This window comes from Myotis yumanensis, unplaced genomic scaffold (assembly GCF_028538775.1).
Source record: "Myotis yumanensis isolate MYYU_CA2020_CCGP unplaced genomic scaffold, mMyoYum1.0.hap1 SCAF_8, whole genome shotgun sequence".
Lineage (NCBI taxonomy): Eukaryota > Metazoa > Chordata > Mammalia > Chiroptera > Vespertilionidae > Myotis > Myotis yumanensis.
In genome coordinates this window covers 19,206,246-19,350,424 of record NW_027223759.1, presented here as the reverse complement: position 1 = coordinate 19,350,424, position 144,179 = coordinate 19,206,246, and the positions used below count along the sequence as shown (strand labels likewise).

Sequence of the window (144,179 nt, the reverse complement as noted above, 5' to 3'; positions counted from 1 at the left end):
TCAGAGAATATTAGTAGAAGAAGAAAAAATTATCAAAGAAAGAGAATTGTTGATTTAACATCTAATCAGTGTTTTAAAAACATGAAGAAAGGCAAAAACATTTTGGATTTATGGGCAAAATTCTGCATAACTGCTGACAATAGTAAAATTCTATTGTGTTTTTTAAGTTGGCGATTTTATAAGGAATGAAATGAAAAGCAAAAAAAGAAAATGTGCTGCATTTGTTTTAAGGGGACAAAATGCTGACATGGTGTTTTAGAGGAGATATGCTCTGAACACTTCTTGACAAGAACCAAAGGGGTTCTTTTCTTGTGGAGGCTATTTTGTTTGTGTTTTGTTTTGGTTTGTTTGCTTTTTGTCTTTGTAGTGTCTATACTTTTAAAAATTCCCCTACTAACTGATTTTTAAAGACTATTGGTCAAACCTGGTAGATTTGAGGCAAGTAATTGATAAAAGTGTGGTTTAAGAAAAAGCCAAACAAATAAACCTTGAATAAGACTATCTTTAAAATTAGAAGCTATGAATTGAAATTTTTTTTAAATTACTTTCAGCAAAGCCAAAATTGTTAGTGAGTCAAGTTAATTTTCACAAATAGGTGTCTGAATTTGCAAGATGGGGTGAAAGAATAAACAACTGAGGGGCCAATTATTATAGGTTAATGAGAAATAAATAGCACAACTGGACTAACCATCACCCACCCACATACTTGTACACATTCGTAGTGACAGTTCTGTCAATACATACATCTAAGTCACTTTTATTCTTTTGTACTTGTACTTGGTGTATGGAGAAACAAAAAGATGAGGAGGAAAAGAAGAAGAACTGGAAGCTACAATATAATAATATGAGGACTTCATGTCATGTTTTAAATATAATTTTAATTTCACATTTCCCCTCCCCCCTTGGACTGAACCAGTGTTTTAGAAAACCTTCTACCTATGACAATAGTGCTAGTAAACTAAGAAAGAAAATAAACTATTCAACTCACAGTGAGTTAATGCTTTCCTCATCCTCTCTATCATAGACAAGGCTTCAGACCAAGAGAGGAGTTGTGCAGGCTCTAAATTTTGGGTTGAAAATAATGCATTGTATTGGAGACAATGGAGTACAAATGTAAAGTGCCCTTAACTTATAACAGATTTTTATTAGTTGTTACAACTGTATTCAATCAACTGTACCCAAGCAACTGAACTAAACTATTCCTAAGCAAAAGCCAAAAAAATGACAGGCCCATGAAAAAATAATTTTGGATGCGGGAACCTTTGCCTTGGTATCACACTCTTAAGTTACTTGTAAATTTTGTGCATGGGGACAGACATAGTACACACACACACACACACTCCTATAGCTGGCAAGCTAATTGGTACTGTAGCTATACAGTTCATAATTAAGTGAGAGAGAGGGTGGTGATGATATCATTGTCAGGCTCAGAGAGATGAATAATTGGGATGCCAGCTCTATGCCAACAACCTACAATTGATAAAGCACTGAAATTAGGTTACAAGTTAAGTAGAAAATAGGCTATATTTCTAGAGTCATGATTTCTATAACCTCTAACAAAGGAATAGACTATAAAATTTAGAAATCCTAAATATTATAATCTGTACCTTGCATAGGAAAGAATCACTGTTGTTTTTTTTAAATTGATTTTAGAGAGAGGAAGGGGGAGAGAGAGAGACATGGATGTGAGAGAGAAACATCAATTGGTTGACTCCTTCACCCACCCCAACCAGGATTTGAACTCATAACCTAAGCATGTATCCTGATATCTCGACTGGGAATCAAACCCACAAACTTTTGGTGTACAGGACAATGCTCCAATCAACTGAGCCATATGGGCCCCGGCAAAAATCACTGTTTCAAAGTTCCAAGTCTGAGGTTCACTACTTTTACAATTACAATGCCAACCTTTTCCCTAAAACAAATATATAAATTAGTTAACAGTTCCCAGGAAATAGTGTTGTTTGAATTTGGGGGGTTTGTTTATTTATTGTTTCATCTTTGCCTATCTTAGCAAACATTTCTTTTCTTAACCAATAAATGTGAAATGGAAAGAACAAAGTCAAGGCCGTGAGAGATGATGGGAATTTTTTTTTTTAAGTCTTCGCTTTCATTCCTGAGATAGAGAAAAGTGACTGTACGTTGAGATCAGCCCTTCAGCAGTTTTAGAACTTTGACCTTAATCTCTTATCATCACTGTCTCATAAGATCTTTTCTCAGAAAAATCCCTCCCTTTTGACAACAGACCATTCTCAGATATCTATCCTGTTATTTATCTCGGTTTACCCATCCTTTACAAAAGCAAGCAGACATTTCATCCATTTATGTGGGTTGAAATGCTTTCATCAGAAATTGCAAGGGTACCTATTCAAATCACTGATCTTTTTAAAAAATATATTTTACAGGCTATCTCAGATTGGTGGCCCATCAGCTTGTGTGGGGAACTCCAAGCCAAAAGCTGTTACACCCAAGAGCTCCCTTCAGTTTGGGAGAATTCGTTTTCTCCTTTGCTGTGGCAGCCAGCTGGCTGGAGCAGGGTTTCCCTTTTCTCACTGGCACAGCTGCCCTCATGAGGAACCAAGTAAGGTAGCCTTGGATCTTTGCCTAGGAATGGACATCTCCATCAAGTGTGAGCTCCAATAATTTAAGAGTGATGGCAGGAGCCGTGCTCTGTGTGAGCTATGGCCATTAACACAGATATTTGTACCTCAAAGACCCCCAAAGCCCCCTCTTCCCTCCAGCTCCTATCCCGCTGAGCTAAGCATTCTTCCACCTACTTGTACTTCCAGCTTCTTCTTATGCAGTAACCAACCATTGATTGTGTGGCCCATCACTCATGCCCATCTATTTGCATAATATCACTGATGAATTTCATGCCATTTGAACATATGAAAGGTATCCTTTCATGGCCTCAGAAATGATCCAGAGTTTCCTTTGAATTTTTATGAGAATTTGGGAAAAGAAGGATCCAAAATACCACCTTGAAGCAGAAGCATTGTATTATTTTCTGTGAAAAGGGCTTTAATAATATGCTTTGTGCACTAAAAATTTATTTTCTGAAAAATAAAGATTTCTTACCAAAGACATGTTTTTTGTTTTTGCTTTTGTTTAGTTTTCTTCTACATTTTCCTCCTTATCTGTGAAAAGTTATATATTGACAAGATCTGACACTTGGTTCTCTGAAAGCTGGGTGGAAGATATTCACCAGACTGAAAGCTCAGGGTGATCAGAGACCGTGTCTTTGTACCTCTAGCGCCTCTCATAAAATAGGTGTTTAATAAATATTCTTAAGTTAATGGAAGGAATGGCTGTGCAGACAATTGCTTCTTTATCACAGGTCAACATGATGACTTGATGACAATGCCAAGGAATCTTGGAGCCGAATGACCACACACAGGGCAACATATATCCTAACCTAAGGTGAGAGGAAAGCAATATTCTTCAATTGCCTGGGCAGGAAGTAGAATTCCATAAACTCGACATGGGATTCGGGGTCATAATGGTAAAATACATCATGGCAGATTTCATAAAAACCAGGATGTAGCACATTTTGTCACATCCCTCTACTTGAAATGCAGGAAAGACTATGTAACATTTCTTAGGAGGGGGAAAGGAGCTATTCTGGGATGATTTACTTTCCCTAAATCTATGAGAAACATATTTTGGAATTCTCACTAGAACATTTGACGTCCTTAGATTTGAAGCTTCATGCGTTCAGGAAATTGGTATTTGGCCAGGAATTTAAAGATTGTTTTCTTTATTAAGTAAGAACATAATTTCTGAATTTACTAATGCTTTTGGAACATGAGTCTTTTTAAACAAATCTAAAATGTGAAAAACATTTTTTTATTTCAAAATATTTAAAATGTGGGGGTACTTTGTAAACGAAACTGCTAATATTCATCTAAACCAGGGGTGGGCAACCTTTTTGTGAGTGCGTGCCAAAACCAGCAAAATCTCTGACTCAAAATTCTTCTGCATGCCAACCCTAATTTTTTGAGAACATGTTATGCCTACTTGATATCTCTTAAGGTGTATGTATGTGAAGAACCTTGAAGAAATAATAAAATTCATTCGAGCGACAAAAACACAGTATATGATGATGAAAAATACATTTATTTTTTAATGTATACATGTTATGTAAAATTATTTATTTATCTAAGATGCACCTACACTGAATTTATCTGAAAAATAAAAAAGTCGATATTAAGAAAAAAAATTGTAAATGGAAGATTATAAGAGAGCGTTTTGCATGCCAGCAAAAGTTACTGGCGTGCCATGTTTGGCACGCATGCCAGGAGTTGCCCACCCCTGATCTAAACCAACGACCAGAAAATCAATAATAGAGTCCTGCCTATTGTCTTACATTCAAAAGAGCTGGAAATGTAGAAAGAAATTTTTTTTATAAGGAAGAAAATGTAATTCTTACTAAAAAGTTGTTTTAAAAGCTGTTTAGAAAAAAATAAGAATGATAGGGTGTGATACAATTTTTAAAGACAATCCTTCCATTTGGCAAATAACTATCAAGGGTCTAGTATAGGATAAGTACTGTTCTAGATGCCAGGGATCAATAACAAACAAAAAATTCCCTACCTTCATGGAGGAAATTCTAGTGGGTAGATATGAAAGCAAACGCAATAAATGAGTAAAATATGTGTGGTGATAAGTACCACAGAGAAAACTAAACAGGTGAGGAAGATGGAGTATACAGAGGTGGGGGGTTGTATTAATTTCCTATTGCTGTTATAAATTATCAAGTGGCTTAAAACAACACAAATGTATTATATTATAATTCAGGAGGTCAGAAATCCAAATGGACTTCACAGGCTAAAATCAAGGTGTTGGCAGAATTCTGTTTCTTCTAAAAGAGAATCTGTTTCCTTGCTTTTCTAGCATCTAGAAATCACCCACATTCCTTGGCTCATGGCCTCCTTCTAGTCATCACATCACTCCCACTGTTGCTTCTATCATTCACCCTTCTCTGATTCTCACCCTCCTGCCCCCCTCTTTAAAAAAACAACCTGTGATTACATTGGGCCTACTCTGACAATCTAGGATAATCTCCTCCTCATAAGATTTTTTTAAAATTAATTTTTAAAAATTTTCTAATTACAGTTGGCATTAGTTTCAGGTGTACAGCCTAGTAAGTAGACATTTATATCACCTCAATAAGTCTCGAACCCATCTAACATCAGGGTAATCTTCCCATTAGAAGATTATTACACACATGGATTCCAGGTAACCAGCATTGATCGACCTGCACTTGGCGAGACTAATGCCAATATTTTAATCTACTTCTCTTTCTTCTGTGTCTACTTCCATGTTTCTGTAATGCCCTTTGGAAACACTAAATACTCAGTTCTGGGTACATGATTTTGCTGGGAGTGACTGTTTTAGGGTTTGGGAATTATCTTGTTTCCTAAAAATGATGGATATGAGGCTATGGATATATTGTGTGTCCTATTAGCTCTTTGGGTTTTTTAGAAAGTGAGAAGGTAGACATTAAATTAATATAACTGCTGAGATCCTAAAAACTCACATCCTTTTCTTTTTTTTCTTTTAAAATATGTGTTTCTTTAATTGATTTTAGAGAGGAAGGGAGAGGGATAGAGAGAAACATTGATGAGAGAGAAACATCGATCAGCTTCCTCCTGCATGCCCCCTACTGTGGATTAAGCCCAAAACCCTGGCCTGTGCCCCGACCAGGAATTGAATCGGTGACCTCTTGGTTCATGGGTCAATGCTCAACCACTGAGCCACATCAACCAGGCATCGCACATCCTTTTATGAAAAAACAGCCCAGGTTGCACATGCTCTAAGAACCTCACCTCTCCCAAGCTATCCAGAGCCCTATACACCAAGACTAAAATGCTGAGTTGTAAATTAGGGAGAATAGCTTGTAAGCTTAATTCTAATGTAAGAATTTTGAACTTTGGCCTTTTAGATCACAAGGATAATAACATTTATTTATATAACTTAATTTCTTTGGATTTTAATATCTACCGATTTTCATTTAAAAGGAAACTTTGTTTATGGATTTTATAATTTCTTCCTAGGACTGTGATCATTGAAAGAATGTTATACTCACATTTGAGAAATCTCTAAATTTTTGGAATTGTACTAGTGGAATTTCTCCGCATTTCATTATTGGAGTGTCTTTATGATATCATTTGATCTCTGAAAGACTAGAAAGGAGTATTCTGGACATGTTGTGGGCTGGAAACAGAAGAGGATGTGAACATTCAGCCTTGGATCTAGACTGGCTTTGGAGTTAGTTGAATTAATACATTGCTCTGACCCACTTCAGAATTTTCTGGGTACCAAATCTACCCGGTCCACTGGATGACCCAGGGGGAGCATCAATAGAGGAGTGGTTGATATTGGGAGTGGCCCCAAAAAGGAGGGAGTAGGACTGTCCCTAGAGGGAGGTAGCCACTCTCCTGGCTGCCCATAGGTTTAATAGTTAATTCAGTGGGTTAAGAAAACTAAGAGCCAGGAAATACTAGTAGGAACTTTCCCCACATCCATGACATTTTCTTCCATATGGAAGTTACTCCACTAGCTGTAACAATTCTGGCCTTTCTTCTCCCTCCCCAAAGTCCTCAGAGACAGAGTGACTTACCTTATTGGTAAAAATAAATTGTTTACATTCACGGAGCCAGCCTGCTCACAGAGGCCCCTTTGGGAGGTCGGCCCCAGTGCAGCCCTGCCTGGACCGGGGACTGGATAGAAAAGTCTGCTCAGTTTTGTGGTTCATATAAGGAAATCCATGTGGATCTAATGCCAACTGACATCTAATGCCAATTGATAGTCTTTATCAGTAATAAAGGTGATATTTGGAACCTTTATGATTTGTCTTATTTCTTGATTGGTTCAGAACCCAGGCATGGATGAATGGTGTTATTTACTGAACCCTTGAAAGAGCCCATTAATGGGCAAAGAGGTGTCTTTCTGTTGGAGTTACTAGGTTAGTAGAATAGGAACCTGGAGCTGCTGGTAGACATCTTATCACTGTATTTGGGTGGGGAATGTTCTTTTTGAAAACAAGCCAATGAAAAGAAGGCAGAGCCGGGAGTAGTGGAAAGAGACGGAGTCCTGATGACAGATATTAAGCATCTGTATCTAGCTGTGTCTGATGCCTGTGAGCTTTTCAGTTACAGAAGCCAACACATTCCCTTGTTTGCTCAGGACAGAAACCTGACCAATATTGTTTAGGGATGAGCTGTTTTTCTTGAATCTCAGTCACAAAAACATCTTCTTTTTAGTTTATTTCTGAATTGGAAAAAATGTAAATTTCAAAGTTGCAAACCATTAGCATTAAGGGCAAGACCCTGGCTTGCAGACAAAGTAAATAGCTACTTTCAACGCTACACCCTTCAGAGATGTTCTTGTCAGATATCTGGAGGAGGCAGTTAGATGGTTGTGGCTGAGGAATAGAATGGTATTTTCCCAAATAAAAAAAGGGCTGCTTGGTGGGTAAACACATTATGTAATAGTTGGTTTTGTGTGTACGTGTGTGTGCATGTGTGCAATTTTCTTGTTTTTGAGCTTTTATAGCAAGTTAATTTTCTTTACATTTGAATATGTATTTGATTTTAAAATCTCTCATGACAATAACTTTAGTAGCTCATAATATGAAATTTTAGAAAAGTGGCACTTCTTATTCAGAAGATGTTAATGGGAATGGAAAGAAATGTGATAGCGAAATTACATATGCTTCCTTAGAGAAGATGTCAGAAGAAAAGGCATATTAATTAGAAATTAACAGCAGTAACAGTTTAAAACTGATTTCACATCTGTCTCATTAACATTTTAGGAATACAATTAGGCCTGTCATCACAGATGAATTTTCTAAAGACGCCTTATCAAGACTCAATTGTAAAACAGAGACAAATGCTCCAGGGCAAAGGAAAATCTGGTGGAACAGCAGAGGGTGGGAATCCTACTAAACATCTTCTCCACTAGGATCAGAGCCGCTGGGTCACATCTCTGAAATGAGATACCCACTGTGGTATATAATTGGTGATCACAAGGGAAGAAGACAATAGGGTTGAAGATACCAACAGGAAATCTAAACACAGACAATTCACTTAACTGTGAAATTGGTTGCTTAATGGTTGGTGTGTCTAGACTGAATCCACATATAATCATGCATAGAAACAGGAAAAATTTACCCAAAAGTTGGGGATGAAAAGTAGTTTATCCTTATGCTTGAATTTATGAAAAGAAACCATGTGTAAATTAGATAACTCTTAGAGTTCATAATTTTTCTGTGCTTTTGCAGCTTTTCTTACTTTCAAGTACAGTGGATTCTTTCGGTAGTTAAACATTGTTGAAACTACCTCTAAAAGCCACTGTCAAAATCGAGTAGATTCACTTCATTACTTTTAGCAAAACCTGTTCATGAATATGTGTAGTAAGAGCTTTTTCATAAGGATGCTGCCATCTCAGTCTTAAAGTAGACAAAATGGAAAGGTAATCTACTGGAGTAGAACAAGTTGAGGAGAAATTTGTCTTTTATTCCTTATCAAAGGAACTGGAAAAGAACTCAGGGAAAAGAGAAAAGAAACCAAATAAAATGACATCATTTACCTTCGGGAGAAAGTAGAGTTGAATTGTGCTTTATCCATGCCTATCAAATGTTAAACTGATGTAAAACCTTAAATATTAACTTTAAAAATGAGCTTCCCAGCATATTCAGAAAAAACCTTTTTAATTATTATAAAAAGAAGACAAAAATTTTGATAGCTTTGAAGCTTTTCAACTTTATGTCTAATACATGTGATTTGATGTCATGTATATCAAACTTTGATATGTGTGTATATATATGTGTTTTTAATCCCCACCCAAGGATATGTTTTTATTGATTTTAGGGAGAAGAAGAGAGAGAAACATTGATGTGAGAGAGAAACATCTAGCACTCACTCTGCCGGGAGAGGGATAATCAAACCGCAACCCAGGTATGTGCCCGGACTGGGAATCTAACCCGAAACCCTTTGCTGTATGTGACAATGTTCTAATCAGCTGGGCCATCCGGCCAGAACATGTCCTGAAAGATATTTCTTCAAGTTCATGCCTGGTGTTAACATTGGAGCTTTTTTCTACACAATCTGTAATTTTTACAACTTTCATTTTTTAAGTACAAAGAACTTGATCCAAGAGAATGTTTTTCATTTCTTTTCCTCCTGAAGAAAATGTATGTATAATCTTTCTACCGGTCACAAAGGGCTGGCAGGCCAGGGAGAGCAATAGGGGTGACCATTTTGTTCTGTTTCTTTAGTCACTAAATTAAACTGAATGTCTATCTCATCTAAATCAGTGCCATCTTCATTGTTACTTTTACACATCACATTACTCAGAGTTCTTTCATTACAACAACAGAAATGAACTCTAGCTGTTGTAAACAAAAGAATGTATTGGAAGAATATCAGGGTGTCCTAGAATCAGCATGAAACTGGAGAACTGGGTTTGGGGTCAGAGTCTTTTCTGAGCTTAGACCTACAATATCTACAAGTGGATTTCTTAAAGACATCTCAGATGACTTCCTCCCCTTTCTAGACAAACTTCTGTCCTGCTTAAAGCCTTTCCATGACTCTCCATTGTCCTTAGTATCGTCAAGTATCCTCAACAAGGCCTCTGTATCCTTACACAATCTTGAAGGTGTTGCCTATGCTAAGTTCCCACCTCCTACTCACAACCAACTTCTCCAGTCGGGCCCTGTCTACTTTGTCAGCATTCTTTCATGCCAAGTCCTCTCTTGAAGGCCAAGCTACAGCTTCCCAATTGGTTTGCCAAAGATCAAAGCCCTTCTGCAAATGGATTGCAGATAGGCCAAAATTTGGGGGCATTTGGGACTGCCAGAGGCACGGGCTAGTCCAGTGATGGCGAACCTTTTGAGCTTGGCATGTCAGCATTTTGAAAAACCCTAACTTAACTCTAGTGCTGTTTCACATATAGAAATTTTTTGATATTTGCAACCGTAGTAAAACAAAGACTTATATTTTTGATATTTATTTTATATATTTAAATGCCCTTTAACAAAGAAAAATCAACCAAAAAAATGAGTTTGCATGTCACCTCTGACACGTGTGTCATAAGTTCGCCATCACTGGGCTAGTCCATTGACTCTTGTGTGCAGGGGTATGAAAAATCCCAGAGAGCACTGCTTTACTCCCGTCATGCTCATCGGCCTTCAAATCCACAAACACATCCGCCTCTCCTTCACGTCAGGGCTACTATCCATGTTCCTACTGCCGGGATAACTAGTTCCCAGCACCTTCACTCAGCTCATCCTTTGAGACTCAATTTTTACATCCCTTCTCCTAGAACAGTGATGGTGAACCTGTTGAGCTTGGCGTGTCAGCATTTTGAAAAACCCTAACTTAACTCTGGTGCCATGTCACATATAGAAATTTTTTGATATTTGCAACCGTAGTGAAACAAAGACTTATATTTTTGATATTTATTTTATATATTTAAATGCCCTTTAACAAAGAAAAATCAACCAAAAAAATGAGTTCGCATGTCACTTCTGACACGCATGTCATAGGTTCGCCATCACTGTCCTAGGAGGACTTCCCTGACTGCCCACATTTGTTTAGCATTCAGTCACGCAGAGCTCTTTACTCCACTTTTTGAAATATTTGTGGCACGTAAAATTACATTCATCGGTGTGTGGCTCTCCCAGTCTATATCCAGTGGAGCAAGAACTCAGTCTGGTTCACTACTAACTTCCCAGCAGTAAGAACAATTCATTGAATTGATATTCGATCCATTTTTACAGATAAATGATTATCAGTCTTGATTTCCCAGATTTAGGTAAAAAAAAAAATAATGGCAATTACTATCTTATATGTGTGTGCTCTTTTAAAATTGTTTTTGTAATTACAAGCCTTTCTTATTTGAAAATAAAGAAAGTGAATCACTGAAAACAAAGAAATTAACAACATGCCTAAGGCAGCACAACTCACCAGTGGGAGGTTAGTAGCCAGAAGTCAGGCTCTGGGTTATTAGAAGTTTAGGAAAACTTTGGGATTCTTTAAGGCTCAGATTCTTTGTAGGGTAACTAGAATTTTTTTTTCTTTTTTTAATAAACATGCATGACAGCCACAGTAAAAGCCAAACTTTTTGGTGACATGATATATTGGTCTGACCAATTATAGCAATCACCACACACTCATAATCACTTCCTGCTGGTATGTTGAAATTTTCAAGTACTAGGAGAAATTTGGTCATGAAAATTCTTGATTATCCGTCATCTATCAATTTATGTTTTGATTTGAAGAGTACATCCAAAAATATGATAATTAACTCGATAAGGGAAATCCTTTTGCAATGTATACATAATCAAATCGTACACTTTAAAAATCTTACAACTTTGTTAATTTCACCTCAATAAAGCTGAAATTTAAAATAAATAAATAGATAAATAATAAATGTGATGGGCAAAATTCCCCTGAAGAAAGAAATAAAGAAAGGAAAGAATAGAAAAGGAAAAGGAAAGAAAGGAGAGGAAAGAAAAGAAAAAAAAATCCAAAAAAGATAAGGAAGAGTTTTAAAATATATTCAATTGTGATGGTCAGACAAAGAATTTCTTTTACCATTTTCTGAAACTGGGTTTTACTACAATGATTCCTCACAATTTAGCAGAAGAGATGGGCTTCTAGTAAAAATTATACCAGGAGGTAAATATAGCAATGACCTGTAATTCTGATTTCTTTTAATACATCATGTGACATTTCTGATTATAAATTGATGGCAGACGAGTATCAGTATGAAAAATTTACTATTACGGAATGCAGACATGTTATTCATAACAGTATGCCAGATGGAAATATGAGCACTTTAACTGGAAAGTGAGTTATTTGATCTTTCTATTTTGTGTAAATCTTGAAAGCATAAATTAAAAGCAGAAGATGTATTGTATGGATTCAGGATTTAAAAACCTCTGCCATACTCTATAAATCTTTCAGCAGTGTGAAGTCCAGCTTATTCAACTGGCCAGACAGACACTCTTATCTCTTCTCTAGTGTTGTTGTTCTACTTTGGGATGACAGGATTAAAGAAAAATGTACCCTGAAATGAATATTTCCCACTCTAAATATTCAACATAAACCCTAAGGCCAGATAAGGTTCATTTTGGTTTCTATTCAATGCTCTGTATGGTGCATGAGGTTGAAAGCTTTTTTATTCAGAAAACATTTCAAACTTTCATGGGTTTTCAGTGTCTATATGAAAGAGGACTCAGTACACAGAGTAATGATCTCCTAGATGCCTACTTGAAAGGTATTTATTTTATTTTCATGTTGCCTGAATAATTTATGGGGCATATTTTGCTACTTATGGAGAAGAGGAACTCAAAAGGCAATTTTTTAGAGCTAAGAAAGCTGTTTCCCCCCATAAACATCAAGCTAGTACTCAAAATGTCCTTATGAGCAATATAATAAAATAAAAGATGACTATTTAATATGTAAGTGGAAGTAGAAAAATTCACACTTACATTATTGCCATATACCTCAATAAATAAAAGAATTACGAAGCATGAAATATCAAGGTGACAAAACCTCCAAAAGAGAAATAGCTCTGTTGGCCAGGAATGTATAAATTATTCCTACCCTAAATACCAGCATAGGAAACCATACAGCATATTTCAAATTTGGAAACTAGGAAATAATTTTAATCTAGTATATGTGATAGTGACAATGAGGAGTATTAAGTGCTTATGTTGCCCTGTACTGTCCTGGTCCATCCCACACATAATTGCCAGAATAGTCTTTCTAAACAAGCACAATTCTGAACATGTTGCTCCCCAAGGAAAAAAATGTTCAAAAGCTTCCTCTTATTTTAAAAGAGTTAAGAACCTTTTTTTTTTAGCTATATACTGAAATATTTATAGATAAATTATTATTATGACCAAGATTTGCTTTAAAATAACCTGGGGCACGGGGTAAAGGGAGTGGAGGCATAGATGGAATAAGATTGGCCATGTAGATCATTGTGGAAGATGGGGAATAACTAGATGGGGTTCATTACCAGATTTTCTCTATTTTGTATGTTTTATACGTTTTTGTTTTTCTTTTTTGAAAAACAAAACAAAAAAACACCCCTTTCCATTGACATTCAAAAACTACTGTAATTTGAACCCAATAGTTTACTTTTCAAGTTTTATAGTCAACTTTTCAAGCATCCAAAGCCATATCCAAATCATTGTCGAAATATTATCCCTGATCATATCTTTTCTGAAATCATTGTCTTTGCTCAAGTTCTTTTTCCTTCCAGGAATGTTCTTCCCTCTTAGTTTTACTTATTGGATTCCATTTTCTGAGCCTGAGTTCTCTCTTCTATAAAATGATGGGCTTGAACTAGATAACTTCCAAGATCTCTTCCACCCTATAATTACTGAGCTAGGTTGACCATTCACTTCTAAAAAAAAAAAAAAACAGAAGGAAAAACAAAAAAGATCTACTTAGGAATAAGTCTATAAATAGAGGACCCAACTAAGCCACAGTTTGAGCTAGTATTGATAAGTACCTACAATATCAAGTTGTCTGGAGCCCTATCTGGTTTGGCCCAGTAGATAGAGTGTCGGCCTGTAGACTGAGAGGTCCTGGGTTTGATTGTGTGCAGGACGCAGTCGGTCAATGATTCTCTCTCATCGTTAATGTTTCTATCTCTCTCTCCCTCTCCCTTCCTCTCTGAAATCAGTAAAAATATATTTTTTAAAAAAGTTGTCTGGAGAATATTGATAAAATTAGATTTCCCCCATTTTTTATATTTTACTATTATTGACTTCCTGGAAACATATCATCCCAAAAGAAAGCTGTTCTAATTAATCTCTAAGGTCTACTTAGCAGTATATACGATGATTTCATGGAGTGAGTGTGCCTTAGGAAAGAGGTTGTTGGAAACAGAATAGAGCATCGGACTGGTTGTAGGAATTTGGCTAGAGTGTGAGACGATGAAGCATGGAAAGGAAGAATGACTAACCTGGCTTTGGCTCTCCATTGTACCATGTGAGCACGATTCCCCTTATTTCAAATGACTTAGAGGAAACATTTTTTGCTGCAGGGATTTCTGTTATTAAATGTTAACTAAAGTTATTTCAGAAATAAAAACTTTTAGCAGCCACTGAATTTAATAAAAGAGCAAGATTTAAGAAAAAAAATTATTATTCTCTGATTCTAAAACTCACACACATTTTAATTGTTGTAGTTTTGTAATTACTAGAGTAGTTCTCTTTTACCAAGTGTCAGGCACTGTGAACAATGTTTTTCCTAGATTATCTCATTTAATCTACTCAAGAAGGCAGATTATTAAAGATGATGCTTATTTTGCAAAAGCACAGAGAGGCTAACAGACTTTATTCAACATCATATAATTAGTGATCAAGCATGGCTTTGAACCCTGACAGTTTGACTCTCAAACCCCCACTTTATTTCTCAACCTCTGACAGCACTGTTAGTCGGTATCATTTATCTAGAGCACAGTACCTGGCACATAGTGCACACTCAGTAAATAGATGTTATTGTTATCATTGCTACATTGCAATATTAGGGTCTTATTAAAATGCCCTGTGTTTTATTCTCCTCATAGCACAGTCCCACAACAGGCATGTTATTGAATTAATCTATCAATTAAACCAGAAGTAGAAACATGCTGCATATCACTATCTCTATCAACAGGAATAATATGTGTGTTTTTTCCAAATTTGAGAAGCAGAGGTCTCTTGTATTTTCTAAATTTCATAAATGCACCAATGATTTTAAATCTTGTGCTAGGTAAAAAATACAGAATGGACTCTCTAGGACACTTTCTCAGATTCTCATAAGATTTATTTTAATTTTATTTCCAGCTTTATTGAGATTATAATTGACATGTAACATTGTGTAAATTTAAAGTGTACAATGTAATGATTTGATACATGATGTATATATTGCAAAATGAGATTACTTTTATTTTTTTATCGTAACATCTTCCAGCTATTTTTAATACTGACTCATAACGTAACAAATGTTATTTTATAATTTAGAATGGAACAAAGATTAAAATTGAAATGTATTAGGAGAACACTGACTACATTGAATGCATTAGAAAAATCCTTCAAGGTTTGTCAGTTTTGAAAATACACCGCATCCTCTCATGGACATCTTATAGCTGGAAAAGGGTTCTAGGACAGGAACAATATAATTATGGCAATTAAGGATTTTACAACCAAGACATTTAATAAATGTTGGAGACAGAATTCTAAAATGAGCCCCCCCCCCCCCCCGCCATGATTTCCCATTCTCATATGAACAGCTCAAGCCTTGATTATAATATTTGAGAAGGGATTTTGCAAATGTAATTAAGATTAATAATCAATTGACTTGAGTTAATAAAAAAATTATCTGGATAGGCCTAATAAGTCAGATGAATCCTTTAAAAGAAAGTTTTCTCAGGCTTGTGGCAGAAGTCAGAGAGACTGGAGGCATGAGGAAGGTTTCAATACACCGTTGCTGCATTGAAGATGGAGGGGTCCACATACAAGAACTGAAGAGTCACTGTATGTGGCTCTGAGACCAACCCCTGACAACAACTGTAAGGAACTGAATTCTGCCAACAATCTGAGTAAACTTGGGAAGCAGATTCTTCTACAGAGCCTCTAGATAAGATCCTGCCCCACCCTGATTTTTGGCTTGTGAGATCCTAATCAGAGAATCCAGTGGAGCCAACCCAGATTTCTGATCTACCCAACTGTGAATTAATGTTTTATTTTAAGCTGCCCAATCTGTAGTAATTTGTTACACAACAATAGAAAACTATTTTTCATTGATTGATTGACCTGTCAACATTCACTTTTTTGATCTACAGAAATAATGATTTCATTTGGTTCAATCTAATATTATTTGGATGTGAAATCTAATACTATTAATTTAGTTGATGGGTTCTTATAGACTTGACATCTTTGAAAGACAGCAAAAATAAATGTCCACAGACTTTACTATCTTGTCCTTCATTCCCCAAAATGCATATGCAAAAAAAAAAGTATATATGCTGATCTTGTCATCAGTCCTACACCAGAGAAAATGTCTCCCACCTCTCGTCATGTTATTTTTAACTGCTGCTGTTACCAATGATGAGCTATATGATAGTTTGTGCCTGTCCTCAAATGTGATCTTCAGCTGTTTGAGTTCAGAAACTGTATCTCTGTTTCTAGTAGAGTACTTAAGGTAATACTCTTTTAATAAATGAACATTGCAATCTTCAGGCTTACACTGATGGTGCTTTGTAATGCAAACAATTAATGATTCTGTTATGCAGAGTGATACAAGGAATTTTGCTTTAGCAATGGCCACTGGGGAAAAAAGATATTTTACAGTTTAGAGGAGAGATTGAGACTTTTAAACTTTTTATCTGCCAAGGGAAAGAGCAGTTGAGGAAAGTAAGTTCCCATATACAGAAACAAGACTGAGAGTTCATGATTGAGCTGACAATTCAATAAGCCATCCTTTCAAAACAGCTTATGAAAGTATTTGAGAACAAAAAAAAAAAGGCAGAGGAATGAATCTTCATTGGCATAAAGAATCCAGCAATCGGGTTTTCTTCAAATACCTTAAAATGTACGCATTTTTCTTTTACCTTTTACATATGTTAACCAAAAGATACAATAGGTGAACTCATTTCAAGTAGGTGCAATGTTTTGACTTCAGGAAGAGGGTTTTGAGACAGAGTAAAGACCAAACAGCTCCTCCTAGTTGTCACTGAGGGTGTGGTATTTATTATCAAATCAGGAAGTGTGTTCTTGGTGAAGCCCAACTGTACGCTGGAATAAAGAACTTAGTCATGTGTCCGGACCATTGTTGCCTCCAGGACTGTAAATCAATGTTGCTCCAGCCATCCAGACAACAAGAAGCTGTGGTTAGTTTATAAATTATGGGCATGTCACTGGAATCCATCTACTTAGCAAATTCTCAGGAACATGCTTCCAAATTACTACTGTCTCTTCTTTGGGCAGCCTTTGATCATGAGTGTCCCTTATAAATTTTAGAATATGCCAAGTAATTTTACCAACAGAATTTTGGTCATTTACATTATTGATTAAGGAGTAACACACAGAAACTATTTTCAAAACTAGCAATAGAATGCTAATAGAATAAGGCACTTCTCACCAGCAAGGATCCTTTTTTAATCTCTAGAAATTGAGATGGTTCTTAACATCTTAATTTGTAAAAAATAAATTTCAAATGGTTCTGTTCTTCCCTCACTGGTTTCAAATGTTCCAGATTCTTTGCTATTATTGTAAGCAAAGGAATACTGGGTAGTTTATTATGTTCTATTAATGAATATGAAGAAAAAAGAACTTTAAAAGAGTTGACATCATTACATGTTTCAGTAGCCCTTATAGAATATTAGAATTGAAAGAGAACTTGGAAGTCACCTAATGCAATACAAGCACGAATGAGTGTCCTTCAAGAACTATCACCAAGTGATTGTACAGCCTTTGACTATGGCAGCCCATTTGAGTCTTTCCATTAGAAAGTTCATCTTTATGTTGAAATAAAATCTACCACCCTATAATTTCTATCTATTGTCATAAAATTCAAACTGTACTTAAGATTGCAGCTATTTTGTCCTTATCTTGCTATTATTTAATTACAGGTCTTTATCTAGTTACTATAAAAATTCTGCTAACATACCTATTCTATAAAAAATACATTCTACATTGTACATTGACATTGATTTCCATGGAAGCAATTCCCACAAGTAGGATTTTAATTTCCAAATGGCACAGTCTTAAATATTAGCTCAGAAACCATTTCATTCTTCAAATCCACTCAAAGCCATTTCTGAAATTTCTTCCGAAACACTTACATAAACTTGGATTGTAGCCCGGTAGGTGTAGCTCAGTGGTTGAGCATCAACCTCCTTTGATTCCCGGTCAGGGCACATGCTGAAAATTAGTTACAGCTCCTTTGAAGTTAAGTGTGTTGTTGTTTTTTAAATTTCTCCAAATAAAAATGTTAAAACTAAAATGTCAAAGTAAGCAATAGTAATACTAACACAGTTAAATTTGAAGATACATATTCAACACATGCATACAATTCTCTGCAAACAGCATCTGCAAATGGAGAACCACGAGTGGTTTCCTTACAAACAAAAAGCTACTTGAAAAGTTATACTAAATTGCTCTACATGTCATATGTTGGCATTTCCTAAGATAGTTAGAAAGTCACAAAGGTATATTTCTAGACGAGATAGCAAGTAGATTTTGAAAGGGAACATTTTTACCCCGTTTCTGATGATTTTCCCAAAGCACAGTCCTTCTAACGCTCTTGGACCTTTTTCTCATTTTCTCTCTCCCCTGGAGAAGTGGTGACGTACTGAATTTGTAAATTTGGGAAGAATAACCAGACAAGCTGGATCAACTCTGCACCCCTTCCTCTCCCCTAGGTGTTAAGTCTGTTCATTGAGATCCTTATTGCTCCTCCATGCAGTTGGCCTTGTGGGGGCCATCACATGGGCGGTGTGGGTCACTCTGTCCAGCGGGGCCTGCAACTGGCAGATAAGCCTCGCTAACTCTGAGTACAGTGAGCAGGCCCACTTTGCTCTCTGCCGAATCACTTCCTTCACCTTAGCCCCACCAGTTATCTATTTAGCCCTCAAGCAGGGAAGAGAAGTCTGTTTTATCATCTGTACTTCCCACCTCTAGGGACCCCAAAAAGGGGAAATCATGAAGTAGAATAACAAATATATTTTGATTACTTAAACAGAGGGGAGAAACAAAGGTTTTATTCTTCCTAGGAGTAAAGCTTTAGCTCTTTACCTTTTCTCTTAAGAACAGAAACAAGTTGAGGATATATATTCCAATATTCTGGATATATATGAATTATGCACATGAGTACATAGCAAGAGTAAATGTGTCATTATTTTATATTTAGGCATTTTTAAAGGCAAAGTTTTAAAAATTGTAATTGACAAGAGTTGTTTTATAATTGTGTACTAATCTTTTAGCTCACGGAGTAAAAAATAACTTAAATCAACACATTCGTTTTACAAGTACAGAACCTGAGGCACAGAGAGATTGAAGCATAGTCAAGGACACACAGAGCCCTAGCTGGTTTGACTCAGTGGATAGAGCATCAGCCTGCAAACTGAAGGGTCCTGGGTTCGATTCCAGTCAAAGGCACATGCCCGGGTTGTGGCTTGATCCCCAGTAGGGGACGTGCAGGAGGCAGCCAATTAATGATTCTCTCTCATCATTGATGTTTCTATCTTTCTCCCCCTCTCCCTTCCTCTCTGAAATCAATAAAAATATATTTCAAAAAGGGGGGGCCACACAGATATGTACTGGCAAAGTAGGAACCTGAGCACCAATTATATTAAAAATACTAATGATAAATATCATAAAGCTGAAAGCCATAATGCCACTGTAGACCACTTGTGTGCATCTTTTGACATATTAATGATGTAGGCAGATATAATTTTATTTAATTTTTACAAAAGAGAGTGATTAAGTTATAAAAAGAAGTACTTTTCCTGCAATCATAAAACAAATGAAGAATAAAATTAATAACCTATTTTCTATCAGTGCTTCCTATAACAGATTACACATATTTGGCACTTGATAGAATTACACACTGAGATGTTATAAAATACTAGAGGCCTGGTGCATGAATTCGTGCACGGGTGGGATCTGGCTGGCCTTCCCTGATTGGGCCGGGTGGGGGTAGGGGCCGCGGGTGGTTGACCAGCCTGCCTGCTTCTGATTGGGTGGAGGGGGCCGAATGGGGGCGGGTGGGCCAGGAGGAGGGGCAGAGGGCAGTTGGCCAGTCAGCCCTGCCCCCTCGTCGAACTTCTTATCGAACTCCTGGTGGAGGGAACAATTTTCATATTAGGCTTTTATTATATAGGACTGGGTTAATTTTCAACACAAAAGCATTTCTTCTTAGAACAACAAGGAATCTTAGACTAGATCAGTGATGGCAAACCTATGACATGCATGTCAGAGGTGACATGCGAACTCAAGTTTTTGGTTTGATTTTTCTTTGTTAAATGGCATTTAAATATATAAAATAAATATCAAAAATATAAATCTTTGTTTTACTATGGTTGCAAATATCAAAAAATTTCTATATGTGACACGGCACCAGAGTTAAGTTAGGGTTTTTCAAAATGCTGACACACCGAGCTCAAAAGGTTCGCCATCACTGGACTAGACTGTGCTACAACAGAATCGTAATCATATTCCTGAGTAGCTAAAAATAAAAACAGCTAAAACAAGAATTACATGAATTACATATAATAATAGGCCTTTTTCAGACAGGTCTTTTTTGTTGTCAATATTAATGACATCTTATAACTAGAGTCTTAGGCAGTGTGCAGCAAGCTCTTCCATTTTGCCAAAACTGAGCAAGCTTGTAAGAGCATCCTCATCGTTGTCGTGAACAATAACTAGTGTGCCCATTTTCACTCATGTTTTATGCACCGTGAGGTCATTTAAACCTTATGGTCTTCTTTCACATCAGCAATTCTGGGAGCATTTTCTTTGAATTTTGCTGCTTAAGCAAAAGTCCAATATTGAAACGTTAGATGAGAAAGCAGAGAAATAAATCATGAAAGCTGATGTGTCACTTGGGAGAATGGCAAAAAAGATTACAGCATCACAAATCAAAACAAATTGTGGGTCTAAAAATCAGTGCTTGAGCAAATGTTTCTATGTGGCTATGAGAACTGACAGACCCCAGGAACGGTCACCTCTAGCTGGTGGAAGCTTCATCATCTAACCTCCAATAGGTTTTGTTTGTTGTTTTTTGTTGTTGTTAATCCTCACCTGAGGATATTTTATCCATTGATTTTCAGAGAGAGTGGAAGGTAGGAGGGAAGATAGAGTCCATGGGCTGATGCTTTAACCATTGAGCAACCAGCTAGGGCCTCCAACAGGTATTGATTGAACATCCCTTCATGTGCTTAACTCAGTGTTCCAAGCTTGGAAGAAAGATTCAAAAGAAATGTAAGGATGATCCCTGCCCTTAGGGGGTTTATACTTTAGTTTGGAAGAGAAAACCAAACAGCTGACACATCAGACTATAATTTCAATGTGAACTCTTGTAAACATCTTCCCCTCAACCCACTCACCACATTAACCTATGCTCTGCTTTCTCTCCATACAACATGTTAGTGATACCCAAAGCATGTTGGTCATGCTGTGCTCACGGCCCATGGTCCCTCCCAACATGCCAGTGCTCTTCTGCTCCTATCAGTTGAGTTCTATGTTTACCAGTTATTGGATACTATGGTGTTTATTCCAGATGTATTTGTTTTTATAATCATGAAATTTAGCTAAATATATTTTTTGAGCTTTGGAAATAGAACATTTTATAAGAAAACTAATTTAAATTACTTTGGAAAGACAAAGTTGAGACACTTAAAATATTGCTTTTTAATTGGGTGTGAGAAAGACAACTATATAGTCTCAACTATATAGGATTAGGGGAAATCCTATATAATAAAAGCCTAATATGCTAAGTGTCTGACCATTCATTCAACCAGTCGCTGTGATGCGCACTGACCACCAGGGGGCAGATGCTCGGACCAGTATGTTAGCTTGCTACTGGGGTCCGGCTTATTGAAATGGGCCAGACACACCCTGGAGCCCTTCTGCGATCCCTTCCCAGCCCTGATGGTGCACCAGTGGGGTCCCTTGACCTAGCCTGTGCCCTCTCGCAATCCGGGACCCCTTAGGGAATGTCAGAGAGCCGGTTTTGGCCCAATCCCTGCAGGCCAGGCTGAGGAACCCCACTGGTGCATAAATCCGTGCACTGGGCCTCTAATATTATAATAATCTGAAAAGATACTTCACTCAGATGGTCTCCAGGGGTCAGCAAACTTTTTCCTACAGGGACAAATGATAAATATTTTCAGTTTTGTGGTCCACTGGGTCTCTGTCACTATAAAACTCTGCCATTGTAGCACAGAAGCAGCCATAGACAATCTTTAAAAAATGGGCATGGTGGTGTTCCAATAAACCTTCAGTCATGAACACTGAAATTTGAATTTCATATGATTTTCTCATGTTATAAAATACTAGTGACCTGGTGCACAGATTCATGCACATTGAAAGGAAATTAATTAGAAGGTGGCCATCAGGGCGGGACTGGGCGAGATGGGCCGAACATGCCCTGGAGCCAACCTCCCACGGTCCCTCGCCGGCATCTGCGGAGTGAGTGGGGTACCTCCAGCAAGTGGGGTCCCTTGGCCTGGCCTGCGGGGATTGGACCAAAACCAGCTCTGCGACATCCCCAAAGGGGTTCCGGAGTGTGAGAGGCCACTCTGCAAAGTTGCTGTCATATAGAGTGTGGAAGGCAAATGCAAGTGTGCAGTAAACCAGATTCAGGGCCAACAGTGCCTCAGCAACAACATAACCCATGGCCGAAGGTGAAATCGCGCCGCCCCACGAGGAATTGGGCTCCCTCTGCTCTGGTTTCAGGGTGCATCACCCAAGAACTGCCTCTGCCAAGTCACTACAGCTCGGCAGCTCCTGCATTGAGCATCTGCCCCCTGGTGGTCAGTGCATGTTATAGTGCCCAGTCAGATGGTCGGACACTTAGCATATTAGCTTTTTATATATTTGGAAGATTATTCTTTTGATTTTCTTCACCATTTTATAATTTAAAAACCATTCTTAGCTCATAGCCTCATAAAAACAAAAAGTGGGCTAGATTTGACCCCCAGGTTTGCCAATCTCTGGGTTAAGTCAGGTGTCTTTAACAAAACACACACAGAGAAATTTGGGATTTTTGCATTTTAAAAAAAGCATGTGCATTTTGTTTTTAGTGTTCATTAATTTCTATTTAATTAAATACAGCTATAGTATAATTTTGAATATTTTTAATAGATATACATTAGATCAGGAGCATGTTCTGGAAATATTCAGGAGTCCTCTCTTCTGATTTCTGACTTAATGTCTACAATTTCTTCATTCTCAAATGTCCCCTTGGTCAGAACACATTGAGATATCTGGGATCTAGGAACGAGCTTTTTTCTTCCTTTCCCAAAGAGCTGAAATAATTCTTGTTCGGCAAAGACTGCTAATGGGATTTGGGTAGTAGAATTCTCTCACTTGTCCTGGCCTCTTGTTATCCTTCCAACTCAGAAAATTACTGAAATACAAGAAACTACAAAATCTGTCTCCAGTATTAAAATAATTAGGAAGCTTCTGTTTAAATCAAATATCTTGGTAGTTATTTTTTCTTATTATTTTGCTTTTTTATAATTTTATTTTAGTTTTTAATTATTTTTACTTTCTCTTTTAAACAATTTTTATTTTATCTTATTAAAAGATAAATAGTACTACAAGATTTATGACAAACAACTGTTCTCATTCTGTTCCTCCACATCTTTCTTTCCACCATCACCTTACCTATACCCTAAAAACTCCCCTTTCTCTCTTCTCAATTCCACTATAATTTTAAATAAAATCAATAATCAGAGTTTATGCTACCCTATTCTTTACATTTCTGATAGTTATTTCTTACCCTTTGAATGCGTGTACATATGTAGATTACTACTTTTTTTATTCATATGATATATTTTCTCTCTTCAGTCACTGATTTGGGGTTTTAATGTTTTGTTTCTCATTTTCTTTTTTCTTTTTTAAAATATGTTTTTATTGATTTCAGGGAGAGGGAGAAGGAGAGATAGAAACGTCAATGATGAGAGAGAATCATTGATCTCATTGATTGGCTGCCCCCTGTGTGCCCCCTACTGGGAATGAGGCCTGCAGCCAGGTACTTACCCTGACCACCAGGAATTGAACCATAACCTCCTGGTTCATGTGTCCACATTCAGCCACTGAGCCACACTGGCCAGGCTGCATTATCTCTTATTCAGATCTTTTTGTTTTGTCTTCTGTAAATCCATTTTGATCTTTCTTCATATTAGAAACTGTCCTCAAATGTTTGCTGACCCTGGGCTGCCTATTCAGGGTTAGAATAAAGGCACTAAAGATCTGATTGGAAACTGTCCACATGGACGAGCTTATAGACTGACTGGTATCGCTGTAGGAGATTGGGTTGGAAGCCATCTGTTTTATTTGACCTACAGATCATTATCTCCAAAGAAATGAAGTCCAGGGAGAAACTGTCCAGTCTGCCACATGGAGAGTAAATATGGAGAATGTCACCCTGTCCTCCTGTTTTGGGCACTGCTTCACCCTTCCCTCTGATGCCGGTGGATGAAACTCCCCTGTCTTTGGGGAGAGTGAGGTTCTTGGGGTGCTGCTAAAAGAAACATTTTTAGAAGCCCTCAGAGGAGGATGGAATGTGGAATAAGGCTTTACTTGTGTAAAGTTACATTTCTCGGGTTCCAATGTCCCCTGCCCCTTCGCCAGCCCTGGAGGAGGGGCAACTAAGAGTTCAGCAGAGTCAGAAACAGGGCCGGCGTCCAGAATTTCCATTCATGTTGCAGTGGGGCATAGTTCAGCATTTAGGGCAGATTAAAGTCCGTCAGTCCATATGTAGAATCCAACAGGGCCCTGCACCATGAGGGCAGAGGGGAGAGCAGCCGCCTGCAGCAGGAGTCCCAAGTGGAGGAGAGAGCACACTTTCTTTGTTTGGAAGTTTATGTATTTAGGTTTCCCATGCTTGCGGTGGCCATGCTCATCCTGGCTAGTGAGTCACTCCCAGATTTTATTGATGGGCAAATACTGTCCCATGTCATTCAGATCTTACTGGGCAGGCGTCTATCTGGTCTTCCCTTTCACTCCTTTCCTGTTAAATAATAACTAGGTTATTACAACAGTATCACCACCACCATGGTGAGACTTTTTCCGGGTTCCTGCCTGGTCGAGGTGAGGGAAGGTTGGTCAGTCCTTGGCTTGGTGGAACAGGAGAGAGATTAAAGAGGGTGTCTACTTGTTCCTTATATAGAAACTTCCAGACACGTCTCAGCCCCACTTTTCCTCCCTCCTTCAGAGATACCTTGTACCTCAGATTATTGAGCTTTTCAAGGTTTCTTGAATGTAAATCAACTTGCTTCTCATTGGTTTATTCCGTGACCTCAGTTCTCATTTCTCTGTCTCCTTTTCTTCTTCCAAAAATTTTGTTGATATCTCCTATTTGCTGTCTTTGCTCTTTCTTATTCTCTTTATTCTTGTGGCTTATACTTAGTTCTTCAGAGATGTTAAAAAAATATCACAACAAACTTGATGTTCTAATTATAATTCCATATTATATTTGCTTATTATTGCTCTTTTAAATGAAATGGGTTTATAATTTGAATTTATAAATATTCATATTATTTTGCTTCAAAATTTAATTGAGCAAAGAAAGTGGAAAAATTAATTGAATGTGTAAGTTGGTAAAGTATCAGGAATCTTTCAAGAATTTTGTATAAACTGACAAAAATGTGACCAATTTGCTGTAAAAAAAAAAATAGAGAATAAAGTATCAAGCATCTTTGCCTGACTGGTGTGGCTAAGTTGGTTGGAGCATCCTCTGGTGTGCCAAAAGGTCACAGGTTCAATTCCTGGTCAGGGTACATACCAGGTTGTGGGTTCGATACCTGCTCAGGGCTCTGGGAGAGGCAACCAATCAATGCTTTTCTTTTTCTCTCTTCCCCTCTCTTTTCCTCTCTCCCTTATATCCTTGGGTGAGGATTAAAACAAAGTATCAAGCATCTTCAAGATGTAAAAAAATTACTGATCACACATAGCTAATAATTGCTTTTAATTTCTAGATTAATCCCCAAATAAGTGGATTCTATAGTTTTCAAATAATGAATAAAGCAAATGGAAAAATCAACAGAACACTAGGAGTTTCAAAGCATTTCAGATAGTGTGTTCCTAATAGTGTGACCATTCAAGACATGTGCAATGCAAGGAGAAATCACCAAATAATATCAGTTGCTAAGTTTGGAAAAGAATTCATATGTCCTAAATCAATTTTGCTGCAATTTACAACGCAAAGGATAGCTTTATGTGAACTGTTCATACGTTAGACTGGCATGGTTAGATTGTCAGGGTTACAGCAAGAAATAGAATTCAAATTATTTCTATGAAAAGACTTTGGTGAAGACACTGTTAAAGTGGTGTGGGCACAGCCACAGGATAAAGGACTACTGAGCTCCAGAGACCAGTAGGGGGGAAGATTTCTCTCCACTAGGCTGCAGGTCATCATCACTGTCACTTGGAAGGAAGGGAGCTAGTGCGAGCTGGAGCCTCAGACAGTAGCCTGGCACAGAGCAGGGCTCCTCCCCATTTCTTCTCAGTCATTATTCCCACCCTATACACCCCCAAAATCAAATCTAATTTAAACTCTACCTAATGAGATCATTAACAACTAAGGAGTAAGACTGTAGGGTTGAGTTTCTTGTTTGTTTATTGTTCTTAGTACCATATCTCCTGGGAAAGAACTAATTTTCACCCCTTTAGGGGTCAATATTGCTCCCCTTGGAGAATGTATGTTCTAGAGCAAGCATGTCAAACTCGCGGCCCGAGGGCCACATGCCTCGTTTATTTGGCCCGTGTTAGCCTTTGAGTTTGACATGCTTGTTCTAGAGGGAGACAGCTGCCACCGAACTGTGGACCTGAAGCCAGAAGAAGACTTCAGAAGACCTCTTTGTCCTTCTGCCTCCAGCATGCAGAGGAGCATGCTGAACAGTTCAAAGGTTCAACCCTAGAGTAGAGCAAGGCAGTGAAGGGCAGAGCATGAAGGTCAGGAAAACAAAGAAAATAACTACCAGCTATTTTTTCCCAATTTCTTAGAACTTATATGGGGGGAAATCTCTTTAGGAAGCCTTGCATGTCATGGTGAAAAACATGCATTTTGTGTCAGGAAGACCTTGATTTAAATACCAGCTTTGTCCCTCTCTCACTGCATAAACTTATGAACCATTTTTAAACTCTGACCCTCAGAGAATAAATGGGGCTATTAATATCTATTTCTGGCAGTTACTTTGAAAATAAACTAAAATAACATTTGCAGAGCACTCAGTAATGTGCCTGGCTGGATAAATAATCACTAAATGTGAATGTGCAAGTATTTCTCTTCTGCCATTCCATCCTTTCATTCATTGTGCCCAGTGCTGAGCATACAGAATACACAAGACTTAGACCAGGGGTCCTCAAACAACGGCCCGCGGGCCACATGCAAATACAAATATTGTATTTGTTCCCGTTTTGTTTTTTTACTTCAAAATAAGATATGTCCAGTGTGCATAGGAATTTGTTCATAGTTTTTTTAAAAAATATAGTCTGGCCCTCCAACGGTCTGAGGGACAGTGAACTGGCCCCCTGTTTAAAAAGTTTGAGGTCCCCTGACTTAGACTCTGCCCACCAAGCTTGTGGTCCAGCAGAGTCAGAAGTAACAATCTTCCACATCTGACTCAAGATGCCAAAATACAGCCAGACTGTTTGAAAGAAATTGCTCTACAAAAGAATTGCCCTGCATATCACAGGTGAAACTGATAGCATATCAGTTAGTAAGGTTCTTTGACATCTTCTGAATAAATTAGCCGCATGTCCAAGAAGTCATCCACAAAATCCTTTAGCCACTTGCTTTGCCCATACTCTTGTTCCAGATGGAGATCATTAAGTGACACCACAATTTCTATAAAGCTGATGGCTCAGAAAACACCATTCCAGTTAGTTTTGTCAGCTTTGTATCCTCATCTGTAAGAGCGAACAAATGATAGCACTTTCCTTAGAGCAGTGGTTCTCAACCTTCCTAATGCCATGACACTTTAATACAGTTCCTCATGTTGTGGTGACCCCCAACCATAAAATTATTTTCGTTGCTACTTCATAACTGTAATTTTGCTACTATTATGAATCGCAATGTAAATATCTGATATGCAGGATGTATTTTCATTGTTACAAATTGAACATAATTAAAACATAGTGATTAATCACAAAAACAATATGTAATTATTTATTTAATATGTGTTTTCCAACAGTCTTAGGTGACCCCTGTGAAAGTCGTTCGACTCCCAAAGGGGTCTCAACCCACAGGTTGAGAACCACTGTCTTAGAGGGTTGTTGATGGTTGTGTCATAGGCAGTTAGAAAGACATGAGCAGAGCAAGGACAATGGGCCAGGTACAGAAGGTCACCGGGGCAGAAGCCCTGGGTGCCTAGCAAAGGACAATTGTAGGGTGAGACCTCGCCCCCAAGGTGACCTTCCCTCCCCTAGCCTACTACTGATCATGCAGTTTGGACCCCCTGCCTTTTCCTCCCTAGAGATAACTTCTAGGCCTCAGTTGTACCTGAGTTCTTGGCCCAGAAAAGCAGCAAATCCAGACAAACAACACCAAGGCTGACCTGAGGATTAGCTGCATTGGATGATGACTCCCTGCCTTGGTGCTCACCAATCTATCAGTGGGGACCTAGACCCTGAAAGGACACACCTAGAAAGCTGCTGAATATCTACTGAGATCTTCCCCTGAGACCTACCTTAAAATCTCCACCCTTAAAACCCTTAGGACAGCCCTAGCCAGTTTGGCTTAGAGGATAGAGTGTCAGCCTGTGGACTGAAGGGTCCCGGGTTTGATTCCAGTAGAGGGTGTGCAGGAGGCAGCTGATCAATGATTCTCTCTCATCACTGATGTTTCTATTTCTCTCTCCTCTCCCTTCCTCTCTGAAATCAATAAAAATTTTAAAAAATAATGATAAATAAAACATCCTCATCTGTAAGAGCGAACAAATGATAGCACTTCCCTTAGAGCAGTGGTTCTCAACCTTCCTAATGCCATGACCCTTTAATACAGTTCCTCATGTTGTGGTGACCCCCAACCATAAAATTATTTTCGTTGCTGAGACCCAGTGTGTCCTCCCTCCGGGGAGCACACTCAAGCTTTTCTTTTTCCCTTCCCCTTCCCCTTCCCCTCTTCCCAGGTACATTACCACTACCTTACTCACTCCCAAGCTCCTAGGGCCCTTCCATTGCCTCTATAACTTGTTTTTTCAGCCCATTTATTCTATGAATTACTTCTACCTCTATGATTACAAAAACTCAAGGATTTAAAAAAACAGCTAAAAGAAAGTCAGCCTCTTATCTTAAAACAAAGAGGTCTGGAATTCCAAGAAACTCACCCAAGTCCACCTGATGCAAAACGAGATGATAGGGGTACAATGGGTCCCTGCTGGTACCTAGCACTGGGCTGGGTCTGCAAAGCAGTCCTGGGTGGGCGTCTCTGGAATCCTGCCACACAATGCAAGTCACAATCTGAGTCATGGCACCATAATGTTGTGGGCAGCAGGAAGGGTCTCAGGTTAGACAGGTGAGGTCAGACCAGACCTGGGTTCAACAACCTCGGTACTTGAGTTCTGGCTAGGAAAGAATTCAGAACCAAGACTCAAACTATAAGAGAACATTTATTTGGAAAATCAATCTTCCCAGGGAAGATCTCAGTAGAATATTCAGCAGCTCTAGGTCCTTTCAGGGTCTAGGTCTCCACTGATTGACTGGTGAGCACCAGGCAGGGGGTCATCATCCAATGCAGCTAATCCTGGTGTTGTTTGTCTGGATTTACTGCTTTTCTGGGCCAAGAGCTGAGGTACAGCTGAGGCCTAGATGTTATCTCTAGGGAGGGAAGGTCCGGGGGTCCAACCTACATGATCAGCAGTAGGCTAGGAGAGGAAAGGTCACCCTGGGGGCGAGGTCCCACCCTACAATTGTCCTTTGCTAGGCACCAGGGCTTTCTTCCCTGGTGATCTTCTGTACCTGGCCCATCATCCTTGCTCTGCTCATGTCTGTCTAACTGCCTACCACAGTTGAATAAAAAAAAAAGAAAAATGCATATAAAGCATTTAGTACCATGTCTGGCTCAGAGTAAGCACTTAATATAATCTAGCTATTTAAATATCTTTTTCTTCAGTAACTGAAATCTTTATGACCTTGTGCACTCACTTCAGCTTGCCTTAGTTTTTCATGTTTAAAATGAAATGATTTTAAATGTCCATTTCATCTCAGTCAGATTTTCATACCTAATGAAAAAACATACGAATTTTATCTGGAAAAGGGTTCAGCATTAATTTAATGATAATTATATTTATACTTTAATTTTATAATTCAGGTGAATTTATCTTTGATTTATTATAACTAAATGATCAACAGAGTCAATAGAAAAGGTGTCTGTTGACCACCCATATCACAGTAGTCTATTGTCAGAGTAAAAGTTTATTTATGATAAAACATAAAAGGTTACCATTTCAAAGCATTTGACACAACCTTCATGATTAGCTGCAAAGGGATAGAAAACAATTTAAATACTGGTAGGGAATCGTTTAAGTGTTTTCTTTTAAAATATATTTTTATTGATTTGAGAGAGGAAGGGAGAGGGAGAGAGATGGAAACATCAATGATGAGAGAGAATCACTGATCGGCTGCCTCCTGCACATCCTCTCCTGGGGATTGCGCTCACCACCAGGACATGAGCCTTGATGGGGAATCGAACTGTGACCTCCTGGTTCATAGGTTGACGCTCAAGCACTGAGCCACTCTGGCTGGGCTAAGTATTTTTTAATGTAACCTTTCAAAACAAACCTTTAAAGCTACCAACATAAAATAAAGCAAAATTGGAAAAAGGCGCACCAACATTGAAAAATAAAATATATCTAAGAAACCGCTACCTACTTTAGAAAGCTGAAATGTTCTAACATAATTGTGGTTGTGTTCCAGCTACACAGTAGTTAGTTCCATTTTACTGGATGAATTAGACTCCTTTGCAAAACCTTTTGGGAGTTACTATCCTTTAATGAGAAAGGAGACCTCCTGCTAAGAATCAAAGGGCATAGATTAAGACTTTTTAAAGTGCTGCTTAAATAATAAAGTAACTTAAAATATAAACAAAATGCTTATTAAGTAAAAAACTGGCTGGCGTTCAAGGCATAATTTAAAGCCCTTATCAAGTATTTTCTCCATGGCGGCAGGTCTAGACAAACTGCTCAGACATTCTACCCATGGGGCTGCCCATGAGGCCTTTATTTTTCATTCTTGCACCTGTGCTTAATCAGTATCAGTTTTGCAAGCTTGGCTGTTTTCAAGGGAAGAAGACGGGAAGGAGTTCATGCCAAAAAAAAAAAAAAAAAGAAATCAAGATAAGAAATACAACTATTGTAATGTATCTCTATCCAATCTACACATAGGAGCCCATGAATTAGAAAAAAGATACTCCAGGTTCTTAAGTCAGAAAGTTCTAAAGGTCACCTAGTCATTGGCCTCCGTAACAGGACTAAAAGAGATTAAGAACAAGATAAAAACCAAAGGTTTCCAGAAAGAAAAAAAAAAAAAAAGCCCACTTACCTCAAAATGTAACCCATGGTGTCAAGAAATTATTTCTTTATCAGAAATAATTTTTTTTCAATAGGCAAGGGATTTGGCTGGAAGGAGTATTGTCTATAATGTGTTTAATTATTCTAAAAGAAAACCCCTTTTTTAAGATGGAAATAATTGCCTTTTAAAACTTATCCCTTACATTGTTTTAATTCGAATCCTTCAAAATTGGCTAGATCTGATCAATTCTTTTTATGCTTAAACATAATCTTCAATTCAAATGAAGTAAGTTCAATTCAGATTTCCATAATTGCTCATGCTCCTCACTAACTTTCTCCAATAAGAAAACATCCAAATAATACTCCCCCTGCCCCGCCCCCAGATACATGTGCTCTTTTTTGCTACTGAAAATTTAAGTTGACTTAAATTCTGGGAAAATTCTATCGCCATGGCAATTTCAAGAAGAAACAACACACAGTCTTAAATGAACATTTGTTCTGTCTCTACCACATACGTGCCATCACACCAGTACTAGGTTTCGTAAGGAGGTACTGGCGCGGAGGAAACAATCCACTACTGTATTAAAGGCAAACTTCCTCTTAGAAAAGTTAAGAAATTAGGACACCTTGTATGTGCTGCTGCCACCTGGAAGTGTGATCTTGAACAAATTCAGGAGACAGTATAAGTAAAAAAGGATAAAGAAATACTACTTTTAAATCAATTATTTAAAAACATTATGGAGGTATAATTTACACACCATTAAGTGTACTACTCAATGATTTTTCATGACTACCAAGTTGTGCAGCCACCACCACAATCTAGTTTTAGAATATTTATTTCCATCACCCCAGTAAGATTCCTAGTGTCCATTTACAATTAATTCCTGTTCCCAGTCCTAGCCCCAGGCATCTATGAATCTTTCTGTTTGGTTATATTCCCCTGTCCCTTCAAGATAGGAAAAAGAAGTCTAAGGATGTTTCATACAAGCAGAAGCATACTGTTTACTAAAGAACCTACTCCGTCAAAATAGTCTTCAAGATTTTAAAGGAAATACAAGGGAATCTTGGACACTAGGCAAGTCTGCTGAGTTAGAACAAAGTGTGGCCTTTAAGTTTTAATTATCTCTCTAGTTAGAGTGAATGGACTTACATAGTTATAAGGGATTTTGATAATGAAAGAATATTGGTCTCAAGCCTTGTTAACTTAACCAAGAATATGTTTCTATGTCCTAAGTTTAAACAAAACAAAAACTTTCAAGTAAAAGAGTAAACTCCCAAGCATTCCTATAAAATTGAGTTAAATATCATTAAGTTTTTGCTTAGGAGACATTAGACATATATACCGTTTCCTTAAACAAATTATATTTCAATGGGGTTGAAATATAAACATTTCTTCTGAAAGGTGAGGTGGGCTTTTTTTCCTTCCCAGTTCGCATGTGTATATTATTCTAATGTATTTTGAGTACAGTAAATATACCAAACTCTCATGTTTTTGGTTGACAACATACTTTTCTAAGCACTTATTTCCTTCCTCCAGAATCGATGTGTATTAAGAAACCTGTGTGTGTTAGCCCCAAGTCTATCTTGCTGACATCTGATTTCCAGGTATTCTTACCTCTGGAAGGAACATTGGCTTCCCAGACATTTATTAAGAATTTACAAGAGGCTTTTTATATTTGAAAGAGAAAACTGTTCTGTTAAGTGATGATGAGAAATTTTTAAAAAACCTTGAACCTAGACAGGACTCCACAGGAAGTTATTTTACACCTCTTGTAGGAAACTGCTATTTGCTGTTTTATTTTGAATTCCCTGCATTAATAAAACAAATGTTAGTTTTGCGTCTTTGATGTGTTAGGTATTTTATAGACCATGGAGTTGGAATTACCCCACGGCAGTTACCGAAGATGGAACTTTTGGGAAAAACAAGCCCTTATAGAAATAAACATATTGTTAGTAGCTTTCATAGGTTTTCAAAGCAAACGAGAAGTCCGCACTACTAACAAAACTGGAAGGCAACGATTTGAGTTTGGGTCTCTCAGGATTTACTGAAGAAGGTCGTGGACTCCGCCTTTTTGAAAAATTTAAAAAGCAAGTGTGATTTGTGTCTGTCTGAAAAAGGACTGATTTGAGGAGTTGCTCAATGCCAGTCCGTGTCCAGCCTCCGAGTTTAGAGGGAAAGCCAGCCCCGGGAGATCTTAAATGGGAACCTTCCACATTCTTGGAGTAGATAATAACTGAAATTTAAAAAATCTGGCGGCGGGGCTAGCTGGGGGAGGGGAATCCTGTGACTTAACTGATGGCTATAAACAAGAAAATGCCAAATTACAGCAAGGAAGAAACTGTAGGAAGGCAAGGCCGTAAATGGTCTTTTCTTAGCTTTCCGTGATTCATACAAGATCTCTGCTTTGTGTGTGACGGGCATGGAGAACATGAGCAAAGACATGGTCTTGCTCCTGAGCCGGTCCAATTTCCCAGGTTTCAGGTCGACCATGGCTGCTTGCACTTTCAGAGGAAACAGACCCCATGGGGGAGGGGTGAAGAAGGGAGGGGGGGAGGGGGGAGGGGGTTGAAAACAAAACCCCAAACCCAAAACTTCTTCCTGCATTTTTTTTTTCCGAGCAAACTGCTGCTTTGTCCTTTCCAAAGAAACCTGGGTCCCTGAAGTGCCCCCAGACCCGCCCAGCGCCCCGCGGAACTCCAGGTCCTCAGGGAAGCTCCTGAAAGGATGGATGCTCCCCGGCCAGCACCTCCTCAGAACCGGGCTGGTACAGCGCTTGCGAGGAGAGGGCTTGCACAGGAAGCTCTGAAGGCGAACTCTAGGGAATCCCAAATCGGTGCACATTAAATTAAACCGAAGAAAGGGAACAGGAGGAAAGCCAGCCCCGCCCTGGGACTGCGAAGGCTACTTTCCTACAGCTGCAAGGTGGTGGCCACTTCGTGGTTTTGTCCTCCCCCCAGAATATACTCCAGTGAACAGACTTTTTTTTTTTTTTTTTAAGAGAAGACGAAATGTCCTCACCAACCCACCCTAATAAGAAAGAAAAGGGAAGCGGAGGGGGGGAGGGAGGAGGACTTGCAACCCCTCCGCTTCACTGAACTCCAGCCCCTCCCTTTCCTCCCGTCTACCCTTTCCCAGTCGCTTCCCATCCCTCCCCCTCGGCCCCCAAAAAGTTGGACGACCGCAAAGGAAACCGAAAAAAGTTCTCTAGCCCCAATCCTGGCGGAGGATCAGCATCTCTTTTGTTCGCGGCGAACCCACAGTCCCCCTGACGTCACCCGGAGCCCCGGCCAATGGGCGCGCGGTCGGCGGCGGCAGCGGCCGCGGGAGGGGCGGGGGGAGCCGGACGGGCCCCTCCTCCCCGACGCCCGGGGCCTCGCGGGGGGCGGGAGGGGACGGTCCCATATAAACCCCCGGCCGTCCAGGCTCGGCCGCTCGCGCCGGCAGCTCCGTACCAGGGCAGGAAAGGGAGCCCCAAGCGCGAGTCGGGACCCGCAGCCACAAGTTCTCTCCATCCTTTCCTTCCCCTCTGTCCCTCTACCCGTCCCCTTCCCCATCCTCTGACCCTTACCTGCCTTAAGGCATCACCCCCCCTGGGGGCCCTGGAAGGGATCCCCCCGTAGGTTTCTAAGAGAACTGAACTCGGTGGCAATTGCCTCGTGGAGAGGGCCTCTCCCCGCACCGTCTCAAGATGCTCAGGGGTCCGGGACCCGGGCTGCTGCTTCTGGCCGCCGTGTCCCTGGGGATGGCGGTGCCCTCCGCCGGAACCTGGAGGGGCAAGAGGCAGACTCAGCAAATGATTCTGCCCCCGTCCCCGGTGGCTGTCAGCCAAAACAAGCGTGAGTATGGACTGCGGGCTGAAACCGGCTGGCGCAGGGATGGGACCATAAAACCAACTAAAGTTGGGGATGAAGTTTTCCGCGCGCGCGCGCGCATGGAGAGTGTGCTCCCCTTGATGGGAAACCACTGTGGACGCAGGAGGCAACGGTTTGAGCAGGCGGGGTCTGCGGGCCTAGGATAATACATTGGAGGACAGGGGCTCCTGTGCTCTTATCAGCTCTACACGTTCAGGTCGTTTTCCTGTGAATGCATCAAAACTTACCTTTAAAGAGAAAAATAATGGAAGCCTTTACAGGTTCTTTTGGGCTTAGTGTGGTCTTTCTTGTTTTCTGCGTTACTGAATAACTGGTTAAATATGTTCAACATGGGTGGGAAGAAGGTAGCTACATAGCTGTGTTCCTCACTAAATCTGAATGTGAGGTAATTTAGTTTGCATTGCCGAGGGGCCCCTCAGGACACTACTCCAAGAACAGAGATCAGAATTCCTACTCGAGTTTTTCAAAGACACACCCTCCTTTGGCATCGGCTACAGGAAACTGCTTAAAACTGTCCTCTTGACTTACTACCCAAGAAGATCATGGAAGTTCCTTGCATATTTTAAAATGCAGTTGTAATTATCTGCGTTTTAAAATGTTTCTTCTTCCTTGATGTCGACCCCTGGCCAGATGGAAATGACATCATTGTATAACATTTAGCTAAGTTAAAAGAAAGTGGGGGGAGGGGAGGGGAGGGGAAGGAATACCTAAATATCTACGTGTACAAACTGGTTGAATCTTTAGATAGCTAGTTTCTACCTCTACATTTTAGTGCAATATTGCTTTTCATTCTCCGTGAGCTCTGAAGATTAACTTATTTTTCTATGTTTGTTGCTTAGGCTTATCAATTTAATTGTGCAAAAAAATTCCCTAACCTGGAAAAAGGGGGGATGCAAATGTAACAACTTTTTTCTTCATTTACAGCTGGTTGTTTTGATAATGGGAATCACTATCAGATAAACCAACAATGGGAACGCACATACCTGGGCAATACCTTGGTTTGTACCTGTTATGGAGGGAGCCGGGGCTTTAATTGCGAGAGCAAACCTGAAGGTAAGTGGTGAGGAGTATCTTGTAACTTCTTGGAGAAGTGGTGCTTGTTGATTAAATTCAGCACTGGTAGTAAAAATTCGTACGCCAGTTTTTCAATAGAATGATCTATCATTTCCTCTTTAAAAACATTTAATAACTGCTGATATTTGCTTTTTACATGTTACTTTTGCCTTTGAAACAAGAGAACAAATGTATCCCCAAGTAATTCCTCAAGTCTTTCTGTTTTACTCTCCCAAAGGTTTTGATGAGAAAATAAAAGATTTGTGTATTCTTCCTCCAAAAACACTTATAAAAATTTTAATTTATTAGAAAGTAATTTTAAATCTTAAACAATAAGATTATGGGTCAGAAAACACTTTGGGCTTTATAATGTAAAGTGACTTTTTTTTTACACAAAACCACTAACCACTTCAAAGTTCTCATTCTTTATGACCATTGATATGCTGCTCTCAAATGATGGCAACTTGCACAGAGCAGCACAGATGACGCTAAAGTGGAAATAGGATTAACAAGTGACTGTGCCTGGTGGGGGGTTGGGCTCTTCAAATTGTTTGCTTTTATGTGGGCCTTGGTTGGACTCTCTGAGTCAGAGATCTGAATCTGCAGTCCTTCCTTCACCATCGAGCCTGTCCTAAGGTAGTACTGCATATGGCTTTCTCCTAGGGCCTGAGAATCCTTTACAATAGAAATTAATTTACAGAAAATGGGGGAACTTGCCAAAGATCAAAAGTCAGGGCTTTATGAGAGCCTAAGGGATATTCTAGGTCTCCCACTTCCATCTTTAAAAACTTTTTGTGGTACTGTGTTGCTCATAGAGTGGAAAAGCGAGTGCTCCTTTGGATGAGGTTAGTGGAATATAAAGGCTTTTGCATATGTGAGGTTCATGTGCACTTTCCTTCTCCCCTCAGCTGAAGAGACTTGCTTTGACAAGTACACTGGGAACACGTACCGGGTGGGGGACACTTATGAGCGTCCCAAAGACTCCATGATCTGGGACTGTACCTGCATCGGGGCTGGACGAGGAAGAATAAGCTGTACCATTGCAAGTAAGATGATGCTGAAATACTATAAATATGAATTTCTCCATTACTGTTACTTTCTGTTATTGATGACTGGATAGTCCTAATTTTGGGATTTATTCGAGGTGACCAGGTACTATTATGTTGTCACCCAACTGATTCCTGCGCTTCTGGGAGATGTCTCTAAGCACAGATAGAATCAGTGTGGTTTTAAGTGTGTGTGTGTGTGTGTGTGTATGTGTGTGTGTGTACAGTGTAACCAAGTGGATCTCCTGGGTTCCACTCCAGTAAGACGTACTTAGAGAAGTTGCCCATTTTACATTCCTGGGCGTCTTCAAGCCAGACTGATCATGTGATTATCTGCAATGATCGGAAGATGGTCATGAAGAGTGAACCTTCTTCCATTGTGTGGACTGCTCTTCTTGTTTGCAATGCAGAGACCTCTTACATCCCATACAAACAGTCTGGTTTCTTTGTGACCAATAGTTTATACCCAGGAATTGGATCTCTCTATTCCCAGGGACAATGTGGAATGATTAGCTTAATAGTGTTTCCAAGATACTTTGGGGACTGGGTTGACTCTCATCAATTGTACTTTAGTTCAGGAGGTCTTTCCAGTATGATTCACTGTGTTATAAATGGATTCTATTAACATAGCATTTGCTTTTTTTGCTTTTTTAAATCCATCCTGTAAGTCACTTTAAAAAGTTATGTCCAAATGAACAAGACAGTCCCTTGTGAATAGGCCCAATCTGCTTTCCCCATACTTAAGTTAGGGTTTATCCAAATGTATTGACAAATGATAAGAGTCAGTGGTCCATTGTGTTTACAATCTAGTGGGTAGATGTGCCAGCTTGTTTAACAGCCTAGAAAAGTACCTGGTTTTTCACACTTGATATGCACACATCTATTTGCTTTCTGCCAAAATTATATGTGTAACCTAGGATAAAACACAGACTCTCCACACTCCCGAAAGCTGAAATACTATACCCAATATGGCTTTTCATTGAATTAGTCTCAGGCTCAGCCTGCTGTGTCTGTATGGAGGTCATGTCTGCCAGCCTTGCTTTTCTGCTTTAGGACCCAATTTCCTGCGATCCCTCTGGGAACCAGGATTTATGACCTCTTTCTTTGCCATTCATTTTTCTCTGTGGTTTCCCATTGTGCTTAAACAAAACATTTGATTGAATGACCCCAAGTCACCAGACCTGTTAACTTTTCCCCTGTCTCTGATGGGAAAGCTGTTCTCTGAATACTAAGTACCTACTGTGGGTAGAACATGAGACTACTTCTTTTTCTTTTTTAATGTTTTTTTTTGTCCTACTCTCTTTAATTTTCTTTTTTTTATCTTGAACAGACCGCTGCCACGAAGGGGGTCAGTCCTACAAGATTGGTGACACCTGGAGGAGACCACATGAGACTGGTGGTTACATGTTAGAGTGTGTGTGTCTTGGTAACGGGAAAGGAGAATGGACCTGCAAGCCCATAGGTGTGTGACTATGAGGGACAAATGAGGGGTGGGAATGCATAGTCAAGATGTTGGGTTGAACCAAACTCCACATGAACAAGAGATCTGAATTCCAATGAAAAAAATAATGAAATGGGAACTTTATTGTAAATAATGGAATGTTTTGTAATCCACAGTCTTAAAGAATCAGGTAAAAAAATATCCACTGCATATAAGTCTTGTCTTAATTTTGTTTCAAAAGCAGAAGATAAAGTTGAAAGGTTTAGGAAGAAGTTTCTTTTGTCTAATGTCTAATCTCGGGTTTTCCTTGGTCAAGATATGTTATTTAAAAGAAAAAAATGATACTTTTGACATTTTTATTGGAACCACGGGACTGAAACATAAAATTGTGTGTGCTCTGTCACACCTTAGTAAATTTTATTTTTCAAAATAAAAATTGTTGAGTTTCTTTTGGTCTCAATCCCAAACTTGAAAGTTTCTGTCTATAAGTTTTACTCACAATTGTTCTCTAATTCAGATACTTTTATTTTCCTTTGTGTTGTGTTTTCTTTTTTTTACAGAAATCCAAATTCCAAAGGCTTTCTTGTCATTTTTTTAGGCATTCATAATTGGTCATTCATAATTAGATTGGAATTTTGCATGTTTAGTGTCCTACAGACTGGGTACATACATAGATTCTTTTCACTTAAAATACTGGTGTGAAGAAGAATAATACCAGCTGAAAATATACAGTCCATATACTTATTTGGGGAACGGAATTTCTGCCTGCCAGCCCAACTTGAGCTTTCTTTTGCTTTGGTTACCATGTGCTTAGTTACAGGGCATGGTTTTCTTTTTGAACAGAGTACTACTTAAAACATGTGGCTGGATTTTTGCTTACACAATACACTTTAAATTACAGGGGAGATGGCACAATTTGAAATAGCTTTTTCCCCCCTCTTTTTCCTCCACATTTTCCTACAGCTGAGAAATGTTTTGACCACGCTGCTGGGACTTCCTATGTTGTTGGGGAAACCTGGGAAAAGCCCTATCAAGGCTGGATGATGGTGGATTGTACTTGTCTGGGAGAAGGCAGTGGACGCATCACCTGTACCTCTAGAAGTATGTTTTAGATTTGCATGTTAAGATGATTTTCTGGATTCTTAGAAATGTAATGTGATGTCACTTAGAACACACCCAATACATCAATTTGTTTTGTAACTTTTGAATGTCAAGAAAAGTTCTATACTAAATTTATTCTGCTTCTTCCAAGAAGACTAAATTAAAAAAAAAAATCTTTGTTCATTAAAGACTGTCAGCTACTAGGAACCTTAATATTCATATAAAAGCCAAATGTGTTGTGGGCATGAAGATTGGTTGCAAATGTTTAATCTAAGTTATTGCTGAGATATTTTCAAAGTATTAAGAGCAAGGAAGTCATTAAAATAACATAGCAATGCATATTTGAGCATGTGAGCACTATTGACATAGAAGGGAGCAAAGCTCTAAAGTTTTAGGTTTCCTTATGTTTCACATTTAAATAAGGCCTATTCATAGGCAATACTGATGGAAATAAAAATGCTTATCCCATTGGTTAAAATGATGTGTCTATTGTGGGTTAAGGACAGTGTCTCTTGCTCAAAATCCTACATAAGCTTAGTAGTGCTAAAAAAAAGCTGACTTCTGACAGCTTTACAGCTCCTTCTAGGGCTGCCTGACCTTACTTGTTGCCTTAAGGCAGGGATGGGGAATGTCAACCCAGGGCTGTACTAGGCCTGAGAAATCATTTGGTCTGGCCCTGCCAAGGCATTAGGGTTGAGTTAATTAAATGTTTGACCAAATATAGCAGGCTAATTTTCAAGTTTATAATTTTTTTTTGTTAATCCTTAACTGAGGATATATTTTTCCATTGATTTTTAGAGAGAGTGGGAGGGAGAGAGAGAGAGAGAGAGAAAGGAAAAGATCGATTAGTTGCCTCCTGCATAGGCCCCGACCAGGGGAGGGCTGGGGATGGAGCCTGCAACCAAGGCATGTGTCCTTGACCAGAATCGAACCCACGACCCTTTAGTCCACAGGCCAATGCTCTAACCACTGGGAAAAACAGGGCAGGGCTTAAGTTGGTGATTTTGTATGGCCCGAAAATGATGTTATAAATATCCAAGTGGCAGAAAAAAAGGTTTCCCACCCCTGCCTTAGCGGTTCAAAATGTGTTACGTTTTGTTTTGTTTTGAAGCTTCAAACTAATAGCAACTATAGAGTTTATAGAAGCAAAATAGCCATTAACCAAGGGTGTTATAAATAATTTTAAAATCAAATCTAAATATTATGACCTATTTCATTTATCTAGCTTAAAATGTTTAACTGTCTTAAAATGTTCATCATCCAAATTTAAATTCTTTGCTAACAAAAACTAAATCTCTCATGGAAAGTAATAACGATTATGACCAAATCTTTTCCAAAAACTTGATGGTTCATTAGATCTTTTGCATTTAAAATGTTATTATGATCATCAGACTTCCAAGACCTTGGTGGTAATGTTTTTGGCTTAAGACAAATTAGATGTCTGACTTAAACTCTCATCTGTTATTTAAAACTCTTCTAATCGCAAGTTGGGTAAAGTTTCTCAAAGAAAAGTCATTTGTTTTATGAAATAATTTAAGCCCCTACTTTGTACAAGAGGGTGCAGGGATGAAAAAATGAATTGGATATTAATTCAACTTTCAAAGAGCACTTAGCCAAGTAGGTCAAGGAGATGAGAGAGGCCTAGATAGTCATCTTCTATAAAGCACAATATTAAGACTTCAAGACGAATACTGAAAATAGTGCTATAGAGGTTGAAAGGAAGGTGATCCTTTCAGCTAGGGATTTGGAAAAAAGCTGTAACCAGCCATATCTTCATTCAGATCTCTGTTCTGGTGGTAGATCAATGTGGGTGTATATTTGTGTGAATTTACATCAACTGTCCAATTATTGTTCTCTCACCCAGTGCAGAAAAACACAAACAAATCAAATCCTCTATACTCACATTGCAGCATATGGGCAAAGCCAGATTATAATTGAAACAAACTATCAATCAGATAATTGAACACATAGACTGATGGTAATTTAGTTATAAAACATCCCTTTGCAATCGTAATCTCACTTTTCCATTGTAGAGTTAACACTAAGCAATTCAAAAGAGGTCATTTTATTAGTGATTTTAAATAGGTATGTGTGGGGGGTGGGTGGAGAACATAGTCTGAGAAGTTGGTAACCCCCTGAATTTTTTATATGACAAATGAAGAAAGGGATGCTGCTCTCTTTTTCAGGCTTCTTTGGGGCTTCTCTCCAAGACCATTTGAAACCTACTTGCCTCCCTACTGCTCCTAGTTTTGTAAAGAAAGCCCCCTATTGAAAGGCAGGTCATCTACAGCAATTACTAAGAGAGCCTGAAAAGACAAGGGAGATCAAAAGCCAGAGAATGAATTTGGTCAAAAAAACGATGTGAAAACTCTAAAAATAATAAAATAAAATAATGAATGAATGATGATGACAAAGTGTTTTGGCAAACAGAGAAATGGAACTAGGTTAAATCCCATAGCTCTCTTTCTGCTGGAACAAACGAAATCCCATTGTTTGGAAGTTTTGCTCTTGTGGCACCACAGCAAAATAGAAACATATCATCAAAAAATAACTTACCAAGCTTTATTTATTTTTTATTTTTTTAAAATATATTTTTATTGATTTCAGAGAGGAAGGGAGAGGGAGAGGGAAATAGAAACATCAATGATGAGAGGGAATCATTGATCGGCTGCCTCCTGCACGCCCCCTACTGGGGATTGAGCCCAAAACCCGGGCAAGTGCCCTTGACCGGAATCGAACCTGGGACCCTTCAGTCCTCTATCCACTGAGCTAAACCGGCTAGGGCAACTTATCAAGTTTTAAAATACTGTATATATTTTTAAAGTTTCAGTTGAGCATGTGCAAGCTTGACCTGATTCACATCTTTGAATGCTTTCTTTCTAACACAGACAGATGCAACGATCAGGACACTAGGACATCCTATAGAATCGGAGACACCTGGAGCAAGAAGGACAATCGGGGGAACCTGCTCCAGTGCATCTGCACAGGCAATGGCAGAGGGGAGTGGAAGTGTGAAAGGCACGCGTCCGTGCAGACCACATCCACTGGTGAGGAGCAGAGCGAGCTGGGTGGAAACGGGATAGTGTTACCAAAATTGTTCCTGCAAATCCATCTTTCCCTTGACATGCCATTCAAGGATGATTTGCAGTGTTTGGGCTGGTAAGCTGAGTTCGTTTACCGATTGTTAGCTGTTAAAACTTTATTTAATGTTCAGTTTTAAATGTACATGAAGATGAAATAAAAATAGATCTTAGGGGGAAAACACACAACAGATTCACAAAATGTGGAAGGAGGGGCAACTTCTAGAGAACTGTGGCGGCCCAGGGCATGTTCTGATGAGCCCACAGCAACGCAGATGGCAAGGGTCCCTGCAGAGTGGCAGAGATTTCTCAAAATAGGTCAGGAAGAGAAATGCCCAGATATTTTGAGCTATTTGAAGGACATGGTCAGAAGTGAGCTGGGATGAAGGCAGGTGTGAAGGGTTGTGAAGGCATGGACTATGAGCTTCCTGGATGTGTAAAGAGTTTTTGAAGGTACCCGCTCTGTTAAGTGGCAAAATAACGTCTGTGATTTAGAAATATAATCCTAGTAGCTCCAGCTGGAAGGTGGAGACCATCTGGCATAGGCTGAATGCAAAAACTAATGCAGAATGGGAGAGCCATTTCTTTCTAGGTTTAGGTCAGAAACAACGTGGATTTCAAGAGTGATCTGTAGGGGACCCTACAGATCTCAACTTCAGAAAAAGAATTCTTTTCTCTTGTCCAACGTTGTGACTTTTCTTTCTCATGTCCATAGGATCCGGCACCATCACAGATGTTCGAACGGCCGTTTTCCAGCCTCAGCCTCACCCCCAGCCTCCTCCATATGGTCACTGTATCACAGACAGTGGTGTGATTTACTCAGTAGGGATGCAGTGGCTGAAGACACAAGGAAATAAGCAGATGCTTTGCACTTGCCTGGGCAATGGAGTCAGCTGCCAAGAGACAGGTCTGCCTTATCTTTTAACAGTACTGAAAACTTTCTTATGATTTAGTTTTTGAACGGTAGTACATTCATTTACCAAAAAAAATAAAAAATAGCCGAAGCCGGTTTGGCTCAGTGGATGGAGCGTCGGCTTGCGGACTGAAGGGTCCCAGGTTCGATTCCGGTCAAGGGCATGTGCCTGGGTTGCGGGCACATCTCCAGTGGGAGATGTGCAGGAGGCAGCTGATCGATGTTTCTCTCTCATCGATGTTTCTAGCTCTCTATCTCTCTCCCTTCCTCTCTGTGGAAAATCAATAAAATATAAAAAAAAAATAAAAAAATAAAAATAAAAAATAAAAAAATAAAAAATAAAAAATAAAAACCTTAAAAAAATAAAGCAAACAAGACAAGCTTATAATCTTACCACTAGTGATAACAGTCAGGATTGGCATTGATACACTTTCTTCCAGTCTTTTTAATCTATGTATTTTCTTTTCTGTAGTGAGGATTAAGTGCTCTGTACTATCTTTGTTGTTATAAGAGGGTTGCTTTCTGAATTACGAATCATCCATATTATAAATCTCAGGTTTCTGGAGCTCTGTAAACTTCTTTTAACAACATCTAATGCATCTCTTCTGGGCTACAAAAGTGGTAGTTAGTAACTATAGCAATTATAATTGATGCACTTGACGTTATCCCTAGAATAACCTCATGTATTAATACTTATGCCACCAACAGAGGCATGCATATCCCTCCAGTATCGTTTGAGCAGCACCCTTAATTAACCTGTGTTAATATAGCTTTACAAATGGGGAAACTAAGGCATGACAGCACAGGTGGTAACAGGATCTCAGCAGAGAAACAGGTGTTGTTCTATCCACAAAAAGCATGGCTTTCTGAGGAGTTGTATTTTGGCTGAAACTCACCAGATGATCATCTATATTTATAGCACAAGCTCAGTCTCTAATCCTATATAATAAAAGCCTAATATGCCAGTCGTCCAGCCGTCTGTTCAACCAATCAAAGCATAATATGCTAATGATATGCTAAGGCCGCTCAACTGCTCACTATGACATGCACTGACCACCAGGGGGCAGACGCTCTGACCAGTAGGTTAGCTTGCTGCTGGAGTCCAGCCGATTGGGACTGAGTGAGATGGGCTGGACAGGTCCTGGAGCCCTCCCACAGTTCCTCCCCGGCTGGCCAATGATCATGCACTGGTGGGGTCCCTCGGCCTGGCCTGGACCGTCTCATAATCCAGGACCCCTTGGGGGATGTTGAAGAGCTGGTTTCAGCCCAATCTCGCAGGCCAGGCCAAGGGGCCCCACTGGTGCATGAATTCGTGCACCAGGCCTCTAGTTTAAGGTATAAATAAGCAGCTACCAGTGGCAGATCCATGCAGCTCTATTTACCAAGACCTTTTTGGTTATGCTTGTAGCTGTCACTCAGACTTACGGTGGCAATTCCAACGGGGAGCCATGTGTCTTACCATTCACCTACAACGGCCGGACTTTCTACTCCTGCACCAACGAAGGGCGACAGGATGGACATCTCTGGTGCAGCACGACTTCCAATTATGAACAAGACCAGAAATATTCTTTCTGTACAGACCAGACTGGTGAGTGTCCCAGGGGAAAACACACGATGAGAAAGAGCCATTTCTCATGCCCTCTTTTTATTAGTCAGCAATGTAGCCATTAATCTTGAGGCTGCATGAGAAGCGTCACTTTTCTACAGTCTGGACCCAAGAGACGTGGAGTAACTTGGCAGTTGAAGATCCTTCCATGATCCCTAGTCCCCTTGGGAAATGACACCAAGGGAAAGGGCCACCAGTTCATTTATTTCTGACACATCGGGCTTATGATGTGATTAAAGATACTGGTATATTAAAACCAGGATGTAATCCCACGGGGCTGAAGAATACGCAGGATGGACGACTGAGTGTTTTCGTTTCTCTTCTGGTTGAAACACTGTTTTATTCAAAGTGATCATTTAAATATTTTTTTGGCTGGGAAAAATGTGAGGGAAAATTGGACTTAAATCTATTTTGAATGTTAAGGTGAACACACTTCAAAAAATGAAGGAAACATAGAACACTATTATCAGGCAGCTTTTATTATGAGATGGACTCTATAAATTAGCTGCAGAGACCTGGCTGTCCCTGAACCTTTCTGTAGTCACTCCCCGCTGCCCATTGGAAAGCTCAGTGGTAATGTTTTCTTCCTATTTGTCTATTGTTCTGGGCAGTTTTGGTTCAGACTCGAGGTGGAAATTCCAATGGTGCCTTGTGCCACTTCCCCTTCCTGTACAACAACCACAACTATACTGACTGTACTTCCGAGGGCAGGAGAGACAACATGAAATGGTGTGGGACCACATCGAACTATGACGCTGACCAGAAGTTTGGATTCTGCCCCATGGCTGGTAAGAGGAAGCCCTTGTAGACACTATTTTTGGAGTCAGACAGAATAGTGGCCACTTTACACTACTTTACCCATTAACACTTAATTTTTGAGATCGCAAACAACTTTATGTGATATAATACATTTATATGAATTATGTAATTATTTATATAATTTTAATATTCCATTGATACAGTTTAATGACCAAAAATATATAAATACAATAAAAAATACTCTTTAAAATGTCTGTGCATTTAAATTTTGCACAAATTTGTCTTTTGTATAGAGCACACAACTAACTTAAAATATATCAAATGTAACTGACTGAGAGTCACAGACCTGACAATATTTACGCATGATTTTGGCTTAACTGGCATAAGCTCTGTCATTCATTAAATACTCACATGACAAAAACTCTATGTTTTCTGACAAGTAGTGATCTTTTTTTAAAAGTAGGGTGAGGCTCTAGTTTGTATGAATAAAAAAAGAGGAACCAGTGCCTTTTGTTTTCAAATTCCAGGGGTCCCACAGATTACATTTGATTTTCCAGTTGTAGAACCAAAAAACCTGTACATTTCATTGTCAAGTTTGATAATGAGGCAACAAAACATAAGAAGAAAAAGACAGCTTACTTTTATTTCTCTTATTTCAATCAAAGAGAATTTGGAAGCAAAACATGCTGGAGCTTACAGTTCAATATTCATACACATAGTTTCCCTTTGAGTTAGAATAAACTGGAACTAGAAGGTTATGGAGCAGTGGTCAAATCCAGGCTTCTAGAATAATGTAGACCCTTTGTGTGAATGTGTAGGGATCATTGTGGTTTAATGGCCACTTACCCTTCCTGTAAGTATTTCCTGCAACACGCCTCACCTTTGCATTATGCTTTCCTCTCTGGTACTCAAAGCTCTATATGAGCACAGAGCAGCACTGAGATTTCTTTGAGGCACACAAGACTTCTTTCTAAGTGAGAGCTCATAGGATAACCAAATTAAACTGATAATACTGCATACCTTTTAAGAACTTGTGACCACTTATCACTTGTACATTTCTCATCCGTTTCCAAACAGCCCATGAAGAAATCTGTACTACCAACGAAGGGGTCATGTACCGCGTTGGAGATCAGTGGGATAAACAGCATGACATGGGGCACATGATGAGGTGCACATGTGTGGGGAACGGCCGTGGGGAATGGACCTGTGTCGCCTACTCCCAGCTCCGAGGTATGCTTACTGATGAGTGAAAACATTTGAGATGATAAAGGGTACAGAGAGCGTGGCTTTGATGTGAAAAGTTGTATTTAACCAAAAGAAGGAGATGTGTAATACCATCCCATTAGTCTACTGTGCTGGATGAGTTTCACATTTTAGACAGCTAAGAAAAGCTGGCCCAGCGATTTGGAAACATTTCCAGGATTTAGGTTCTTAGGCTGAGCCAAAAAGATGACTTCAAAGGCTAGAGCATGATCATTTGACCCTTTATTATTTAGTTATGCAATTGGATTCATATCTAGAAAAGTTTGAGTAATTTCTGTAAAGAAAAAATACTTTGCTATTCTATGATCAGATCCAGATTTAAGGAGAAAAATACATAGAGAGGCCGATTTATTTTGCCCAGATAAGATTTTCCCCTTTAGACCTGGGTAGAGAATATAGGGATATTGATTTATTAAAACTATTTTAGCCCTAACCGGTTTGGCTCAGTGGATAGAGCGTCGGCCTGCGGACTGAAGGGTCCCAGGTTCAATTCCGGTCAAGGGCATGTACCTCGGTTGCGGGCACATCCCCAGTAGGGGGTGTGCAGAAGGCAGCTGATTGATGTTTCTCTTTCATCGATGTTTCTAACTCTCTATTCCTCTCCCTTCCTCTCTGTAAAAAATATATTTTTTAAAAAACTATTTTAGTTTTTCTATTTCTTTCACTTGAAAAGTAAGATACAGGGAGCACTGTGAGCTAATAAATATTCCATGTAGCTCGTGTGTTGACATTGGCCTGAACTTGTTCTCTTTTTGTAGAAAACATTTTTGTGTGTTCAACGGGTAACACAACCCAGGAGTAATGAGAATGACATATGATGTTGCAGAGCTGAGAGGGACCCTCCTAGGAAGGCAGACAGACCAGCTCCTCATTTTACAGATGGAGGAGCTGAGACCTGAAGAGAGAAAGTAATTTTCTCAGGATCTCTCAGGGAGTTAGGAACAGAGCTCGCATGATTTTTTTTTTTAACTTTATGAATGCCATAGATGTCATTTTCTTTTCCAAACCCAAATATCTCCCACCCCCACCATCACACTATACGGGGTGCTGTATATAAGTCTTTTTAATCTTCCTCCCATTTATCATAACAAACAGATCTAAAGGGCATTATCAACTAAGCAAGAATTTTTCTGAAAGTAAGACATGTATTTGTTAAAAAATGGGCTTTCCACAAAAAAAGTGTATTTTTACCACATTCTTTAGTTTATACGAGATACTTCTTTTGTGTGCAGAAATTGTATTACTGACTAAGCTTTAAAAAATGTTTATTCTCTTCCACTAAAAAAGTTATTTTAATGGGTGGTCTTGATAATTTAGTGGAAGGAACTGTGTGCTTTGAAAAGCATAGCTTTTTAAAATTCCATCATTGAAGCCTAAAAAATGTTCTCCACCCATCCCCCTGTTTCCTAAATAGATCAATGCATTGTAGACGACATCACTTACAATGTGAATGACACATTTCACAAGCGTCATGAAGAGGGGCACATGATGAATTGTACCTGCTTTGGTCAGGGCCGGGGCAGATGGAAGTGTGATCCCATTGGTAAGTACCCTTGTCTCTCCAGATGGATTTGACCACTGAGAATAGTTAGCAGGTTTCAAATTAAGAGAGTGGTTTGATGTTACATGATTGAAGTTGGATTCAGACTTTGGTCAGTGGCTATCAACGAGGTTTGCAAAGTCTTTCCTCTAATCATGGACTGTATATAATTTTGATTTTGGTAGTCATCTCTTTTTGCTGAATTTGGTGACAAATACAGATTTATTTTAATTAAATGCAATTTGTTCTTTAGTTCTGAATCATAAAGATAGTCTGTTATGAAAGAGAACTGCTCTTTGCTGATGGTGCAATAACATGGGCAAATGATTAGGCCAGTAAATACCTCCCTTCAAGTACTTTATTTTTCTTGGCTGCCCTTTATAATGGAGCTAAGCAAAGAGTGAAGGTTGAGCCTTAAACGAGCTGTGTTACCAGCTTTGAGGTAATCCATTAATACTCCTTTACTAAAAGAGACAGGTTGCTCCCTGAGAAAACAAACTGATCAGATACTCGAGTTTGTTTGACCCGAGATTGCCAAAGCAGGGGGAAAAGCCCGAGAGGTTTTCTTAGAAACTGCTCAGCAACTATTCACAGTGAAAATCTGGTTCATCGATTTACATGTAAAATTAAATCCTCTAAAGTTTGAGAAAGTATATAAACTGACATACTGCCCTTGCTATTCAAATGGGAAATCAGTTGTATTAATAAGGGTAAAATATATGTCATTTTTTACTCAAAATATTCCGCCTATCCATATATACTGAAATTTAAATCTTCAAATTTTTATTTAGAAATATTGTTCTTTTAGAAGACTAAATATCCCCCTCCCATGGGTACCTTTTTGTTTGTTTGTTTTTTCTACTAATTGTTCTGTACAGTAAAAGATAAGAACAAAGTATTTTTTAAACGACACGTAGTTGTAAGAGCAGTTGCCAGTTTCTAGTGAAGCTAAGAATGAATGCTCTAGCACACTGAAATTAAATTTGTAGCTTTAAGTCTTCAAGGCTGCTTAACTTTTACTTGTATATATTTTAGACCAATGCCAAGATTCAGAAACCCGAACATTTTATCAAATTGGAGACTCCTGGGAGAAGTATGGGCATGGGGTCAGGTACCAGTGCTATTGCTATGGTCGCGGCATTGGGGAATGGCATTGCCAACCTTTACAGACCTATGCAGGTGAGTAGTTCAGTTACTGCAAAGTGAGAACTGTAGGCTGGGCTATAAAAACAGGGCAGCATCAGTGTTTATTAATATTCTGATGCTTAAGTTAAAATCTTCCTTTTCCATCCTTTTTTTATATCACTGTCTAATAATCAGCTGAATTTTTGACAAAAATGATTTTCCTTTCTCCCCAATCAAGTAAAAGGTGTGGAGGTTTGGAAATGTGCCTGAATGTAATTTTTTTCTTTTTAAAAAATGTTAGTTTTATTGATTTCGGTGAGGAAGGGAGAGGGAGAGAGAAATAGAAACATCCATGATGAGAATCATTGATTGGCTGCCTTCGTCACACCCCTACTGGAGATCAAGCCTGCAACTCGGGCATGTGCCCTTACCAGGAATTGAACCATGACCTCCTGGTTCATAGGCCAACGCTCAACCACTGAGTCACGTCGGCTGGGCTATAATTTGTTTCTTAAAACTGTAGAGCATTCTATTAGGTTAAAACATTCTGACTGATTTCATCTCATATCCATAATAGGGACAGAAACCAGCGAGCTGTTCTGAGAGTAAGTTAAGGGAGTTAGCATTTTATGTCATGATTCTTAACAGAGAAGTTGTATAGAGAAGTTTCATGAAATACAAAATAGGATTTGTTTTCATCCTACTTTCCATCTAGGCTTTTTGTCAAAATTTTCAATTTGTTTGATCAGTTTGCATGTGGAACAAAGTCTCCTGGGTCAAGAGTTGAGTAACGAGGTCAATTTTCCACCCACACAGTTCAAATACCCTCAAGTGTTTATTGCTGGGGGGTTTTCAGGTCACAGGGCATTATTAAAATGAACGAATACTGGTTTTGTTCATTCATTTTAGGAAAAGAAAATTTGAATTTAGTTTCCACTGAGTGATTAATGATAATAAAATGTACTGAGTTATGAAAGTCTAATTGCTAGGTATCAGTTATTTGAGCAACTACTGAAGTGCAAATCCTCCTCCTCCTAGACCTCTGTTACCTTTAGACATAAAACATGGCCTACATTCAGAAATAGAAAGAGATTTCCAGGGTCTCAGAATATACCTGTAACAGGAATTAGGGCTAAGTTAACTGAATCCCTCCATTGTGTGATCAGAAATTCACTGTCCCTGACCACAAGATATGAAACACTCCAGCGAAAGGCAGTGCTCACCAAAGCATGGGTCCCAGCTCTCTCTGTGCTTCTGAAGAGACATATACCACGCTTCACTCATTATTCCTTCATCTGTAAAATGAGGCGATTGTAGCTGATTGCCCTTAACGTTCCTTCCAGACAGACTTAACGTTCTGGGATCCTGACTACCACCCACGCAGACACGCTCTTCCTATGACCTTTGAAGTGATCCTGCTCTACCCACACCTTACACACTGTCAGGGCTGCCCAGGTGACTTTGCTTTGGGCAGGCTCAGATTGACCTGGCTCTAGATTGTATTTCGTGGTTAATTTGAATATAGGAATCATTAAATTTTTTTTTTTAGTAATTTTTTAAAATTTGGCTGCAGAATTACCGTAGGTTCAGAAAGTACAACTGGGTTTTCTTTTCTTTAATTATGCAGCCGAAGGGTAGAACATTCTAAATGGTAATGCTTTCTACTTTCTATGTTTATGGCTGTTGTTGTTGTGCTGTGACGATCTGTTGAAAGTCATTTCCTCCTCCATGGTTTTGAGGGAACTTCACCTCGCTGCTGGCTGGAAGCATTTTGGTGGACATGTCAGAGATGAAGCTTAGATGGGAAGGAGCCCTTCTGTGTTGGAGTCTTACATGCCCACCTTGTTCCTACTCCTTATTATTCTTTAAATATATTTTTATTGATTTCAGAGAGGAAGGGAGAGGAAGAGATAGAAACATCAATGTTGAGAGAGAATCATTGATCTGCTCCCTCCTGCATGCCCCACACTGGGGAACCAGCCCACAACTTGGGCATATGGCCTGACCGGGAATCAAACCGTGACCTCCTGGTTGATAGGGCGATGCTCAACCACTGAGTAACACTGGCCAGCCTGTTACTACTCTTTAAAAAAGAGTAGAGGTCCAGTCCAGCCCATTGACCATAGAGGAGATTTAGGGGCGAGGAGACTGGCATTTCCTCTCAGTACACAGCTTATCCACATGTCTAGTTTGCTCGGTGATTCGTGACTTGCATATGTGACTCCAGGAATATGGGAGAAGAAAGGATCAGCAGGTTACCAGTAGATTGTCTCTGAGCCTTGCCCTGTCTGTTCCTCCGACCAAGGACCTGTTGAGTCGTTTAAACTAATAGAAGATAAGAAGCAGTTGGTGTGTCAATAAACAACTAGGAAGGCACAGAGCTTAGCAAACTAAACAGGAAAAAAGAACTGAGTCGCAAACCCATAAATGTTTAACTTCTCCAGGGTCACCATTACTGGAAATTATTCATTTTGACCTTATTTTAAACTAGTTCTTAAAGTATGATTTGTATCATATCTTTACTTAACTATTTTATTGCTAGGCCAATCATATTGAGTAAGAGAAGGAGTAAAGTTTTCTCCATAGTAATTGTTCAGTTTGGATAATTTTAAAAGTTTTACGGACCTACTAGTTTTGAAAGGATTATCAGAATTTTAAGTTTAAATGGTGGAAATGGTTTTTTGTTTTCCAATCATATGTAGAATAAGCTTGAGTATAGTGATAATAGGCATTTAGTTGACCTTACAAGTAGTGGACACAGGCTCTCTACTTCCTGGACAAGAATGTGCTAAATGCGTGACCTCCCCTTTGTGTTCAGTGCAGTTCCCTTGAAGGGAGCTATGCCACAAGCCTGACATTGAAAACAGAATTTCAAACCAGTGCTTGTAGTTTTAGAAAGAAAAGAAACTTCTGCCCTAGCTGGTTTGGCTCAGTAGATAGAGTGTTGGCCTACGGACTGAAGGGTCCCAGGTTTGATTCAGGTCAAAGGCATGTAGCTCGATTACAGGCTCAATCCCTGGTTCCTGGTTGGGGCACATGCAGGAGGAAACCAATCGATGTGTCTTTCTCATCATTGATGTTTCTCTATCTCCCTCTCCCTTCCTTTCCGAAACCAATAATATATATATACCAATAACATATATAAGAAACTTCTGTAGGTTTGCTCCATCACTGAGTTGAAAATCACTAAGTCACCTTTACTCTTCCCTCCCTTCTCCTTTATTAGCCTCTTGGTCAGTGGTTCTCAACCTTCCTAATGCCACGACCCTTTAATACAGTTCCTCATGTTGTGATGACCCCCAATTTCATGGTTACAAATTGAACATAATTAAAGCATAGTGATTAATCACAAAAACAATATGTAATTATATATGTGTTTTCCGATGGTCTTAGGCGACCCCTATGAAAGAGTCGTTCGGCCCCCAAAGTGGTCGCGACCCACAGGTTGAGAACCGCTGCTCTTGGTGGATATGGGCGCATGATTAGGCTTAAAGGTGGGCAGGAAAGTTTATTTCTGTTGCCTTTCTAAAACTTCATCTTAATAGACACTTAATCATCATCAATTTTTTTAAATTAAAGCTTTTTTAGGGCCGTGTTAGGTTCATAGCAAAATTGAAAGGGAGATTTCCCTTATGCTCCCTGCCTCCACACATGCATAGTTTATTGTCAATATCCCCACCAGAGTCATGCATTTGCTACGGTCGGTGGACTTAATGTGGACATATCATTGTCACCTAAAGTCCATGGTTTAGGCTAGGGATCATTATGTATTTCCATAGCATCATAAACTTTTCCCCCTCAGAATCATGATTGCCAAACTAAGTAAAACACCTACCAGGTGTCTCTTTATATGAGGAAATTATAGTAGGATTCCTGGGAAGGATCAATATTTAAACAATCTTATGCTAATTATTGTAAATAATGTAAGGACACAATATTCCTATAGTTACTGATTTGCATGGAAGTAGTACTTTAAATCATCACATCTGTAAAACTTTGCTTCAGTGTTTATCGTCCAAAACTCATTTGCATTTGGAGCATCTTTTTTTAAAATATATTTTTATTGATTTCAGAGAGGAAAGGGGAGGGAGAGAGAGATAGAAACATCAATGATGAGAAAGAATCATTGATTGGCTACCTCCTGCACACCCCTTACTGGGGATTGAGCCTGCAACCCAGGCAGGTGCCCTTGACCAGAATTGAACCTGGGACCCTTCAGTCCACAGACTGATGCTCTATCCACTGAGCCAAACTGGCTATGACAAAGTATTTTATTTTTTTTATAACCTTCACATAAAGATATTTTTCCATTGATTTTTAGAGGGAGTGGAAAGGAGAGGGAGAGACAGAGAGAGAAACATCAATGCGAGAGAGACACATCGATTCGTTGCCTCCCACACATGCCCCTACCAGGGCCAGGAATCCAGCCTGCAACTGAGGTACAAGCCCTTGACCAGAATCGAACCCAGGACCCTTCATTCCGAGGGCTGATGCTCTATCCACTGAGCCAAACCGGCTAGGGCTATGAGCATCTTCATGAACAGAAAGAGTGACTCAAAGAGGGCCATGCTATTGGCTTCTGCCAACTGATTAGAACAAACATGCCATGTTCTGGGAAATACATACTATTTTAGAATGGAAAACTGAGAATTTTGTACATGAATTGTGGAATTCATATGGTTTGGAAATACTTCTAGTAAATGAATTTAAGATTCAAAAAATACTTGTTAGTCTTCAATCAATGTTGAATTATTCCCAGTGTGAAAGTAAATATATTATTCTAGAACTTGTGTGTCTACACAGATTTGCAAGTTATGTATTTTTTTGGCTAAAGAAAACTTTATTTTCAAAGAGAATTTAAAAGCAGAGATAATTTTGAAATCAACATATTATTTTCTAAGAGCTTTCAGAAAACCTACATCTGTTGATCTGGTGAAGTGTTTTATTAAACGCCCCAATTTTTGCTCTGTTTGACAGAATGGCCGTTAGAAATTCTTAGAAAGGTTATCATAAGGAACTTTACTTTTATTTCTAATAAGTTGAACATTGATTGATGTCATCAGAAGACAGTGTTTAGGAAAAAGATAGTGTTCTGTTCTGCTAGCGTAAGTTATTCAGCTTATTCATTATTACCCTGAAGTGAGTCTGCACTATTAAGACATTAATTACACTTCCCTTATTTTGCTTTAAAAACAGAACTAAAACCATACTTTAAGTCAATATGTGGAAATATTAAATTTAGTGTGTCCTGCAAAATGTCATTTTAGTTGATAGCTGCTCTAGAAAAAATTTTTCTCTTAATAATTTGACCAAACAATAGTATGATTTGTAGAGGGTAATTACTGTATAAAAATAAAATAACATTTTTTCTCAAAATGATAAGAAGTTTACAGATAGTATGTGCATTTAAAGATAAGAAATAAAACTGTCTTTAACAAGTACTTTTGTCTATTTGTCTAAGAGTCTACCCTATTTAGGAATGTGTTTGTTTTACATCATGCCATATGGCCTTTGGAATGCTGTGTTCTTCTTAGGTGGCAGATTCATTCTTGATGAAAGCTTCCACAAACCAGAATTTGCTTTAAGGAAGCTAAATATAATAAGTAAATGAAATCTGTAGGTAGTCCGTATTATGTTATTTGTATTACGACAGTTCCACAATTTCTTATAATTCTTACTTTGAAAATGGAGAAGAAAGCAAGCTAAGAGGCATTTTTAAAAAATGTATTTTATTTGTCATGAAAAGTTCTAATTGCAGTTCTCTTGATAAGCTATAATTTATCAGCTAAAAAAGGGATTTGATGCTGTTTCCAATGTCAATATGTAAAAGGTAGATTCCAGATCATTCTTATTATATTCACATTTACTGATACTCCAAACTATTTTTAGTGATGCCGTCCATGTGCACTGAATTTTAAGTTGAAGTGAATGAACAGCTAAGATAACCAAATCTCACATTTTCATCTTCAGGTGGGTCTGGTCCTGTCCAGGTAATCATCACGGAGACCCCCAGCCATCCCAACTCTCACCCCATCCAGTGGAATGCTCCCGAACCATCCCACATTACCAAGTACATTCTCCGATGGAAACCTGTGAGTATGCCTCTCAGAAACTTGGACACTGAGTCTCCTGAAATTGACAAATGCTGAAATTCTTTTCCTTCAAATTTTGAGCTGATAGATCTGATTAACTATCCATATGACATTTATATTTATTTTGTGACAAAACAATATGTGATCAATTGACATACAGACTTAGCTTTTCTGATATTTAGAAAAATTTATTTCTTTATGTTAAAAAGATCTTCTTAGCAAGGACTTAGGAATAATCATGCTTAAAATTATCCTTCCCCAACATGGGAAGAGAATTTAAAGTTTTCATACATTTTATAACTGTATCAAAGGATAAAAACGATTGCTGTTATTTTCATCGTTTGGAGAAAAACAACAGCTAAGTTAATATCTTTCTCTTTTATTTTACTTTATAAGTGATCATTTCTTAAAATCTGACTTTTGACCCTCTGAAGTTCTTTAGATAGATTATGCCACATCATCTCCAAATATTCTTCCTTGTGAATATTTGTGTGATATTTTTATTTTTATTTAAATTTTTAGAAAAATTCTCCAGGCCGTTGGAAGGAGGCCACCATTCCAGGTCACTTAAACTCATACACCATTAAAGGCCTGAGACCTAATGTGGTATATGAGGGGCAGCTCATAAGTGTCCAGCAATACGGCCACAAAGAGGTGACACGCTTTGACTTCACAACCACGAGCTCCGTGACCAGTACGTACCCCAGCCACCCTGTCTGTGCCTCATTGTTTCTCCGGAAGCTTTTCCTCTTGATTCATACTCTTCCAAGGATCACACTCACATTTAAAAAAATTATATTCTAGCCAAACCGGTTTGGCTCAGTGGATAGAGTGTTGGCCTGCAAACTGAAGGGTCACAGGTTCGATTCCGGTCAAGGGCATGTGCCTTGGTTGCGGGCACATCCCCACTGGGGGGTGTGCAGGAGGCAGCTGATCGATCTCTCTCATCAATGTTTCTAACTCTCTATCTCTCTCCCTTCTTCTCTGTAAAAAATCAATAAAAAAAAAAAAAAAAAAAAGAACAGCGGTTCTCAACCTGTGGGTCGTGACCCTTTAAAAAAAATTATATTCCAGCCCTACCGGGATTAGCTCAGTGGTTGGAGGGTCTGACCGTGGACTGAGGGGTCCCTTGTCAAGGGCACATATCTTGGTTGCAGGCTCGATCCCCGGCCCCAGTCGAGGTGCGTGCAGGAGGCAACCAATCAATATGTCTCCTTCACATCAATGCTTCTCTCTCTGTGTGTCTTTCCCCCTCCCTTCCACTCTCTCTGAAAATCAATGGGGAAAAATATTCTCGGATAAGGATTAACAAAATAAAGTTATGTTCTACAGGTGATAGTAGATTTTCTCGATGGCTAAGGCTGTCTCTCCCCTTTCTGTGACTCTAGGCAACACCGTGACAGGAGAGACAACACCCCTTTCTCCTGTCGTGGCCACTTCTGAATCTGTAACTGAAATCACAGCCAGCAGCTTTGTGGTCTCGTGGGTCTCAGCTTCAGACACTGTGTCAGGATTCCGTGTGGAATATGAGCTGAGTGAAGAGGGAGACGAGCCACAGTACCTCGGTAAGCTGAAGTGTTGTGGTGACAGGTTGGGAGTGGGGAGCCCTGCTTAGGAGATGGCGCCCAGGCAGGGGGTCTGTGAGCTTCGGAACTAGTTGACAGCTCGGTCTGAACAATACCTTCCAGTATGAGAAAGGGAAACGACCGACCCTTTCTAGGATTGCCCTGGGCTTTTCCTGAGCCAGCCTCACGGCTTCCTGGTCCCTGATGTGAGCTGCATGACGTGTTTGCCCAGACACTAGTTGCTAGGATGAAGATGGTGGTAGAAAATGTTAGCTTTGGGGGTGTACAGTAACCTCATTTGCGCTTTTCAAAAATCTCATGTTTAGGGGCCTTTTGAAAACTTGATTGTCGAATAATCTGTATACTGAAAAACACACAGATCATAAATATAGAGCTCAGTGAATTTTTATAAAGTGAATACACCCACCTGACTACACCCACCCCACTTCCCATCACCCCTACTCATAACCACTGCTCTGACTTCTAGTTACTTTGCTTACAAGAGGACTATGGCCACACATTTAGGGGTGGGTTACAAAAATTATGCATCTTTAGAGAACAAATTTGAAAAAATGAAAAAGTAGAAAGAAAAATTATCCCATTGTGCATTGATAATTATTAAGTATCCATGAGTACATTTCCTTCTAGTCTTCCCCTGCCCCATCATGAATGTATCACTTTTAAAATATTCTTCTCCTGGGCTGTGAAGTCATTTGAGGGACTGGTATCCTTGATTAGTAACCTTTCCTTTTTATTTCAAAGACCTTCCAAGCACGGCCACCTCTGTGAACATCCCCGACCTGCTGCCCGGCCGAAAATACATTGTGAATGTCTATCAGATATCCGAGGAAGGAGAGCAGAGTTTGATCCTGTCTACCTCACAGACCACAGGTACATGTGTACCACCTGGTGTCAAATAGTCTTTTTTTGTAAAGCAGACCTATAGCAGTCTTTTCTGACTGTTTTTCTTCTTTTTCTTTTGTTAGCACCTGATGCCCCTCCTAACCCTGCTGTGGACCAAGTTGATGACACCTCAATTGTTGTTCGCTGGAGCAGACCCCAGGCACCCATCACAGGTCAGCTCAGCTTCCTCTTCTTGGCTGCCATGTTAATCGTGATGGCATGAGAAAGGGGTGAGGGAGCAGATTCTGGTCTGAGGATCGGAGTATCACTGTAATCTCCTACATGATTGCTAGCCTAGGGTAGCGGGGTGTGTGTGTGTAATATTAATTAAGAATGTGATTCTTTTCAAGTCTTCCAGTTCTACTTTCTTTTGGATCATTTACCCTCAAATCCATTTTATCAACCCCTACACATGCACACACACACAGACACACACACACACACACACAATCTCTAAAGCCACTTTATTGATTCTTGAAATCAGGCATTCCCATAGTAGAAGGGGTATAATTTTTTTGAAAATCTCACTCTAAGAATTATCCTTAATGAGGTAGCTGAATTTCTTTCGTACTTAAGCTCATTTGATGACTCTACTGTCTCTGAAGTTCCTAACGGCACAGACCGTGCTGGGTGGTGCTGTGCTCGGGGTGGCTCCCTAATTGCTTCCATCTAGCCCAGCCATGGGCAAACTACGGCCCACAGGCTGGATCCGGCCCGTTTGAAATGAATAAAACTAAAAAAAAAAAAAAAAAGACCGTACCTTTTTATGTAATGATGTTTACTTTGAATTTATATTAGTTCACACAAACACTCCATCCATGCTTTTGTTCCGGCCCTCCGGTCCAGTTTAAGAACCCATTGTGGCCCTCGAGTCAAAAAGTTTGCCCATCCCTGATCTAGAGCGTAAAAAGAAAACCCAGTTTAACAGGACATTTATGAAAGCTCTCGGGTCTTCAAGAATATTTATTATTAAAGCGGTTTGCATGGCTGTTCCTATCTCTGTACTAAATGGTTCTTAAAAGGTGTGGCGGCATTGAAAGGGTCGACTTTCTGAGAACCACTGCTTCTTAGCTAACGGAGCTTACTTTTCCTTCATGGATCTGTAGGATACAGAATCGTGTATTCACCCTCAGTTGAAGGCAGTAGCACAGAACTCAACCTTCCTGACACTGCCAACTCCGTCACCCTCAGTGACCTGCAGCCTGGCGTTCAGTATAACATCACCATCTATGCTGTGGAGGAAAATCAAGAAAGTACTCCTGTCTTCATCCAACAGGAAACCACTGGCGTCCCTCGCCCAGGTAACTTAGAGACACTTCCCATGCTATCTTATCTCCTAGGATTTAACAAGGTAACAGCTTTAATCTTCATTTTGGTAGAGCAGCAATTTTTATCTCATGGCATACATAAACTAATTACTAAAATTCTGCATACCAGAAAATGTCTTTTTTGTTAATCTGCCCCCGCCCCCCCCCCCAAAAAAAATAGGTATAATTTTGATTTATTCACACCGGACAGCTATTGTTGTATTGGCTGGTGTCATATTTTTATTTGACAGTCTAAGGGAAAAAGAGGTCAGTGCCCCTACCTAAATAGTCAGGTATTGCATGTTTTAAAAATTCTTGTGGCATACAATTGGAAATCGCTGTGTTAGAGGAACAGAGCCATCCTTGAATTGTGTTCATTCTGTTAGCCTGCTTGGGAGGACCAGGAGTGTAAGAAGAAAGAATAATTGTCTCGGGCGGGGGAGTGGTGGGGTATCTCTGTCAGCAGTTCCTGTATGTTAGTAATCATAGATTAGTGTATTCCTAAATTTAGGAAATTTGGCTGAAATGTCCTCATTATAAAACAACATCAAAGCTGGCTATTGACTTTCCTGATTAAAAAAACTTGACACCATGAAGCCTTTGTATTTTTCCTAGTAACTTAAGGGGTCAGTTCATCTATTGCTCTTAAGTATCATACAGTGATTCAGTAAAATGAAAATTACCACATATTTTTCTGTTGTCTCAGTGAGGTGTTTTGTTTTTTTCTGCATGTTCATTGTAAACCCCTTAGTAAGACACTTCACATGCTGGAACCTCACCTGCTTACTGACATATTTGAAATAAAACCTTCAAATGTCAGATGAAAACAGTAGGACTGAACCATAAAAATATAAGCAAAAATAGCATAGCCTCTGGCTAAGAGATGAAGCTTAGTGTTGCTCTGGGATGAGAGGCCCTTGAGTTGCCTCATGCAACTCAGGAAACTGGCTTTTTAAAAATAATCTTCAGCCGGAATTGTAAATGACCAGTTGGTTCTTGTCTTTCAGATAAAGTTCCTCCTCCCCGGGACCTGCAGTTCGTGGAAGTGACGGACGTGAAGGTCACCATCATGTGGACACCCCCTGATAGTGCAGTGACCGGTTACCGCGTGGACGTGATCCCCGTCCACCTGCCTGGAGAGCATGGACAGCAGCTGCCCATCAGCAGGAACACCTTTGCAGAAATCATGGGGCTGACCCCCGGGGTCACGTATCACTTCAAAATCTTTGCCGTGAACCACGGCAGGGAGAGCAAGCCTCTAGTAGGAGAACAGACAACCAGTAAGTCCTGCTCCCGACCTCACCTCCACCTCAGTCTCCACTCTCACTGCCAACCTGGGATGTGTGTGCACATACCATTTACTCCTCCATCTACAGTTAGAAAGAGGAAAATGCTCAGCCAATAAGGGACATCAGAGTGGACAGAAAGCACATTGAACTCCAAAACAAAACTCGCCAAATGGTAATCCATTTCCCAAATACATGTACCAGTGAAATGGCACTAAGAGAGGGGAACTTAAGAGAACCTAATTTTCTTCTTAATGGAGGTATGGATTGAAAATTTGAGTGCATTTTTGTGTAAGTAAATATATCAAGATCCAGCTCCAGATGTAACCTAAAACGTTTGTAGTAGAGTTGTTTACAAATAATATCTATGAGTTTGCTTCTGTTCTGTTTGTTTATTTTGTTTTTTAAATTTCACATGTAAGTGAAATCATCTGGCATTTGTGTTTGTCTGACTTATTTCATTCAGTGCAGTAACCTCTAGATCCATCCATATTGTTGCAGATGGCAAGGTGTCATTCTTTTATTATAGCTAAGTCATACTACATTTTATATGTGCACCACTTCTTTATCCACTCATCTTTTGATGGAGACTTAGGGTGCTTCCATATGTTGGCTATTGTAAATAATGCAGCTATGAACATATGGTGCATGTCTTTTCGATTTAGTGTGTTGGGTTTCTTCAGATAAATACCCAGTAATTGCTAAAACAGTTAGTGCTTTTTAGGCATCAGGTCCTCTGCTCAGTTCTTTAGGAGCTTTATTACCCTATTTAATCCTAGTGTTGACGTAATGAGGAAGGTCTTATTGTTACCCTTTTTGGGTACATGAAGAAACTGAGGCTTAGAAAAAAATTCGGTAGCTTGTGAGGTCTCAGGTCTAGGAAGGGATGGAGCTGGATGGACAGGTTCATGCTTCCAATTATTACACCTAACTACTTTGTAGACATTTCCTGCCTCTTAAAAGTATTTTAAATCACTGCAGGTTAACTGCTACTTATCATACTCAAGAAGAGAACTCACAACTTACTAGTATGTGATTCTTCCCGTTAGTGCAAACTCGCCAGTATCCTGCCATGATTCTGAAGTTCTGAGTCTATGTTATAATTATCGTCTAACTAGAATCCTGTGAAAATTACTTTTATTTCCCCATCAAAGGACTATTCATTTAATAAATGCAGAACATACTGTTTTTGTTCCATGTGGAGCTTTCTTCTTGCCCTCGTTTATTTGGTTTATTCCTCTTAACTTTTTGGCTCAGCAAATTGTTGTGTTTACAAGTGTTGTGTGTCTTTTTTTTAATGCCATCTCTATAATGTTAGTATCATTCCGGAGGGTAATGAGGAAGTCATGCTGGAAAATTAGACTTTCCACACAATCACAGCCATGTAAAAAAGGTCAGCAATTTCTCATGACTGACACAGAATTTTACAAAGTATGTAGCATTCACTCTCTTAATGGCTCAGTATTTCCAAGGTTTTGACGTATATTGTTTCAACCTTAAGAAAACTTTAGAAAGTTCAAACTATAGAATTTCAGTGTGATAATTACTGAGGTTCAGATATGTCTTGATGTGCTTTATCCTTTTTTTCTAGAATTGGATGCTCCCACTAACCTCCAGTTTATGAATGAAACTGATTCGACTGTCATCGTGACCTGGACTCCGCCTCGGGCCCGGATTGCCGGGTACCGACTGACCGTGGGCCTGACCCGGGGAGGCCAACCCAAGCAGTTCAATGTGGGGCCCTCCGCCACGCAGTACCCACTGAGGAATCTGCAGCCTGGGTCCGAGTACACGGCCACCCTCGTGGCTGTGAAAGGCAACCAGCAGAGCCCCAAAGCCACTGGAGTCTTTACCACTCGTAAGCCCAAATTCAGTGTCTTTTCTTAGTGATGCCATTGGTTCTCACCTACAGTTACATTCTCTGTTCTTCATCCATTTTTTTAAAAAGCTAACTGAAAAAACTTAGTGCAAGATTTAAATAAGAAATAAATTTTTAATATATTTTTTATAGATTTTAGAGAGAGAGGATGGGAGAGGGAGAGAGAAACATCAACGTGAGAGAGAAACATTGGTTGCCTCCCGCATACACCCTGACTACATATTGAACCTGCAACCTGGGCATGTGCTGTATCTGGGAATCAAACCGGTGACCTTTCAGTGCACAGGACGATGCTCAACCAACTGAGCCACACCGGCCAGGGCAAGAAATAAATTTAAAATAATTTTTTTTTTTTTAATATATTTTATTGATGTTTTACAGAGAGGAAGGGAGAGAGATAGAGAGTTAGAAACATCGATGAGAGAGAAACATCGACCAGCTGCCTCCTGCACATCTCCCACTGGGGATGTGCCCGCAACCCAGGTACATGCCCTTGACCGGAACCGAACCCGGGACCCTTGAGTCCGCAGGCAGACGCTCTATCCACTGAGCCAAACCGGTTTTGGCATTAAAATAATTTTTTTAAAGACTTAAAGTAGTGCTACTCATCATGTGGTCCATGAACCAGCTGCTGGTCCTTGAACTGTTTGTGACTGGACAGTAAGGAGCTTGTGCCGGAATGTAAATCGTGAAGCACACTGTTGAATCCAGTTGATAATTTTTTGAGGCAAAATTTTCTTGACGAGAGAAACAATGCGTTAAGTTACATATGTTGGCAGGCTCCTTATTTGCTCCAGGACTAACATGGAGTAACATGGTTTAAAGCACCCACTTATTTGAAAATTGAATTCTATTGTAGTAAGTGAATTTACCAAATACTAGTTAAGGCAAGAGAAGATCAGCACCTATGTCTACATGCTACTACTTTGGGTATTGAATGACAGCAGTAAGTGTAGGATAAAAATAGCTACCGAGTGAACAATCACCAACAGAACAAAAGCAAGGAAATGATTTCTTTGCAAGTGTTGCTGCAGCAGATTAAAGTGCTCCTGCAGAACAGAATAGCTTTTTTAAAAAAGAATTTAATCTTTCTTAAATTTCTCTTGAAATTCCACAGAAGGAAAAATTCTGACAGTAATTTTTGGTCTGTCCTTTAGGTCAATTCTACAGAAAAGTGGCCTTAAATCTCTCATTTCACAATGAAAGCCTGTCTTCATAAACTGACTTCTACTAAACACATTCTCATTCAAACTACAAAGAATTATGAGAGCCCTTATTTCTAGCTGAGCATTATTTATTTTTAACTTGACATTTTGAATTAGAAGAGCACCTAACATAACACTTTTTTTAGCATATATATATACAACTATGAACTAGTTTGCCATTTTCATAAAGCTCTCAACAAATTTTCTCTGACTAAAAATATAGATGTTAAAAAGCATTCAAAAGTGAATATAAGTTTAGTTCAAAAGCAACTATGGAATTTACCTCCCAAAGAAATTGTCTATAAATATTTCCCTATAGGAATTTATAATTTACCAAAAATTTACTTCCATTTAAATTCAGTGTATGGAGTTTGGCTAGTGAAGGCTTCTACTTAAGTAATTGCTGTTCATCAGCAAGTAAAATCCGCTTTTTATTTGTAAGTCTGCCTTACAATTTTGCTATTTTATATTACATGTTACTGAGATACCCTGAAATCTATTAACATGAAACCAGTGTCTTGATATTCTTATAACTATAGGTTTCATATAGATGTCCTTCACTGCAATGGCATAAAGGCCTCAGTAGATGTAGTCTTTTACTGACTGCATATGATTCCACAATTATATAAATATATCAGTAAATGTAGAATTATCTAGTTATCATTTTTACTCCTGCACGTAAGATGCATTTCATGTGGTCTCTTTCATTGGATAGGGTGCCAATAAAAGAAAAAGAATTTTTATTTTTAAAATATATTTTATTGATTTTTTTACAGAGAGGAAGGGAGAGGGATAGAGAGTTAGAAACATCGATGAGAGAGAAACATCGATGAGCTGCCTCCTGCACACCCCCTACTGGGGATGTGCACGCAACCAAGGTACATGCCCTTGGCTGGAATTGAACCCAGGACCCTTCAGTCCGCAGGCTAACGCTCTATCCACTGAGCCAAACCGGTCAGGGCAAGAAAAAGGATTTTTAATGATACTAACAATAATTGAGTGGGGTAGGATGGGTCAAGATGGGCTATTTTAAACCTGTTAGGAGACTTTGATATATAGGACGTGTTATTTTTTGCTCTGCACAATATATTTACATATTGTCAAGATTAATTTTACTAGCTAGAGGTTACCATAGTACCTTGTACATAGTATATTTTTTAAAAAGTATTTAATAAATGATTGGCTGAGGAAAGAATGATGAAAACAGCTCAAACAAGCTTAGTTTTTAAAAAAAAAAACCCACGTAAGCAGGGAGTTTTACAACTTTTGTTGAACTTCCAGTACTCTCTGCGGCTATAAACATCAGCAGGGCTTGCAAATTTTTGAAATTGCTTTAAATTTCTGTAACTTTGTACTGTCTTACTAAGCTGAACCTTGGGAATAACTTTGCTAGGTTTTGCTAATTTTTTAAGAGCAACTGTTGGGGTGGGGGAGGTGTTTCTGGAGTGCGGGGCGGGGGGAGGAATTCCGTTTACTCCTTTATAAATCCGGTAAATTCATTCCTTTAACAGCCAGGCTGTTCTTCACCTAACAAGACCTGCCAGAACCACAGCTCCGACTTACAGTCACATCCTTTGTCTGACATCAGTTTGTAGGTTTGTGGTTTGGAGACTTTCCTGTAATGGTCTTCCCAGGCTGAGAGCGTCATCTCCAACCCGAGGAGCTTCTTGCTGGCTGGCTCAGGCGATAGGAAATTCCCAGTCGTAAAGCCCAAGGCAGTTGAGGAGAATGTAATTTGAAAAAGTTGTGGCTTTCACAGATGTTCAGTGAGAGAAGCTGACTGCTGACCGAATCGTTTCTTGTGGCCATTAACCTAGTCACACGGGGCCGGCTGTGGCATTTTGGCCAAGTCAGCAGCAGCTTAAGTGGGGTAAGATTTAAGAGACACTGGAAAGGGACCACGGGTCACTCACCCTAGTTTCCCGCCCCCTCCGCTCCCCGAATGCCATCAAAATGATAGCATACTTCAGAAACAGCTCGCTATATGTAGTGAGCCATTAGAATAGTCACTGCAGAGTGGCCCACACACAATTTATTTCCCCCCACACACAATATTTTAAAAACACACTTTTAAAAAATCGCACATTAAAATCCAAACTGGAAAAATAAAAAAGAAGAAAAAATTGTAATAGCGGGTCTGAATTCCCACATGACAAAGGCAAAATAATTGACTGAAGCTGAGTGGAGACGGGCACTTCTCAGTCCCCGTATAGACGTGTAGTTCTGGAGGGAAACACTTGGCCTCGCCAGCCCTTCGTAATTTAGTATAAGTGCATTTAATAGCTTTTCTTCCTCCAGTAGGCACAGGATTTGGCTGGGCGGTAAAGAGGCAGCAACTGTAAACTAGGACCCAAACACGGGACCAGGACCATTAACACACTTAAAATCCTCGCATTTGACTCACTTACTCAGATGTCTTGGTTTCTGAGGCCGCACCTTCCCCAGAGCAGCCAGTTATCAGTGGTTCAGCCCATTCTACTTCAGAAATCTGAATTTATAAGAAGATCCCTAGGACTATTACAAATGCCTGTCTTAACTTTCTGTACTCCTCTTTTCCTTCTTCCTTTTTTTTTTCTTTTTTTTAAAGTAATACTTTCACTAAGAGAAATGACAGTGGTTTCAGAATGCTAGACTGTGTGAGTAAGCTTCTGTGATAATCCCTGATTCCAGTGGCAGAATATTAAATATCTGCAGTGTTGTTATTCTGAATGCTCACATACTAGTATTTAAGGACTCTTTAGAATTTATAAGTGTATCCATGGTGGCCAGTTTTGTTTAACTTTCTAATGTCATCCTTACTGCAACCAAAAATAATTAGCCATCCTCATGGAGTAACTCAGCACAAAGCTGTTTTTAGATCACCATCTAAAATTTAACATTGTTCTCAAATTAGTGATTAACCAGTTAACTGCCATGCATCCAAAATGGAAACCATCCCCATTTCTTCCGTATGTGCTGGGATATTTACAAATTTAAGTTACCATAATTTTCTTTACAAACCCAGAGATGTCACTAATAAGTCTGATTTTAAAATTGGGTGAGCAGAGTTGATATGTGAGGTTTGCGGCTATAGACGCTTATGGTGTACAAAGAGTTAAGAGCCAGAAGGATAATTAGTTGGTCGTGACCAGTTTTACATACTAACACTATCGGGAAATTTATTGTCCTCAAACTTAAATCCTAACTATGATGAAAAGACATAAACCTGCCTTGCAGCCAGAGCTCAGATGATCTGGGTAATTCATGGAAGACTGGGAAGCCCTGACCTACTCCAGATCCTCACCCAGTGCAGGGACAGGTGTTGTTTTCTGGATCCACCTGCTGATTCAACTGAGGTTCTGGATAAAAATACTGACTATCTGCATTCTGTGCAACCACCCGTGAGTCCAAGGTTTTGACATGTGCATTGATCCCATTTCACAGTGCAGCCCAGGGGCTCCATCCCACCTTACAACACAGAGGTGACTGAGACCACCATTGTGATTACATGGACGCCTGCTCCCAGGATGGGTTTTAAGGTAAATCATAGATGTTCTCATCTCTTGTGATACAGCCCTGAGGTGCCCCCACGTTTCTGGATGCAGCAGAAGTCAAGATGTTCAAAAGTCAGGAGATCTGGTTTTGTTTGTTTGTTTTTGATATGTATATATATAACATAGATAGATAGATAGATAGATAGATAGATAGATAGATAGATGATAGATAGATAGATAGATATACATATATATTTATTTATTTATTTCAGAGAGGAAAGGAGAGGGAATGAGAGATAGAAACATCATGATGAGAGAGAGTCACTGATTGGCTGCCTCTTACACTGGAGATCAAGCCCGCAACCTAGGCATGTGCCCTGAACGGAAATTGAACCTTGACCTCCTGGTTCATAGGTCGATGCTCAACCACTGAGCCACTTTGGCAGGGTTTTGTTACCTGCTTCTGTTCAGACCTCTCTGACCACATTGTCAGGGCATAACAATATTTGTGTCTCACTGGCTAGAAAGATGGGCGAAGGCAGAGAGAAAGTGCTTTGCAAAAGATAAAACATTAGCATGTAACTGTCACTGCTGTTATCTTATTTTCTCTATCCTTTCCCCCAGGGAACTACATTTAAAAATATAAAGGAAACTCCATTTGATGTTGCTCTAAATGGGTGTCAACAAGTTCATGAAAGCCCATTTAGAGAGACCAATTAAACTCAGAGTCATTTAAAAATCACATTATTATCCAATCGGTTTCATCTCAACTTGTTCTAAGCCCCTGTGGGTGAATCACTTAATAGAAGTTAAGATTAAGGTCTTCCCTGTAGATATACTAGTATGGATTCATGTTCTCTAAAGTGATAATATTAGGGGAGTGATGAATACAAATGAGTTGTTCAAAATAATTCTTTTTTTTTGCATTTTTATAGAGAAATATTTATTGGAAATCAAGACTAACTCCCCGTGGTTATTTGTTTAAGAAAATACACCAAAGTTTATTTCTTCTTTGAGCTGTACAAATGGTCATATTGATGATTAAGCTACTAAAATTTAGAGAAACCCTTTTTGAAGATTGCCAGCTTACCTTATAAATTTCCCTTAATAATGTCATGCTGACTTTCAGAAGCCTTATAACATACAAAGGATGTCTCTAGCGTTGAACATCGATGACACAATATTACTCAGGTTTTTGAAAGAAACTCTTAAAAGGATTTCAAATTATGGGCACATTTGTTTTAACTCTCCTTTTGTAACGTAAGATCCTGCAGTTGAAGCTCTGAACCTACTTCTATAAAAGGAGTGTTACAGGGGCTGGTACCCTAACTGGCAATTAAATGGTAATAACTCATTAAAGCAAGAGCTAGGGGATTCCTTCCAGTGAAAGAAAATGGTAATGAACTGCTGTGTGGCCCAAAACCCCTGTGTGTGTACTTACGGTTTGTAACGGGAGATGATTTATCTAGAAAAATAATAGGTAATAACATTTTCCTGGAGCCTTTCATTACAACCACCTTTGTGCAGTTTAGAGGACACCGCCCCCACCCCAGCCCCCCAGTACAGAGAATCCCCAGCTAAAGTATTTTAACTAAGATAAGGCTCCAACTCATTCCCCAGTAAAAGCACATTGTGCCATTCCTGAGTTCACAGTCTATGAAACGTAACCACAACCTCTCAGAAGACACCCAGCTCTGGAAAGATTTGTTCTTGGTGTTTATTTTGCTTTTCTTCTTCTAGCTGGGGGTACGACCAAGCCAGGGAGGGGAAGCCCCGCGAGAAGTGACTTCAGAATCAGGAAGCATTGTTGTGTCTGGCCTGACTCCAGGTGTGGAGTACGTGTACACCATCTCAGTCACCAGAGACGGGCAAGAGAGAGGCACACCCGTTGTCAACAAAGTGGTGACACGTAAGAGGAGTTCTTTGCTCTTTTTTCTTTTAAGTGTTTAAAACTGTTCCACTTTCAAAGAATAGCTGACATCAATATCCCTCACCCCCTTTATTGTAAAGAGAGGGAGGAAGGCAGAGGGATAGAGATAGAAACATCAATGAGAGAGAAACATCATTGATCGGCTGCCTCCTGCATGTCTCCTACTGAGGATTGAGCCTGCAACCTGGGCATGTGTCCTGACTGGCAATCAAACTGGTGACCTGGTTCATAGGTGACACTCAACCACTGAGCCACACCCGCCAGGCCAATATCACTTTTTACATATGATAATGGCATAGGGGAAAGATCTACCCCTACTTATATTATTAGCTGTTGCTAAATTTCAAGTAGCAAGTTCAATTCATGCCATATAGTCCATGGCATCAGAAGTGTCCTTTCCATGTCAAGAGTATTTATGAACTGGTAAGATGGGAAGGATTTCAATAGTATTGCAAAATCGTTGATCATAAAAAAATTCTGTCAGAGAATTGCTTTCCACCTTGGTTTCATAGTACAGCTTCTATATTTTTACTGATTCTTTCAAAAAGAGAGAATGGAAGGAAGAAAGGAAACATAAGGAGGGAGGGAAGCATTCCATAGGTCAAGTGTTTTGTGTTAGCTTTAACTTTTAATTTTCAATTATTTTTCCAGCTTTATCTCCCCCAACAAACTTGCACCTGGATGCCAACCCTGACACTGGAGTGCTAACAGTCTCCTGGGAGAGAAGCACCACCCCTGGTAAGTCTTCGAGGTATCAGAGGGCACGTGTAAGCAATACCTTTCCAAGACAAGGGTTGTGGAAACTGGTCCTTTCAGAGAAATGCAGGTTGAAAATGATAAGTACCTATCCCTCCATAAAAAGCACAGGAGGACATGGGTATGCATCATAGAGTGACAGGGAGGGTGTTTTACTGCATGTTTACTTAAATCACAGGAAAGAGGACAAGGCAGGTGCCTATTGAGCTCTCTAGGGAGTCATGAGGGCTGTGGAAAAGCATTCTGGAAGGTGGCTTTTGCCCAGTGGCATTCAAAATCGCCAAGCAAATAGTTGAAATCATACTGCATAATTTTTCTTTTATGAGTTACCACAGGTTCAAGTTTATTATTCAGTGAGCTTTCGCATATATTTTGTCATGAGTTGCACCACAAAAATCTAAGGGTGATGTAAGGTAGAAACGATCCACTTTGCAGAATGAAAAATTGAGACTAAGAAAAAACCTGACCTACCCATGGTCACAAATTATAAATGTTACAAAATTGGGATTGTAACTAAAGTTTGCCAGACCCTTTCTCACACCCAGCATCACATATTTGGAACCTAATTGTTTGTGTGTTTTTTTATGTATAGTCAGTACCAAGGAATTGTTTTCATGGAGTTCCATGACTATTCTTAAAACTTTGAATGTTGCCAATACCGGTTTGGATCAGTGGATAGAGCGTCGGCCTGCGGACTGAAAGGTCCCAGGTTCGATTCCGGTCAAGGGCATGTACCGGGGTTGCGGGCACATCCCCAGTGGGAGATGTGCAGGAGGCAGCTGATCGATGTTTCTCTCTCATCGATGTTTCTAACTCTCTATCTCTCTCCCTTCCTCTCTGTAAAAAATCAATAAAATATATATATTAAAAAAAAATAAAAATAAAAAAAAATAAAACTTTGAATGTAGCTTTTGTTTAAACTCCTTGATCACATATATTGAAATTTATCGTGAAATAGTTTTAGCTATAGTAATGTTCAAGTAGCATGATGTATGTACTGTGACTATGACAGGAGAGATTTTAGATATTCCTGACCTTTGCCAAGCCCATGTGAAAGTCTCTTTAAAAATGAAAAATGTTACCCAAAATGTAATTGTATTAGTTAATATTGGGTATATTACGAGAATCACTATTGAGATATCGGGATAGTCATAAATGAGAAAATTCTAAATTAAACAAAAACAGAAGTTCCAACTCACATTGATTTCACCCATAACTATTATACTTGTTACTTTAAGGGCCATATTTAGTTTATTATTTCACTAATTCTGATTTTAGAAATAGTTCTTACATTTGCTTAGGCATACAACTAAGAGAATTATCTCTGATTATCTGATCAATGTGTACAATCACACAGAATAAAACTAGCTCAACCTATCTTTTTTAATCTCCCTCTGAAATAGAGTGATTTTGGTGAAGTTTTCATTATCTGTGGAAACTTTGTTTCAGCCAAAGTGATGCTATTTCCAGCCAAGTGACTGAATTTGAAACTAAGTTGGCAAATTTCATGCATGTCAAAAGCTAGGTCCTTAATATTTAGTCTTAATGGATGTCCTTGCCTGCCTGTCTAGATGGTCACTGGCAAATGCAATGACCTCCGCATGTATTTCCCATCTGGTTGGATTTCCTTGTCTATACCTTTGTTTTCATCCTGTTTCTAATGGCAAAATAGGCCATCATTTCCTTGCCCTTTATTAACTTTAACCTAAATATACTTTCTCATTTACTTTAGTCTGTCCCTATAGATCGCTAGTCATCACTGTTTTAATTTGAATCTCTCCTCCCCCTCAACCCTCTTACTGCCTAACTTCTATGATTCCTGAAATCTTCATCAATTAATATTCTTTCTCTAGAATAAGTAGAGTCACTTCTTTCTCCCACTTTTTCTCCTTTTTTATTCCCTTCCTGTAAATTCCATAGTTAGACTTTGTATGTTAGGAGAGCCCGCTTTGGGGAATGTGCTTAGGGTTGAGAGTCATTTCATACTAAGCAGGTAAAATGGAATATTCCTCAGGTGTCAGGCAGATGATCCAGTAAGGACAATCAGGGTACAGGGTACAGTGGCAGAGGATCATGGAATTTTGAGGCAGGAAAGCCTTTGGTAATCACTTTCCCATCCCAAGATTTTCTTTAAACCAAGGATATTATTGCCTGCCTCAAAGGGTTGTTATAAGCACTAAGGACAGTAAATCCTTAATAAATGCCAGGTCCTTTCCCCATTCCCCTTTGTGGGTTCATCATTGGATTCTGGTTTAAAATGCTCTGGGTTGCAAATCCTTCCGGCAGTCACTAACTTACTCCTTTCTGTTTGCTGCAGACATCAGTGGTTATAGAATCACCACCACCCCAACGAAAGGCCAGCAGGGATATTCTTTGGAAGAAGTGGTCCATGCAGATCAGAGTTCCTGCACTTTTGAAAACCTGAGTCCTGGCCTGGAGTACAATGTCAGTGTTTACACTGTCAAAGATGACAAGGAAAGTGTCCCTATCTCTGATACCATCATCCCAGGTAATGGAAAAATAAGCTGTTATCCTCAGAATGGCAGCTGCAGTAAGAGTGGGGATTAACATCTTAATCCCCAAGTGGTTGAGTGTGTCAGATAGAGGTGGGATTGAATGCTGACCTCCCAACTGAACTCTTCAAAACCGAGAAGTCAAAGCAACAATTTGGACAAATGCTTGCTGTTAACACTGCTCACTGCCTGCTTCACTGGGAAGCTGTCTGTTGCGATGAGTATGTAATGGAGTGGCAACCGTGGCATTAACTCTGTCTGCTCACGTGGAAATATTACTAAAATGGTGTCACGTGTCTGTACTCAGTACTGACAGGCTAAAAGTAATATGGTAAATGCATCCCCTCAGTCCATTTGTGCCTGGTCTCACAGTCAGCTGCTGGCTGTTAAATAGTACCTGTCTCCATATGTAAGCACTGAAATAGCACCTGATAGACACATCCAATTCTTTCTGTTTCAAATCCTTCTTTTTTAAAAAATTGGGAAAAAAAGGAAAAGAAAAAGAAAGACCACACCTTCAGGGCATTCTTTCTTGTGGATTGAAACACAGACCTGAAAAGACCTATCCAGGGATAGGCTTGTTGTTTGTCCAAAATGGGACTGTGACAGATGAAAGCAGACAGATTGTGTTCCCCTTCGCGCATTTTGGTAGAATGCTTTTAGTCGTGCTAATTAAATAACTTTGATTATGAATTAAACACGATATTGGCACTGGCCTTGGACTCAGGCCTATCTGTCTTCCACCTGACTCTGCTTTTAGATGGCACATTTCACACCATATATTCATAATGTGTTAATATTATGGCCATATCTTGTCATGAGTTTTTGTATGGGGAGAAAATGAAAAAACTCATCAATCAAATTTTTAAACAAATCTTCCTGCAAGCTTTATTTTCCTACTAAAAAAATTTTGGATTTTTAAGACAACATTGCTGATACTACAGGTATTATGTCCAGATCCTACGGATGGTTTTGACATCCTAAACAGGCCTATAATTTTTAGGAGCCTGAGAAGTTCCAATTGTACTGTTTAGAGACATTTTCAAAATGCAAGAGAATCCCTAAGATTAGTGTAATTTGTTTGATTCTCACAGGGAAGCAAACTATTCAGGATGCTCAGAAATATTTCAGATAATTTGGAACAGACTGCATATTACCATCATTGCTTTAACATTCCATCAATTTTACTACTAGTAACCTGATGTACACTGCTTTATTTTTTTCCTCTTTTTTGCCTCTATTTTCCTTTTGCCCCCCTCCCTCCCCCTTTTGCTTTGTAACTCAATAGAGGTGCCCCAACTCACTGACCTAAGCTTTGTTGATATAACCGATTCAAGCATCGGCCTGCGGTGGACCCCGTTAAACTCTTCCACCATTATTGGGTACCGCATCACAGTAGTTGCGGCAGGAGAAGGTATCCCCATATTTGAAGATTTTGTGGACTCCTCAGTAGGATACTACACAGTTACAGGGCTGGAGCCGGGCATTGACTATGACATCAGCGTTATCACTCTCATTAATGGCGGAGAGAGTGCCCCTACTACACTGACACAGCAAACGGGTGAATGTTGAAAACTTCTGTGTTTGAGACACGGATGGTGTTGCATGCTGCCACCAGTCACTGGTTAAATATGGATGTTTTCATGGGAAAGCCAGCAATTTGCCAAAGATTAAGAGAAGGTGGTTTGGGGAGTAAGGAATCCAATGCAGATGCTAAACTGATTGGGTGAAGACATAATCAAGCAGTCTTAAGTAGACTTTCATTCAAAGCACAAATATATAAAGCTAACAAAATGTAGATATCTGATCTACAAATACAAAATGGCAAAGATTAATTGAATTTGCAGACCTGTGATTTTTTTAAATGATCTAACATGAATGCCAAATTGTATCATGAGCACCAGTTATTAATAAGAAAGTACTTCCAAAATGTGCTTCCTTTTACTCTTTGATCAACTCTACCATGTTCCTTCTTTGTAGCTGACTAAAAACCTATTGAAATTTAGGGTAGAGTGGAAAGGGGTTGTTTTGAGGTAGAAAAACAAAACAAAACTTTGGCACACTCTAAGTTCTATTGCTGTGGCGAGGTAAAGAAACTCCTCTTTAACCTCAGTCTGGGACAAGCATGCAACATTATAAACGTTCTCTGCCCTGCATGGTAAGGAACATGCTGAGAACCAATTTGCATGAACCCTCTTCACTTGTAAGTAGTAGTCACGGAATGGAATTGTAGCTCTCGTCCTCTCGTGTCAGGGGGACATCTAGGACCCTGTCTTCTTTTTGTCTGTGTGCATGTGTTTCTTTGGAAAGTACCGCTATGTTTCTCTTTGCTGTGTGGCAACTTGAGCCTCTTCAGCCTGGGATAAAATAATCTTCAGTGATGTTAATAATGTACTTAAAAGCAACATATTTGGGTGTCAATTAAAATTATTGTTTAAGATATATTGATGGCAGAAAGGTTAAAGGGGCCTAACAGTATGAGGTGTAGTGTTTTATTTTTAACAGTACAATTGACCCTTAAACAATATGGGGATTTAGGAGCACTGACTGCCACGCAGTTGAAAATCTATGTATAACTTTTGATACCCCCAAAACTTTATTACTAATAGCCTACTGTTGACTGGAAACCTTACTGATAACATAAACAGTCAATTAACACATATTTTGTATGTTATACAAATTATATACTATATTCTTACAGTTAAGTATGCTAGAGAAGAGAAAATGTTAAGAAAATTATAAAGAACAGAAAATACATTTAAAGTATTTTTAAAAATCCAGACAGACCCACACAGTTCAAACCTGTTTTGTTCAAGGGTCAACTATAGTTTACTCTCATTTAGATTAGATTTAGATTAGACTATGCATGATGATGACTTGTTTCCTTTATGCATGAAATATTGTTTTTACCTTTCCAGCTATTTCTGTTACCTTTCATTTTAAAATGATCTTAATTCAGTCTTCCTTCTTATTTGAAACCAGCTGTCCCTCCTCCCACTGACCTGCGATTCACCAATGTTGGTCCAGACACTATTCGTGTCACGTGGGCCCCGCCTCCATCCATTGAATTGACCAACTTCCTAGTGCGCTACTCACCTGTGAAAAATGAGGAGGATGTTGCAGAGTTGTCCATTTCTCCATCAGACAACGCAGTGGTCTTGACAAGTAAGAGGTCAAATGTATCTGTTCAATAAATACCAAGCATAAGGAAAGAATTCTGAGTTCTCAGGTGGGAGCAAATAAGATCAAAACAGCTACAATAGAAGCACAAACTAAACTCCAAATCTGACCTGAGGCTTTGTAAATTTTGAAAGATGTCATGTTTATTGTTATTTTAATACATCTTTCATATCTACAACTTTAAAAAAATCATAGTGGAAAACACCAGCAGTGAAGTTCAAAGACTTCAAATACGCTCTGCTTCCAAATAAGCACATTAAAATAATGTATGTCAAGAGAAATTACATGACTAAATTTGAATGTTTGGAGAGAAAATGAAAATTGAGAATAATGTCACTGTATCTATTTTATTATCTCTTTTTTTCCCAAGTGTCAGCAGGCAATCTGTTTAGCATCTGAAAACATGGAAACAGTGACTGGTTACTCAGGATAGATCAGGATGCTCTTTGAAGAAAGAGCCAGTTTGATTTGTACTTCAGAAAGAATCTGTTGGCTGGATTTTTCTTAAGGCTGAGGACTTAGAAAACAACTGACATGAAAATAAACAACAACAACCATTTATGGAAATTGCCTCTTTCCAGTTCCTACTCTTTTGAAATAGATATCGTTTATTAAAGAAAATATAAGTGGGCTGCAACATGGTGCTGTGTTTCAAGTCAATGTTGTTTTTCAGCATTTTCACTGTACTAGTTAAAAGACATATATAAGAACAGCCAAAGTTAAGACATAAGAGAGAAATAGTTCATATTTAGGTCCATTACCAAACGGTGGTCTAAAAACATTCTCTATGTTTCAGACATAGTATGACCATAGTTTTGGTTTCTCATCTTGTGGCTGAGGGCAAGAGCATCCCTGTATCTACCTATCAGCGGGAAGGTTGTTTCGATCTGGAGCACCCTGTGATCAGTAGCTATAACTTCACCCAATGCAGAAGCCCTGCTTCACGACCACCATCTGTCCCCATCATAGCCACAGATCTGTCACATGTCCATCCTGTGTTCTAAGACCTCATTCTAGATCCTACTCTAGATCTCAAGGTAGCCATTTCCCCCTAGAGCAGCAGTCGCCAACTGGTGGTCCGTGGACCCCTGGTGGTCCATGATTTCCAAAAGGTTGGCAACTGCTGGTTTAAAGAAACCTTTGGAGCAGCGGTCGCCAACCAGTGGTCTGTGAGGCCTGAAAGGTTGGCGACAGCTGCCCTTGAGTAGCCACTATATCCCATTTTACAGATGAAGCAATGGAGGTGCCCAGTGTTTAAGTAAATTGCCCCTGGCCAAGCAGAAAGGAGGAAAGTGGAGTCCAAGCTCCACCAGGGACCTCTGCAGAAAGGCTGAAGGGAAGATGATATGAAGGGAATGGGGATTTTTGAGTAGGAGGTCAATGGTTAGAAACCTTACTCTGTACCTTTATTCCTCAAAATAGGAAGATATCCAGGAATGTATATTTAAATTTTTTAAGTGTCTGCTCTGACCTTAATATGGCAGAACCAATCACTTTCCCTTTGGGGTGTGACTCTTCCAGTAAAGGTTAATTGTTAAGACCATGGGTCATGGTCTGGGTCAACTCCTGTAGGATCTTGGGCAAGTATGTCAAAGGAGATAACTTTATGCCTCAGTTTTCTTATTTGTAAAGTGGGAATAATTGTAAACCAATCTTTTGGAGGTAATGGATTTGTTCTTTAGTGTGGTGATGGTTTCACAAGTGTATACATATGTCAAAGCCTGTCAAACTATACACTTAAAATATATGCAGTTTATTATATGGCCATACAGCTGCTTTTAAAAACTAGAAGACTACCTCACTGGGTTATTCTGAGGAGTAAATGATAATCCACAGTGCCAAGGTCATTGTCAGCACATGACCCCAACAGACGTACTATTAAGTGGGTGATAGAAATATTACTATGCTACAGCAACTCCATCTTGTTGCAGATCGGGCTGAGTCACACTCATAGAGATGGAACAGAGGCCAGGGTTTAGAGATGCTGCAGGGCAAAGTGACCCTTCCTTATCACCCAGTTGCAGCCCATCTCCGGGTAGCCACCCACATTCACTTAGGAATAAGTAGACTATAGGACCAGACTCTTGGATATTTTGTAAGGTGGAATAGTCCCAGGGGTGCTTAGGTTTTTGATGCTTTCAAGGACAGTTTTAAAGTAAGTCCCACTTGCCTCTTCAGATCTCCTGCCTGGCACAGAATATTTGGTCAGCGTCTCCAGTGTTTATGAACAACACGAGAGCATACCTCTCAGAGGAAGACAGAGAACAGGTGAGTCATATTGGCAATATGCTTATCAAGTAGCGTTCACCTACTAATTTTAAATAACAAAAATGGAATCCTCCTTCTAAAAATACATCTCCATCTGTTGTGGTGGTGATGGTGGTGCTCGTAGCCTTGTCATTACTTTGTGATCACTGGTCTTGAAAATTAAAAGATGCCTTATTCAACTATTACCCTGACTTCCTGTCACTAAGATTCTACTCTCTGTTTCCAGAGAAGACTGAAATTAGTCCAGAAACTTTGTTGTCTATCTTTTTAAAAATTCTCCCAAGAAGAATATCTCATAATGTCTATTATTTAGGGATGATAAACATTCCTTCTCTTTAGCGACCCAACACTGTCATTGTCATATTTTCCCTCTTTTACTAAGTCAACAAGTTTATCTCTTTTTTCTACTTTATTAAATCTTCATTTACTGTACAAATGAAGTTGAATTGAATCCCATAATGTGATGTCCTTTCTTAAAGGTATTTCTTTTAATTTTTCCCTTTAAAAAAGTGCAATGTAATATATCCACTAATTTATTCATTACAGTCCACTTGCTTCCACAAAGGTGTTGTGATATCTCAATTTGGTTTGAGTATGTTATCAAATAGAATAAGTAAATGTTTTAACTGAAACAGAATTTTTTAGAAATCCCAGAGAGGTTACATGATTTGAATTTGAGATAAACTCCAAATTCTCTCTGGTTTTTCTGCACTGCACTAAATTCCAATTCATGAGGAATTACTTGCATTGTAACTTGTATAGAATAATGTCTTAGTTTCAGAAACTTTCATATTAGGCATCATCATCATCTATTGACATTTCAGTTCCCTCTTCAGGGTAGAAAGCTTCTTTGAGAGCCAAACACTTAACTCAAGAGTGGGAAGACCTTCTCACTTTCAGAGATACACTTATAGGATAGAAACACAGACTACTGAACACTGAAACATTTAAAAATATCAATTCCTAGAATATCTTAAACACCTTTTCTTCAATAGCATGTAGAAATCTCCTGTAATGATACTTGGAATGCTTAGCAAAAGAACAAAGAAAAGAATGCTTGAGTTGGCCATTTTGAACTGAGTCAGTTTATGATTTTGAAGTTTATATGTGGTTTAGAATCAGTCCATCATAACCTGAGTTTATGGCAATTCCTTGTGTTAATGAAAAAAACAAACAGAAACATCAGATGTATGTTACTTTCCACTATTTTTTCACTTCCTAATCTGATGGTGTTCCCTGCCCCCTCTCTCTTTTTTTCCTGGGTGGGAAAAACAGGTCTTGATTCCCCAACTGGCATTGACTTTTCTGAAATCACTGCCAACTCTTTCACGGTGCATTGGATTGCTCCTCGAGCCACCATCACTGGCTACAGGATTCGCCATCATCCTGAACATGCTGGTGGAAGACCTCGAGAAGATCGAGTGCCCCCGACTCGGAATTCTATCACCCTTACCAACCTCAATCCAGGCACAGAATATGTGGTCAGCATTGTTGCACTCAATGGCAGAGAGGAAAGTCCCTCATTGGTTGGTCAGCAATCAACAGGTAACTTGTTTTCTGGTCTTCAACGAAATTCAGAGGACTTTCCTATGCAAGTGGTATCTTCTGTGAAATAGGTTGGTGTTGTCTGAGTCATCATCTCTTAAAAATTAGATCATGGTTATGAGACATAGGGAAGTGACAGAATATATGGAGAAAAATCTCTATCTTAGAGTATATGAGAGAAGATACTTTTTTTATTCTAAGAAATGTCTCACCTGATTTAGGTATTTATGCATTTTTAATAACTGCAGTCTTATTCAAAATATAGAAAACACTCTTCCAAAGTTCTCTTAAAATCATGATTATTTTAATGTAATAGTGTCAAAGTTCTTGATAGATGCTGAAGTACTTAAGGGAGTATTATTATGATATTTGTACCCTAGTCTCAAATGGATTAACAAAAAGACAGGGGGAGGGGTGCAAATGTTACCAATTGTCAAATACTAAAGGAAGGGGATATGGATGTTCATTATATTATTTTTGTGGCTTTTTTGTTATTTTAAAATTTTTCAGAAAAGAAAGTTAAGGGGGAAAAAACCATTCAATAAATTTGAAATAATCATTTTTATCAGAATTTGAATTGACTCTCCAACCCCTTACCTTGTTCATAATTTTTAATTTTGTTAATTTTGTATATTATTTACACTGTACTATAAAAAGCTCACAATTATCTGGAAAATGAGCAAAGAGTGAATCTGGGCATTGTATGAAAGTTACGGACGTGAGAACTTTCTCTTGCTTTTTCTAGTGTCTGATGTTCCAAGGGACCTGGAAATTATTGCCACGAACCCCACCAGCCTACTGATCAGCTGGGAAGCTCCCGCTGTCACAGTGAGATATTACAGGATCACCTATGGAGAAACAGGTGCGTTAGTCAAATGCTATTTCACCCTCTAACCAAGTTAGATCCTGTTGTGGGGAATCTGAAAGCCCAACAGTGAACACATAATCAAAGAAAGCTTGGCAAGTTCGTTCAATGGAGCCTCGTCTTTTCCAAGAATATGTGGAAAATACGCGTGAAATAATTGATAGCAAAATCAAGATAAGAGGTTGTTTGTATAGTCCTAGAGGGGGAATAGTAGAGCTGAGGAAGAAAGGGTTGCAAATTCACATACCTGTTATCAGCAGTGAAATGATAAATGATTTGTTTTTTCTTTTTACTTGCCTGTATTTTCAAAATTTTAATTTACATGAATTTATGCTATTAAAAATTTTAAAAAGGAACGCAGCTTATGCAATCCTGGGTTGAGGAATAACCTTCTTCTCCCTTCTCATGTTAATCTACAATTCTGACTTTTTACAGCTGGAATGTTAAAATAGCATTAACTGCAATTTTCTCCCAGTGTTCACAAACTCATGAAGGTTTACTGCATGCATAAATAACTATAGGTTTTTGTTCAAGCCCTATTAAGAGCACCTTTTTAAAGGGTCACTTGCAGGCTGCTCTCAATACATTAATGCAGTAACTCAGCAATTCCCAAGTATCTCTCAGCCCCTCACACTTTTACTAACTTCTTTTCAAACAGGAGGACACAGCCCTGTCCAGGAGTTCACAGTGCCAGGGAGCAAGTCTACAGCAGAAATCAAGGGCCTTAAACCTGGAGTAGATTACACCATCACTGTGTATGCTGTCACAGGCCGGGGGGACAGCCCGGCAAGCAGCAAGCCAGTTTCCATTGATTACCGGACAGGTATTGATGCCTCTGGGATGAAGAGAACACCTACTGCCAACAGTTTTAAACCAAATGTACAAGGAAATACCCACAAGGGCAGGGATTTTTGTCTGTTTTTTTAATTGATGTATTCCGCATGCCTACAATAGAGACAGACATAGGAGGTGTTTAATAAATATTTTTTAATGAATGAATGAATGAGCTGATATGGTAAGAAGGTAAACACCTAAGTTAGAATGTAGTTTTTGTGTGAATGAAGCAGCCGTCTTGAGAATAGGTAATGGTATCGAGATGCTTACCTCACCTCCCAAAAGTTATCTGTTTCTACAAAAGAAAAACTTGGGAGTCGTTAATCATAGTAAGAGACTATCGTATATGTAGCAGAACTGGAGACAAGGACTTGTCCAGTCTTGTTTCATGGGCTGTGGCTTCATTGGTTTCTCCTCTTTTTTTTTTTTTTTTTGTAGAAATTGACAAACCATCACAGATGCATGTCACTGATGTTCAGGACAATAGCATCAGTGTCAGGTGGCTGCCATCAAGCTCCCCTGTCACTGGCTACAGAGTGACCACTGTTCCCAAAAATGGCCTGGGACCAACAAAAACTAAAACTGCAGGTCCAGGTAAGAATTGCAGCATCTCACATGCACCAGAAAAAAACAGGAGGCCCACTTTATGTTAAAGTTTCCCCATTTGTGAATTCAGGGCTCACGATTGTTACTCCCTCCACAATAGAATTTTTCGAATAAGTGCATTTCTGTTTTTACATGCATAGTCCTGCTTAATGGTGTGGACAACTTAAATTATGAGATCCACCTTTGTGGTTTTGTTCACTGTGCACACCAAGAGAGAGACTGGCTTAACTGATTTTTTAAAACCCTTGTTTTTGTTTTTATATAAAATACTTGTGAAATGAAGATCTTGTTTTTTTTCAAATATAAAAGTTTATTTAGAAAGTCACAGAGGTAGAAAAAGTGAGCCAGCTGGGCTGTATGGGCTCAGGAAACAAGTTTCAGATGCAAAAAAAGGGCCTTTGAAGCTTAGGGGAGAGAGAAGCAAAGGTATTCGCCATCAAGCAAGAAGGGGGGGGTGGGGGGGGCGGGCGGGGGAGTGCAGACATTCTACAGAGAGAGAGAGAGAGAGAGCCTTAAGGCAATATCTTAAAGTCAAGTTAATTTTCTTTTTTTCAAAATTGTTATCATTCATTGTTGGGGGTATCATATTACATTTTGGAGCTTATTCTTTAGTGTGACTGTACTCCAATATGATCATTTGTATTAGCAATGAACACATTTATCCAAGAGGAAATCCATGTCTGACTCCTCTATATTTTCCTGACAAGTCTACCAATGAAAATCTAGGCCACCACACATTTTCTACTGAAATCTGAATGTCCGTTGGATGACATTACAGTGGAATGACATAGATGCTGCATTTGCTTTTCACTCCCTTTGCAGATCAAACAGAAATGACCATTGAAGGCCTGCAGCCCACAGTGGAGTATGAGGTCAGTGTCTACGCTCAGAGTCAAAACGGAGAGAGTCAGCCTCTGGTCCAGACAGCCGTCACCAGTACGTAACCCGTGCTCATCTTCCATTTTCAAAGTCAGATCTTGTTCTTAGGCACCTGAATGCCCTCTGCATGTCATTTGCGATTATACATGGGGAAAGCCAGCCGGTTGGTCAGTTTCTATGTTGAATTGAGCCCTTTACAAGCATATTTTTTCCTCCCAGTTCCAAGCAATGAACATATAGGGAAAGAAGTTGTGGAACCACCATAGTTGGTTGCTGTGCTTTAAGTTTCTTTTGCTTAAATGGCCTCAGCAAAAGCTTATTTGCCTATTGCACATCTACAGAATATTTTGCCAGGACTGTCTTTTCTACAACTGGATGGTAAAGTTGATTGAAGTCTTTCTCATGAAGCTTGTATGTTTGGAGCATTTGCAGGACTGTGGCTGAACCAGAGTTATTAAAGAAGGATTATAAAAATCTAAATCTAGCATTGAAAATCAATTTTACCATTCCCAAAGGTGTAGAAAATCCAGGTCTGTGAGACTGACATCACATTGCAAAAATAAATTATGGTACAAAATCTTAAAATCGATGCAAATAAGTCCTCTTTGAGAGGACACTTTGCAAGGTGTCTACACATCTCGTGTACACCTGTTTTAATAAATGATATGACATTAAATATTTTCAAAATCAAAAATACTTTAACAGAATCAAGTAATTTTCTCTGTAATAGTTGGGTTGATTGGAATTTAATTCATCAAAGAGAATGGTATCTGCAAAACTGCTTTGCATGTTATAAAAAAATGCTTATTTCACAACTTGCTTTTCACATAACCTCTTACCATTAATTTGCCTAACAGACATTGATCGCCCTAAAGGACTGGCATTCACTGATGTGGATGTCGATTCCATCAAAATTGCTTGGGAAAGCCCACAGGGGCAAGTTTCCAGGTACAGGGTGACCTACTCGAGCCCTGAGGATGGAATCCATGAGCTATTCCCTGATGGTGAAGAAGACACTGCAGAGCTGAAAGGCCTCAGGCCTGGTTCTGAGTACACAGTCAGTGTGATTGCCTTGCACGGTGATATGGAGAGCCAGCCCTTGATTGGAACCCAGTCCACAGGTATATCGTTAATTGCACCACTGGGTGCTCATGGGAGCAGAGGCTTTATGCCCTGCTTAATGAGTTTATCAGGTTATTGATTTCCATGTAAGGGGGTAAAAAAAACAGTTGCCTCTGTTAGGAAAGGCCCTCTTTATGAGGAATTGTACTAAGCAGTGAAGTTTAGGTGATCTTTAAATCAAGTCTAATACGCGGACATTTTGGAGTAACTTGGCTCATCAACAAGGCCATAAAATGAGACATTTGAAGACAATTCTAAAATTCTGGATTATTTTCTGAGCTATGCCTCCCTGTGGCTATACTCACTGTGTATAAAAGAAAAGGAGTTGGACATCCTAGAGCTCATTCTACAAAAGGAACCCAAAATGAGCCATTTCATAGCAGCATAATTCTGAGAACACATGGGTAAGACCTTCCTTCTCTGGTGAGATAATCGTGTGCCTGGTGTATAATTTGCTTAAAGGATTGAGAATCAGACACATAGGGCACATGCTTTCCACAATACTTTATCTTCTTGTGCTTTGTTTCTGAAGCACAGGGGAATGCTAAGATATGTCCTTGTGACAGCAGAAACCCTGCAGGTGACAATCTGTGTTATTGCTCTTTGCTTCTCTTTGCTGCTTCTGTTATGATCCAATTTTCTTATGCTGCACCACAGAGAATACTTCAAATTTAGCAGTGATATCTGCCACAGGGTCCAAATAAAGCGAATCAAAACATAATTCTAACTTTGGGGGGTATGGAATACTCTGGGAAATGGATTTCCATACAAGGATAATTTATATCGGAAAAGGGCTATTGCTCATCTTTCCGTACAAATGGAAAATCAATCTCAATGGCCTAAATCAGTCATTCTGACTTTTCAAAAAAATTTTTAAGGGAAAGCAAAAGCATCTTCTAAAACCTGAAGTCTTTCAGAATTCTGACATTTACCTGTGTTTCCAGTGATGCTGAACATTGGTGGATATAAAACATGCTTTCAGCAAACATTTTCTTCATTTTGCATCCCTTCTTGTTGTACTTTCTCGTACTGAATCTTTGATCAGGGAAATCACCTAACCCAAACCAAGCACAATCTGTCTACTTCTTGGAATTCACTTTATTGTCCGTTTTCCCCATTTCCTATAAGATAACCTCTAACCAATGACCCTCCTGACAGCCATTCCTGCACCAACCAACCTGAAGTTCATTCAGGTTACACCAACGAGCCTGACTGCCCAGTGGACAGCCCCTAATGTTCAGCTCACTGGATATCGGGTGCGGGTGACTCCCAAGGAGAAGACGGGACCAATGAAAGAAATCAACCTTGCTCCCGATAGCTCATCTGTGGTTGTATCAGGACTCATGGTAAGAAATGCTCTTTTTCATTGAAATAAAGAAGTAGGCCGTCTCTAACACAGTTTAAGGTGGTAGAAATATAATATCATAGTAAATCTAATGATATTCTTGGCCCCTGCCATCAAATACTTTTATTGTGATTTTGTATCAATTTTATAAATAGCTTTGGATTTTGCACAGTTCTTTAAATGTATTCTGTTCACTTTAAAAGGGTATGTGTGGGTGCAGGGGGAAATTTATATACAGGTTGAATGCATGTATCTTCTTAGTTATTATACATTTTCTGCGCTCTGTTACTTTGGCAGGGAATATTCTCCAGCTTGCACCAACCCAGCCTGACCCTACCTTCATAAAAACACTTTTAGTCCTCTGGACTTGTGTGCAAAAAACTAACCAGTAACCTAGGAAATAGATATACATTTAACGTAAGTCCAATTCCAGAAGAAACTATAGAAACAGGGTTCAGAGATAGAGTCGTCTCTTTGCTTCTCTATGATCAGAAAAATTCACAGTTTATATCTGTCTGTTCATAAAGAAACAGGCTAATATTCATTTCCCTCATTTTGTATCAGCTTAGGATAAATATATCAGTTATGGCTTACTTGGGCTTTACCCCTAAGGGCATTTTAAAATTCATATAATTCAAATTTGTTGTTGATCACCTGTAGTGTAGGAATGAAATTAATCTAGGAACGTATAGTGCTGTAGGTTTTGCTAGTTTATTTATTTTTCTTTTATAACTATGGCATCTTTCTAATGCATCAGTGAAAGTCCTCGGGGCTTCAGATTGCTGAAGCTTACTGTGCCCTTCTTTCTAGGTGGCCACCAAATATGAAGTGAGTGTCTACGCTCTTAAGGACACTTTGACGAGCAGACCAGCTCAAGGAGTTGTCACTACCTTGGAGAGTGAGTGATCAAACTTTTAAGTATCAAAAACATTCTGTATAAACAAAAATTAAAGAATGCTAAATGGTTTTCTAGATCGCTAAGTTAACAATGGAGTGATTCCCAATCTGGGAATTGATTAGCTCGCCCATCTTTTTGACTTAACTACTGGTGCCTTTGGTGTTATGAACGAAGACTAGTTTATGCTCTACTTGTTGGAATTTGTTTTCAGAGAGTTTGGGGAAGACATGCTGCTTTGTACTGTATCTTAACAGTACAGCAGTATTGGACCAAGTTGGGCCCAGATTCTCATTTTCTGCCATAGCAATGAACTCCCGATATACTCTTTCAGAAATCATGTAAAGTGTCAATGTTTTCTCGTCTATAAAATAGGGATGGCATTGCATCTGTTGAGAGAGAAAAAATATGAAGCCCAATGGAAATGACACAATACTAACATTGCATATATATATCATTGCTGGCTGGCAATTATTCTAACTCCTGCTACACATATTTTACATTTTAATAAATTAATAACTTTCACCTTTATTGAGGGATTTGTAGATGCTATAAACCAGCTTTGGGAACCACTGGTAGTATCTCTTACAAGATTTTCAGTTCTTCCGAAAAGAAAAGGTGAATATTTTTATATTTCTAATTATTGTCAACCTTTGTTTCTGGATGCCATAGGAGAAATTCTCTACACTGTCATGTGTAGAAATGGATGTATTTGTTGTATAATAAGGAAACATTTAAAATATCAAAACCTTACCCATATGAGCACTAACCTCGGGCTATGATCCCATGCAGATGTCAGCCCTCCAAGAAGGGCCCGTGTGACAGATGCTACTGAGACCACCATCACCATTAGCTGGAGAACCAAGACGGAGACGATCACCGGCTTCCAAGTTGATGCCGTACCAGGAAATGGCCAGACTCCAGTTCAGAGAATGATCAGCCCCGATGTCAGAAGCTACACCATCACAGGTCAGGGCACTCGCTGTGCCGACCACACTTGCTCACTGCTGCTCACAACATCCATTAGTTCATTAGTTATCCAGCACTTACACTGATTAAATTATTTCCAAAGCTTTATGATAACCCAGCTCTGTTCCTTAAAAACTTATTTTTAAACAATAATCAGAATTGGTTTGTCCTGTGAATGCCTGATTTTATCTAATGTTTGCCAGAGAAATGGCATAAGTTCCATTCATCATTTTGATTTTTAATCATTGTACCCTTTCTTATATTAAAAAATTGTAACATAATGCTTATAACTAAAATAAACTAAAATGGTTCAACATTAACATCGATGATATAGCACGATTAAATTTAAAAAATCAAACAACACTACTTTATAAAGATCAAAGTTGTTGTCAGAGAATTTTCAGTACCCAGGTTAATTCAGCTCTCTTTGAGATTTAAAATTCTGATTCCAGTTACCGAACACCATCTAATTATGATAAAGAGAAGACACTCAATAGGTACTCACCCCTCATTCTCTAAGAGCATAGCATTTTTATATTCTCAAATTTATTTTAGCCAGCGTCTTGGTATGCATCAGTGATTTTTTTTTGAGATAGGTTTCTCATTAACAGTTATTACCCATACCATGCTCTAACTGTATTGTTCAAATATAAACCACTTCTGTCGTTCATATAAACATGCGAGGGTAGAGGAACCATGAAAATTGCAGATGAGTTGAAACTTCCTAGTGAATCAAGATCAGATAAAAATTGTCGCTTCACAAATCCCAGGTTTACAACCCGGCACTGACTACAAGATCTACTTGTACACCCTGAATGACAACGCCCGGAGCTCCCCAGTCGTCATCGACGCCTCCACGGGTAACTATACTTTCTACTGAAGAAACGCCACTGACTTGTCTGTGATCAGTCATGTGAACTTAAGAAACAAAAATGAGGCTGTTATTTTTGTATTATAGATCACAGTGGATCCCTTATACAGTTTACTGAACTCCCAGATTCTCTCCAGTCTGTTATTAAGGGCTGGAAAAGAGTGTGGGAGTAATTTTCTTGGTTATTCATTTTCTTAGAGACTTAATTTTGATTTCTTTTAGCCATCGATGCACCATCCAACCTGCATTTCCTGGCCACCACACCCAACTCCTTGCTGGTAGCATGGCAGCCACCCCGAGCCAAGATTACTGGTTACATCATCAAGTATGAGAAGCCTGGGTCCCCTCCCAGAGAAGTGGTCCCTCGGCCCCGCCCTGGTGTCACGGAGGCTACTATTACTGGTATTGCTGCTTCCATGCTGTCGTTCTCTCCTTACTCCCTAGGACAGAAAGTGCCTAGCAGACTCCAACTGTGTCTTCGATGCTACACCACGAGAACAAGAAGCCCAAAGAGCATTGTCTGTGTAGGAGCTGTAGAGCTCAATACATCCCAAAAGGCATGAGTCCATGTGAAGGAAGTAATTTCAATACTGACCTAATGGCTTACCATCTTTTTATTTGCTCTGCATTTGCCAGATACTTGTCAGTCCTAGAAAAATACATTGTTCAAGGCAAGCTAGCTCATTTAAGCCTCTTCTCTCACTCCACTCCCTCAAGATCAGCTGATCTTGCAGGAATTGCCTAGGTACTACCTGCCCTCGCCCCTCATTATCCACTTTCACAGAATAGGTCTCAAGGCCTGATTCCCAACTACCCATATTGGAGAGAATGCCTGGCCTGGGAACTAGGAGTTGTCCGTTTCTGTAGGGAAGATCAGAAGCCTCTGGTATTATTTTTCTCCAAGAGATTATATTTTCAAACTGTGTATAAGGTATTGTCTGGACTTTCAAATCCTATGGAACACAAAGGTACCAGAAACAGACACTGTATTTTTAAGAAACTTTGGGGCCAGGAAAACAGAATCTGATATGGGAGGTGTTGAATTGGATACTTCCTCTAGGGACCCCCCAAAGATTGCTCATTCTCTCCTGCAGAGCCCTTACCTGTCCTCTGACTTTGCATTGATCCTGTTGCTGAGGGCCATCTGGTTATTAGGCCTAAGCACATTCATGGATACAATCTGCAACAATCTCTCCCAAATGCTTACTCCACAATGCGGATAGATTTTTTGCAATTCAAAAAGCAAAATAAGATCACGTGCTAAAAGAATGCCCAGAAAAATTTAGCATGAAAGTGCTTGTTTGGCTGTCAAGTTTGATAGTGAGAGCATTGTTTAGTGGCCATCGCATGCAGTGTTTGGGTGTTTATAGAAGGAAAGGAAGTCAATTTTACCTTCCCAAGAGGACAGTGGGTGGAAGACAGAGGATGCTTGCTCCCCAGGGGTGATTCCAGGCCAGATCCATTTCCACTTGACAAGCTGAGCCCACAGGTGTAACATGATGATCTGTCCTCCTTCAGGTTTGGAACCAGGAACTGAGTACACAATCCAAGTCATTGCCCTTAAGAACAACCAGAAGAGTGAGCCGCTGATCGGGAGAAAAAAGACAGGTAAAGAAAGAGTGCCTTCTGGGTAACCTGGAGACGGTCAAGGGAAAACTAATTACAAATGTTTAATTTTGCCGTGAAAAGGTTCTCCGGGTTTGGATGTGTTTCTCACGGAACCTTTTTTTTTTTTCTAACAGCGCAGCATATATGTTGTGCTCTTTGATAGCAGGGATAACCTAACATAATCTGTTAGTTCAGTTTTATTCTTTTCTTAGCCAGTCAAAATAAAGCCTTTTATTCACCTTTGAAAATTTCAAAACAGATCTGGAAATGTACAAGTGAAATGGCTACAGTTGCTATTTGTCTCTACCTTGTGTTGAAGTTAAAAATGTTTAAGAAAAAACGTTGGGAGAAAATTCCCTATTTGTCTTTATTACGTGATTTCTGAAACTTGCAGCCGACGAAATGTTTTACTTTTTCACCCGGTTTCAGTTTAATTTGAAGAAAGTGCTATATTTATGCTTACGGAAATTTAAAAATGAATATATATGCATTTTAACCTATTTCTACCATTTCAAACCATTGACCCAAACTTCTGGAATTCTCATACTTCAAATGCTGATATAATTAACGTGGATTCTAGTCCTTAAACTCAATTCTCAAATGAAAAAACAAAAGGGGGGAAAGACTGCACATTTAAATTCCATTAGGCTTAATTTGAGCAGAGGGAGCTTCTATGGGGCTCAGCGGTCTGAAGCTTTGTATGATAAATTCATACTAACACTTTTTTCCATTTTAAACTCTAAAGCAGGGGTGGGGAACGTTTTGTCTGCCAAGGGCCATATATAACATCATTCGAGGGCCATACAAAATTATCAACTTAAAAAATTGGCCTGTTATATTTGGTCAAACATTTAATTAACTCACCCCTATTGCCTTGGCAGGGCCAGACCAAATGATTCCACGGGACTTACACGGCCCACAGGCCTTACACGGCCCACGGGCCGGATGTTCCCCACCCCTGCTCTAAAGGAATCTTCGGGGGGAAAATCATTAAGATTTCTTTCTGGAAAAAGTGTTTTGTGATCTAAGAACTGCTAATTTTCCAGGGGCTTTGATCAAATCAATAAACAGTCATTGTTGCCTGAGTTGATAATGACTACTGCTGGTACTTTGGGAGCTTATTAACAAGCTTTGCTTTTTTGGCTCTAACCTCTCTTGGCTAGATGAGCTTCCCCAACTGGTAACCCTTCCACACCCCAATCTTCATGGACCAGAGATCTTGGATGTTCCCTCCACAGCTCAAAAGACCCCTTTCATCACCAATCCTGGGTCTGAAAACGGTATTCAGCTTCCTGGCACTTCGGGTCAGCAGCCCAGTGTTGGGCAACAAATGATCTTTGAGGAGCATGGTTTTAGGCGGACCACACCGCCCACAACGGCCACCCCTGTAAGGCATAGGCCAGGACCATATCCGCCGAATGTAAATGAGGAGATCCAGATTGGTCATGTCCCCAGGGGAGACGTAGACCATCACCTCTACCCTCACGTTCTGGGACTCAAACCAAATGCTTCTACAGGACAAGAGGCTCTCTCTCAGACAACCATCTCTTGGACCCCATTCCAGGAAAGCTCTGAGTATATAATTTCATGTCATCCAGTTGGCATTGATGAAGAACCCTTACAGGTATTTAATGAATTTTTATCTTTACTCCTGACTGGGAAGCTGGGAAAGGAGCAAGCTAGACAACAGAAGTGAGCAAAGCTCCCATATCAAGTGGCTAACATTTTCAGGACCTCTTAGGTGACTCAATTAGCCCTGATTTTTTTTTTTCTTTTTAATCTCAATGTGGTACGACTTTGGGTAGGGGTTGGGGGGAGTGTCATTAGTTATTATTTAGCAGAAAGAATGAAATCCTCTCTATTTTCCTCACTGATTTGAGGCTCCTTGTTAATACAAAGAAATAATCCTAGAAAAGAGAGAAATATTCTGCCTGAATTTAAATTTGTGCCCATAAGGGTTGAAATACCATCCTATGGTTTGTCCTTGAAGAATCCTATTATCTACAATAGGTCTGAGGAGAAAGAACTTAGGTGAAGCTGTGCATATCAGCTGTTGTAAGTGATTGATTCTCTAACTAAAACTTCTGTTCTTTAATTTGTCTTGCTGGTATCAATTTTATTGTGTTCTTAGTTTTAGAAAGTGGCAGAATTTTAAAAACTGACTACAGCTGTGGCAGATTTATGAGCTTAGACACTTGAGTTGGAGGATTTTCCAAAGTGTCTTAAGGATTCTAGTGGGGGTCGGGTGCCACCTCTTGTGGGATGAATAAATCTCCCTACAGTGCCCACCTTCTATGTAAAGGGGGCAAGGCCGGGGTTTCCCGGGCTCGTGCAGACCTGCGGCTGCAGCAGCTGGAACGGAGACTGTCTCTAGAATTATTGAGGGCCCCAGGTAACTGTGGAGCACATGGGGTAGATTTTTGGCAGGAAAATCTGGCAGGTAGAAGTGTTGGCTATTCACCCCAAGTTCCATTTCTCTCCTTGGCTGTTTGGGACCTTTAGCCCCTCTGCTTTATTGGTGATCCTTTGTTTTGTTTACAGTGAGGGTTATTGATAAGAGCATAGGGAAAGTCATGGATTCCTCTCTCTAATGCTTTCTCCCCTACTTTGGATGTGCTAATAATGGTAGTTCCGAGTTCCTGGAACTTCTGCTAGTGCCACCCTGACGGGTCTCACCAGAGGGACCACCTACAACATCATTGTGGAAGCACTGAAGGACCAGAAGAGGCACAAGGTTCGGGAGGAGGTTGTCACTGTGGGCAACTCGGGTATGTGAATGCCTGTGCTGCTCAGGCCAGACTCCCCTCTGGGGGGTGCTTTCTCCACTGACTGTCCCGCTGTTGCTGTTTGCCTTGAGCTTTGGGAAATAATGTTACATCATGAAGTAAATGAGCAACTTTAAATTGAATTACAGTGGAACCTCGTTTCTCGAACTGAATTCGTTTCTCCCATTGGAAATAATATCAATTGAATGAATGTGTTTCAGACCCCCAAATGATTCCCTGTTTTAACCCTTCTTATATACAGTACACGTCTAATGTACTGTCTATAAATAAACACTTTAAAAACAAAAAGGACATGAAATGTAAATTTAACAAAAAGGAAAATAAATGTACAGTAGGAAAATGAAAATTAAACAATAATTATAAGCAACTAAAGCAAAAAAAGCACGAGAATATTCATAGCACAATATCCTGAGATTTTAACAGTGGTAAACTGACTCAAATTCGCACATTCTCTCCTCTGTCACCTGGGAGATGCGTGACTGATCATGTCAGTATGAAAGGGTGGTCAGGTTGAGAAGTAAATTGTTCGATATGGGAGACATTCGAGAAACTAGGTTTCACTGTATTTTCTTAGTATCTTTGTAAAACGCATACGTATTAGACAGAGCCACAAACAGGGACGTAATGATAGACCTGGCACAAGCTCAGATCCTTCGTCTGACACTCTTGAGTCCTTGCCAGCGAGTGCCTTTCTGAGTTGATACAGGGCACAGGTCCCCTGACCTCTCTGCCCAGACCGTCTCCATGTCACCATGTTGGAGTCCTCTGGAGTGATTTTTAAGTACCTACTGAAACCCATGAAAGGAAATTCCCCATCCGTGGACATTAGGGGCAGCTGGTGTTTGTTCCTCATGTAAAATGCTACCAACACAGCCCATTTCTGTCCCAAGGGCTCCCTTATTCCAATGTTATCTCCACTTTTTTCCTGATGACATAGATCCAAAACCTCTGTCGAGGTTAAGTGGTCCTTGACTCTCTGCAGCACCCAGGAAGTCCTTTTAAACCAGTAGTGTGTCTGTCCCTTGGCTCTTCAACCTGCAGTCGCTGAAGATTCTCCAGGAAACATAAGATAGGGAGTAATCAAAACCCTGAGTCCTAAATCTTCCAGCCAGAGGGTGTCCTACCAGCAGGGAGGCTAAATCCTTCCCCTGCTCAGGACTGGCTTTATTTCTAGGGTCAGTTGACTTAGTTTCAGCCTCCTTCCTCATCTGACGGTGCTATTTACATGTATGAACGCATGTGAATGAAGCAGTTGCATATCTGGCAGAGGAGGGGGGACGGGGTGTTATTTTGTGCTAGTTGTAGTATATATCCATGGTAACACATACCCTTTGCCTCGTGTGTTTTACTAGTAGAATGCCACTTGGAAGACCTTTGTGCTTTTCCACATTTTTTTTTTAAAGATTCCATCTCCCTAACTTTAGTCAGGTGGAATTTTAACGCCTGGTTATTTTTAGGAGGCTGAGTGAAACCCCTTATAGTTATAAGTTCCTTCTATTTTTCTTTCCGCCTCCGTATTCCCGGCAGTGGTATTCTGCATTCTAGCCAGGTTCTCCTGGCTTTGAAACAGACTTCTTAGCCTCCCCAAACTATTTTTTTCCAAGGTGTTGCCTTTTAAACTATTAGGCACTTCAAATATCGATGGCTTTTGATTTTTGCATTGTAAACAGTGAGATTGCATACACAGTGAGATGCAAAGACACAGAAGTTAACTTATCTAATTTTTAAAATAATTTGAAACACGCTTTGTTTGCATAAATTACTTTACAATAAGGTTTCCCCAAACACAAAGATCTAGATCTTAGGCAACGTGAAGACACCCCATTACCAATTTCTAAGTCATTCATATCCCATTGCTTCCTCTTCTCTGGAACAATTGAGTTTATTGATAAAGTAAAGCAGTCCTACAGTTAATAGCGATAATGTGCAAAATGTCAAAGTTTAGCACTATTTTGCAAAACTTGCAAAAACAAAGGTTAAGATCACATTATAATGGAGTATTGCAGTAAAGACAAAAGATGCTCTCTAGAGATTATTCTTTATTTGGTGAGCACATCCTAAGTGTTGGTAATGGACCAGTACTTTGACTTCATGATCTCACGTGACCATCACAAGATCCAGAGCAGGTAGAGATGTTTGGAGTATTATCCCCATATTATAGATGACTATAATATAATAACTAGCTTAAGGGCATCAGGTCCCGATGGAGAGGTGTTTCCAGTCTTTGCATCTTAACTCGCTTCAATTGAGTCCAGATCTGTTCCACATTCTAGAGACTAGATTTACCAGGAATGAATTTTTAGAACTGATGAAAAAAATGAAGGATGGGTTTACTTTAAGATGCCTTTTCAAGTGTCCACTGGCAACATCTGAGCGTTGTTTATTAGAGCAGCTGTTGCCCTGATAGACAGGTGAGTGCTTCTTAGTGCTACTGGGGCTTTTGTTTCAGATTCAATCATTATGTGGAATAATCAGTTTTCTTCTTATCCTCCAAAACTGCCAATAAGATGTCTTTTTTATTGCTTTTCCTCCTTCTCTTCATGTAGTTGACGCACCTACGGATGACTCGTGCTTCGACCCCTACACGGTTTCCCATTATGCCGTTGGAGATGAGTGGGAGCGGTTTTCTGAATCTGGCTTTAAACTCTCCTGCCAGTGCTTAGGCTTTGGCAGTGGTCATTTCAGATGTGACTCGTCTAGTGAGTAGCTTGCTTGTCCATCCACTTGTCGCCCTGTCTCTTCCAGCCCCACGCATCCATCCGCACAGTGTGCCAGGGAATCATGTTTGGCAGACCCAGGCTCTTCCAAACATGAAGCAAACAGGGGGAGACTGCTTGACTCGAAGTAACATTTTGCATCATAGAAAAATGATGGGAAATTTTACTTGTGGAATATCGCTTATTTCAAGGGTAGTATGCCAATACAACAATGAAAATAAAATTTGTGGTGGTGGTATGATTAAACTCTTCTGTTAAGATACATGAGCTACGTCAAATTGTTTGGAGCTAGGTCAAATGAGAGATAAAAGAAACCCCAAGGTTTTTTTAACCTTTAGTGTTGAGTGAGCTCAGTGGTAAATATGTTCACAAATACTCTTTCTTTTTAAAAAAATTTTTTTTATTTATTTCAGAGAGGGAGAGATGGAAACATCAATGATGAGAGAGAATCATTGATTGGCTGACTCCTCCACGCCCCCCACTGGGGATGGAGCCTGCAACCCGGGCATGTGCCCTTGACCAGAATCGAACCTGGGACCCTTCAGTCCACAGGCCAATGCTCTGTCCACTGAGCCAAACCATCTAGGGCAGTGGTCGGCAAACTGCGGCTCGCGAGCCACATGTGGCTCTTTGGCCCTTTGAGTGTGGCTCTTCCACAAAATACCGACTTCTGCGCATGGGCACAAAGTTTCAATCGCACTGTACATGCGCGCCCTCATGTGGTATTTTGTGGAAGAGCCACACTCAAGGGGCCAAAGAGCCGCATGTGGCTTGCGAGCCGCAGTTTGCCTACCACTGACTAGGGCAACACAATCTCAACACAAACCAAACAAACTCGTATCAGAGTATATACACACACATTCTCTCATATCACACAAACAGATGCATACCAAGTTAGTTTGAATCTTTCTAAGTAATGCAGGGAGTACAGATAATGTGTAGATAATTAAGAATCTTCAATTAAAATTTATTTAATTTTCAACTTATAAAGAGATGGTAATATATGAATTATGTTTTAGTTAAAATGATCTGAGGAATTATTATTTTTTGAGACTCAGTAGTAGAAATTATTAACCTTTTATTTATGCTTTGTTTTTAGGGGATGTATTATTGATAATTGGTTCATTTTTGTTGGTGTTCATCATTATGCCTTATAAACAAACCTTGTTTAGACATATATCCAGAAATCATATTTGGAGAAATAAAACATAATAGATTTTTTTCCAAAGTATTTTACTTAATTTGTGTACATGTAATGGTTTAATTCAGACTGAAGCATAAAATGACTAATTTTTCACTGCAGACGACTATGCTTGACCGTCTGAAAATGGAAAGAGCAACAGAGGTGTCATCATGTTTAGGAGTTGCCATAGTTTTTAAAGTATATTTTATTGATTTTTAGAGAGGAAGAGAGAGATAGAAATATCAATGATGAGAGGGAATCATTGATTGGCTGCCTCCCGCATGCCCCCCACTGGGAACCGAGCCCGCAACCCAGGCATGTGCCCTTGGCTGGAACCAAACCTGGGACCCTTCAGTCCAGAGGCTGATGCTCTATCCATTGAGCCAAACCAGCCAGGGCAGAGTTGGCATTTTTAACATTTGGCATCAATTAGGCGGTTTTTTCATTTATGCAACTGAACTATTTTTAAGTTTATATATTTATTGTCTATATAAACGTTAGGTACAATTTTGGGAGCAGAGCTATAATTTGATTTATGTGGCTCAAATGACATATTTTTTGCCTCAAATGACATATTCTTTGCTTAGATGTCTTAACTGTTGATTAACTTAGAGTGTAAGGAATGACATTGATAGAATGGAAGTAATATATTGTTTTACAAACTTCTAAAATGTGTTTTGTTTCAGTATGGACTGTGGAGATGAAAAAGTTAGCTTTTATGTGTAGTAGTAAAGATATATAACTGACTGTTAGCTCTCCTTAAAACCAGTCTTATTATTAGGGATAGTAACCAATGCTTTATCATTTTGTTTGTTTTTGTTTTGATACACAGATTTATTCTTTTTCTCTTTTCATTTACAAGACACACATTGTGGCATATAGAAACCTGCTGATCTTTGTGGGGGTTTTTTGGTTAATGGAGTACTTTGTATCCAGGATCGCTGAAAATCCAAAGTGATTTTCTACTCCTAAAATACTCAAATCCTACTTTAGTTTTACCTTAATACTGAGAATTCAAATGAAGGTCACTGACTGTTCTTGTAATGTGATTATGGTGGAATACATTGAATCTTAAAAGAGCCTAGAAAATGTTAAATGGTAAAGATAATATTTTAAAATCCAGCCCCCCCCCAAAAAAAATGGTTTGTCTTAGGCATGATGACCTTTAACCTTCCTTACCATTCGTTCCAGATGCGTGTGTGACATGTCCCAGTGCAGTCACTGTCTTGTGAGTCAGAACCCACCACTAACTCTTTGCCTGACCCCCTGCCCCACAGAGTGGTGCCACGACAATGGTGTAAACTACAAGATTGGAGAGAAGTGGGACCGGCAGGGAGAAAACGGCCAGATGATGAGCTGCACGTGTCTTGGAAACGGAAAAGGAGAATTCAAGTGTGATCCTCGTACGTTGCCACAGATCATTTTTAGGGTCTTGTCAAGCACTCCCACACTCATTACTGAGCTGCCGCTCTCATTCATGGGAACGAGTGGAGTTGTTCAGCCTCCCTGAGGAATGGACAGTGGGTTTATTCATCTTGTGATTTGGGAAGGCAGAGACAAGCTTCAATAATGAGCCATGATTTAATGTTATTACAGGCACTTTAGCACTTTTCCATCCTGAGCATTTTGACCATAAACTGCAGTGAAAAGTTATCAGAAAGCTTTATGGGTCTTTAGATACAACTTTTAAAATACAATCTCCATCTTTCCAGTTTATTAGATCAAGTTTTTGGAAATGCTGCCCTATGGTCCGCACAGCAGTTTCTCTATTACGAATAATTCCCAGAAATGTGATATTTTGGTTGTGATGATGCAAATTTAGGTGGGAACAGAAGCCACCCCCACACCGGGGTCCCATCTGTCTGATTGCTCTCAGTCTTACACGCACTTCTGACTTGTGTCTTCATGTAGATGAGACAACGTGCTACGATGATGGGAAGACGTACCACGTTGGAGAACAGTGGCAGAAGGAATATCTCGGTGCTATTTGCTCCTGCACATGCTTTGGGGGCCAGCGGGTAAGGCTCTCTGCAACTTAGATAAGATCAGGAGAAGATGATTCAGGGTTGAGCTTCTTGTGTGCATGCTGTACGTACGAGTGTGGCAGTACCCCCTATGAAATGTTGAAGCACCTCATTTCCTGTTGGGACATAGCTGCCTGGGTGATATCCTTTCCAGTCCTCCCCTTTTGTGGCAGCCTCAGCCCCTCCCACACCCAGTATCCTCAGGCTGTTCTCTCTTCTTTGGCACCTAACCTATTAAGGTTGGGTAGCACGCGGCCTCCAGCTCCAATCTAAAGAACAGGTGCCCCTTTGGCATTGTTGTTAAGTATGTTGAATAACACCCCAGATCTAAGACAGTGCCCCTTCCTTCACCTTTCCTCTTGAGGAATCAGCCTAAGTATATTCTACAAAGGTTATAAAATCATGAAATCATCATCAAAGTGTCCTTTGTGACTAAACTGCTTATATTTTGCCAATGAAAAGCTGACATTCTTTTGTAACCCACGTGCTAAACCTGTGATGTGCTGCTCTTCTCATAACCCCATCTGACCACACGCCTCTGCTCTCAGGGCTGGCGCTGTGACAACTGCCGCAGACCAGGCGCTGAACCCGGTCACGAAGGCGCTACTGGTCACTCCTACAACCAGTATCCTCCGAGATACCATCAGAACTCAAACACTGTGAGTACATTTGCATGAGCATTTCTCCCCTAAGTGCAATTGGTCACATAGTAGGGATTCTCTTTCCATGGGTACTTTTCTTTTGAATGAACCTATTTTAAAAACAAAACAAAATAGCCCTGACCAGTTTGGCTCAGTGGATAGAGCGTCGGCCTGGGGACTGAAGGGTCCCAGGTTCGATTCCGGTCAAGGGCATGTACCTTGGTTGCGGGCACATCCCCAGTAGGAGGCGTGCAGGAAGCAGCTGATCGATGTTTCTCTGTCATCGATGTTTCTCTCTATCCCTCTCCCTTCTCTGTAAAAAAATCAGTAAAATATATATATATTTTTAAAATAACCTTTAAATAACTTGAGTACTGTATCCTATAACATAATTTTGGTTCTAATGGATAACCTCTTGAACATTACCTTTTACTCAGTTTATTGAGTTTGTTGCTAGGTTCTCTTTTTTAAAATATATTTTTAATGATTTCAGAGAGGAAGGGAGAGGGAGAGATAGAAATATCAATGATGAGAGAGAATCATTGATCAGCTGCCTCCTGCACATACCCCACTGGGGATCAAGATCACAACCTGGTCATGTGCCCTGACTGGGAATTGAACCATGACCTCCTGGTTCATAGGTTGACACTCAATCACTGAGCCACACCAGTCGGGCTATTGCTACGTTCTTAAGGCTAGAAATATTCTATCTGGAAGTAATTGCCATAGAAGGGCCCCCTCCTTTTTCTGTACACTTTGCAGTATTTGCTGCTAATTTTTCTTTGTCTTCCATTTTAACAGAATGTCAACTGCCCAATTGAGTGCTTCATGCCTTTAGATGTACAGGCTGACAGAGAAGATTCCCGGGAGTAACATTTCCAGCCCACAAAACCACGCGTGGATCTCTGCCACGGCCCATCCCAACTGGAGCGACATTAGCAGACCCCATCCTAGAGTGTTTGTTTCTTTCTTAAGCCCTTTGCTCTGGAGAGTAACTTCTCCAGCTTCAGCTCAGCCCACAGCTTCTCCAAGCATCACCCTGGGAGTGTTTTGAAACTTTTCTAGTAAAAGGGGGCAGTTCCTTGCTTGTACTGCTCCAAAGTGTTCAACACCGCTCAGTATTTTTAATGAGATGATTCTAACTTGTGACTTGGTTTGGGATCCGCAGGGAAGCGCATGCACCAACCCAGATGCAGAATGTACTGAAATGATATTACCAAAACTTTAAGTGGGAAAGTTACCCAAACACTTCTGCTTCCACTTAACCGTCTGGCCCGCGATATTGTAGGAACGGCATGTCCCTGTTACTGTGACATTTAAAATATCCACAGTGCTCACTTTTTCCAAATGATTCTAGAAATTACCTAGAAATATTTTTTTCTTACCTGTTATTTATCAATTTTCCCCCAGTATTTTTATATGGAAAAAAAATTGCATTGAAGACACTTAGTATGCAGTTGATAAGAGGAATTTGGTTTAATAATGGTTGGTGATTATTTTTTATACTGTACATGCCAAAGCTTTACTACTGTGGAAAGACAACTGTTTAATAAAAGATTTACATTCCACAACTTGAACGTCATGGCTTCTCTTTTATATAAAGACATTTTGGGGAACATAATTCTTATGGATGTTCTTTTTCTTTTCAGTTCAGCAACATTTAAAAACTTTTGTGTTCAATTTTCTGATTCTTGGTGATTTCAGTGCAAGAGTTTCTAAATCGCTACAAAAGCACAGATTCATTCTTGTCATTTCATCTCCTCAGCAATGGAGAAACTTTTGTATTTTCCACTTTACCGCATTTAAGTGGATGTAAATATTCATCCAACTTGCTAGCTAGTTCTTCAGAAGTAAAGTCGAAACAACCTCCAGTTGCTCTTTTCTAATTATAATTCTTCCCTCCCCAGAGATTACCTGCAAGGGGAGTACAAAGGTGACAGATGCAGAAGCTACTTGAATAGTACAGCATGAAGGAGTTTTGTCTTAGAGAAACCCCGTGGTGTAATTACCTCAATCCAACTTGTCTGCATTTGTGTCAGCCACAGTTTTAGGGTCCCCCAGCTAAACAAAGTTTGCTTAGTTGTGGTCTGCAAAAGCCATTTCCTTTTCAGTTTAACTTTGGGGAAACAACAAAACTCTGAGTTTAAACCTGGCACTCAGACTAATAGTGGCACTGGGAATAGTTGATTATTAGTAAAATATTAACACATAAAATAAAAGACATGAAAATACATTTTATATGCTACTATGCAATGTAGGAAAATATTTTAATGAATAATCTGGCAATGAATATTAAGACTCTATAGAAAGATATTTCCTCAGGTTTCTTTGTTTTAAAAAGCAAATTTACATTTGAATTGATTTGTTTATAAATGCTTTGATGGTTAGCATCTCATTGGGGGTAGGTTTTATGGTCTTATTTTATAGAGACTACTAGTGTCCTGGTGCACGGATTTGTGCACATTGAAAGAAAACTAATTAGAAGAAATATTTTCATATTGCTATTCACCCTTTATAATAGAGTATCAACCAACTTCACCACCAACAATGACAGGTTGAAACAAACACATGTGATTGGTGCCAGCGAGAGCTTTATATGTATCGCACATGTCTGAGTCAACTTAGCCTTTTATATATATAGATAAACTTGCCTAATTAGACCTGCTTTCTGATTTAACTTTTTCCAGCCCAGTGAAGCAACCCAACTTCTCTTTCAGGTAATTGTCAGCAATACAGCAGTAAATATCAACATGAAGCAGATTATTATTGTAGATCACGCAGGGAGAACAAAGGGTAAAATATTTAACTGCAGCAGTGTTTGACTACATTCTGCACTGAGAAAACCTGGAGTCATTTTCAAGTTCCACCATTTCTTACTTCTTTTCAGTTGGGTCAAGTTTCTAAACTTTCTAAATCTCCATTTTCCAGCTAATGAAAAGAAAATAGGATTCTACTGAACTGCGTCACCTATTTACCTACTCCAGGATGGACCTCTGTGAGGATCAAATGAGATGAGGCATGTGAAAACGCTTCACAAACATTTGGTTAAAATGTAAAATATCTGCACCTGGCTATAAAGCAAGTAGGGTTCCTGGGCTGAAGAAACTCTAAGGATGCTAGTCGCTAGGGGGAGGAAGCCGAGTGTTACTATGTGACATCATTACCCAGTGCCACAGCAACCATTTCCAGGCTGGGCTGGGCTGTAGGCCACATTTTGCGCCATGGGGTCTTGGCAGCGTCGGCTGTGATTTGGTGGGGTATCACTCTGGGGTGGTGGTGGGGCCTGGTTTGTTGGCGCCAGGTCCATGGTGCTGTTAATTTTTAAATGGCCAGTGTGCATCATGGCAGCTCCTGCATTGAGCATCTGCCCCATAATGGTCAGTGTGCGTCATAGCTACTGATTGGTCAGATGGATGAACACTTAGCCTTTTATATATATAGATAGACTAGAGGTCTGGTGCACGAAATTTGTGCACGGGGGGGGGGGGGGGCGGGCGGGGGCGGGGTGTCCCTCAGCCCGGCCTGCACACTCTTGACGTCTGGGATCTCTAAGGGGATGTCTGTCTGCTGGTTTTCTTCTGACTATTTTTAAGATGTTCTCTGCCTTTGGTTTTTTTTGGTTTCCCTCTAATGCACCCAGGTATTAATTTTCTCCTTGCAGTCCTTGCAGTCTGGGACCCCTTGCTCTTTACTGCCCGCCTGCTCACTCCTTACCGCTCAGTTAACTGCTCCTTAGCGGCAGGCTCCTTACCACTCAGCTCGCTGCTGCTTAGCGCTGCTGCAGAAGTGGGAGAGGCTCCCACTGCACTCACCAGCCATGAGCCCGGCTTCTGACTGAATGGCACTCCCCATGTGGGAGCACACTGACCATCAGGGGAAGCTCCTGTGTTGAACGTCGGCCCCCTGATGGTCAGTGTGCGTCATAGCGACCGGTCGTTCTGGTTGTTCCACCATAACGGTCGCTGGGCTTTTATTATATAGACTAGAAGCCCATTGTACGAAGATTCGCAAAATAGGCCTTCCTTCTCCTGGCTGCTGGCACTGGTTTTCCTCTGGCACCTGGGACCCAGGCCTTTGGTCCGGCTGCAGCAGAGAAGCCAAGCCTCGAGGCTAGGCTTCTCCTCTCCGGCCACAATGAGGCTTCGCTTCTCCACCATGGCCGCAGCAAAGAAGCCAGGCCTCTTCAGTCTTCAGTCTTCACTCCTGCCAGAGCCTTCACTCTTCGCTCCTCGCCTACAATGCAAATTAACCACGATCTTTGTTGGGTTAATTTGCATAGTCGCTCTGATTGGCTGGTGGGTGTAGTGTAGTGACACTAATTTTCATGTTTCTCTTTTATTAGTGTACTTCCATTGGAAATTCTATACCATTTCTAGTTGTACATAACTCTTAAAGTGATTAAGAAACATCACATCCACACATTTAAGTGCCAAAATTGCTTCCCATTCAGTAAATTCCTCTTACTGTGGTAGAGAAAGTGGCAGGCTACAACTGAAAAATCATTTTCAGGGGATACATTCCAACCATTAAAAAAAAAAAAAAAAAAAAAAAAAACACCCACTCTTGGGATGTCTCAGTTTGGGAACATTTAAACATTATCATAAAGGCTAATAAAGCAGAAGCAGCACAAAGACGACCTGGCACTGCCATAGGGTTTTCAGACTGAAAACGTTCTTTTTAGAGCGTATGTGGTGCTCATGCTATTATCACTGCCGCATGGTCCCATTCCATGTCCTCATTAAAAGATCCCATTGGGATTGCAAACAAAAATCTATATAAATTACAAAGAGAATATTTTAAGTAATAAAAGTGCCAGAGAATCAATGCTTCAGTTGAAAGCCCAAAATGGGAAACTTTTTTTTAAAAAATATATTTTATTGTTTTTTTCACAGAGAGTAAGGGAGAGAGATAGAGAGTTAGAAACATCGATGAGAGAGAAACATCCATCAGCTGCCTCCTGCACATCTCCCACTGGGGATGTGCCCACAACCCAGGTACATGCCCTTGACCGGAATCGAACCTGGGACCTTTCAGTCCGCAGGCCGACGCTCTATCCACTGAGCCAAACCGGTTTCGGCAAGGGAAACTTTTTTTAATAACAATCCTCAGTAGAATTCAGGTAAGATATTAAAACATGTTTTACATTTCCTTGAATTCCTATGTAGTGTTTAGAGACAGATAGGTTTTTTAACAATCTCAGGAGGCAACTTCGTCTCTAACATAGCACTGAGTGGAGCTTCCAAAGACTTGCAATTAGTATTATTTGGAGGCTGAGGAAGGTGCCTAGTGTGGGGTGGTGGTCAGCATCCTGCACCTGCTGGGGCTGGCATCACCTTTCCTCCAGGCTACCTACCACAGCAGGCTCCCCTTGCAACAATACGTCAAAAGCTAAGGGATTACCCCTTGGCCATCTCTCTTTGCATCAGGGTACCTTGGAACCAGCCAAAGGGAACATTGCCTCTGCCAGGAAACTGCTGGGCAGGGCTTCACAATAAGACCTGCTGATATGTATAATCCAGCATCAGCTGTAAGATGCTGACCCAAGAGCGGAAAAGCTGTACGGTATTTCACTCCTAAAACGTGCTGCTTTGATGGAGAAATTGGAACCCTCATACGTTGCTGAGGGGGAATGTAAAATGCTGTAGCTGCTGTGAAAAAGTTTGGTGGTTCTTCAGAAAGTTAACCCCTATTTCCATAGGGCCCTGCGATGCTACCCCTAGGTACACAGCCAGAACTGAAGCATGTTCACATACAGACTTGTACAAAAATGTTCATAGCACCATTATTCATTGTAGCCCCAAAGTGGAGCCAACCCAAATGTCCATCAATGGATGAACGAGTAAACAGAATGTGGTCTATTCATTCACTGGAGGATTATTTGACCATAAAAAGGGAAGTACTCACACATTCTACAACATGAACCTTAGAAACATTGTGCTAAGTGAAAGAAGTCAGGCACATATCACATGATTCCATTCATATGAAATGTCCAGAATAGGCAAACCAATAGAAAGAGAACGTAGATTGTTATCAGGGGCTGAGGAATAGAGAGTAACTGCTACTGGGGATGGAGATTCTTTGTGGGATAATGAAAATGTTCTGCAACTAGATAGTGTGATAGCAGGACTAGATAATGTGAATATACTTACAATCACTGGCTTGTACACTGTAAAATGGTTAAAATAGTAAAAGTTATGTTTCATAAATTTTATTTCAATAAAAAAAGTAAAAAAAAAAAAAGCCATATTAGTTCCAGAAAAGTCTTAATATATCCTTTTGTTTATTGGTAAAAAGTGGAATGTGGGAAAAAGAGTAGGTGTTAGGGTGTAGGAACTCAGAAACATTTTGGCTACCTATTCGGAAACTGAAATAAACTCTTCCATAAATATACACTTACTACTTTTTATGGAAATTTCCATACATTAATATCCTCCAGTACCTTCCATGCCATCATATACACAAAAGCATTATGAAAATAATCAGCATTTTTTATAAACAGCATTTCTTTTTTTTTAAATATATTTTTTATTGATTTCAGAGAGGAAGGGAGAGGGGAAAGATAGAAACATCAAAGATGAGAATCATTGATCTGCTGCTTCCTGCACGCCCCCTACTGGGAATTGAGCACACAACCCAGGCATGTGCCCTTGACTGAAATCGAACCTGAGACCCTTCAGTCTGCAGGCTGATGTTCTAGCCACTGAGCCAAACCAGCTAGGGCTAGACAGCATTTCTTAAGTTCCAGGTGGTGTTCCATGTGCTCTCATTATCTATTTACCCCTCAGAGCAACCGTTAAGAGGTGGGTACTGTCAGCACCATTACTCCACAATAGTGAAGGAAAGGCTGAGTGAATTAGCCAGGTCAGTAGCAGAGCTGGGACTTGACCCTGACAAATATCCAGGACATTTATTTTGAAAAGGGAGCTACTCTTTTCCAGGAACAAATCTTCCCCCAGGTTATAGATGAAAAACAAATTTCAAGAGGTTAAACTATAAACCCAAGCTCACCCAGCAGTGAGTGGCAAAACAAGGTAGTGATTATCTCAAAGAGCTTGAGACAGTTTTGAGGAGAGTAAGATGGGGCCACAATCTAGAACGGGCATGGGGGGAGGGGTACTATTGGAAAAAATATTTTTCTTGACCTGGTTGTTGGTGATAGGTGTTTGTTTAAAAATTATTCCTTGCCTGGACGGTGTGGCTCAGTGGTTGAGCATCAACCCATCAACTAAGTCACTGGTTTGATTCCCGATCAGGGCACATGCCTGGGTTGCGGGCTCGATCTCCAGGAGGGGGTGTGCAGGAGGCAGCCAATCAATGATGTTTCCCTCATCACTTTTTCTCTCTAGCCCTCTCCCTTCCTCTCTCTCTAAAAATCAATAAAAACATTTTTTTAAAAAAATATTCCTTGAACTGTAGCTGTTTTATGCTCTTTCCATAGGCATGATTTATTACAATCTGTGCCTAGCAGACCACACTGCATAGTTTCTACAAGAGAGATAAACTCAGGGGATACTGCAAGAGATATGTGAAGTAATAGTGAACAGAAACGTTATCTTTAAAAAAATAGCTAAGAAACAATTTATCTCCCTAACCCAGAATTGAAAGCTTAGGATTCATTATGGGAGTTTTGAGGGGGGTGGAGGAGTGGGGAGGGACAAAGTTGTGAAAGTGGGCACAAGTTCTTAACTTATTAGGAGAAAAATAGAGCTATCATTTCAAATTTCAAATCCAAATGTATCAATAATTGATTGACAAGAATATGAATGAACTGAATGTCTTCATGACCTATCTTCAGAGGTCACACTTTCTTATACATTATTTTATTGGTCACATCACACAAGCCAGCCTTGGCTCAATGTGGGAGGGTACTATACACAGGCTACATTAGTCAATATATTAATGACCTTAAAAAAAAAAAAGCTGCAGAAATTTTAATTGGGGAGGAGGTAGGTTAAAGACATGGCAGAAGGTGGGACTCCTCTGTTTAAGGCAGTGGTTCTCAACCTTGACTGCACATTAGAATCACCTGGGAATCTTTTTAAAATCCTGATTTCTGGGCTTCATCCTCCGGAAATTCTGTTTCTTTGATATGGGGTGGAGCCACAACATTAGTAACAAAGAAACAGAATTTCCGGAGGATGAAGCCCAGAAATCAGGATTTTTAAAAGATTCTCAAGTGATTCTAATGTGCAGCCAAGGTTGAGAACCACTGGTTTAAGGGGAAAGATGACAAAAGCTTTTAACTGGTCTCAGGTGTAACAGGTTATAGTCAGGACCACACTTGCAGGACGTAAATGCACGATTACATCATGACGCAGGGAGGCGCTGCCCACCCCACCCCCCACCCCCTTGCCGCGCTGGACTGCTCCGTGGGAATCCAAAGTGGAGTGTGGTCTGCTTCTGGGCACTAAGCAGTCGTTATATTTTTTATGCAGCTGCAGAGCGGACACTGCTGAAGTGACGGGAAACATTTCACTTCTCATGGAGGGAAAGTAAGTACCAGCATTATCCGTCCGTATATACTATATGGGGTCAACAGAAGACATTAATCTCTTCCTAGGTTTTGGTCCCCAGGGACAATCTGCTGTGCTTAGAAGGCAGAAAGCCATGCTTTTTATAAGTGTGATGAACAGAAACTGAGTAGGATTGTGGCATCTAGTCAGCGCTGCTCGGTTTCTCTGGCTCACGTGATGGTTCTTAGAAGTTTCTCACAAATAATGTTTTGGGATGTGCTGAGCTCCAGGAGGTTGGGATATTCCTGTATTTCTTACACACAAATGTTTGTGTGTAATGTTGATCATTCGCAAGACCCTAGATCATTTTCCTCCCCCAAATTATCAGAGAAGGTTTGTTTAGAGATAATAGAAGCGAGCCAGCTGGGCTGCGTAGGCTCAGAAAGCTAGTTACAGGGGCAGAAGAAGGGCCCTTGGAGCTTAGGAGAGAGAAAGACGAAGGTAACACACCTGGGGGAGGAGGAGGGAGACGGGACAGGCACAGCTGTGTCCCTGAGAGGGAGAGCACGCCTCAAGAACCTATATCTTTTTTTTTTAAATGTACTTTATTGATTTTTTACAGAGAAGAAGGGAGAGGGATAGAGTTAGAAACATCGATCATCTGCCTCCCACACACCCCCTACTGGGAGGCAGATGTACATGCCCTTGACTGGAATCAAACCCGGGACCCTTCAGTCCGCAGGCCGACGCTCTACCCACTGAGCCAAACCGGTCAGGGCAAGAACCTATATCTTTAGGAAAAATTACATACAACTACTGGACACCATGAATCCAAGGTTATTATTCAGACTTATTCTTATTTTTTCCAAAGTATTTTCAAAATTGCCCACATGATTTTTCACCCACATAAACAAACTTAAAGCGCATGTGATGAAATTAGTGGTGAAAGAGCCGAAGACTCGTGTGAGCGAGGACTATTCCCAGTTCATCGCAGGCCTCCATCACAACCTTGTCAGCAGCAGAACCGGACGGAGCAGCAATATACGCCACGCCACTCTAGGAGGGGAGGAGGAGGAATAGATACTGACTTTCTGAACACAATTTTATGTTAAAACGCACAAAAGTCAAAATCCGAATTACCAAAGCATACGCTAAGAATGACTCACACTGCAGACTGATTCACTCAGACAAAAGACAGAAATAACAGGACCAGAGTCATTCATACATCACATGGAGAAGTCAAACAGTTCTCTAACTAACTATCCTGACATGGCACATAGAATACATAACTCACAGAACTTACAATCAGAAGCAGGGTTTCTGCAACTCTCTACATAGTGATCAATTCTCCGCACCACACACGCACGCCACACTTACCCTTTTAGCTCTGTCCACATTGTCCCTGAAAGGAAAGAAGGCATCCGAGCTGACGGACACTTCACTAAGCTTGTCCACCCATTCCTTCTTCTCGGCCTCGGTCAGCAATTCAGGGACTTCCTCAAACAGCGCCTTCCACTTTACCAGATCTTCATCCTGTGTGTGGGGGGAAGAGAGAGAGGAAAGTTCTGACATCCTCTTTAGGGCTGTCTGACGCCACGATGCTGGAGAGCACTTGGGCATTTCTCCCAGGACTTCTTCATTATAAATAGTGGCATTTACATTCAGGCTCATATTTCTAGAATCTCTCTCTCTCTCTCTCTTTTTAATGCTTTAACATTTCATTAAGGAAGAAAACTGATTCTAAGTGTAGCAAATAAAGACTATCCCATTTACATTCTACATCAGTTTATTCCAAATATATTTTGTTCTTTAATCTCTGCTCAAGTTAAATCTACCAATTTATATTCCTGTATCAAAGCAAGACTAACAATACATTTATACAACTAGCCTCAGTATATAGTCTTCTTGACAAATCAAAACACAATTCATAATATCTATATTTTAAGAAGGTGCTTCCAATTTGGGTGGTTTTCTTTTGGGGGGGAGGGGCTTAAAGCACATACTTTTATTCCTGTTCACATATAAAGACCTTTCTAGGAAAATTAGAAGGGTTTTGCTTGGTAATATCAAACAGAAAAGTACACAGTTAAAATAAAAAGGGAAAGTTGTTTCAAGTACTTCAGTCACAAGGCACACTCGGCAGCCTCGCTCTTCAATGACACTCGCTATGCCAGATTCCTGACCCTGAATGAACACCTCCGTGTAGTACTCACCCTTCAGAAAACCACTGAGATTTTGATTACAGGACCTTTCTCTTGTTTTCCATCCAATATGTCTTAAGCACTTGCTAATATCCAGAAACTGGACTAACCCCTATTTTTTTAGCAGGCTACCTGATTCTTGCAATTTTTAATGTTCCCATACACCTTCTTCAGAACAAAAGATATTAAAGAGCATGAAATATAACAAAAGCATGAATTGTTAACGGTGCTTGGAGGAAATATGGGTGGAGAAGAGACATACTGGTTATCTGCTATCAGGCAATTTGTATGTAATGTTGAACATACACCTAACATGTAGTGTCATGAGTGGCACTGTGACTGACACCTTAAGATGCATGAAAATCAGTCCATCTTGTCAAAAACTTATCATCAACAGGGGAAATACAAACACACAAAACTAAACCAATGGTTATAATTTGAAAAGACAGAGAATATTATTTGTGGTGTCAGAAAGGGATGAAGAAAGTTAAAAGAGAAAGAGGACAATGAGGAATTGGTAACCAGTGTAGAGTAACAATTTTAAGTAATACAGAATTTCAAAATAATAGCATTTTCTCTTTGTAGTGATGAAGATAAAAGTCACACAGAAAAGAGTGAACATAATAACACACCCCACTCATAGCCCAACGAGAAGCCTTGTATGTACCTCGCCGATGGTCCCAGTAACATACTGATCGATGGCGTTGGAGATTTCTGCTCTCTTCACTCCGGTTTTGAACTTCATCGAGAGCACTCGTGGGTGATGCCGGAGCCACCAGAAGTTCGCCTTATCTCCGGCCAGGCGTGTGCAGTGGATCCGAGATTGCTGTCCTGCTCCAATGCCAATCACCTGGAGGACATGGATATCGCCATGAATGCCTCTTCCAACCACACATCTGTCTCAAAGCATCTTTTGTGCAGATTCCCCCAAACCCAGCTATTAATTTCGTGAAGAAAAAAGCAGGCCAAAATAAGAGACATGCAAATACGTGAGGGTAAGAGGTTTATGACTACTATTTATACAGTTTACCTCTTCATATTCTGTAAGTTTCTACAACTCCTGGACATATGTAGTGAAGCATGGGCTTACTGGAACTTATTAGAACCTGAGGAGACCAGTAGCCACAACTCCCAGGTTTCTGTCATTGGAGACTAGCAATCTTTTAAAAGTCTGACTTTGAGAGGGTCTTCCTGGGCACACACTAATGAATATCCACCCTCCCCCTCCCCTTATGGGCCAAACGAATGCCAAGAGAAGAGCTGAAGACAGTGAGAAGAAAAAATAAGGGCTGGTGGGTGGCATCATCATTTTTTACTCCTACTAATGGTGGGGAGGGTGAATAAGCCAGTTTTGTAGCAGCTGTTCTAGTCCCACTAATCCGAAATGTGCCAACCCATTCTAGGCTTGAACCGTCCACCAACTTACTCAAGAAATTCTGACAAACCCAGGAGAGAAAAATTTGGCAAATTTTCCCCTTCAAGTTGGTCTAGCACCACAGGCAGGCGGACTTTTGAGTATCATTTTGTAAAACCACAGCCCCTCGGGTGAGTGTCACGGCTCTGTTACCTGCCCGTTCTTGGCGTAGCACACGGAGTTGGACTGAGTGTACTTCACAGCAACGGTGGCCACGATGAGGTCTCGGAGCGCAGATTCCGGCAACTGAACAGACACAGGATGGTAAGTGGCACCAGGCTTGTAAACTTCATTTAACTTTAAGCATCTTATTTGGCACTTATTGTGATAGACTTACAATGTGGTTAAACTATTCAGGCTAAGCCCTAGCATGAAAAGATCAATATTGAACATATTTGTCATGGAACTTAGCACAACGCCTAATGCATCACAGATTCAAACTGACACCGCTTTGCAACAGCTTTGGCTTAAGCCTGTTTACATTGTCACACACAAGATTAAGAAATGCCATATCCACTCCAACACTAACAAATACTATTTTCTCTACCATAGTACCAGCAAATACCTGGAGGCATGATAACATTTATATTCAGAAAAAGACACTCAGAATAATTTTCAGATATTACAAACAACTGTGATGCCCACATACAGCCAAGGCTGTTTGGGGAAAGTCAAATTAGGATCATGTTCTGCTTTATCTAGCATAGCCTCAGTAGAAATGTTAAAAAATGCATTGTGAACTACCAGTTCCAATATAAAACAAATATTATAGCCTCAAAGTCACTATCTTTAACATAACGGGGAAATACAAACTGAAAAGGATGATGATCTATGTTGGTATGCTAAGTGGGTAAAGGACCTAAGCAGCAGCTAACTGATAAATTAGCTAATTGAAAAACTGAAGAATCAGACTTCATCAAAATTCAGAATTTCTGCTCTGCAAAAGACACAGCCTGGAGAGGATAAAAAGACAAGCTACAGACTAGGAAATAATTGCAAACCACACACCAACAAAGAACTAGTGTCTAAATATATAAACACCTGTCAAAACTCACCCACAGTAAGAATCTAATTAGAAAATGTTGACAAAAGACACAGAGACATTTCAGCACAAAGGATATATAGATGGCAAATAAACCCATGAAAAAAAAATCCAACATTCGTTATTAGGAAATGCTAATTAAAATGAGACAATGCCACACGCCTATCTTAAAAAAAAAGCTGGTAAGAATGCAGAGAAACGGGACCACACATACACTGCAGGTGTAAAATGTAAAACTTCCAAAACTCCCAGGAAAAGTTTGGCAGTTTCTTAAAAAACTAAACATGCAGCCCGGCTGGTGTGGTTCAATGGTTGAATGCCAACCCAGAAACCTGGGGTCAATCTCTAAGGAGGGGGCGTGCAGGAGGCAGCCAATCAATGGTGTTCCTTGTTTTTGTCTCCCTCTTCCTTCCTCTCTCTCTAAAAATCAATAAAAAACACATTAAAAAAACTAAACATGCAGCTACGATATTATCCAGCACCCAGAAATTACAATAACAGAAATAAAAACATGTTAACACAAAAACCTGTTCATGAATGTACAATGAACAAAAGTGACAGAAAAGGGAGAACAGATTCGTCGTTGCCCACGGTTCAGAAGGGGTGGAGTGAGGAGTGTGGCTGCATAGAGCAACAAGAGGGATCCTTGGTGATGGAAATGCACTGTCTCGACTGCATCGAAGTCAATACCACAGCTGTGACACTGTCCTATAGTTTTGCAAGACTCTACCATTAGGGAAATGGGGTACAAGGTACTTGGGAACCTGTAAAACTGAATGAGAATCTATAATTTTTTTACTCTCAAAATTAAAAACTTAATTAAAAACCATTTTTAGCATTTTTTAAGAATGTGTAATTCTAAGGTGCTAATAATGTAATATATCCTCTCCTATCTGTGTCTGCTGTCTGAGTCACTGGCTGTACTTCCATTCCTGTTTCTAAGAAATAGTCAGTGCTGGCCTCCTAGATGCCCACCTTCAAGTATAACCTGGTGTCCTGGGTTAGGATGAAGGAATAGGAAACGTCAAGGAAGGGGTGCAGGTGAGGGGCCCCAAAGATGTCAAAAAAGTTAAAGCAGTATTTTTAAAACATGGAAGAGGAAGTAATTCAGGCATGTTCATTAATATTTAACACCTGTGCTAGCTAGTTTGGCAGTGGATAGAGCATTGCCTTGTGGACTGAAGGGTCCCAGATTTGATTCTGGTCAAGGGAATATGCCTGAGTTGCGGGCTCCATCCCAAGTACGGGGTGTGCAGGAGGCAGCCAATCAATGATTTTCTCATCATTGATGTTTCTATTTCTCTCTCCCTCTCCCATCCATCTATCAACCTAAAAGCCTAAGCTGGTAGCTATGATGCGCAATGACCACCTAGGGGCAGACACTCATGCAGGAGCTGCGGAGCAATAGCAGCTTTGCAGAGTGTCCTCTCATACTCTGGGACCCCTCAGGGGATGTTGGACTGCCGGTTTCGGCCCAATCCCCGCAGGCCAGGCCAAGGGACCCCAACTGCCAGAGGGACCCTGCTCATTCTGCAGACACTCTTCGAGCCCCGGCACTGCCCCAGGGGCAGCTGGCAGAGGACGGACCGTGGGAGGTTGGCTCCAGGGAGTGTCTGGCCTGCCTCGCCCAGTCCTGCCCAACCAGCCACCTTCTAATTAGTTTACTTTCAATGTGCACAAATCCATGCACCATGCCTTTAGAATCCTATCTAATAAGACAAACATGGTAATTGACGGTACCTTCGCTACACCTCCCATTGGCTAATCAGTGAGATATGCAAGTTAACCGCCAACAAAGATGGTGGCTAATTTGCATACTGCAGGCATGGTGGGACAATGCAAGCCACCATCCAGGGGAATGCCACTCAGCCAGAAGCTGGCTCATGGCTGGCCAGCACAGAGGTGGTGGCAGGAGCCTCTCCCACCTCTGTGGTAGCACTTAAGAGCCTTGGGGGCCTAAGCCTTTAGTTGGACATCCCCTGAGGGCTCCCTGGCTGCCAGGATGTCTATCTGCCTGCAAACTTAGGCCTGATCCCCCAGGGAGTGGGCCTAAGTCAACCGGTGGACATCCCCCAAGGGGTCGTGGACTGCAAATGGGCGCAGGCCGGGCTGAAGGACCCCCCCCCGCCCACCCCGAGTGCACAAATTTTTGTGCACCGGGCCTCTAGTATATGTATATATCCTGAGAAAGATATATACATATATCTTTTACTTCTGTGGCTCTCTCAGGACCGAAACCACTCTAGATCTAATTGTGCAATCTGATGATTTAGAGGCTGGAATGTTAACAAAAACCTGTTTTTTAAATTGGTTAAAGGTGTGTGTTTTTTAATTCTTTATTGTTGAAAGTATTACATATGCCCCCCTTTCCCCCCATTGCCCTCTCCCAGCCTACCCCTGCCCCATAGGCCCAGCCTTCATTGCCCGCCTCCCTGTGTCCATTGGTTATGCTTATATGCATACAAGTTCTTTCGTTGATCTCTTACCCACAACTCCCCTCCCACCCGCAGGCCTCCCCTCTGACATTTGATGGTCTGTTAGATTCTGTCTCTAGATCAGTTTATGTTGTTCATTATTTCTCTGGCTGGGTTATTTTGCTTAGCATAATGCTCTTGAGGTCCATCCATGATGTTGTAAACGGTAAGTTCTTTCTTTTTTACAACAGCATAGTATTCCATTATGTAGATGTACCAGTTTTTAATACACTCATCTGCTGACGGGCACTTAACATTGTTTCCAAATCTTAGCTATGGTGAATTGTGATATGAACATAGGAGTGCATATGTTCTTTCTGACTGGTGTTTCTGAAATCTTGGGATATATTCCTAGAAGTGGGATTACTAGGTTAAATGGGAGTTCCATTTTTAATTTTCTGAGGAAACTCCATACTGTTTTACACAGTGATTGCACCAGTCTGGATTCCCACCAGGCGTGTACAAGGGTTCCCTTTTCTCCACATCCTTGCCAGCACGTGTCCTTAGTTGATTTGTTGATGATAGCCATTCTGACTCATGTAAGGTGGTACCTCATTGTCGTTTTTATTTGCATTTCTCGGATAATTAGTGCCTTTGAGCATTTTTTCATATACCTCTTGGCCTACTGTATGTCCACATTAGAGAGGTGTCTATTTTAGGTACTTTGCTCATTTTTTGATTAGATTATCTTCCTTTAGTTAAATTGTATGAGTTCCCTATAAATTTTGGAGATTCAACCCTTATCAGACATCACATTGGCAAACATGTTCTCCCATGTACTGCCTCTTTAGTTGATGGGTTTTTTTTGCTGTGCTAAAGTTTATTTTGATGTATTCCCATTTGTTTATTTTCTCTTTAGTTTCCATTGCCCTAGATGTGTCGGTGAACATATTGTTAGGAGCTGTATCTGATATTTTGCTGCCTATGCATTCTTCTAAGATTTTTATGGTTTCCTGTCTTACGTTAAAGTCCTTTATCCATTTTGAGTTTATTTTTGTTTATGGTGTAAATTGATGGTTTATTTTCAGTTATTTGCATGTATCTGTCCAATTTTCCCAACACCATTTATTGAAGAGACTGAGTTGACTCCATTGTATGTGCTCACATCCTTTCTCAAATATTGAGCATAATGGTTTGGATGGATTTCTAGGTTCTCTGTTTTGTTCCATTGGTCTGTCTGTTCTTGTGCCAGTACCAGGCAGTTTTGAGAACATGGGCTTTGTAATGTAACTTGATATCTGGCATTGTGATCCCCCCAAATTTGTTCTTCTTTCTCAGGATTGCTGTGGCTATCTGGGGGTCTTTTTTTATTCCCGATGAATTTTTGGAGTTTGTTCTAGGTCTGTGAAATATGTCGTTGGTATTTTAATGGGGATTGTGATGAATCTATAGATTGCTTTGTGTAGTGTGGACATTTTAATGATGTTGATTCTACAAATCCATGAACATGGTATATCCCTCCATTTGTTTATATCTTCCTCTATCCCTTTTATCAATGTCCTGTATTTTCCAAATATAGGTCTTCTACCTCCTTGAAAATGTCCCGTGTGCACTTAAGAAGAATGTATATTCCAATGCTTTGTGGTGAAATGTTCTGAATATGTCAATTCCATCTGATTTAGTGAGTCATTTAGGATTGCTGTTTGATTTTTTTTTCTTCTAGATTTATCCAGTGATGTCAATGATTAAAGTACCCTACTATGATTATATATTGTTGTCAATCTCTCCCTTGATATCTTCCAGGAGTTTTTTATGTATTCTGGTACATATATGTATTGGGTACATATGTTTACCAGAGTTATATCCTCTTGTTGTGTCAATCCCTTTAGTATTATGAAGTGGCCTTCCTTATCTCTTGTTAGAGACTTCACTTTGAGGTCTATTTTGTCAGTTAAGTATTGCTACAGCAGCTTTTTTTTTCATTTCCATTTGCCTGAAAATTTTTTTTTTCCATTGTTCAACTTTCAGTCTGTCTGAATCCTTTGTTGTGAGGTGGGTCTCTTATAGATAGCATACATATGGGTCATGTTTTCATATCCATTCAGCCACCCTGTCTTTTGATTGGAGCATTTAATCCATTTATGTTTTAGGTTATTATTGATAGGTACTAGTTTTGTTGCCATTTTTATTCTTTGTGCCTGTGTCCCTTCTTCCCTTTCTATTTCTTCTTCTTACAACAGTCCCTTTAGCATTTCTTGCATTGCTGGCTTGGTGGCAATAAACTCCCTGAGCTTATTTTTGTCTGCGAAGCTCCTGATTTCACCTTCAATTATGAATGATAGCCTTGCTGGATAGAGTATTCTTGGATTCAGTCCATTACTTTGCATCACTTTGTATACTTCTTTCCATTCCCTTCTGGCCAGATATGTTTCTGTTGAGAAATCATTTGATAGTCTAATGGGAGATCCCTTGTAGGTAACTTTCTGACTCTCTCTTGCAGCTCTTAAGATTCTTTCTTTGTCGTTAATGTTTGCCATTGTGATTATGATATGTCTTGGTGTGGGTCTTTTTGGTTTCATGTTGTTTGGAACTCTCTGTGCTTGTGTGACTTTTTTCTTCCCCAAGTGAGGGAAGTTTTCTGTCATTATTTCTTCAAATAGGTTTTCTATTCCTTGCTCTTCTTCTTGTGCTTCTGGCACCCCGATTATGCGTATGTTGTTTCGTTTCATGTTGTCCCAAAGCTCCCTTAAACTCTCCTCCTGCTTTTTAATGTTTTTTTCCAATTGCTGTTCAGCTTGGGTGTTTTTTTCTACCCTGTCTTCTAACTTGCTGATTCGGTCCTTTGCTTTTACTGGTCTACTGTTGGAACCTTTTAATGTGTTCTTTATTGCAATGATATCATTCTTTATTTCCTCTTCATTCTTACATAGGACGGTGAGTTTCTCATCTAGATGGTTGAGCATCTTTAAAAACATTACTCTGAATTCTTTTTCTGTCATATTGCTTGCCTCCATTTCGTTTACAAAAACCTGCTTTAAGAGAAGGGAGGGAAACATAAAGGAGGATAAAACCACCATTCTCATCCTTAAGTTCCCAAATTTCTATTAAAAATGGAGATGAAATAAGTAGAGAAGAATTTAGATAAATGAGTAATTAAAATCATACCCTCCATCTTTGTAAATAAAAACACACACACATCCAAGCTAGCACAACCAGAGGCACAAAACCTATCAAGTACTGCTAAATTAATTAGACCAATAAAACTACAAGAAAAACTTTACAAAGTCAGAGTTTTAGTAGTTTGGCACAAATGTCAACATGGATACCATGGAATCCATGTCAATATCCTTTCTGTATTTCTAAAGATACATTAGCCAAATAGGTTAATAAAGTAATAAAAGGGTCCCACTTTATTGTAAGCTGCTTAAAGTTACACTGATGCAAAATACTGTTTCCATGTGAAATTGCAATTCCTCACAGCCTTGGCCAAGAAAAAAATTGGAAGGGCTGAAAGATATTTGTATGCAAAATGCCCACAAGTTACTTTACTTCACAGCACCATTAATTTTCAAAGTTAAAAATGAAAGAATAGCACTAGCTGGTTTGATATAGTGGATAGAGCGTTGGCTTGCAGACTGAAGGGTCTAGGGTTAGATTCTGGTCAAGGGCACATGCCTGGGTTCCAGGCTCAATTCCCTGTAGGAAGCGAGCATGAGGCAGCTGATGGATGATTCTCTATCATCCTTTATGTTTCTATTTCTCCCCCTCTCCATTCCTCTCTGAAATCAATAAATATATATTAAAAAAAGAATACCCAATAAATCAACAAAGATCATGTCTTAATCACCATATAGTTACTCACAGAACTTCCCCAATAGAGTTTAAAGCTAATTTTCAGCAATTCTCTTTAGTCTCAAGAATCAGATCTGGGAATAGATTATAGCGCCATATTTCTATTACAGTGAGTGGGAGACTAATCCTCTTCTAAAAACAAACAGAAAAGCTAAACACAGAGCTAGTAAAATAGCAAGCAAAGACAGGCAAAATCTCAGAGACAGAGGGAGAAAGGAGTGTGACCATCTATGCTATTTCCCTCAAGGCACTTTCCAAGATGCAGGCAACAAACTCAGAGGTGAATAAGCCGAGCAAGCTTTGGAGTCTTACAGGACTAAAAGGCAAAAATGGAGTTCAGTGTATATCAAAGAGTGGTACTAGTAGACACAGAACAGGGGTGAACCATCAACAGACCAGTCCTTACAAAAACTAAAGCCCAAATTCAAATTAGCTCCATTCCTACCAGAATAAAGATGATCCACTTCCATTTGATCTGCCTTCCAGAAGCATAAGTCTACCCTCTGAAGAAAAAATAATGCCATCCAAAACCTCAAAATATCTCTATAGTCTGATTATAAGCAATAACCAGCAGTCAATCAAAAATGCCAGGCACAGAGGCAGACAAGACCAGAAAATAAGAGCGACACATCTGAAGTACTGAAAAAAAAGTACAGGCAACATTAGATCCAGCAAAAAAAAAAAAAATCTTTCAAAACTGGAGGCCCAATTAAGAGATTTAAAGCTCATCTATTTGCTCATTGTGTAATCTCGGGCAAACTTCTTAACAGTCTTCTATGTCAGTTTTTGACCTTTATAATAGAGATGATGGTAACTCCCTTCCCACCTCCATGGAGTGCTATTGTACTCAATGATATAATACATAGTTACAAAACAAATCAAAACACACCATTATCATCCCAGGAATATGTCCTCCTAAAAGATGACTAAGAGCGTAAGAACAAAAACACTGATCACAGCACTAAAAATGAAAACCACCTAAATATCCACATAGTACGTCTATAAATGAATTGCTCTGTGGCCTTTCAGATGGAGATGTGGATATGTTTACTGACACAGAAACACATTTGTAGCTTAGTGCATTTAAAAAGGCAACTTACAGAACAGAATTATAGAAGACATGACTCCATTTATGTATAAATGAAGTCAAATCTCTATGTACATATTCATGGAAGCTTCTAATATGGTCTTTTATTCATTTTTTAAGCTCTCAAGATTACCTGATGACTCAAAGATACACTAGCATTTGCATATCAACCAATTTTAAATATGGGCCTTAATAAATGCATAAGCTTATAAATATTAAAACACGACCTACAGAATTACTAACATTCAGTTCAGATATTTTCATACTTACATCTTTATTCTTGGTAACAACATTGCTAAATAATGACCTGTCGATGACCCCATTATTTCTCTTCTGGCTTAAACAAAGACCAAAGAGAGTCCGAACTTCATTTTCATCTGGATTGTAAGATTGGTCCATCTGAATACAAATATGAAGAGGTAAAAGTAATATACCTACATCCCTCAAAAATCTTCATTTCATTTATAACCAAAGGATTTCTTTGTAAGCAAGGTTATGTGTGTTTTTTCCCTATTTTAGCATACATAGCATCATTTCAGTATAGGTATGAAAGAAAGGCCAGGCACTAATCATTTGTGCCAAAAATTTTATAGGTTTTACAACTCTGTACGGTATTGGGGGTTTTCAGAACCAATAATTCCAGTGAGTGCATTTTTTATTGCATTAACTAAAAGCACTATTTATACAACCCTTTGGAAAGATTAGCAGATAAAACAAAATTTGCTAACAAACAGGCAGTGCCACAAAAAAGTCTAATTTTCTGAAAATCTATTATAAAATACCCAACACTTGAATTGTAAGTTAAAAAGAAGTTAAAAGGGGAAAAACAGGACTGATAGTCGGCTGTCTTTGCTAATTGAAAGGGGCTATGTCATTTATTGCTCTTTCCTAAATCTTGAGCAAAAGATAATAAAATGTGGGAATAATCTGTGTAAGACCAGTCTGTCCATAGATATTTTTCTAAACTTGACAGTATTTCTTCACTTATCCTTTGGATGATCTTTTACTTAAAAAGCACTAATATGTAGCCCTAGTCGGTTTGGCTCAGTGGATAGAGCATCGGCCTGGGGACCGAAGAGTCGCAGGTTTGATTCCAGTCAAGGGCAGGTACCTTTGTTGCAGGCTCCACCCTGGCCCGGGCCCTGGTTGGGGTGCCTGTAGGAGGCAGCCAATCCATGTGTATATCTCACACTGATATGTCTGTCTTTCCCTCTCTCTAAAAATCAATGAAAGAATATCCTCGGGTGAGGATATATAAAAAAAAAGCACTAATATGTATACTTACAAGCAAATCCTCCTGTTAATTATGCTTAATTTGCATTTTCCTGGATTCTAAAATGATCCTTTTTTCTTTGTACTATACAATTTCTAATATTGGGATGTGCCCTCTTATTAGCGGATGTCAAAAGAAACCTGTCATTAGTCAGGTAGAGGAATTACATTGTTCCATGGCTGTCATTATGTGTCCATATGCAAACAGGCAAATTCTCAAAGTACTGCGGAAGCTCCAGAAGCCTTTTCACACCTCTGAATATGTAACTATCAGGTGCTGTAGAGGTCATGCGGATGAGCTCAGGGTTTGGAGAACATTCTCCGTGTTACTACACATAACTGCTAATAGCCATGTGTACTTAATACTCTTAATTAACAACGCAGGACACGATTTAGAAATTGGAGAACACAATGGCAGCTAACTGAATGGTTGAATTTGTAATCAAGGAGCTTGGACCAAAAAGTATGTATATTTAAAGTGGTATCTTTCCTTTAAAAGCTGATGTGGAATCTATGGTGAATGACACAATTATTGGCATTTTACAATGAAGGATAAGTACTTAACAACTTATGGAGTTGAGATTCTACAGACGTTCTGACATCAATACTTCCTGAAAAACAGCATCATGAAATTTTACTTTGAATTCCGTTAACTCTTTGCCTTACCATTGTAAAATAAAACTATGGGCTAGTTTCCCTAATACTTAAGAGCTTGCAAAAATCAGTTAAGAAAAGAAATCTCAACAACCTATTAGAAAAATAAGCAGAGTATGGCAGACAGTTCATGAGAAGAAAATAAAAATACTCTTAAATGTGAAAAGATGTTTACCCCATGCAGAATGAGAAATTAAATCTGCAGTGAGATGCCGTTTTCATCCATCTTACTGCTGAGAAGAAAAAGTTTAAGAACACAGTGGTGGCAATGCATTGAGAAATAGGGAACCTTACACATCCTCATTAAGACAAAATTCTCCTCCTACAATATCTAGGAGGAGAAGCATCAAACTTACAGCACTTATGTAATTTCTCTCTTAAGACTCTTTCCCTGGGTTGTTATTCATTGAAGGGATTGTGTAGCAGCTAAAGAATGCTAACAGTGTAGATAAGACACACAGACCTAGGACAAAATTCCAAGATGGCGAAGCATTGTGTTTTGCTTAACATGTATTTCAGGAAAAATCAGCAAGAAATTTTAAATGTTAGATGCTCCTAAAAAAGGTAACCATGGCAGAGGGAAGGTTGGGAGACTTTTCTTCAAATGGCCTGTAATAACTTTTGAGTAGAAAACCATGTAAATACACTATTTGAACCGCTTAGAAATTTATTATTAAGAGTAAGGAAGGTACCCTCATCTTAAACACAGTAATAGTTTAAAAAAAAGGGGGGGGGGGGCAGGATTCAGGAGTGTCAGATTAAATGTGGGGGGAAAAGAGACACAAAATGAAAGAGCAAATTATTGTTTTAGACATGAAATTCACTAACCTGAAGAACACAGTAGTTCCCATTTTTCTTTTTAGAAAGTATTTTCAAAGCTTCTTCTTCATATCCTGGGGCAATAATACCATCAGATACCTATAAATAAATATTTTTTGTTTTAAAAAATTATAAAACACCTAGTCAAATAAGGCTGCTGAATATTCTCGTTTCTACCTCCAACAGATATTGCTAATCCAGCAGGCCTTCAAATAATGTCATTTTGTGGATGAAATGCCAGAGGAACTTAATTGCATTTAAATCATTAATTGGTTTCATCTTTTTGCTTAAAGTCACAGAACCTATCTACAACCTTAAGTGAGGACATACTTACTGTACTAGATTGGGAAAGATAAGCCTATGTTAGAACATAACGTTCTGTAGCTGAACTCATCTCATCTGCTGTGCTTTCAAAGTTTTTGGTTGTCATTTCCATTTTAACTAATATGTGAATGATTTGCTCTAATACCCTTAGGAAGAAAAACGATTTCTTACTATTCTGCTTATGGGGTGGTGTTTTGCATTAGAAGAGCATGTTCTGGTTGGAGATGACAGTGGTCATGGAAAGAATCCCATGAATATTGTCAAGCCACACGTCCCTTTAGCCTTCACTTCTGCCTTTTTTTCCCCTCTTTAAGCTATTTGAGCTATCTTTTTTTTTTTTTTAATCTGTCTCCTCATTCCCAGTGCCACCCTCACTTTTCTGGAATACTTGTTTGGTACTCAGATTAGCTTTTCAGAGTAGTTTATAATCTTTCCCATTATACAATCTCTTTTGTTATAGACTCATGGAGCTTTACAGTAAAGTTCATTATTGCATCACCACCCAAGATGGCATCCTCTGCTCTTCAGAAAAAATAACTTTGGAATTAAGATAACAACTATTAGAAAATTTTAAAAAACTGAATAAGTTAATTAAAACTTAACAGCCAAATATGTATTTGAAACATTAATTCACTAAATCTAGAAATTATAATTCAGTCAAGATTTGTGTTCTACATAAAATATAAAAACATTCTAAATGATAAATTAATTTATAGTTATAAATATAACTATTAAAGGTTATGGTTTCAGTAAACACTGAACAAATAAAAGCTTGACTCAGTCATGCATGGATCAGGATACACGAATGCCCACTAACCTCTCTGGAGATAATTTTGGCAGTAGGGACATCACATATATCAGATAGGGCAACAAAGTCACCAAATGAAGACATCCTATCGGCCCCTGAAAATAAAAATTATGATAGTGTTTTTTAAAGCTTTGTGGCCACATGGTTTCTCATGTGACCACTGAACTATGTAGTTCTAACCAGCCATTGACACAACATCGACAAAGGGGCGTGGCACTGTTCCAATCAAACCATTTACAAAAAAACAGGTGGCGGGCTAGATCCTGTCCATGAGCCATAGTTGGCTAACCCCTGTTATAGAAGGTAAACGATAACATCAGGTTTCTTGATAATCTCCCATAAATGTTATAATAACATTCACAGTTTATTAAACTCACAAATTAAATATGTATGAAACATAATTCTAACCAAATTCAGTATAGCTGAAATAACCATGCGATTTTAGTCATATATTAAGCAATTCAAATGCATTCAACAGCCTAATCTGAAATTACATGCATCAGATTCCAATTATGTTTCCATTTATTACATTAAAATGCTAACACACTTTTATAAACAAATTTATTCTGAGGCACTCATACAATCATTCAGAAGTATAAATAAAAAACAAAGATAATTTAAAATCTTATAATGAAAAAGAGTTATTACTATTTTATTCTATTTCGGATAAAATATTGCTTTTTCTGTTAAAAAAACAAACAAACAAACCAAAACACCACAAAACCCCCGTTATTCTTCTGACCTCTTGCTCGTGCATATGCAGTGGCTATGGGTGTGAGGGCTTTATACATGTCATAGACCATGCACACTTTGGCCTCATCTTCACTAAGGGGAACTCCAACAGCAGCGCCTGATAGAGGAAACCGTAAAATAAGCCAAAAACTTCAAGTTATTACTTGTCAACTTGTAAATGAAGACAACATTTTTTCTTAACATTGTCTACGCAGCATAATTTCTAGCACCTGTGCCAAATTACACAAAAATGTGTTTGGCCAGATAATTAAACATAAAGAATAGAGGCGTAGGTGAGGTGAGGAGAGAATCTCCCCTCTCTAGCCTCTGAAAACAGAGCCACGTGTCTGAAGTTGGCCAGCACCAGGCATGTGTATGAAGCTGGTTTACTTCATTGCTGACTCTCTCCGTCCTGCTTCATAACCATATGACGTTCGCTTCTTTCCGGCTCATGTCACTCTAACATTGAGTCAGCATCGGAGGATGATTTATGTGTTGGACTGTCAACAGATCTGGTGATGTTGACTTACGTGTAAAAAAGCAGAAAAGTATCTCACACAATGGCTATCACATTACAGATAAAGTGTCCTAAGAGTAACTTCTTTAAGCCACTCAGTTCCACCTTCCAACATGTGGGAAACTATTTAGTCATACTGCATTATGTCATTTTACTTTTTTCTTTTTTAAAACTTCATGTTTCCACTACCAAAACAACTAGTTCCTAATCTTCCCATCTCACAATGATGTATGTTTGTATATATTTTTGTATGCTATTTTATTATCAGATTTTATGATGTTACTATATTGAAAGTGTTAACGGGCTTGAGAAAAAAAGGCTTCAGACTTCACAGAATGTCTACATTCCCATAGGAACTCACCAGTTCTTATTACAATGAGAAAGAAGTGCATTTGGAACAGTTCCCGCATGCAATGCTTTACCTGCTGGGCTGACATGCTTGAAAGAGGCAGCAGCTGGAATGCCTAAGGCTTCTTTGAGTTCCTTCACCAGCTGCCAGGCATTCAAAGCATCACACAAGTTTATAAATCCAGGGGCTCCATTGAGAACTACATAAAAAATGTACCAACATTACCACCTGGGTCAATAGGTCAGACATGTGTACATTTCTTAAAGCATGTATCAAAACTGCACAGATATGTTTTAAGGGAAGAGGCAAACAGATCTACACAAACATATAAGAACTTGATGAGAAAAGTTAAAACACACTTGCACATGTGCACACATATGACCAAATCCAGCCAATGTAGAAATAAACCAAGAGCGATCCAGAGCCCAGCTGGCGTGGCTCAGTGGGTGAGTATCGACCTATGAACCAGGTCATGGCTCGATTCCCGGTCAAAATGCCTGGGTTGCAGGCACCTAGGTTATAGGCTCGATCCCTAGGGTGGGGCATGCAGGAGGCAGCCGGCCAACGATTCTCTCTCATTATTGATATGTCTCTCTCTCTCCCCCTCCTCCCCCCCTTCCTCTCTGAGATCAATAAAAATAAATTTTTTAATAACAGCAATCCAGGAAGGGAGATAGAATGACAACACTAGTGATAACTAGGGATCCATTTCAGTATAGAACTAAGATTAATCAAGTATGGCAATTACAGCGACAGTATAAAATTTAAGTTACAAGCTTTGTTGATTTAAGACATAATATCACAAACCAAAGTGCCAAGAGCTGTGAAAGGAGGGAAAAGTGGTATTTTTTTTCCAGTAGGTTCTGCCTAAACTGGAAACACAGTTAAAAAGAAGACTGCCATTCAGAGCTCTGCATTTTCTTAACAAAGGCAGGATTTCTTAGAAGTTAATACCTCTTATGAATAAACATTTTAAGTTCAGCACACTTTAAAAAATTGTGGGCCATTAATTAAAATCGATTTTATTAATAATTGCATTTCCTTTGTGTTATCTTAGGTACTAAATACTTTTAAATGTAAAACTTTGCCATATATTTACTGAGGCCTGGCCAGCATGGCTCAGTGGTTGAGCATCGACCTATGAACCAGGAGGTCACGGTTCGATTCCCAGTGTGGGGCATGCAGAAGGCAGCTGATCAATGATTCTCTCTCATCAATGGTGCTTCTATCCTTCTCTCTCTGAAATAAATAAATACACACACACACCACACACATATATTTACTGAGTACCTACTGCAATATTAGGCATTGTCCTAGGTACTTGAGATATTAGCTATTAATAAAATAGCCCCTTCATCTCTCCCCAAATTCACTGTCTTCATGGAGCTTATAGGAGAGGTATAGGAGAAACAAAATAGGCAATAAATAGTAAATAATAAGAGAAAATATTAGGTATTTATTTTTTTTTTCTTTTTAAACTTTTTAAAAAACATTTTTATTGATTTCAGAGAGGAAGGGCAGGAGAGATGGAAAAATCAATCATGAGAGAGAATCATTGATCGGCTGCCTCCTGCATGCCCCCCACTGCAGATATCAAGACTGTAACCCCGGCATGTGCCCTGACCAGGAATTGAACTGTGACTTCGGGTTCATTAAGTCGATGCTCAACCACTAAGCCATGCTGGTTGGGCAAAAATATTAGGTATTGCCAAAACCGGTTTGGCTCAGTGGATAGAGCGTCGGCCTGTGGACTGAAAGGTCCCAGGTTCGATTCCGGTCAAGGGCATGTACCTGGGTTGCGGGCACATCCCCAGTAGGAGATGTGCAGGAGGCAGCTGATCGATGTTTCTCTCTCATCGATGTTTCTAACTCTCTATCTCTCTCCTTTCCTCTCTGTAAAAAATCAATAAAATATATTAAAAAAAAAAAATATTAGGTATTTATACAAATGAGTTGAAAACATGGGCACACAAAAACCTATACTTGAATGTTTTTAGCAGCTTATATTTATAACTGTCAAAAATTGTCCTTTCATTTTTTATGTCCTTCAGTAAGTGAATGGAAAAACCAATTATGGTACATCCATATACAATGGAATATATTTAGTGATAAGAAATGAGCTCTCCAGTCACCAAAGGACATGGAGAAACCTTAATGCATACTGCTGAGTGAAAGAAGCCAGTGCGAAAAGGCAGGATAGTGTATGATTCCAACATTATAACATTCTGGAAACAATAAAACTATGGAGACAGTAAAAACATCTGTGGTTGCAGGCGTGAGAGAAGTGGAATGTAGGGAATTTTTAGGTGATGAAACTATTCTGGGTGATATTATTGAGGTGACTACATGACATGCATTTACCAAAATCCACGGAATATAGAACAAAGAGTAAACCCTAATAATGTAAATTATGGACACAGCAAACCATGCACCCAAACATTCAGCCTTTACCTGTGATGGGAAGCTTGGGCTGCAGTGTGTATAACTGGGCTGGAGTTTGATGAGGGTTCATTCCGTACCGCAAGGGCATCTGAGATATTCCTTTACTATACTGTCTCCTGAAGTAATCTGAAATTGCTTCATCATATTGTGCCGTGTGAGTGAAAGCCTACAAAAAGTGGAACTTTGGTGAATCCACATGCAGCATTTCCCAAAATGGTTTTACTTTAGCATATAGTTAACTACACCCCAACTAATACTAAACAGCACTGTGAATTATTCTCTTTCCAATTCTCTGCTGATCTTTTTAAGGGAATCTCTCTCTAATATTTGGCGTCTTTATTTATAACAAAAAGGAAGCAGCTCCCTCCAAGCAGGCCCTGGCGGATGATACAAACTAGTAAGAACTGAGTACCGTTTGGTTTTGCAAACAAGGCACCATGGAAAAGTGCACCCCCACCTTCAAGGCCAACTGGCGCCTGGTCTCCAAGGAGGTGTCTTTGCTGTCGGAGCTCTGCATCTCTGCGGACACGGCGGCGTAGTCCTCCGGCTTGCACACTACGGTCACTCGAGCGTGGTTTTTGGCTGCTGCTCTCAACAGGGTTACCCCACCTTTCAAAAACAAAATAGGATTTGTATTTTCACATCGGTTTAACCGCTTTGCAATACGGTTACTGTACACATACTTCTACTTAATTCTTGACTTAAACAATAAGGGAAGAAGACAACCCAAGTGCATCCCTACACAAAGAAATAGCTTCACCCTAGCCAGCATGGCTCGGTGGTTGAGTGTCAACCTCTGAACCGGGTCATGGTTCGATTTGCGGTCAAGGGCACATGCCCAGGCTGTGGGCGTTACGCCCAGTATGAAGTGTGCGGGAGGCAGCTGATCAATGATTTTCTCTTAACATTAATGTTTCTAGCTCTCTCTCCCACTCCCTACCTCTCTAAAATCAATAAAAGTATATTTAAAAAAAGAAATAGCTGCGAAAATATAGATAAATTAGAGTCCTCCCAGAGTACAATCTGGGAGCAGTAACTATTTCCTACTCCCTCAGTAGTGAATTTCAAAACAAAATCTTGCTTAATTAAATTTTAGTTAAAATTTAAATAAACCTCTCCTCTGTCAGTCTTCAAATAATGGTTTTCCCAACTTACCAATATCAATTTGCTCAACAGCCTTTTCAACTGTTACATCCGGAGAAGCCACCGTCTTCACAAAGGGATACAGATTACAAACCACAACTCTAAAAGAAGAACATACCTGTCCTTAAAATTCAACTTACATGGCAGCTACGTAGAAAAAAGAAGTCAGTCGCTATTAATACACAACCAAAACCCAAAAAGATCTAACGCGTAAACTGTGAGCCTGACAGGTTAGAAGTCTAAAGTTATGTTGAAGAGTCAAAATCTCCCATGTGACTGAGCATAGGTTAACAGAAGTAGCTTAAGAGCAGATGCTCTCAATACACATTGTTGCTGCCTGGATAAACCTAGCTGCCCATTACACTATCAAACCATCAAAAAACTTTAAAAATCTTAACAGAAATGTAAAACACAAGGCTACAGAGAATATCCTCATATTGGGATGTAATCATTCAATTTTAGATTCTATTTCCAATGGATTGTGTACAATGATGAAAAATGATGGATCAGTCTAAGGGTAAAATATTTGTTGTGTCTTCAGAGAGGTCATATACAAAAGGTGAAAGGATTAAGAAGTACAGATTGGTCGTCACAAAATAGTCATGGGGATATAAAAGGGAATACATCATTAATATTCTAATAACTATGTATGGTGTCAGATGGGTATAAGATTTATTGGAATGATCACTCAGTAAGTTATATAATGTCTACTCACTGGAGTGTACAGCTGAAACGAGTCATTTTGTATTAAATTTAAATTAAAAAGGAAAAACAATGGAAGGCCAAAAGAACAATTTAAAATACAGAACTGATCTAAAATGAACAACTAGTGAAGCAGTTCCACTCCTATGGCTGCAATGTGAGGAGTTCTGTTGCAGGTACCCCAGTGAAATAAGTTCAACTAGAAAAACTAATTAAAAAAAAAGAGGAGGGGAACATTTCCCAGACAAAATGTCACAAGAAAAAGACCAGTATCTCTTACAAATACTTACACAAAAGTCTTCAACAAAATATCAGCAAACTGAATCCAGCAAAATATTAAAAGAGGTATACATCATAGCCAAGTATGGCTTAGCTTAGGAGTGTTTGGTTTGTTTAACATCTAAAAATCAGCTAATATAACATAAAAGACCAAAACCACCTGATCATTTAAATAGATGCACTAATAACATTTGTCAAAACTGAACACTCATTCATGATAACACTCAACAAATTAAGAAGAGAACTTGCTTAACATGATAAATGGTATTTAAGAAACACCCATTGCTAACTTTATACTTAAAGGTGAATGACTGAATGCTTTCCTCTAAGCTCAGGAACAAGACAAGAATGTCCACCCTTACCACTTCCATTTAACAGTGTACTGGAGATTCTAGCCAGGTCAATTCGCAGAGAAAATGGAATAAAAGGCATCAAGACTAAGGGAAGAAGTGAAGCTATCTTAGCAAGTGACATGACCTTATAAATAGAAAATACTAAGAAATCCACACACAAAAAACTCCATTAGCATTACTGAGTTCAGCAAAGTTGCAGGATATTTGAACAATCTGAAAGTGAAATCAAGAAAACAATTCTACTTATAATATTATCTACTTATAAAACAAAAAAAATTAAGAATACATTTAACAAAAGTAAGATTTGTGTATGAAGCAGTACAAAACATTATTGGAAATCTAAATAAATGAAAAGACATCCCATGTTTATGGACTGAAAGATTTAATATTGCCAAGATGGCAATATTATCCAAATTGATCTACAGATTCAACACAATCCCACTTCAACTTCCTTCTTTTGAAGAAATGGACAAGTTGAGATTTATATGGAAATGCAAGGGACCATGAATAGCCAAAACAAACTTGAAAAGGAAAAAAAAGAACAAAGTTGGAGGATTCACACTTCTCAATTTCAAAATTTATCACAAAGCTACAGTAATGGTATAGTGCTGGCATAACAACAGAGATATAGATCAAGTGTGCCAAGATCATTCAATAGGAAAAGAATAGTCTTTTCAACAAGTGATGCTGGGACAACTGGGTAGCCACATACAAAAGAATACAGTTGCACCCCTACCTCACACCTCTACATAAAAACTAACTTTCAGAGAATCAAAGACAAAAGTATAATACCCCCAAAAAAACTCTACAAAGGACACCACAAAGTGAAAACAGCCCATGGAATGGGATAACTTAATAATAAAAAGAGAAATAAATCAATTAAAAAATGGGCAAAGGATCTGAACAGACATTTCTCCAAAGATATACACATAGCCAATAAGCACATGAAAAGATACTCAACATCATTAGGAAATGCAAATCATAATTACAATGAGATACACCATCACATCCACTAGGATGGACAGATCAAAATAATACATAACAAATATTTTACGTGAGGATGTGGAGAAATTAGGATATGCTATCGGATATTATGTACAACTAGAGGCCCGGTGCATAACATTCGTGCACTGGGGAGGGGTGGGGGGGTGTCCCTCAGCCTGGCTGCGCCCTCTCGCAGTCCAGGACCCCTCGCTCCTTACAGCCTACCTGCAGCAGAGGCTCCTCCCACCGACAGCTGTGAGCCGTGAGCCATGAGCCATGAGCCTGGCTTCTGGCTGAGCAGCACTCCCCATGGAAATGCACTGACCACCAGGGGCAGCTCCTGCATTGAGTGTCTGCCCCCTGGTGGTCAGTGCACGTCATAGCGAACGGTCATTCTGCCATTCGGTTAATCTGCATATTAGGGTTTTTATTATATACGATGATCTAGCACTTTGAAAACAATGTGGCAGTTTCTTAAAAGTTTAAACATAGAGTTACCATAAAACCAAGGAATTCTACTTGTCGGTATATACCCAAGAGAAATGAAAATAGCCTATAAAAAAAAGGCTTGTACATGAACGTTCATAACTGCATTATTCTTAACATACAAAAAATATAAACAATCCAAATGCTCATCAACTAATGAACTGATGAGGTATATTCATACAATGAATTACTTTACAGCAAAAACTAATTACTGATAGTGCTGCTTTCTAATAATTGATCAGTGATGCTTTCAAGGAAATATCTTGATCAGAAGGAAAATAAAAAAATAGTATAAACTGTGTAGCTTTACATTTGAGTTGGAGCTGCCATCCCATAGGAACTGCCCTTTTGGGGGACACTCAATATTGTGACTACTGAACTGATGACTTCCGACTGAAAATTAAAAACATTGTTTAGACTTAGTGTCACTATGTCAACTTATCTCCACCAACAGAAATGCCTTCCTTCTACTGATATAATTTTCCCCTTCCCTTTCTCATAAATGCCCTTTGTCTTTGTCTCCTAATGAAAACACTTTTTAGGTTTCTGCCTGAATCAGTGCTTTCAGGAATAGCTTCTTTTTAAAAAAAAATCTCAAATAAGTGCTTGTTGTCTCTTAAAAAACAAACAAAAAAAACCCCCAAAGTATTGATGTTATAACATGCAAAGAAGGTAATCCCAAAGGACCACATATTGTAGGATTCCACTGATCTGACATGTTCGGTACAGGTAAATCCATATAGACAAAAATATACTGGTGGTTGCCTAGGGCTAGAGGATGTTTGGGGAAATGAAGAATGAATGCTAATGGCTATTTTTGGGGGTTTTTTTTTGAGGGAAGCGATAAGTATGTTCTAATATTAACTGTGGTGATGGCTGTACAACTCTGAATATAAAAAAACTACCGAGTTGTATATTTTAAATTGGGAAATTGTATGGTATGTGAATTGTATCCAAATAAAGCTGTACAGTGAATAACTTCATACAAATAATTAAGTTGCTTATATGTATGAAAATTTACATCATAACTTCCTAAAAAAGCAAAGGTTGTTTTTAGTTTAAGTACCCATTTTGGTAATATATACTTGGCAAAACCAAAATGCTAGCACGTACAACATGACACAGAAGGTACTCAATAAATGTTTATAGTCAACAATTATAAAACTAAACCTAATGGCATCTTTATTTTATTTTGTATTGGTTTTGGGTGTGCAGCTTAGTTATTAGACAATCTTAAGCTTTAAGTGTTCCCCTCGATAAAAAGGGGCATCAGGTTTGGCATACTCTTCATCTTTGTTCCTGTATTAAAAATTCAACTTTGAATTTACCTTATAAGATTGAAATCAAGTCTGGCCATGTCAGCATTATCTTCTGGGATATTACGAGCCAAGATTCCTAATTTAACAAAGTTAAAATATTAGTTCAAAAAACAAGCCAGAATAAGGCACTTCTTTCCAATATAGTCCCTCAATCAAGTTGAAATTTCTAATATAGCCTAGTTAAGAATACCAAACACATAGTTAAAATAAAATTAGTGGGTATATTTAAAAATCTCTTTTTGCCCAGCCAGTGTTGCTGAGCACCGACCTATAAACCAGGAGGTCATGGTTTGATTCCGTCAGGGCACGTGCCAGGGTTTTGTACTTGATTTCCCAGGAAGGGGCATGCAGGAGGCAGCCGATCAATGATTCTCTCATCATTTGTTTCTCTTTCTTCCTCTCCCTTCCTCTCTGAAATCAATAAAAATATATTTTAAAAAAGTATTTTTTTTTTATCAGTTCCTGATTCCTCTTCTCTTTTGAAAAATTTTTTATTGAATTTGTTGGGGTGACATTGGTTAATAAAATTATATAGGTTTCAGGTGTACAGTTCTACAATACATCAATTACTTATTGTATTGTGTTTCATCACCCCAAGTCAAGTCTCCTTCCATCAGCATTTATGCCCACTTCTTTCCTCTTTTCTTAACAAAATGTAAAAGGAATTTTCCCATAACTGTTGCCAGTTTCATCTATGTGCTCCAATAAGTAAATGGCTTGTCTTAATTCTTAGCCCTACAGCCTTTTATTCTGCCATATTTTACTGTAACTGGTAAGTTAGCAATATACTTGTTTTTCACTATTTTTGAATGATATGGAATTCGTTGTCTCAGATGAACGAACAAAGTAAAGTACTTTGAAGAATTCTTTTGAAAGTCAGTTATATGGTCATGCTGTATGCTAAGTTTGAATAATGATAAAATCTTTTCACTCATAAGATCAAAATATTTTCATTAACTCCAGCAGGAACTATCACTAAGTTAATTCTCAGGTTAGCACTAACAGCAAACAAAAGAAAACAATCTGAATTCATCACATAAAAAGCAAACTAGATTTTAAACAAGTTCTAATGTATTATGAACTTTAGCAGCAAATGTTGACGCAATCGCTATAACCTACAGATTTTTTCCCTTTTCCTTGTTTATTCTATAAAGTAATCAACTAAACCATCCTGAAAACCACGAATTATTTTAAATTGAAAATACCCACTACATACCGGCATGGACTGCAGGGTGCAAGGTTTTCACACGGCCCCCTAACATTTCGGGAAACCCCGTCAGCTCAGAGACATCTCTGAAAATAGATAAACAGAACATTTCTCCTCTTTCTACTTAACTGTCACTCACATTTCACACTATTCCACAGCTTCTTCTATCATTAAGCCTACTGTTTTCATTTTTGAGAAATTTTTCAGCACCTGAATTTTCAAAATTCTGAGTAGATTAATGAGGGCCATTTGCAAATGACTGAATTTTCCCAAGGACTCCCAGTTCCAATATAAACAGAGTTGGTGACATTATGATTTCCAGTTTAAAATTCACTTTCCCAGAGTCCTGGCCCAGTAGCTCAGTTGGTGAGAGCATCCTCCGAATGTGCCGAGGTTGTGGGTTCAATCCCTGGTCAGTGCACAAACAAGAAGCAACCAATGAATAAGTAAGTGGAACAACAAATCGATGTTTCTCTCCCTCTCCCTCCCCCCTTTCCTCTCTCTTTCAAATCAATAAATTAAAAAATTAAATAGAAAAGCATTTTTTAAAAAAAAATTCCCTTTATTTCCTGGTCTGTTGGTTGTCATCCAGTGAACCAAAAGGCTGACCATTCTACTCCTGGTCAGGACACATGCCTGGGTTGCAGGCTCGATCCCCTGGAGGCAGGGGGTAGCCGATTGATTTTTCACTTTCCCTCTAAAAATCAATAAAAATGCTTTAAAAAAATTCCCTTTCCCAGACTTTAAAAAATAAAATCCAGTTTCTCCAACTGAGGATAATTGTTAAAAAAAGAAAAGGCACCTCTATACTGAGTTGGTGTAGGGATTACGTGAGTTAATATATATTTAAAAGTGTCAACAGTCAGCCTTACTTCAATAGGAAACATATTGACATTCCCAAATTTTAAAAAAGACATCACCACAATGGGGCTAAACCAGGAATAGGTAGAGATACAGATAGACAAAAAACAAGACTAAAGAACTGGAGGACAGGTATGCAACATGAGGGCTCATACTTTTCTCTCTTTTTATGCCTGAAATGTCTCCATAATACGAAGTTTGATGGAGGGGGAAAAGGGGATACAGAGAGGACCTTGCTTAACTTGAAGGGTCCAACTACAAACAACCCAACATGGGACAATGGAAAGAACAGTTCAGACTTGGATTCTCACCGCCCCACCTCCCATGATTCTTAGGGGTTGTGGTGCAAACATCAGAGTGGTGCTGCAAAAAGACTTTGGAACATATACAGTAAGGCATGTTTTGCCATATGAACTTAGTGAATTTAGGGAAGCTGTGTACTGTCCACTTAGGGCAGGATTACAAGATGAAAAAGGTAATCCTTGACCTCTCCATGGATCTAGAGGTCAAGTAGCAACATCTCCAACATGACAAAAAAAAGCAGACAGGCCTTTCACTCCTTTGCTAAAATATATTTCAGGATGGGGATGGCCTTCCTCCGAATTCTCACATCAGTTTATTAAAGCCTTTTTCATTTTCTACATTTTCAGTGGTTACTCCCTTTCCCGCTAGAATGCCAGCTCCTTGATGTCAAGAACTGCAGCCTGATTTTTCTTTTGCTTATTATTCCTTCTCCCCATCACTTCGGTGGGTTAATGAATAGATGTGGATGAAGGAATAAATGAATGATAGATTTTATGACTTCATATGGTTACCAAAGATGCTAGCAGCGGTTCTCAACCTGTGGGTCTCGACCCCTTTGGCGGTGGATAAGACCATCCTGCATATCAGATTTTTACATTACGATTCCTAACAGTAGCAACATTACAGTTATGAAGTAGCAACAAAAATACTTTTATGGCTGGGTCACAACATGAGGAACTGTATCTAAAAGGCCAGAAGGCCCTGGCCGGCTTGGCTCAGTGGATACAGCATCAGCCTTCAGACTGAAGGGTCCCAGGTTCGATTCCGGTCAAGGGCACATGCCTGGGTTGCAGGCTCAATCCCCAGCGGGGGGTGTGCTGATCAATGATTCTCTCTAATCATTGATGTTTCTATCTCTCTCTCCTCCCTTCCTCTCTGAAATCAATAAGGAAATACATTAAAAATATTAATAATAAAGGGCCAGAAGGTTGAGAACCACTGTCAGGGAAGGGAGGCAGGCTTGAATCTTGATGTCAACAGTTTACTAAAGAGCCAGTCAAAACAGATTATGCAAATTATAAACTCTGTGGTGCAAAACAGCCCGCCTCTTATAAGTGGCTTGGAAGGGGGGGCCCTGTAATGAGGATATCCGGGGTTCTAACCCCTAGATCCGCTCCTTACTTAACTCTGTAAACCTGACAGCACTTTCCTCTTCTATGGAGGGGTCAGCAGCGCACCAGCCTCACAGCACTGGAGGCTTGAGTGAATAGCGGGTTTTACCCACGGTGCCCGGCAGGCATTACTTTCTGATGGGACTTAACCTACACACTAAGTTGTGCCTTACCTGACGGCCAGACCCGCATCTCTGAGAGCTTTCGCGGTCCCTCCAGAAGCGACCAAACTCAAACCCACAGAAGTTAGGTTCCTGGCAAATTCCACGAGGCCGGTTTTGTCGGAGACACTAAATAAGGCTGAAAAAGAAGACGTGTTTTCCTTCTCAGTCGCTGTACAGGACAGCATGTTCTTCAGGACCGTAGGATGGGGTGCGTTTGGGGAAGGACAGTCACGGATCTCAAGCCACCATCACCTCCGCCCACGCCAACCACGGCCCAGACTCGGGGCCTCATTCTGATCCCAGGCAGCCGCACAACGGCGGGCCGGGGCCTCCAGGCCTGCAGCGCAGCCGGCCCCCCAGCGCCCGCCACCGCGGGGACGAGGGCGCATCGGGGCGCGGGCTGCGCTGCGCCCGTCACCAAGGACGCGCGAGGGGCTCACCGAGCTGGCCGGGCGCCATGGTGCACGATCGGGGGTCCGGGGCGAGCAGGGCGGCAGGGCAGACACCACGTGTAAAGGGAGGTGGAGCTGCTGGAGGCTTTCGATCCGGAAGAGAGGGAGGCGGGACCCGCGGGCACCAGATGGGTCACCTGACCCGCCGCCCCGCCCCGCGTCCCGCCCTGCTCATTGTAGGACCTGAAATCGGAGCCTGAGGGCTGGAAGGGAAGGCGGGCTGGGGCTCCATCTGACTTTCCTAGACCCAAAATTTACACTTGAAAGATTCCGGTCCCAACCTCACCCCGCGGGCCTGGCTTGTCCCCGCCCTCAGGAGCCACCGCCTGTTGCCCCTGGCAGCCTGTCCCCGGAGGCTGGAAGGTCGATGACAGCATCGAAAGCACTGGCGCAGAACGTAAAGGCAATCCTGGGGAAAGTGCATGCGGTGGCAAAGGTAGACAGCATCTCGGCAATCACCTACCATCCTCCCGTTTCAATAAGTCAAAAAAAATAAAATAAACGGAAGACCTAACGATTAAAGATTAAGTGATTGACTCCACAGTTCCCATGGTAGAGGCAAAACAAAGTGGACGTTCATTTGAGCTTTTGATTCCACATTATAAGAGAGCTTGAAATCTGCATCTCCTTGCAAATCAGAAAATATTATTTGAGTCAAACCAGAGAGGAATAATAATGATTTATTTTTAATTCATTAAAAATAGGAAAACTGTCCAGCTGTGGCTCGATGGTTGAGCATCGACAAATGAACCAAGAGATCAATGTTGGATTCCTGGTCAGGGCACATGCTGGGCTTGTGGGCTCAACCCCTAGTAGAGGGCATGCAGAAGGCAGCCTATCAATGATTCTTTCTCATCATTGATGTTTCCCTCTCCCCCTCTCCCTTCCTCTCTGAAATCAATAAAAACATATTTTAAAAATTAGGAAAACTGAATATATTCATTTCTCTTTGAAAATAACAATTTGCATATATATATACATATATACGTATATACTACTGTCTACAGAAACCTTTTAAATTACTCTTTATTAGAATTATATTACAAAAAGAATACTACTGCCTGTCTTTTATTCTTCATCTGGGGCTCACAGCTGCATAAAGGAGTCTATTTTCTCATTACCTTGAAGGAAAAAAGTTCTATGGAAAGTAACCTCACAGGGTGATCTGATCATAAATTCCTAACTGGGCAGGTCTTGGTGGGTAGTCATGCCCCAGTCAAATAAAAGGTTTATCTTTGCCTTAAGCAAGTCCTGTCCACTGTTTTTGTGCATCTAGGTTAACACACTTTGAAACACCAGAAATAATACCCCTCTAAGTTATTAACTCTCAAGAGAGCACAAGGTCTTAATTATCCTGTACTCCATCGATTTTCAATCAGTGTGCCCCAAGAATTTTTAAAACGTAACGCCTGATTATTGAGTCAGGCGCACTGACCTCTTTCCCCTTAGATTGCCAAATTAAAAAATGACAACAGCCAACACCACAGTAGCCATCAGTATGAGTGGATCAAAATTATACCTTTTTTTTTTGGTCAGATGGACCAAAATATAATGTACTTTCTGGTGTGTTGCAGAATTTTAGTAATTAGTTTCTGTGTGCTATGAGATGGAAAAGGTTGAAAATCCACTGCTGTAATCCAATCCCCTGCTTGCTTTCTCCAATCTACCTTAGGTATCTGAAAGGGCGAGGGCTAGGCCCTCCACCTTGCCCCAGGGTAAAGGCTACACCCTCCACCTTGCCCCAGGGTAAAGGCTACACCCTCCACCTTGCCCCAGGGTAAAGGCTACACCCTCCATCTTGCCCCAGGGTAGGGGCTATGTCCTCCATCTTACCTTGGCCACGTGCTTGGCAAGAAGGTTCTTCCCAGAAGTCTAAGACTCTGCTAGCCACACCCAGGAACAAGACACCGACTTGTGCCTGGCCAATCGGCAGAGCTCAGTCCTTTCTCCTCCCCTTACTCCAACTCCCCCTATATAACCCGTCTCCACACAGAGTTATCTCTCTCTGCTTCCTGCCGCTGCGTCGGCAAGATGGGGGAGCCGAGCTAGCTCGAATAAAGACTCTTGTGCTTTTGCATCGGACATGGCTGGCTCCCTGATGTGGTTTCTTGGGGATCCTGAAATCTGGGCATAACAGTATCCTCCTCCTTCATGTAAAGTGCCTAAAAGAAGCCACAGAACTGTTGTTAATGTAAAAACCATTGAAACCTGTAAAGAATTTTTGTGAGCTTATTTGAGCCAAACTGTGGACATGCCAGGAAGTAGAACCTGAAGGATTTGAGATAATGCTCTGGAGAATGGCAGGTTACATCTTTATTTATACACTAGAGGCCTGGTGCACAAAAATTTGTGCACTGAGGGGGGGGAGGGGGGTCCCCCCAGCCCAGCCTGTGCCCTCTCGCAGTCTGGGACCCCTCGGGAGATAACGACCTGCTGGCTTAGGCCTGCTCCCGGGTGGCAGAGGGCAGGCCCAATCCCTAGGTGCAGCCCCTGGTCAGGCTCAGAGCAGGGCCAATTGGGGAGTTGGGGCGCCGCTCCCTGTCATGCACAGAGCAGGGCGGATCGGGAGGTTGCGATGCCACCCTCAGTCACACTCAGGGTAGGGCCGATTGGGGGGTTGGGGCACCGCCCCCTGTCACACTCAAGGCAGGGTCATAGGGAGGTTGCGGCACCACCCCCTGTCACTCACAGAGCAGGGCCAATCAGGGGGTTGGGGCGCTGCCCCCTGTCACTCACAGAGCAGGGCCAATCAGGGGGGTTGGGGCGCTGCCCCCTGTCACACACAGAGCAGTGTCGATCAGGGGGTTGGGAGCTCCCCCCTGTCACACACAGAGCAGGGCCCAGCAGGGGGTTGAGGAGCTCCCCCCTGTCATGCACAGAGCAGGGCCAATCAGGGGGTTGAGGAGCTCCCCCCTGTCACTCACAGAGTAGGGCCAATAGGGGAGTTGGGGCACCGCCACCTGTCACACACAGAGCAGGGCGGATCAGGGGGTTGGGGCGCTGCACCCTGTCACACTCAGGGCAGGGCCAATGGGGAGGTTATGGCTCTACCCTGTCACACACAGAGCAAGGCCCGTGGAGGGGGGTTGGGGCGCCACCCTCTATCACCCACAGAGCAGGGCTGATCAGGGGATTGGGGCGCCGCCACTGTCACACTCAGGGCAGGGCCTGTGCGGGGGGGGGGGGGGGGGGGGTTGGGGCGCTGCACCCTGTCAAACACAGAGCCGCAGGGCGATCAGGGGATTGGGGAGCTCCCCCCTGTCACACACAGAGCTGCAGGGCGATCAGGGGATTGGGGAGCTCCCCCCTATCAGGCACAGAGCAGGGCTGATCAGGGGGTTGGGGCACCTTCCCCTGTCACGAACAGGGCAGATAGGGAGGTTGTGGCCCCGCCCCCGTCACACACAGAGCCGCAGGGCGATCAGGGGGTTTGGGCGCTGCCCCCTGTCACGCTGATCCCAGTGCCGGGAGCCTCGCTGCTCTGCTGATCCTGGTGCTGGGAGGCATATTACCCTTTTACTATATAGAATGGAGGCCTGTTGCACGGGTGGGGGCCGGCTGGTTTGCCCTGAAGGGTGTCCTGGATCAGGGTGGGGGTCCCCACTGGGGAGCCTGGCCAGTCTGGCTGAGGGGCTGAGGGCTGTTTTCAGGCTGGCGGGTGACTGAAGCTCCCAACTGCTCCTTTTTTTCTTTTTTTTTTTTTTCTATTCTGGGCCAGCTTTAGCTCTGAGGCCTCGCTGCTGAAAGCAGGTTTCTGGCCTTTACCCTCTGTATTTGATACAATGTTGCGGTCAGGCTGGCTGAAGCCCGGCTGACTGAAACCTGGTTTCTAGGGTTTTGTTTAGCTTCTATATTTGCAACATAGTTGCTTAGAGTTGCAGCTGAGAGGCCCGCAATTCAGGCGAGAACGTTGGAGTTCGCCATCACTGGAGCAAGCAAGTCTCCCTGTTCGCTTCAGTGAATGGCTGCCGGCCGCCATCTTGGCTGACAGTTAATTTGCATAAGCATATGCTGATTAGCCAATGGGAAGGGTAGCGGTCGTACGCTAATTATCATGTTTCTCTTTTATTAGTGTAGATTGCAATCAAAGGAGAGGGACATAGGTGGGTTACATGAAATTCATTGGTGATAGATTAAGGAGGTGGGAGAAAGCAAAGGGGGGGGGACCTCTGGGATAGGTAAAAAGTGAAATGATGAACTTGTGCTTCCTTTATATAGATGAAAACAGGATAGTTTTACATAATTAACAGTTGACAATTAACTTGATAACAATAACAATGAGGGAATGTCCTGGTGCCATTTGTTGTGCCCTGCGGGATCTGGAAACAAGGGGAGTTACAAGTTACCCAGTCATTTCACTGATATGTTATCTTAGAGGCAAAAAGACAAATGGGCTCAGTAAAGATCTAAGTTGATCTTTGTCAGGGAAAAATACCGGCCTAGGTCATGACTACCCACCATAACCTCTTTGTAGTTAAATATTTAATTTTCAGAACATCTTTTGTGGTTATTTTAGGTCTTTGAGTTTGTACAAATGCCATGCAGGCCTTCTCTGAACTAGTCAGGTTAGCATATGGCCCCTTTCGTCCACACTGTTCTCAGGAGCATTTGAGGTCTTGCTCCCTTACATAGTTCATCAGTTTGGCTCAAGTAAACTCTTATAAAAATTATCTACAGCTGAAACCGGTTTGGCTCAGTGGATAGAGCGTCAGCCTGCAGACTGAAAGGTCCCAGGTTCGATTCCGGTCAAGGGCATGTACCTGGGTTGCGGGCACATCCCCAGTAGGAGATGTGCAGGAGGCAGCTGGTCGATGTTTCTCTCTCATCGATGTTTCTAACTCTCTATCTCTCTCCCTCCCTCTCTGTAAAAAATCAATAAAATATATTTTAAAAAAATTATCTACAAGTTTGGACGTTTCTTATATTGACAAGATTTTTATAAAAAAATAGGTAGCAAAGAAAAAATAAAATAATGCTGAGATTTAGTAATAAGAGAAAAATAAACAGTACCTAGACATTCAGCATCTGTCCTGCATGTGAATTTCAAATTTTCAAATTTTTTCTTTTTTTTAATCCTCACCTGAGAATATTTTTCCACTGATGTTTAGAAAGAGTGGAAGAGAGAGGGAAAGACAGAGAGAAATATCGATGTGAGAGAAATACATCGATTGGTTGCCTCCTGCATGACCAGGGCCCAGGTCAGGCCAGGGAGGAGCCTACAACCGAGGTACATGCCCTTGACTAGAATTGAAACCAGAACTTTTCGTTCCGCAGGCCGACGCTCTACCCACCGAGCCAAACAGGCTAGGGCTGTCCATTTTAAATTTAGAAATAAAACAGTTGAGTATATACATAGATTTTAAAGTATTTGACTTAGTATCTGGAAAAGTAAATTTTTATATAATAGGATTTTCATAAACTTTTATCTGAATTTTTAAAGGAAATAATTTGTATGTGAAATAGGAATTTTTGGGGTGAAATAGGCAGGTTTAGGGACTTTTTAAAAATTAAAGGGGTCCATGGAAAAAGCACAGGCTACCGAGCTGCAAACAAGTTATATTTCCATAAGACAGGGGAATTGGGGGAGGCAGAAGTTACATTTCCATAAGACAGGGAAATTGGGGGAGGCAGAAGTTACATTTCCATAAGACAGGGGAATTGGGGGAGGCAGAAGTTACATTTCCATAAGACAGGGAAATTGGGGGAGGCAGAAGTTACATTTCCATAAGACAAGGAACTGGGAGTAGTCAAAGGTCTATATTTACAGAATAAAGGAGGGCCTCACATGTCCCCTGTGAGGTTTGACCTTTGAGCTCAGGAGTTGCTATAGTGACCAAATCAAAGGGGATTAGTGGCCTATCAGAGGGGATATTGAGGCACAAAAAGTTCAGCCTTTATAAACTGGGGACAAAGGAACTGGGTGGGACTCTTTCCCCCTCCCTATGTGGGAGTCTGTATTTGTTCTTCAATAAATTTCCACCTTTGCCATACCATCTTCCCTCCATGGTTTTATTGTGGTTTCATTCTTTGACTCCTACAGACAAAGAATTCCAGGGAAGCCATCCTGCCCAGGGGAACACCGTGTGTTCCAGTCCAAAATTCCCATATCATATGGAATTATATTTCTTTTTATAACTTTTAAAATAAAATATGTTAGACTGACTTCTACCACTGTGTAATACTCACTACAAGTATAAAGCTGTAGCAATGCCCATGTACCATTATAAATATATAGCTAACAATTATATATCACTAAATGCTGCACACTGTTCTCTACACTTTATGAAGATGAACTCATTTAATCAGGTGTAGTTTCTCAGAATTTATACATAAAAATCAAAGCTTTAATATTATATAACTGTATTTTCAGAACTTGAAACAATACCTTAAGTGTTTGGAGATAAAAGGTCAGCGTACAAAGTTAAACTAAAATCTTCAGTTAACACTGGGAAGAGTTCCACATAAAAATCAATAGCAAAAGAAAAATACTTTCAATCACTTGGAACAATAAGAGCATAATGAAATACTTCAAAACTTTCTTGAAGCAAAACATGTGTATCTCTTAAAGAGTAGGAAAAAACTCTCCATATGTTCAGTTAGAAGATGAAGCACAGTTGTCATCTGTCATATGTCTCCTTCCCCCAGAAAAATCTAGTTTAAGATTAAGATTAAATGTCAGACCAAGAGATCATACACGGCATCTATTTATTATTGAATCTGCATAACAAAAGATTTCTAAGCAGCAGAATTATTTCAGAAAAGCATCAGTATAATTTATTATCACTTTTTGTCATTAAATGTCAACTATAAATAAATATAATTTTTAAGTTTAAGTTTTGTGAAACCCAAACTATAATCTATTTGGGCTTTTTGATGCTGGGTTTTCAATGAACATTTAAGAACATCTCCTTTATTTGTTTTTTTTGGAAGCACCATTGATTCAAAATGGATATAATGGCAAAGAGAGTACAGGGCACAGATAGGTCCTTGAAATAATATTTTTTTAAAAGCATACTTTTCGTTCTCAAGAAAAATGTTTTAACTTGTCTAAAAGTGAAAATAATCTAGATAAAGCTATCTTTATTTTTTTATCTTTAAATTCTTTATGAGTTAAGGTATTACAAATGTGTCCTCACCCCCCC

The 144,179-nt window shown here is 39.9% G+C and overlaps 2 protein-coding genes across 15 annotated transcripts; one reads left to right on the top strand and one right to left on the bottom strand.

The window, feature by feature from the left end:
- The first annotated feature begins 34,676 nt into the window (after positions 1-34,676).
- Positions 34,677-100,863, top strand: FN1 (fibronectin 1). Of its 12 annotated transcripts, none has more exons than XM_070422076.1 (46): positions 34,677-35,082; positions 36,043-36,171; positions 37,080-37,217; positions 38,548-38,679; positions 39,622-39,759; positions 42,648-42,806; positions 43,555-43,746; positions 45,161-45,340; positions 45,970-46,146; positions 47,195-47,347; positions 48,795-48,923; positions 49,956-50,099; positions 56,016-56,137; positions 56,660-56,831; positions 57,526-57,702; positions 58,465-58,593; positions 58,689-58,778; positions 59,712-59,906; positions 60,920-61,192; positions 62,790-63,056; positions 67,706-67,800; positions 69,496-69,664; positions 70,337-70,423; positions 72,759-72,950; positions 74,243-74,515; positions 75,937-76,119; positions 78,313-78,402; positions 79,678-79,947; positions 80,693-80,809; positions 81,471-81,635; positions 82,085-82,240; positions 83,075-83,188; positions 83,989-84,252; positions 85,412-85,599; positions 86,409-86,496; positions 87,286-87,462; positions 88,233-88,322; positions 88,556-88,735; positions 89,852-89,941; positions 91,459-91,565; positions 92,571-92,709; positions 95,274-95,426; positions 97,905-98,030; positions 98,539-98,645; positions 99,200-99,310; positions 100,094-100,863. In XM_070422076.1, exons 1-46 carry the CDS (start codon positions 34,935-34,937, stop codon positions 100,163-100,165), a joined length of 7,047 nt encoding a protein of 2,348 aa, XP_070278177.1. In that variant the 5' UTR covers positions 34,677-34,934; the 3' UTR covers positions 100,166-100,863. The 12 variants fall into 12 exon arrangements, with proteins under 12 accessions (XP_070278177.1, XP_070278171.1, XP_070278170.1 ...); XM_070422070.1 differs by having other exon boundaries at positions 34,678-35,082; positions 91,180-91,565; XM_070422069.1 differs by having other exon boundaries at positions 34,678-35,082; positions 91,105-91,565.
- Positions 100,864-107,705: 6,842 nt separating this feature from the next.
- On the bottom strand, positions 107,706-137,145 carry ATIC (5-aminoimidazole-4-carboxamide ribonucleotide formyltransferase/IMP cyclohydrolase). 3 transcript variants are annotated; one of them, XM_070422068.1, is made up of 16 exons: positions 137,026-137,135; positions 136,595-136,721; positions 134,155-134,231; positions 132,948-133,014; positions 128,828-128,916; positions 128,130-128,281; positions 127,682-127,838; positions 125,304-125,429; positions 124,375-124,482; positions 123,642-123,727; positions 122,510-122,599; positions 120,026-120,154; positions 111,514-111,606; positions 110,614-110,796; positions 109,123-109,278; positions 107,707-108,801 (listed from the first exon to the last, which is right to left on the bottom strand). In XM_070422068.1, exons 1-16 carry the CDS (start codon positions 137,042-137,044, stop codon positions 108,682-108,684), a joined length of 1,779 nt encoding a protein of 592 aa, XP_070278169.1. In that variant the 5' UTR covers positions 137,045-137,135; the 3' UTR covers positions 107,707-108,681. The 3 variants fall into 3 exon arrangements, with proteins under 3 accessions (XP_070278168.1, XP_070278169.1, XP_070278167.1); XM_070422067.1 differs by lacking the exon at positions 137,026-137,135 and having other exon boundaries at positions 107,706-108,801; positions 136,595-136,785; XM_070422066.1 differs by lacking the exons at positions 107,707-108,801; positions 109,123-109,278; positions 110,614-110,796; positions 111,514-111,606 and adding an exon at positions 114,921-117,848 and having other exon boundaries at positions 137,026-137,145.
- Positions 137,146-144,179: the final 7,034 nt, after the last annotated feature.

What these genes read in the sequence shown, in the direction of transcription:
- FN1 (XM_070422069.1), top strand. Translation starts at nt 34,935, where the DNA reads ATGCTCAGGGGTCCGGGACCCGGGCTGCTGCTTCTGGCCGCCGTGTCC. An exon ending in TACACTGACACAGCAAACGG is followed by an intron (nt 74,516 to 75,936) that starts GTGAATGTTGAA and finishes ATTTGAAACCAG; the next exon opens with CTGTCCCTCCTCCCACTGAC. An exon ending in GATCGGGAGAAAAAAGACAG is followed by an intron (nt 89,942 to 91,104) that starts GTAAAGAAAGAG and finishes TCTCTTGGCTAG; the next exon opens with ATGAGCTTCCCCAACTGGTA.
- ATIC (XM_070422066.1), bottom strand. An exon ending in GCCCAAGCTTCCCATCACAG is followed by an intron (nt 125,430 to 127,681) that starts GTAAAGGCTGAA and finishes TTTTTTATGTAG; the next exon opens with TTCTCAATGGAGCCCCTGGA. An exon ending in CCAAAATTATCTCCAGAGAG is followed by an intron (nt 122,600 to 123,641) that starts GTTAGTGGGCAT and finishes ATTTATTTATAG; the next exon opens with GTATCTGATGGTATTATTGC.